The sequence below is a fragment of the Mesoplodon mirus genome (assembly GCF_964341445.2).
Source record: "Mesoplodon mirus genome assembly, chromosome: 6".
NCBI lineage: Eukaryota > Metazoa > Chordata > Mammalia > Artiodactyla > Ziphiidae > Mesoplodon > Mesoplodon mirus.
In genome coordinates, this window is record NC_138982.1 from 46,664,378 (window position 1) to 46,786,273 (window position 121,896).

The following is a 121,896-nucleotide window of genomic DNA, read 5'->3' on the forward strand; positions in this document are numbered from 1 at the left end:
TTATTTATTTATTTTTGTGTGTGTGTTAGTTTCTGCTTTATAACAAAATGAATCAGCTATACATATACATATATCCCCATATCTCTTCCCTCTTGCGTCTCCCTCCCTCCCACCCTCCCTATCCCACCCCTCTAGGTGGTCATAAAGCACCGAGCTGATCTCCCTGTGCTATACGGCTGCTTCCCACTAGCTATCAGTTTTACATTTGGTAGTGTATATATGTACATGCCACTCTCTCACTTTGTCCCAGCTTACCCTTCCCCCTCCCCATGTCCTCAAGTCCGTTCTCTAGTAGGTCTGTGTGTTTATTCCCGTCCTGCACCTAGGTTCTTCATGACCATTTTTTTTTTAGATTCCATATTTTGTCTGATATGAGAATTGCTACTCCAGCTTTCTTTTGATTTTCATTTGCATGGAATATCTTTTTCCATCCCCTTACTTTCAGTCTGTATATGTCCCTAGGTCTGAAGTGGGTCTCTTGTAGACCGCATATATATGGGTCTTGTTTTTGTATCCATTCAGCCAGTCTGTATCTTTTGGTTGGAGCATTTAATCCATTTACATTTAAGGTAATTATTGATATGTATGTTCCTATTACCATTTTTAAAATTATTTTGGGTTTGTTTTTGTAGCTCTTTCCTTCCTTTGTGTTTCCTGCCTAGAGAAGTTCCTTTAGCATTTGTTGTAAAGCTGGTTTGGTGGTGCTGAATCCTTTTAACTTTTGCTTGTCTGTAAAGATTTTAATTTCTCTGTCAAATCTGAATGAGGTCCTTGCTGCATCGAGTAATCTTGGTTGTAGATTTTTCCCTTTCATCACTTTAAATATGTCCTGCCATTCCCTTCTGGCTTGCAGAGTTTCTGCTGAAAGATCAGCTGTTAACCTTATGGGGATTCCCTTGTATGTTATTTGTTGCTTTTCCCTTGCTGCTTTTAATATTTTTGCTTTGTATTTAATTTTTGATAGTTTGATTAATATGTGTCTTGGTGTTTTTCTCCTTCGATTTATCCTGTATGGGATTCTCTGTGTTTCCTGGACTTGATTGACTATTTCCTTTCCTATATTAGGGAAGTTTTCAACTATAATCTTTTCAAATATTTTCTCAGTCCCTTTCTTTTTCTCTTCTTCTTCTGGGACCCCTATAATTCGAATGTTGGTGCGTTTAATGTTGTCGCAGAGGTCTCTGAGACAGTCCTCAATTTTTTTCATTTTTTTTCTTTATTCTGCTCTGCAGTAGTTATTTCTACTATTTTATCTTCCAGGTCACTTATCCGTTCTTCTGCCTCAGTTATTCTGCTATTGATTCCTTCTAGAGAATTTTTAATTTCATTTATTGCGTTGTTCATCATTGTTTGTTTGCTCTTTAGTTCTTCTAGGCCCTTGTTTAACATTTCTTGTATTTTCTCCATTCTATTTCTAAGATTTTGGATAATCTTTACTATCGTTATTCTGAATGCTTTTTCAGGTAGATGGCCTATTTCCTCTTCATTTGTTTGCTCTGATGGGTTTTTGCCTTGCTCCTTCATCTGCTGCATATTTCTTTGTCTTCTCATTTTGTTTAACTACTGTGTTTGGGGTCTCCTTTATGCAGGCAGCAGGTTTGTAGTTCCCGTTGTTTTTGGTGTCTGCCCCCAGTTGGTGAGGTTTGTTCAGTGGCTTGTGTAGGCTTCCTGTTGGAGGGGACTGGTGCCTGTGTTCTGGTGGTTGGGACTGGATCTTGTCTTTCTGGTGGGCAGGGCCACGTCTGGTGGTGTGTTTTGGGGTGTCTGTGAACTTAGTATGATTTTAGGCAGCCTCTCTGCTAATGGGTGGGGTTGTGTTCCTGCCTTGCTAGTTGTTTGACATGGGGTGTCCAGCACTGGAGCTTGTTGGCTGTTGGGTGGAGCTGGGTCTTAGTGTTAAGACGGAGATCTCTGGGAGTGCTCTCACCGATTGATATTACGTGGGGCTGGGAGGTCTCTGGTGGTCCAATGTCCTGGACTCGGCTCTCCCACCTTGGAGGCTCAGGCTTGACACCAGGCCAGAACACCAAGACCCTGTCAGCCACACAGCTCAGAAGAAAAGGAAGAAAAAAGTCAAATCAAGTTAAAAAATAATAATAATAAAATTTAGAAAAAGCGAGCAACCAAACCAATAAACAAATCCACCAATGATAACAAGCACTAAAAACCAAACTAAGATAAACATACAAATCAGAAACAAATCAGTCGCAGACAGCAAACCCCAAATCTGCAGTTGCTCCCAAAGTCCACTCACTCCATTTTGGGAACATTCGTTGTCTATTCAGGTATTCCACAGATGCAGGGTTTATCAGGTTGATTGTGGGGATTTAATCTGTTGCTCCTGAAGCTGCTGGGAGAAATTTCTCTTTCTCTTCTTTGTTCGAACAGCTCCTGGCATTCAGCTTTGGTTTTGGCCCTGCCTCTGCATGCGGGTTGCCCTCAGGCATCTGTTTCCCGCCCAGACAGGAGGGGGTTAAAGCAGCGGATGATTAGGTCTCTCTTGCTCTCTCAGGCCGGGGAGAGGGAGGGGTACAGTAGTCATAACTGGAATGCGGGGTGAGCCTGCAGAGGCAGAGGCCGGCATGAAGTTGCAAGAGCCTGTGGCGCACCATGTGTTCTCCCAGGGAAGTTGTCCCTGGATCTTGGGACCCTGGCAGTGGTGGGCTGTACAGGCTCCTGGGGGTGTGGTGTGGATAGTGACCTGTGCTTGCACACAGGCTTCTTGGTGGCAGTGGCAGCAGCCTTAGAGTTTCTTGCCTGTCTCTGGGGTGCAAGCTGGTGGCCACGGCTCGCGCCTGTCTCTGGAGTGTGCTTAGGTGGTGCTCTGCCTTCTGTGGGCACACGGGGAAGGAATGCCCTCTCCTCGCGCACCCCAAAACAATGGTCTCTTGCCTCTTAGGCAGGTCCAGACTTTTTCCCAGACTCCCTCCTGTCTAGCTGTGGTGCACTAGCCCCCTCAAGCTGTGTTCACACAGCCAACCCCAGTCCTCTCCCTGGGATCTGACCTCCAAAGCCCGAGTCTCGGCTCCCAGCCCCCGCCCGCCCCCGCGGGTGAGCAGACAAGCCTCTCGGGCTGGTGAGTGCTGGTCAGCACCGATTCTCCGTGCGGGAACCTCTCCGCTTTTCTGTCTGCACCCCTGCTGCTGTGCTCTCCTCCGTGGCTCTGAAGCTTCCCCCCTGCCCACCCCCCGTCCGCCAGTGAAGGGGCTTCTAGTGTGTGGAAACCTTTCCTCCTTCACAGCTCCCTCCCACTGGTGCAGGTCCCGTCCCTATTCTTTATCTCTGTTTATTCTTTTTTCTTTTGCCCTACCCAGGTACGTGGGGGAATTTCTTGCCTTCTGGGAAGTCTGAGGTCTTCTGCCAGCGTTCAGTAGGTGTTCTGTAGGAGTTGTTCCACATGTAGATGTGTTTCTGATGTATCTGTGGGGAGGAAGGTGATTTCCACGTCTTACTCCTCCGCCATCTTGAAGGTCCCCCCATTGATCATCTTATATAAAAATACCTAAAATGATGAATTAGGGACCATTTTCAAGTAAAACAATAAAAATGATCGTACTTAAAATAACCAGGGTTGCAGGTTTTCCAATGCTTATGGCTTCTTAACAAGCCATATAAGAATCACATAGTTTTTCAGCATGAACAATGGGTCTCTTTCTACCTTCAGAATTCTTTACGTGTACAGGGTACTTTTCACATTGGCCAGTCCTCCATCTCAGACAAATTAGTAAGCACCTGGAATGCTTGTTTAGGAGGCATACTAGCTTAGGCTGGCTCTCGCTTAGAGTTAATGCCAGGACAGAGTTCCGTGTTACAAATGTGGTTTGGACATCCCTCCTGGGTATGTCTGCCTCCTCCTTCTCTTCTCCACTAGGCTGTCAGATAGGGGAAGTTAGCTGTATTTAGACAGAGCTGCAGTAGCTGGATTATCATTTTCTGAGCCCATTAGGAATAGTTGTCCCCAACATTCTCTGGAATATCCTGGGGAGTCTCTAAGACTCCCATTTTAGCTCCAGATGCATGTCTCTCCTAAGCCAAGCTGTAGGCTTTCATGGTGACTCAGAACTAGGAGATGGTTCAGAAACTCTTAGCTGATTCAGGGGTCATTGTGGGAGGGTCAGGGACTTCCTCCACTCTCAGCTTTCTCTGGGCATCTTTGGAGCCTCCATCTTGGGTTCATATATCTTTAGGATTCGTGGGCACTCAGTCATGGCACCTAAAAAGCAGCAGCTCTGAATTTGGGCTTTAGCTGCCTCCTTAGACAAATATGGGGCCAGTTAGGACTCCTGTGAACCTGGGATTGCCTAGAGCAGAGTTTCTCAACCTCAGTACTATTGGCACTTGGCGCTGGATAACCCTTTGTTTGGAGGACTGTCCTGTGCACTGTAAGATATTTAACAGCATCTCTGGCCCACTAGATGCCAGTTCTATTCCCCACCCCAGTCATAACCTTAATAATGTCTGCAGACATTGCCAAAGATCCATTTGGGGGTAAAATATCCTACAGCCTGAGCACTGGCAACTTGGATTCCTAGAGATTTAACTTTTGTTTTTCTTTTTTTTTAGTTCCCTGACCAGGGATCAAACCTGGGCTCTGGCAGTGAAAGCACCGAGTCCTAACCACTGGACTGCAAGGGAATTCCCAACCCTTAAAAAAAAATCCCAAATGATTATAGGGTGGTCACTGTGTCCTCTCCTCTCATTCCTTGTGTGACTAGCTGGGCAATTTCTGGCCTATCTTCATGGAACTCCCAGCATGTACAGTGAGCTGACACTTGCACATCTTTTTCAGGCTTCTTAGTATTGGTGTCTGGTGTCTCCATGGCTGTACTCTGGGGAATCAGGAATAAGCAGGTTGGGCACTAGATTCCCTATGGCTTTGGATATCAAGGCCAGAGGCACAGACACTGGATTTAGGAGCCCAGGTGAGAAACAGTGTCCAAGGCTCAGAGGCTCCAGCACCCAGGGCAGTCAGCAGGGTCTGTATGAGTAGCCTTGAGAGCCTGCTCTCCTCCAAGATGAGGGCAGGTGTCACCTTCATCCTGATTCTTAAGCCCTATGCAGACACTAGATGGTAAAGAATCTCTCTGGAGACTGTATAGTACCCTCAAAGCCCCCGGGCTTCTCATCTGGTCACCTCCTTAATGGTCTCACTCCTAGTCTGGCTTTTTCTAACTTATCCTTCACTGTGTAGGCTGTGTAATTTGAAATGCAGAGCTGACCATGTCCTTCTTATACTTGAAATCTTTCACTGGCTCCCATTGTCTATAGCAGTTACGTTAAGATTGCTGAATCTGGTGGCACAGTGGTTGAGAGTCCACCTGGCGATGCAGGGGACATGGGTTCGTGCCCCGGTCCGGGAGGATCCCACTTGCCGTGGAGCGGCTGGGCCCGTGAGCCACGGCCCTTGAGCTGCGCGTTCGGGGCCTGTGCTCCGCAACGGGAGGGGTCACAGCAGTGAGAGGCCCGCGTCCTGCAAAAAAACAAAAACGAAAAGAACACATATCTTTCTAAAATGACTTTAAGAAATCGTATTTCTCTAAGGGGCTTCCCTGGTGGCGCAGTGGTTGAGAGTCCGCCTGCCGATGCAGGGGACACGGGTTCGTGCCGCGGTCTGGGAAGATCCCACATGCCACGGAGTGGCTGGGCCCGTGAGCCATGGCCGCTGAGCCTGCGCGTCTGGAGCCTGTGCTCCGCAACGGGAGAGGCCACAACAGTGAGAGGCCTGCGTACCGGGGGGGGGGGGAAAAAAAGATTGCTGAATCTGAGAATTTGTATTTTCAACAAGTTTTGCAGGTGCTGCTGCAGCTACTCATCCTGCGACCACATTTAGAGAACCACTGGCTTATAGGATGAAATCTCACTCTTTAGCATGATGTAAAGTACTCTCTGACTTAAGTCCCACCTATCTCTCCATCATTTTGCTTTGGATTTTATTTTATTTATTTATTTTTGCGGTACATGGGCCTCTCACTGCCGTGGCCTCTCCCGTTGCAGAGCACAGGCTCCAGATGCGCAGGCCCAGCGGCCATGGCTCACGGGCCCAGCCACTCCACGGCACGTGGGATCCTCCTGGACCGGGGCACGAACCCACGTCCCCTGAATCGGCAGGCGGACTCTCAACCACTGTGCCACCAGGGAAGCCCTATTTTATTTTTTAATATTTATTTATATATTTGGTTGCGCTGGGTCTTAGTTGCAGCATTTGGGATCTTTAGTTGTGGCATGGTTTTTAGTTGCAGCATGCGGGATCTAGTTCCCTGACCAGGGATCCAATCTGGGCCCCCTGCATTGGGAGCACAGAGTCTTAAGCGCTGGACCACCAGGGAAGTCCCACTTTTGATTTTACATTATAAAAGAGTTGTTATTATCTTTAATATGTATCAGAATTACCTAATGTGCCTTACCCTCACCACTCTGGCCCTAAATCTGAATCTTAGTCCCAAATCAGAATTGCAGGCAACAGTGCTCAGGAATTTACATTTTAAACTAGATCCACAGCTGATTCTAATGCACGTGGATCTTGGACTACACAGGGAGAGACACTACATACTAAGTAGCACCTCAACATCCAGTATGTGATTTTATTTCTCCACATTCCCTCGACCTAAAATACACATTCCACCATTGATCTCTTGTCCCACTAATAAATTCTTAAAGATTCAGCTCAACTCAAGCATCTAGTCTTCTGTGAAGCCTTCCTCAATCTCTCTCTCTCTCCTTCTCTCTTTCTGTCTCTTATACAAACACACACACACACATGCACACTTGCGTATGTGTTCCTGACTGCTGCTGTGACCCTTAAACTGGAAACATCTCTTTATATGTGTGTCTCTCCTCCTGCTCTGTAATTTCAGGGAGAGACGGAAACATTTTTTTTTTTTTGGTCCCCCAGTGTGTGGCATACAGCAGTAAGTAGTCAATAAATGCTTTTCAATTGAAATGTAGTTGATTTACAATATTAGTTTCAGGCGTACAACATAGTAATTAAATATTTTGATAGATTATACTCCATTTAAAACACTATAAAATATTGGCTATATTTCCTGTGCTGTATAATACATCCTTGTAACTTATTTATTTTATACATAATAGTTTATACCTCTTAATCCCCTATCCCTATCTTACCCCTCCTCACTTCCCTCTCCCCACTGGTAACCACTAGTTTCTTCTCTATATCTGTGAGTCTGTTTCTGTTTTGTTACATTCATTTGTTTGTCTTTTTAGATTTCACATGTGAATGATAACATACAATATTTGTCTTTGTCTGACTTATTCCACTAAATATAATACCCTCTAGGTCCATCCATGTTGTTGCAAATGGCAGAATTTCATTCTTTTTTGTGGCTGAGTAGTATTCCATTACATATATATTATATATAGTATATAGTATTATAGTTGTATTCCATCATACCTCTCTCTATATATCTTTATATCTATCTCTCATCTTCTTTATCCATTCCTCTGCTGATAGACATTTAGGTTGCTTCCATGTCTTGGCAATTGTAAGTAATGCTGCAGTGAACATTGGGTTCATGAATCATTTCAAATTAATGTTTTCATTTTCTTCTGATATATACCCGGGAGTAGAATTTCTGGATCATACGGTAGTTCTATTCTTAAATTTTTGAGGAATCTCCATACTGTTTTCCATAGTGGCTGCACCAATTTACATTCCCACCAACAGTGTACTAGGATTCCCTTTTCTCTACATCCTCACCAACATCTGTTATTTGTAGACTTTTTGATGATAGCCATTCTGACAGTGGGAGGTGATATTTCACTGTGGTTTTGATGTGCATTTCTCTGATGATTAGCGGTAAGGGTTTAATATCCAAAATATATAAACAACACATACAACTCAATATCAAAAAAACCAGACAACCCGATTAAAAATGGACAGAAGACCTGAATAGACATTGCTCCAGAGAATATATACAGATGCCCAGCAGGCATGAAAAGATGCTCAATAAATTTTAGTTAAATATCTGGCCTGTCAGTTTACCATGGATGGGGAGAGAGATGAAGGCACCTTTGGCAGATGTAAGAAGGGTGATTGGAATCCTCATGGGAGTCCTGAGGCCATATCAGAGAAGTTACCTGCTGTTCCCATGGTGTGGCTGAGGTGTGGGCCTCCACCTTGGGTGCAGTTTGGTGGAGCTGGGGTTTGGCAGAGGCACAGCAGCCTCCAGAGAGATGGAGCCAGGGCCCAGCCCTTTTTTTCTGACTGTCCCCTCTAAGTTTCCAGTGAAGACCATGCTCAGAATCGCCTAACTGGAGCTACCATTTATTTATTTATTTATTTTATTTTATTTTTGTTTATTGCTTTTATTCATTATTTTTTTCCACATCTTTACTGGAGTATAATTGCTTTACAATGTTGTGTTAGTTTCGGCTGTATAACAAAGTGAATCAGCTATATGTATACATATATCCCCATATCCCCTCCCTCTTGACCCTCCCTCCCACCCTCCCTATCCCAGCCCTCTAGGTGGTCACAAAGCACCGAGCTGATCTCCCTGTGCTGTGCAGCTGCTTCCCACTAGCCATCCATTTTACATTTGGTCGTGTATATAAGTCAATGCTACTCTCTCACTTCATCCCAGCTTCCCCTTCCCCCCCACCCCCCATGACCTCAAATCCATTCTCTACATCTGCGTCTTTATTCCTGCCCTGCCACTGGGTTCATCAGTACTGCTTTTTTAGATTCCATATATATGCGTTAGCATACGGTATTTGTTTTTCTCTTTCTGACTTACTTCTTCACTTTGTATGACAGACTCTAGGTCCATCCACCTCACTACAAAAAACTCAATTTCGTTCCTTTTTATAGCTAATATTCCATTGTATTCCATTCCTTCTTTATCCATTCATCTGTTGATGGACATTTAGGTTGCTTCCATGTCCTGGCTATTGTAAATAATGCTGCAATGAACATTGTGGTACATGTCTCTTTTTGAATTATGGTTTTCTCAGGGCATATGGCCAGCAATGGGATTGCTGGGTCATATAGTAGTTCTATTTTTAGTTTTTTAAGGAACCACCATACTGTTCTCCATAGTGGCTGTATCAATTTACATTCCCACCAACAGTGCAAGAGGATTCCCTTTTCTCCACACCCTCTCCAACATTTGTTGTTTGTAGATTTTCTGATGATACCCATTCCAGCTGGTGTGAGGTGATACCTCATTATAGTTTTGATTTTCATTTCTCTAATAATTAGTGATGTTGAGCAGCTTTTCATGTGCCTCTTGGCCATCTGTATGTCTTCTTTGGAGAAATGTCTATTTAGGTCTTTTGCCCAATTTTGGATTGGGTTGTTTGTTTTTTTAATATTGAGCTGCATGAGCTGTTTATATAGTTTGGAGATTAATCCTTTTTCTGTTGATTTGTTTGCAAATATTTTCTCCCATTCTGAGGGTTGTCTTTTCGTCTTGTTTGTAGTTTCCTTTGCTTTGCAAAAGCTTTTAAGTTTCATTAGGTCCCATTTGTTTATTTTTGTTTTTATTTCCATTACTCTAGGAGGTGGGTCAAATAAGATCTTGCTGTGATTTATGTCAAAGAGTGTTCTTCCTATGTTTTCCTCTAAGAGTTTTATAGTGTCTGGCCTTACATTTAGGTCTTTAATCCATTTTGAGTTTATTTTTGTGTATGGTGTTAGGGAGTGTTCTAACTTCATTCTTTTACATGTAGCTGTCCAGTTTTCCCAGCACCACTTATTGAAGAGGCTGTCTTTTCTCTGTTGTATATTCTTGCCTCCTTTGTCAAAGATAAGGTGACCTTATGTGCATGGGTTTATCTCTGGGCTTTCTGTCCTGTTCCATTGATCTATATTTGTTCTTGTGCCATTTCCATACTGTTTTGATTACTGTAGCTTTGTAGTATAGTCTGAAGTCAGGGAGCCTGATTCCTCTAGCTCCGTTTTTCTTCCTCAGGATTGTTTTGGCTCTTCAGGGTCTTTTGTGTTTCCATACAAAATGTAAAATTCTTGTTCTAGTTCTGTGAAAAATGTCATTGGTAATTTGATAGGGATTGCATCGAACCTGTAGATTGCTTTGCTACCACTTATTGAGTTTGTGCCATGTGCTCTATACTGTGTTATGTACTTTACGTACAGTGTTCATATCCTCACAACTGCTTTGAGAGGTCAGCACTATTACTCCCAATTTTACAGATTAGAAAACTGAGGTATAGAGAGGTAAAAAAATCTAAATCTTGCTCAGTGCCCGTTCAGGTGGATATTGGTAGAATCTAGATTCAAACCCAGGCCAGTCTAGTTCCATTGTTCTTTCCTTGCTCTTTTCATTATTCTATAGCTGGGGAGTCTTGTGGACTAGATTATTAGGCCCCTAGGTTTCCGCAAATGAAATCCTTTGGCCTAGACAGCGTTTGGCTCCCAAAGTAAACAGTAGGGGGCTTCCCTGGTGGCGCAGTGGTTGAGAGTCCGCCTGCCGATGCAGGGGACATGGGTTCTTGCCCTGGTCTGGGAGGATCCCACATGCCGCGGAGCGGCTGGGCCCGTGGGCCATGGCCGCTGAGCCTGTGCTTCCGGAGCCTGTGCTCCGCAATGGGAGAGGCCACAACAGTGAGATGCCCGCATACTGAAAAAAAAAAAAAAAAGGTAAACAGTAGGGACAGGAGCTGTAGTTTTGCAAGTCAGATACCAGCACCTTTCACCTTAGCTTATATTCCAAAGGGGATCACACCACATGGCCCTCTGGTGGCCCCATTCATCTGTGATCCTGAGGGATCAGATTTGGGAATATAGCTGTAACCTGGCGAGGGCAGAATTAGCTGGTAGAGGAGGGAGGGTAAGTGAAGGCCGTTCTTTTGCAGCCCTGATGGATGGCAATCACATACAGAGGGCACTGGCCAGGGCTAAGGATCCAGGAGCATGGAGGCAGCCAAAGCATCCAAACTGCAAGGTGAGTCACTAGCTGAAGTCAGGTTGGCTATGGTGCCTGGAACAGAAAGAGGGAGGGTCCTGGGACTCCTCATAGGCACCTGGGAAAAGAGACCAAGACAATCACTCAGTTGTGGCTGCCACTTTAATGGGCTTGAATTCTCTCGAAGTGTGACAACCCCATACTTATCACTTCACTTTTCTCCATTTCATTTTTCTCATCTAAAAAATGAGGAGGTTGTGCTAGAAAGTCTATAATTCTTTATGTCTAGTGCTTCCCACCTAGATGTCGATTTTGCACTCTAGGTGTCAGTCTGCATGATGAAAAGATGCTCTCTAGAGTATCACATTGGGCTTTCTAGTTTCTATAAGCCTATACATGGTTTTTGAAATCCATGTTTTCAAAATAGTTTAATCTGGGACTTCCCTGGTGGTGCAGTGGTTAAGAACCCGCCTGCCAATGCAGGGGACACGGGTTCGAACCCTGGTCCAGGAAGATTTCACATGCCGCGGAGCAGCTAAGCCTGTGCGCCACAACTACTGAGCCTGCACTCTAGAACCTGCGAGCCACAACTACTGAGCCCGTGTGCCACAACTACTGAAGCCCACATGCCCAAAGCCTGTGCTCCAAAACAAGAGAAGCCACTGCAATGAGAAGCCTGCGCACCGCAACAAAGAGTAGCCCCCGCTTGCCGCAACTAGAGAAAGCCTGCGTGCAGCAACGAAGACCCAACGCAGCCAAAAATAAATTAATTAATTAAAAAAAACAATTTAATCTGTGTTATTGGCTCCATTTCACAAATGAAGACATTTAAACTTGTAAGGTTAAGCCATTTGTACAAGTAATGGAATCAAATTAAGGCTGCCAGATCCCAAAGTCTCTATACTATGCTATTTTTTTCCCCTGCTATATAGAAGAACCAGTGCCAATCGATGATTAAATAAGAGAGTTTATCAAAGGGAGAATCATAAATTGGAGAGGAGGAAAAGGATAGGCTTGAAATGAATTCTGTGACTTCATATCCTAGAATGGTCTTCAGGAAGAGGAGAGAGAGGCAAAGACAATAATGAGATAATACACTTTAATGCTGTGTTAATATGGAACCAAAAAATGTGCAGAGACTGTGGAGAAGTACTGCTTATAATGGTTTAGAGAAAAAGAAAGTGAACAAAAATGTGTGCAAGAACCAAAGGGTAGCAGTGCAGATGAGGGGGCGGTGAGGAGCTGTTGGCAGAAACAGGCCATCAAATGCAAGATGGCCCAGGCTGGACCAGTTGCCTGTCAGCAGATTTTGCTAAAGAGATCATAAATTACCTTGTGAAGCCCTTTCAAAGCTTTGCCTCCTAACAAGAGGAAAGTCATTAGCACAATGTGTGCTTATCCTATGATTCTATTATAGATGGAACAGAAAGACAGCTACCACATTTGTTAGTTTTCTGGGAGCTCTCTGATTCCAAAGGTTCTGTATGATTATCCAGTGTGTGTTAAGATCACATGTTCAGATTTTGATTTTGGAAAAAATAAAATCACTATAATTATATCATGCCTTCTTTTACTGAAAGGAGATTTAGTATCTTAATCCATATGTCAAAAAAGATAAAGTGCATATTTACTATTCAAATAAAACATAAAGCTATGTAATGGAAAAAATGTGAAGAAAACAAGTAGAGAAATATGTACCGTGACGATCGGTGGAAAGAACAAAATGATGCAAATGGACCTCACATAATTTTAGAACCTCTTGAAATCTGGGTAAGTGAGCTACTCAGCAAAGTCAAGGATGAGTCTCCAGGTGAGGCTACTGTCTCAGGATAGGGCATAGGATTGGAACATCCAAAAGTATCTGGCAATAGATATCAGCAGCAAAAAGCTAAATCCATAGAGAATACAAAGGAAAGAGGGATTTCCCAGATCAGATTTGGGGAAATATATACTCCAGAAAGCAGTGGAGGAAGTACAGGTAGTGGACTTGGGTGTTATGACTTATGATGAGGGTGGGCGGGAGGGGTGAGGACTAGAAAAAACTGAGGGAGGGAGCAAAAGGAAATGGAAAAGAAAGTTTGTCTTAGGGACCCTGATCAGAGACTTGCTCTTCCTGTTTTAATTCTCCTATAGTGTTAGCCGATGAAGACTTGAAGTGGGGGCTTCCCTGGTGGTTCAGTGGCCGACTCCGTGCTCCCAATGCAGGGGGCCCGGGTTCGATCCCTGGTCAGGGAACTAGATCCCACATGCCGCAACTGAAGAGTCCACATGCCGCAACTAAAGATCCCGCATGCCACAACGAAAACCCGGTGCAGCCAAATAAATTAAAAAAAAAAAAAAAAAAAGACTTGAAGTGGATTGACGTCTCAACACGGGACTCCTGGAGAACCTGTCTGGTTTCATACTCAGTCTGGAGGGTCGTGTGGCAGAGGCCGAGTCTCGTGTCTTGGGCCAGCTTCCTCGGTTCAAACTGCAGCTCTGTCACATGACTAGCTGTGGAAACTTGGGAGACAGCTCAGTGGCCATCACTGCACTTCTCTGTGCTTCATTTTCTCATTTATTTCATTTCATTTATTTGAATATATAAAATGGGGATAATAATACAAAACCACAGTTTTAAAACCTAAAGGGCTTTGAAAACCAAATTATTTTTCATAAATTATTTGGTGGCAAAGCCTGACATGAACAGTTGTGAGTCTGTCTGTAGTTTCACTTTTGCTACCAAGTGTGAATATTCATAGATTTCACTGCAGAAATATTAATTGTGTTAGATTAGAGGGTGCTACTCCATAGCTGACCTGGGGTGTTAGTAACATATAGTACATGCATGATTGTTATCTTTTGAAAATCTGAAAAATTCCACATTTGGCTCCAAGGTAGGTGTGGATCTATATATAGTTCCTGCTTCATAGGGTTACCATAAGGATTAAATGTGCTTATTCATATAAAGCACTTAGAAAAGTGCCTGTCACATATTAATAACTAAATAAGTGTTGGTTATTATTATACCTATACTGTGTCCTTTCTAAAGGCCCACTTTGTAGAAAGCTGTGAGTTGAGGAACTGCCAAAATAATAACAGATATCCAAAATAATAACAGACATGCTCATTTATTTAGGTGAATGTCAGGGCTCCTGATTTAAGCTTAGCTAGATCTTCGACATGCCTGGAGGGCTGGTGATGGTGAAGGGAGTGTTTGACAAGGTTCTAGAAACCGAAGAGCCAAAGACCTTCCTGAAATATATTAAAAAAAAAAAAAAGCAGAGAAAAAGGAGAATTAAGGGGCACAAGTTTAACTGGAAGACCAGGAGCCTGAGTGAAGGGAGCCATTCAAAGTATAGCAGTGTATTTCTGCCTCAGTATGCCCAGATTCCCATGGACTTCTGCCTGAGTCCCAGCAGAAGGGGACTGCAAGGAAAGAGCAAGTTACAGCTGGTCCTGGTGACTCAGCATCCAGTGGGAACATCTGCACTGTGGGTTCAGCCTTCCGGTGGCCTGGGCTCTGAGAGGGCAGAAGCTCCTGCAGTGAACATTGGGATGGGGCCTCAGGCCCACACCACCAGCAGCAGCACTTCTAGTGGGCATTGGCAGCCTTGCCACCCTTTGATGACCTTGCCACCAGTGACCAGAGGAAGTCAACGGAGTTTGAGGAAGAGCAGTGGAGAGGAGGAACCAAGGAAATACACTTTAGTGAACAATATTGTGACTTTTTTACTCCTAGCCTGTTATAACCTGGGAAATTTAGGCTTCAGATAGACAGTAGTAGAATAAAGAAAGGAAAAGAAATGGTTGCTAAAAATGAAAGATTGCGTTCAAGTTGTAATTAAGTTGCTCTCAAATCTGTGCTTTTCTGAACCTGGTGTCCAGGAAATCGTGCCACAGCTCTGGTGTACGGTGATACAGTGGGATCTCCACTTCCCCCAAGAAGCTATTGGAAATAATGGGCCAAGAGACAAAGACTTTCAAAATGATAAGGCAAGTGCCAGGAAGGGGAATTTTCCTGTTCATATGGAGGCATTTGTGTTACTCCCAAGTAAAGCAGATGCCATTTTCAAACGTGCTCTCCTTGACCCAGTGTTCTTTTCTTAGCATGATTAGGGATGGATCAACTCTAATTGCAACACAGACAGTTAGCAGAATTTGGGATTATGTTAACGCTCTAAGTGTTTAATGATGAATGAGTCATATGTCAGGCTGTGACAAAAGGCTTCACTCTTTAAAGAAGAGATGCCTGGTTCTGGCACATTATTAATTTCTGAAGCTTAAATCCGGGATAACTGGATTTAGGAGGTTAATCCCTATTTCATTATAATTCCTTGTAATAGATTTTGGCCTCTTCTCTCCCCTCTCCCCACTTTCACATGTTGTCTAATAGACTTAAAAAACAAACAAACAAACAAGAAAATCCTTCTTTGGTAATGAGAAGTTTCTGCAAGAAGGCTCTCAACCTCAAGGGTTTTGAAACTATAATATACTGCAGAGAAGAGCCAGTGCTTTCTGCAAAGGGGTTTATTGGAGGAGATTCGATCAACCAAGTATTCCAAGAACCTGAATCCTGAGGAGCCAGGCAGGCAGGATTCATGGGAGGGCTGAGGGGAGTTGATGGCATGCAGGAGCAAGGACCTGACTCAGGAGAGCTTAGGAGACCATTCAGGTCTGGTCTGAAACTGAACAGAAGGGCTGGGTTGAAAACAAGGTGGTTGCCAGGGCTGTAAGGTGGGATTTGGACAGGGATGAGAGCCTGGCTGGTTCCTGGAGGCAAGAGAAGCTCTTGCCTGGAGCTTGCAGGTGGGCATCTGCCTAGGTGTTCCAGAGGATGATGACCATGACGATGGAGGGGGCCAGGAAGAGCAGGTAGAGGCTGAAGAGCAGGGTGTCCATCATGTGGCTGAACTGCATCCACAGGCTGACCAAGTGCTGCTTCTGAGCCTCGTCTTCCTGCTGGGCCCTCGCTGACCGAGGGCACCCATTTAGCTCTGCCCCTCTGGGACCTGGCACCTTCCCCATCAACTCCACGGGCTCCTTCACACCTACGGAGAGACAGAGACTCAGCTGTGGGCTGCCAAGGTCAGCTGGGGGGTTGTGGGGGCAGGAAGGAGGCGGGAGCAGAGAAGGGGAGGTGATGGGAGAGGACGTGTGGGCAGTGCTGTTTTCCCTCACCAGGCAGGTGGGCAGGGCTGAGGCCCGTGTTCCCTTCTGGGGTGCAGCGGGGCAGCGTTTCCTTGGGCTGGTGCAGTGTAGAAGCAGGGAACGGAGCCAGCGGGTGGGGACTGGGTGGTGGCCAGGTGCAGCAGGTAGGTGATGAAGATGGTCTCCAGCAGGCTGACCACCATCAGTGACAGGCACAGGGCAAAGTAGACACCTGGAGGGAAGTTGGGTCTGCCTGAGGGCCAGAGGCACCAGCCAGGGACTTCTTGTTTCCTCTTTTCCCGGAGGGCCCATTTGCAGGATCTCTTTTTACGCTGACCTGGTTTCATTGGTCCCTCTCCCCACTCCATCCCCCACCTTGCTTTTCTTCTCCTGATGGAGGGAGGGTCCATACTGATGAGGGGGGCTGCCACTGGCAGGGAGTAAGTCATTCAACGTCATGAGCAGGAAGACGTTGTAGCCCCGCAGGAGTGTCATCTTGAATGGGGCGCGGTTCTCACTTTCTGCCGGCAGGTAGAAGCTGAGGGCGTCGATGGCTATCAGAAAGCTCCTAGGCACCAGGAGGCTTATGACGTAGAGGCTGGGCCTGCGCCTGACGGCCACCTGGTGGGGAGGGGAGAGGGAGGCAACTGAGGAGAAGCCTGGGAGGCTGCCAAGCCAGTTAAAAGCAAGAGTTGAGATTTGCTCCTTACTTTCTAGTAAGGAAACATTACCTCAAGTCCCTTTCTCTGTCTTGCCTCTCCAGCAAAGCCATCTTCATCACCACACTGCCTTTCCATGGTTTGATTCTACCATGCTGCTTACCATTGAAATGTATCTCATTCCTTCTTGGCCCAAAGTTCAACTTTCTCCACCTAAATTTTTATTACTACCAATGTGCTCTTAGCAGAATTGAGGGACCAGATTCTTAGGTATTGTGTGCATTGTATTTCTGCTTGCTTTCCTCATCAAGGTCTAATCTCTAGTGACTTTGCTGGTGGACATTTAAAACCAGGGGGAGGGAAAACAAGACAGAGAAGACATTTTGGGGTCACCAGGATTTGGAATCATAATATCCCTAAGACAGTGTTTCATAACTTTTCCACCACCTCTTTTAAAAAATAAATATAAAAATTCTTGCCCTCCAAAAAGTGCTGATAGCCCTGGCAGGGGGCGGAGGGTATTGCTCACTATAAATCACTTCCATGGGAGCTTTGTTTCTTCCTCAGGGAGGATCCATTCAATCAATATTTACTGAGTGCCAGGTACTGTTTTAGGTACTGGAGATTTATCAGTGAAAAAAGTGATAACAATTTCTGTCCCTGTGGAGCTTATTTTCTCGTGGGAGAGCTTACATTCTGGGGGAGGACATAAGCTATGCATCTAAGGAGAAGATCTCATCCAGGGCCCCTGAGCTCTCATAGAAGATGATTTGGTCATACTCATTGGTGCCCACAGTCATCTTCATCATTCTTTGATGGATAGCCTGAAGTACCCATTCCCCCTTGCTCCAAACGACGTTCTGTGATGTTTTCAAAATCTCCTGCACGTCCTCCTCCATGCCCAACACCATGTTCTGCACTGCAAAGGAGATCCAGGCAACTCAGCTTCCCCCAGCGCTCCCAACCTCTTTGCCCAGACTGTTGGATTCCTTACCACTTAGCTTTCACACCCCTTTCGGTGAGATTCCCTCACTGTTCCCAGCTTTCTATCCTCTTCTTCCCAAACCCTTTCTCTAGCTCTCAACATGTGAGCCTCACTCACCTGTGTAGATGAAAGAGCTGGAGGTGAGGGTGCAGTTCTGTTCATCAAAGGGGAAGTAGATGCCAGGTTGCAGATGCTGGTCACCTGCATTGGTGTACTGTATTCGATGTGATCATCACTGTTGACATAAGCCATGAGACCTGGAGGGGTCTGATCCATATCCATGCTGTGTGTGAGAAGGACAGGGAGGTGAGTGCTGTGGGTTCCCCATCAGACTTGGCCTTCTTCCTCTCTCAGGTCACCCATTCCTGTGCTCCAGCCCCACTCATCTGACCTCCCCCTTCCACCTATTGCCATGTTTTGGGGGTTTCAGATGCTGCTCCTTTCTAAGGTGAGTCTTTGTGTGGCCCCTATTGGTTACTCATGCTCTTCCCTGGAGATATGGTCTCCTTCTTACTTTTTTCAGCCCCGATACTCACAACTCCTCGATGAAAATATCTGGAAGCCACAGGTTCTCAGTTGCCACGCTCAGCTTCCGGATGCCCCCACATTCCACTGGGTTCCACCTAAGGAATGGATTGTACCAGATCTAGAGGAAACCGTGGTGTGGGACAAACAAGGGGTGGGAACTTGTCTTAGTCTTCCTCTGTCTCTTACACTTTACATTCCTTTTTTTACTCATTTCTTTACTCTCCCACCCTCTCTCTGGTGACAGCTGTCACAATGTCACTGACAAAGTTTTACTTGCTTCCACTTCCCCCTCAGTGGTCTCAAGGGAGACCTTGAGCTTGGCTTTGGATTCCCTGTGTTGAAGCCACTTAAATATTGGTTTCCATGACCTTAGTTTATGCCACTTGCTCCCTGAGCCCCATCTCTGCCCTCCTTAAACTGGCAGAATAATCAGGAAGTTTTATGTTTTCATTTTTGGCTGGTTCTGTATGAATTTGTCTAATTTGTGGGTATTCTCAGCTTTATCCATTTTAATCTGTGAAGTTGGACCTTGGAGTGGAAAAAGAGAGGCATCATAACAAAGGGGAAACTGAGTCTATCTTACCACATTTAGCCACAGGAATGATGTCATCAGTTAAAGATGTGTATCCTGGAAAAACAATTTTCATCCATTAATTTTATGAAGTCAGGTCCAGTGCCACCACCCACCTCTTACTCATTTCCAAGGCTGTTCTGTGTGGCAATTATGATATTTTTCATAAGCCACTAAAAATGGTAGGTCATATCATCCAGTGTACATGAGAAATGCAAGTGAAAGCACCAGTATGAGAGTCCATTGGGATCATGTTTCTTGTGGCGCATTCCCAAAAAGGGAGCGCTTTTACCTGCAGTGATGTCATTGTAGCATTCCCTGTCATTCCTCCCTACCCCATAGACTGAGCTTTTAATTTTACAAAATCCAGTCAGGGAACCCACTGCTCACCACTAGACCATTACAGAGTTGGGTCAGGACTTACTACTTCCAGGATGGCAGACAGGGTGAAGGAGATGTGGACATGAGTGGGGATGCTGAAGTTGGTGACTGGACGGAAGGCCTTTCTGTCAAACACTTCTTGGAAGACAGCGGGATCCACCCCATGCTGGTCGAATCCTGAGCAAGTGATGGTGAAATTGTCTCCTCTTCCTGTAGAGAGCAGAGACTGTGAAAGGAGTGCCAGCACTGGGGTCTGGGAAGTGTTTCTGCACAGAGAGACAACAGGGGTCATGGGAGAAATGTCTGGACTCCTCCTTCCTGGACCAGGGAGCTTGGGCTGGGCTGGTAGGCAAATGGTGGAAGTTGATGAGGTGAGCTGAGTCAGAGCTCCATCCTCAATTCCATTGTCTCTCTCTCTATGCAAAACTTGCCTAAATGTGTATGCAAACTCAGTCCTGACCACCACTTTTTAGTGTCTGTTGTGTTCTTAACAATCTCACCACAAACCTCTGTCCCTGAGCCATTTGGGTGAATGTCAGTGACAGATTTTGCAATCACAGTTCTCCTCCTCACTGTATGAACAGGGCATAGATGGTCATGAACTAATGATGAGAGAAATAGTCAGGTAGGTAGTGAGCAATCTGTGGGACCATAAGGAAGGAACCCCTTAAAGAAGGAACTCAGTTTTCAGTTTAATGGTATATATTGTGTCCTTGCTTTGTGCTCTAATTGTTCTCTTCTAAAACTCAGGACTCATCACCACTGAGACTATCTTAAAAAGAGTTCCTTGATACCCAACTTATACCCAAACCTTTTCTTGTCATACTTTGTGGGGCAGAAACAGAGAATGTATGTGGTAACATCTTCTGATCGAGTCTGTTTTTATCTGTCTCTGATGTTGTCCTATCCCTCATTGCTTATTCTGAATAATGAACAAGAAGTTACTCTAGACTGGTAAAATTGTACTGAAAAAGTTTCCCTCTTTCACAATAGATCTTCTCTTCTACCTCCTTCCCCTTGGCATCTTTCTTTTCATTTGCTTAAGGGAACTGAGAAAGAATTTTCTTCTTCTCAATGTCAGTCGATACCCAGAAACCATAGGGTAGATTATATGCCTGGAAAGAGAATGACATGGGGAAAGGGAAGAGGCCCATAGATGTATGGGGAGTGGAGAAACAGATTAAGAGAGGCGTCAACTAACTGTTCAGGGCCCTAGAAAGAGCTACAAATCTGTCAGTGTCATGAGTTTCTGTTTTTATCAAAATGAACACCCAGTCATTGACTGTCTAGAAATAAAAATTAGCCTGGTTTCTCTGTTTCCCAGAAGTTATATGGATGCTGTGCTCTTGCTCTTGTCCCATCTTACCTTGAAGCAGCAGGTGGAGAATGAGGCAGAGGAGGAATCCTTCCCCATGGAGCCAACCTCTTTCCATCTTCCTCTCCTTGGCTCTTCTCTGGGGACTTAGTGATAATGTTGACCTTAAAAGACCATAGGCCACACCTCAAGCCTTAGCTTTGAATAATTCAGGTGTCAGGTAGCGTTAGCCATCTCTCTACTGAGCACCCCCAGTGACAACAGAATATCATGGAGGACTATCCCACCCCATGCCCTAACTAGACCTCAACCTGGTCTCCAAAAGTAATCTGACAAGTCGGTTTGGAGAGGAGGGAGAAAAAATATTTGGTCACTGGAGCAGTGCTAATGGCTTCCTCATACTTTAGAGTCACTCTGGCATATAATGCACCATAGGAAGGGCACAAAATGACTCTATTGCCTTCACGTGGCACACGTGCTTCTTTTAACCCTGCTGCCATCTTTCAAAAAAATTGCGGTGGGGGGTCTCCTTTTATATAATCAGCTTCAGACGCTGAGGTTTTAAATATGACTTCTGTACTGGCAAGTCTTAACTTTTGATTTTTTTTTTGCGTGTGTCAAAAGCAATTTTGACCCAGGTATACTGGAGAAGGGGGTGGGGTGGAGGGGAGATCACAGAGTTTTCAGTAGAAGTTGCTTTATGAGGTCATGACCAACCAGCCTGCAAATTCATGTTGTTTTTGGCCCTGCTAGTGTTTTTAGGAAATTAGTTAGTTGTCAACATTTTAAAAATAGGGAGATTTCATGTAAAAACTGTTTCTGACTTTGTTTGAAAAATAAGATCAAGCAGTACTGGGCTCACATTTCTGCTTGCCAACAATGCTTTCTGCCAAAGCTAAGAAGTGGTTAAGCCCTTTGGATGGAGAATATTTCTCTCTAGATCATCACAGTTTCTGTCACCAATATCGTCTTATTCCTGACCAGCTCCCCTCATTTACGTTACCTGCTTGGCCTTGGTTGGTGTTTAAGTTTGCCTTTGAGTGTTAAGGTTAATTTTCTTGTTCGATTCTCAAAGGGCCTTAGGAAGTAATTTCAAAATACCATGCCATGCCTAGGTGCTCACGGGTCTTGTCAGATTTAGAATGTGCAAATATTTGGTTCCTGGTGGAAACCAGACATATGGGAAAGTGGGCCAAAGTCATCAGTTGTTTAACCTGTTTTATTCTAGAATGATTTCTGTTAGGGAAGGCCCCAGGGAGTGTCATCAGTGGCTAGGAAAACCAAGGGAGAGGTTGCTTCAGTGAAGAAGCTTTTCAGACTAGTTGGTATGAGACAGTAAGAAAGGTCTAAGGCCAAATCCTGTTCCTATTAGAATCATGTCACCCTCTCTCTGCCTCAGTTTCCTCCTCTTTAAGATTGAGAGGATAAAACCTGTCATGCAGGAGTTTTAAGTGGTTTGAGATAATATTTGTACGTTGCCTATCCCATCCTAAGCAGCTAATGAATTAGAGCAGCAAAAACATTAAAAATGGCAGTAAGAGTGGTTGTTATTGTTATCCTCACTCTGTCAAGGTTGTTCAGGTTGCTTCAGCCTGAATGGAATCTTCTGGACTTAGAATGTCTGAGTAGACTGAATTAACCCCAGTTCCCATGAGCAGAAAAGTGTTTCCTCTCAGCTTCACTCAGCTGCATACTGACAAGGACCCTCCCTCCACTCTCCTTAGCACCACTCTTCATCTTTTTTTTTTTTTTTTTTTTTTTTTTTGCGGTACGCGGACCTCTCACTGTTGTGGCCTCTCCCGTTGCAGAGCACAGGCTCCGGACGCGCAGGCTCAGGAGCTGCTTCGCGGCGTGTGGGATCTTCCCGGACCGGGGCACGAACCAGTGTCCCCTGCATCGGCAGGCGGACTCCCAACCGCTGCGCCACCAGGGAAGCCCCACTATTCATCTTTTGAGCATCCTTTCCCCTTCAGGAAGTTTATTTATTTTTTCTTTTTTAAAAGATTCCTTTGGATCAGCATTTCTCAAAGCATTTTCTGCAGAACACTAGTTCTACAGGATGTTCAATGCTTTTCTTTTTAAAATTTATTTATTTAAATTTTTAGCTGTGTTTTGTCTTCATTGCTGCATGCGGGCTTTCTCTAGTCGCAGTGAGCGGGGGCTACTCTTTGTTGCGGTGTGCAGGCTTCTCACTGCAGTGGTTTCTCTTGTTGCAGAGCATGGGCTCTAGGTGCATGGGCTTCAGTAGTTGTGGCTCGTGGGCTCTGAAGCGCAGGCTCAGGAGTTGTGGCACATGGGCTTAGTTGCTGTGCAGCATGTGGGATCTTCCCAGATCAGGGCTCGAACCCGTGTCCCCTGCATTGGCAGGTGGATTCTTAACCACTGCGCCACCAGGGAAGCCCATTCAATGCTTTTCTGAAAAACATTTTTTTCATTGTTCAAGTTCAAATAAGTCTGAGAAATGCTGAATTAAACAAGGAGAAACAGGTTTTATTACTGTAGGATTTCTCAGAGTATTTAAAATGTTAATGTGATTTGAATATCATGTATATAATTTCCCAAATGTAGTTGACTTTTGGAAATTTCTTTTTCTAAGAATATCTTGCAGGACTAGTACTCCACGGATATTTTTGTGAAACACTGCTTTAGGTAAATAGCATAAATCTAGAAGAAAGAAAACCTGAAAAATTTGTCTTAGACTTGCTACAGATAGAATATAGAATCTGCCTGCCAATGTAGGGGACAGGGGTTCGAGCCCTGGTCCAGGAAGATTCCACATGCCGCGGAGCAACTAAGCCTGTGCGCCACAACTACTGAGCCTGTGCTATAGAGCCCGCGAGGCACAACTACTGAAGCCCGCGCGTCTAGAGCCGGTGCTCCGCAACAAGAAGCCAATGCAATGAGAAGCCCGCGCACCGCAACAAAGAGTAGCCCCCGCTCACTGCAACTAGAGAAAACCCGTGAGCAGCAACGAAGACCCAGTGAAGCCAAATATAATAAGTAAATAAATAATAAATAAATTAAAAAAAGAAATTTAAAAAATAAACGAGATAAGGGCTTTTTCTTTAGATAAGTATTTTAAACCTGAATTTATTTATTTTTTTTATTTTTTTTGCGGTATGCAGGCTTCTCACTGTTGTGGCCTCTCCCGTTGCGGACGGAGCACAGGCTCCGGACGCGCAGGCTCAGCGGCCATGGCTCACGGGCCCAGCTGCTCCGCAGCATGTGGGATCTTCCCGGACCGGGGCATGAACCCGTGTCCCCCTGCATCAGCAGGCGGACTCTCAACCACTGCGCCACCAGGGAAGCCCTTTAAACCTCAATTTTGACTAGAACTATAAGAACCCACAAACAAATAAAAGGTAAATAGATACCAATTTCAAGCTGTTTCTGAATCCCTGAGCAATATAAACTTAGACTGCCTCAAGGAGGAAGCTTTTTTTTCTTTCTTTTCCTTTAGATCAATGGCTTACCAGCTGCTGGCCATATGTTATCCACCTAGATCTAATTTTAAGATGAGAATTTAAAAACATTCTTTGGTATTGTTACCTCTCAAATATGCTCAGACAGTAACATTTTAGTAGACGGGCAATGTTGATTTTTCTCATTGGTCGTCTTGCATTCGATAACGTATATAATTTGTGTTTTAACAGTATATAGTTTTCCCTCATGGAATTCAATAAGTGAATTATTTTGAGTGAAAAATACACACAGCCTGCATCAGTTTTAAATTTTCCTGGACTGATATTCATGCCAGAAAGGTTATCACCAGTGTAGACCAAAGTTGTTTATCTCTTCTTCTGATCAAAAGCCCATGTTTATAAAGCAACACACCTGAGAAGCTTTGGGGGATGACTGGGAGTGACCACTCTTCCAATTTGTCTAGGCCTGTTCTAGTGAGAAGCCTCCATCTTGGCTGGACTATTGGTTCTGTCTTCTCCACCTTAGTGGGACCCTGTTGCCCCTTGTCTGTGACCTGACAGGTACCCAGTCGATACTTCACAATGAGGGAAAATCCCTCATGCACATTTTACCATTAGAGGTGTTAGACATACTGCATTCTTTTGTTTGCTTGAGTAAGTAATCCTTAATTGTCATTCTGGGAGGAGTAAAATCCCAAGGCCTGTCTATAAATTGTGTTGCTTGTTATTTGAGCTGAGTAGATTTAGATGATTGTTCTGGGTGGAGGGAACAGCTAGAGTAAAAACATGGAAATTACAGTGTTATCAGGACCTCATATTTGAGTAGGAGAGTGACAGGAAATGAAGCTGTGGTATAACGTGGGTCCAGATCACAGGTCTTGTATACCAAGCTAAAGTTTGGTTTAATTTCATAGCCCAATGTTTCCCAAACTTGAATAAGTCTCAGACCTCTTTTAAGGGAAATAATTCTCCTAAACCCCTGATGTTGACCGAAATTATTTATATTATAATATTACTTAAATATGTATATTCATAAAACCATGTATAAAGTCCTTATATCCTTTATAGTTCTCATACCACTATAAAATTAAAATAAATTTACAAATTATTACATACAAGACTACAGAATCAACACAACACTAATTTAATGTAGTGCATAATATTGTTTTTTTAAAGTTAGATAATTGATGTCATTTTTTCCCTCTTTATAATACAGAGCTAGTTTTTGGAACACCTATCTGTTATTTTGTTGAGCCAATTTGATAGTGCATCTCAATATAATAGTTCATAAACATTTTTTAAAAAGCAATTCTTCATTTCATTCTAACTACTACCCCTACTGCTAATGAACTTAGGAGGTTATTACTGCAAAGGTGGGGAGTGTGTGATTCTTTCCTTCATAAGGTGAATATGTGATATGACTTATCATAACATGCCTATACCACTGTGTATTCTGTGAACACTCAGCTTCTCCCACTCAATTCTCTATTAAAAATTCTGTGAAACCTTTGTGTCTATAACATGCTATGATGTCATTTGGCTTTCATTCAGCATTGTTTACATCTTAAATCCTCTTCTCTTCTTTCCTAATTTGCCTGAGACCATTAAAGAGGTGCATTATTCCGTTGCACTATATTGTTACCATGATGTTAAATAAAAGATTCCATTTATTAACTAATTTTTTAAAAAGTCTTATTGCATGAAAATGACTTTCATTGCAAAATTGATCTGCAAAAGTGAAGTTTTGTTTTTATAACTGGCAGAAGAATTCAGGAGTGCCACAGCAGATGTGGGGTGATCACACTTGACATGAGCTCCTGACCAGCTGGGTAGAGGAGGGTGTCAGGGGGCTGCTGGAGTACAGCATTGCTTATATCAAGGAACGGGACCACCGTCCATCCAGTTCTGCAACCAGAAGCAAAGCTGGTACCCATGACACCTCTCTTTCTCATCCCACAGTATCTAATCCATCAACGTTTGTCCATTTGACCTCTTAAATGTTTCATGAGTCCACCTACTTCTCTCCTTCTTTTCCACCACAGTTCTAGTCCAAGCCACCATCCTGGATGATGATAGTCACTCCTAGCTTGACTCTTCTCTTCCCTTCTAGCTGTCTCTAATTCTTTCTCCAGTCTGCCAGCCTCAGGGAAGTTTTCAAAATGTAAATTTGATTTCTCAACGCTTAACCCATTCACCTTTTAAAACCTTGCGATGGTTGATTTTTGCTCTTACTCTAAAGACCTGTAACATGGTCTGCCTTTGGAGACCTTCCCTTCCTTCTCCCACCACCTGGCCTTTGTTGTTCCCTCTGCTTGGAGAGCTCTCTCCTCTGCTCACTTCCACCATCTTCACCTCGCTAACTCCTACTGTTCTTCAGATGTAACACTAACCTTTCTTTTCTGGTACATACCAGTTATAGTTTAAATTTGGATTAATGTTTATCCAGGACTCTAAACCCCATGAGGGCAGGAAACTTGTCTGTTTTAGCTCCATTGTATCTCTATCAAATATTGAACAAAGGACTATATTGAGTACCTTACACAACATAAATATATTTAACAATTCTGCATTGCAACATAGATTCTCTAGCCCCTTGCCTGAAGGTTGGAGAATATCAGCCTCCACCCCAAAACACTTCACAACATAAATACACTTCAAGGAGGGGATGCTTTGCAATTAATACCATGTAAATAAGTTAAGTCTTTGGCCCTTTGGTTCCTTGGACAGGCCGAGGTAGTTCTTTGGTTCCTTGGACAGGCCGAGGTAGTACCATAGTGTATTGAGATGTTGAACCAGGGTTGTATAGTGCTCATTCATTTTTTAAAAACCTATTTTTGAAGTATTCAGGGAGATTTTTGAAGATTTTTATTTTATACGAAGGTAGCAGATATGCAGCTTTTGGGTACTACAATGTTTGAAGCATGGTTGGAAGTACCAGTATGCCTTGGAAAGGTGGATTGAGGTGTGCTGAAAAAGGTTTTCCTTATCCCACCAGATGGCCAGAGGTGCTTAAGGAATTCTCAGTAGATACATATCTATACATCTATATCTATATCTATATTTATATATCTATATCTATATAAATCCTCAAGATTTTTCTTTTAAATTGAACATATCCCCACTGAGAGGAGAAATGGTTTGTTCCTATGATACTAAAACTTTTTTATTATGAAATACTTAAAGGCTACCCAAAAGTACAGCAAATGATTTTAGAAGCACCTGTGTACCCACTGCCAAGCTTTGTTAAATTTTAACATTTATAAGTCATTTTTACAAATTGATGTATAGTTGATTTACAATGTTGTGTTAGTTTCTGTTGTACAGCAAAGTGATTCAGCTATATATATATATATATATATGCATATAATATATATAATATATATATTTGTTCTTTTTCAGATTCTTTTCCATTATAGATTATTACAAGATATTGAATATAGTTGCCTGTGCTATATAGTACGTCCTTGTTGTTTATCTATTTTATATATTGTAGTGTGTATCTGTTTTTTTTAAAATTTATTTATTTTATTTATTTTTGGCTGCGTTGGGTCTTCGTTGCTGCGTGCGGGCTTTCTCTAGTTGCAGCGAGTGGGGGCTACTCTTTGTTACGGCACGTGGGCTTCTCATTGCGGTGGCTTCTCTTGTTGCGGAGCACGGGCTCTAGGATCACGGGCTCAGTAGTTGTGGCTCGTGGGCTCTAGAGTGCAGGCTCAGTAGTCGTGGCACACAGGCTTAGTTGCTCCCTGGCCTGTGGGATCTTCCTGGACCAGGGCTCGAACCCGTGTCCCCTGCATTGGCGGGCGGATTCTTAACCACTGCACACCAGGGAAGCCCAAAGTCGTTTCTTAAAGAAATAAAATATTACAGAATCAGATGAAGCCCTTTGTGTATCCTTCTCTGATCTTCTTCTCCTCCTTCCAACACCAGAAGTAATTACACCTCAAACTTGTTGTTGATCATGCCCAAGCCTGGCTTTACATTTTTAAACACACATGTGGGGCTTCCCTGGTAGTGCAGTGGTTAAGAATCTGCCTGCCAATGCAGGGGACACGGGTTTGAGCCCTGGTCCGGGAAGATCCCACATGCCGGGGAGCAACTAAGCCTGTGCGCCACGACTACTGAGCCTGCGCTCTAGAGCCCTCGAGCCGCAACTACTGAAGCCCACGCGCCTAGAGCCCACGTTCCGCAACAAGAGAAGCCACCGCAGTGAGAAGCCTGCGCACCACACGAAGAGTAGCCCCTTCTCGCCGCAACTAGAGAAAACCTGCACGCAGCAAGGAAGACCCGATGCAGCCAAAAATAAATAAAATAAAAAATATAAATTTATTAAAAAAAAAAACCCGCTGGCCTTCAAAGCTAAATTCTCTGGGGGCTCCTCCTCCCCTCGCCAGACCCCCAGGCTGAGAAGCCTGATGTGGGGCTCAGAACTTTCACTCCAGTGGGATAACTTCTGTGGTATAATTGTTTTCCAGTTTGTGGGTCACCCACCTGACGGGTATGGGATTTGATTTTATCCTGATTTCTCCCCTCCTACCACCTTGCTGTGGCTTCTTCTTTGCCTTTGGATGTAGAGTATCTTTTTTGGTAGGTTCCAGCTTTTTTTTGTCTATGGCTGTTCAGCAGTTGGTTGTGATTCTGGTGTTTACGTAAGAAAGGGTGAGCTCACGTCCTTCTACTTCACCATCTTGAGCTAATCTCCCTGGGTGTCTCTTCATCTTTGAGTGGCTGCTTGAGTTTTCTTTTTTGTGAACTGTCTGTTCACGTCATTTGCCAATTTTCCTATTAAGTTATTTACCATTTCTTATTGAGTTGTAGAAATTATCTGTATATTCTGTATTAAAAACTTTGTCAGTTATAATTTGTGGTTTATCTTTGTACTCTATGGCATCTTATATAGAAGTTTAAATTTTAATACAGTACAAATTTATCAAACTTCCCTTTATTAACTTGTTTCTGTATCTTGTTTAAGAAGTTCTTTTCTACTCCTAAGTTCACATAGATATTTCACATTTTCTTCTAAATGTTTGAAAGTTTCCCCTTTCACAGGCCTTTAATCTACGTGAAATTGATTTTTCTGTGTGGTATGAAGTAGTAATCCCTGAGTTTTAAAAAATATGGATAACCAATGGTTCCAGAGCTATTCATAGAATCTTCTTTCTTCTTCTACTGATTTCTAATGTTTTCTCTGTTACAGATCAAGTTTACATGTATGAATGAGTCTGTTTCTAGGCTCTTTATTGCATAGGTATAGTAATCCATCCTTGTGTAAGAACACTGTATTAATTACTTCAGCTTTATGGTACATTGGTGTGCTTTTTTTTTTTTTTTTTTTGGCTGTGCCATGGGGCTTGTGGAATCTCAGTTCTCAGTTCCCCGATCAGGTATTGAACCTGCGCTCTCAGCTGTGAAAGCGCAGAGACTTAACTACTGGACCACCAGGGAATTCCCTCCATTTGTGTTTCATACTAGCTAGCTGTATAAAGGTAGAAGTCACTTCCCTTACTTTTTTTTTTTTTTAATCTTTGGAATGGATAATCATAATACCTATACATAGGGTTGATATGGAGACTTTAAAAAATAAGCGTGTAAAGCACCAGATACAGAACAGGTAGGCACTCAACACAGTAGTTATTTATGTTATGATCATGTTGAAGATACAGATGAAACACCAAGAGAAATAAAGTGATCAGTCTCTTTGGAAACCTCAGTTTCATTTATAAAAAGAAAGGGATGAATTGACATGCCATTTCTAAGGCTCTTGCCACTCTAAAAACTGTGATCCTGGCCTTTATTTGCTAGAACCAGGCAGCATAACATTATGTGATGTGCAGTGGGATTAAAAGGAGAAAGGTGATAGCGCAGAGTCGTGAGCAAGCAGTAGTAAAACGTGAAGGGCCACACATAAGATGTGGGGCTGGCTGGTCGCGAGGACATAGAGGCTACGATGACCTTCACAGTGCTTTCCGGTGCATAAACGGCCAAGCACCGCCGTGACCGCCCTGCCTACAAACACTGACTGTGCTGCCCGCCCACAGAGGGCTACTGTCAACCCTCCCGGCCACCCACTGGAACACGGGGCCTCAGAGAAGATTCCAGACAGGATCGCAGAATCTCTGGGAAGGATGGTGCAGAGCCTGGAGCGCGGTGGAAGGGAGGAGCGACTTGCACCTCCTCCAGGGCTTCTACGGTGCTTCTGGGAAATATAGTTCTTTGCCGGGAATCGAGCCTTGGGCTCCTGGAAGGGGGACTACAATTCCCTTCAGTCTTGGGAATTCTTTGTGCAGCACGCCTGCGCAGTCTGGCGGCCAATGCCGCTATAAAGGCTTGTTTTGCTCCGGGGCTGATGCTCGGGAGCGTGGTCGAGTGGCCGACGCGGTCGTTTTGGAGCTGGGGCACTGGTAGGTAGCGGCGATCGCCGTACCCCATCCTTCTCCCTCGGGTTGTCGCGGGGATTATCTCCCGTGTGTTTCGTCCGGAGGTGGGGGACTGCGATCGAGGATGCGAGCAGGTCGGGGGAAGCCGGAGACCTGAGAAACGGGGCCAGGCTTCCCTGTAGTCTCCCGCCGCCGCCTCCTTCTCGGGACTTGACCCCTGAGGGCTGGTGGTGAGGTGGTTAGGTCCTGGCGTCGGAAGGCAGGTAGGGTGGGATGAGTGGTCGGGGTTGCCGGCCACATTCCCGGCTAACGCCACCAGGGGGTGCTGCGCCCGCGGCCCGTGGGTGTGGGTAGCTATCGCCTCTGCGGGCCCGAACTGGCCGCGGGAACGCCCTAGGGCCCCGGCATCCCAGGCGAAGCTGGCCTGAGAGAAGCCCCCATCCTCAAGGTTGTAGGGAGGCGGCTTGGGGCACCCCCGCTCAATCCCCACAGAGGAGACTGAACTGCCAGCGACCTCAGAAGCCAACCTCTCGTTTTGGCGAATGGGTAGATGGAGGTTCGTGACAGAAGCACGCACAGCAAACACTTGGCAGAGTCCGGAATGGAATCTAGATCTCTTGACTGTCATTAGTGCCCTTTCCCCATCCGCCACACAGAGCTGCATGGTGCTTTGTATTTAAAACATAGGGGTCGTTTGGTTTCTGCACGGACGTGGGGAGGCAGGAGGCAGATGGGCACAGGAAAGACTGGCAAAGTTTCAGAAGGTTTTGAAGGAGACGATGAATAGGTCATTCGGGGGTCTCCAGCGTGAGTAAGTGAAAGGTGCAGAAGGCTGGGGCACAGCAAGTGGATATCAAGGGGGTGGTAAATACATATCCTTGTAGCTTCAGGTCTTTTTTGTGTAGCTGCAGGGCTTGGAACCAGATTCCTGAGGTGTTGGAAACCTAAGGAATGTTGTAATGAAGGCAATTTGGAAACACCAGCCTGGCTACTTACAGTCCTTGTAATCCTGTGCAGCCCCCTCCCCCCATGCCGTTTCGACTGCATCATCGTGCAGGAGAACGTCTACACTTTTATCACTGGAAAGAGAGTTTTGGTTAAAAAAAAAAAAAAGGCAGCTGACCAAGTGGCCTCTGCGCTGAGCACCTCTCTGGGTTCTCCCACTTTGAATATTCTGCTAGTGCCATCGTTCAGCTCTGACTCAAAAATAAAAATACCTTCCCTTTTCCATCTCTTCATAGTTGGAGCAAGTTAGCATTTTAAAAAAGACTTTTAAACAACTTTAAGGGAGAACAGAAAGAAGAAAAGAGAGAAATACAAAAGGTATCCCTAAAAAGTCTAGCTAGTGATCTTTCCTTAACTATTTTCTTCAGATTTGGGCCTTGTTCCCCAGACCCATTGGACTTCCTAGCTCTTGGCTGGCCTCCATGTGGGCTGCCCTGTCTTATATCCCTGATCTACAGAAGCTGGAATCCATCTGTTCAAGGCCAGGAGATACTAGCTTTGTCCCTGCACAAGGCTTGCCTACTTTCATAGCTGTGCCTCTTTCCCCAGGAAATTAAAGAAGCAGGAGTGTTAGAGGGAATGGGAAATTGCTCCCCACACCCTTCCAACATAGAATAACTTGGAATAAAGTGATTGAAAGAAACTGAGGTTACATGAATTCTTAGACAATTGAGATGATCTTTGTGTTCTTCCTGACATGGCATTTGATATTGTGAGTGAGTTACAATACTTTGGCCACTTCCCTTTCAAACTGCCTCCCCTCCACTTGCCTTTTTTCAAAATAGGACTAATCTTTTCTGCTTTCCAGATAATCACCTAGGCTGGGGAACCTTTGGAGGGGAAGGTTGGACTTCAGTGATCCCTGTAAGAAGGATTATTCTGATCTGCAGCTGCAGCCCGACATTGGGGACACTGGCAGATGCCAGGTCTGTTTATAGTTTAGGCTTGCTGTGGTCTCAGTGACGTGATTGCTGTGTTCTTGGTTGTAAGCTGGTGCTCTTTATGGTGCAGTTTGTCATTGGACAAGGTGACTTTTTTCTTTGAAGATAAGTAACTTAGCAGTATCAACTCAGGGTACTTGAGCCAGACCCCTGAAAGGCAAGAAGTAAAGCTTTCTTTGTGCTGGAAACACGTCTCTGGAGATTTAGTCCTTTTTATTTAGAGGATTTGTAAGTGTTCTCCTTTTTTTCTGATACCTTAAAAAATGAATTGTAGCTATCAGAATTATATCCGTACTGTTGTACTTTTAAGTCTCAGTGATAGCTAGGCATTTATGGAATTCAAAAGGCAACACAGCTACACTTCTTTAATTTCTAGTGAGGCTGGTCTGAAAATTGTTTTCCCAACTTGTACCTGGGAAGCTTTGAACCATCTTAGAGTGGGGGAAATGTTTTAGAGATGTATGCATGTGTTTTGTTTTTTCAGAAGTAACCAGAGTTGATACCAGATATTGATTAGAGATAACCAGGCTAGCAGGGGTTTAGAACAGAGTTTCAGGTAGATACGAGGTAAGACTTAGTAGGACAGGGTAGGGAATTTGTTTTTGTTATTGTTTTTTTAATAACAGCTTTGTTGAGATATTTTTGTATCATGAAATTCACGCTTTAAAGTATACAAAGTGGTGTTTGGTTAGTATATTAACAGAATTGTGCAATCATCACTACTATCTAATTTTAGAACACTTTCAGTAACCCAAGGGGAATTTGTTTTTAAAGGTAAAGTGTAGTATTATTTTGTGTTTTAGCTATGTAACTTCACAGAGCTTTAAAAGCATCAGTTAACCCATTACCTAATTATAAAAATACAGAGATGGGATATATCATTGGTAGAATAAGTGTTTTATAAGTTTTCATTTAGTAAAATTTATCCGTTTTAAAATTGTGGGATTTGTAATGCTTAGAACAAACTTAAATTGTTTCCAGAAAGCCTTTTTTTTTTTTAAGACCTATCTAAATGCTCTATACATCGTGATTGAACATAGTTGAAGGTGAAGAAGGCGAGTGTCTCTGTCACTGTGTTTATTTTTTTTAATCTTTTTTTCTTTTTCCCCCTTAGAGGTGGGAGGAGAGAATTCTTCTTGATTCTATCACTGAATTTTTTTCTTGAAAAAATTAAAGGGTAATTGAAAGATTTTTGAAAATTTATTTTTATAGATATAATGACAGAAAACTTTAATGCTTTTGTCCTTTTTTCCCCTATTTTAGAGCACTTTCGCTTATGACGAAGTACAATTTAGGAAATATCTGTCCTTGATGAATTTTTAATTTCAGAAATTCTCAAGTGGAACCAAGAGTCTGTGAGCCCTGGCACCTCCACTCAAAGAAGATGAAGGACATTGACATAAGAAAGGAGTATATCATCCCCAGCCCTGGTTATAGAAATGTACGGGAGAGAACCAGCAATTCAGGGCAGCACCGAGACCGCGAGGACTGCAAGTACAAGAGAACTCAACCGGTCAGTACTGCCTTGCTTGAGTCCCTCTTACCTGCTTGCGGTGCTAGACCACACCTTCTCTCTTCACAAGATGCCTAATTTAAAATAAGTTTCTTTTTCTTTATTGGCTTTAGGTCACTGTTAAGAATTTATGGTTATTTATGAAAGAGGAGAGGTTGGCTCTCAGCTTCTCACCTATTTTTTCCCTTGGGTTCTCCTCTAAAAAGGTTTTGCTTGAGAGAAGACAGTTTATGCCAGGTGGGATAAGGGAAGGCCTGGGCAGGGAGCAGAGGGAATATGAACCATTTAAACTTCATTCATGTACTTGAAATTGTTTTCTCCCTCTGCTTCTGTTGTCTGCCTTTAAAAGGTGACTCCTTCGGAGATTTTCATTCAGACTTCAGCGTGTACTTGGAACAATTCTAGATCGTTGGAGGATAATCATTAAAATTTTCAAGTAAACCCATGAGTGTAAAGGAGCCTTTAGTTAATAATCTAATTTCCTCCAAGGGAAATAATGAATATACATTTTAAACTGGAAGAAATATCTTTATTCTGGGGAAAAAATTATACCTTTTCTTGAATTGCAGAAGTAACTAATAAGGAAGAACGGGGGTTGCTGGGTAGGAAGTTGAGGTTTGTGTTCATCTATTTGTTCCGTGAAAATTGGAGAAAGATATGGCTCTGCAGCTGACACTGGAGTTTCATTAGCCTGACATTACCTGTCCCTCTTTGCTACCTGAAAGCTGTTGCCTTATTAATCAACATTTTCTAACTGATGGGTGTTTTCTGTTTCTACTGTATATTATACAGTGCTTTCCCATTCGAGCTTAACTTTGGGGAAACATAGATTCAATGTAATCAGTATCAAATCCTTAAGGTGCCGGTTTTGTACCTTTTCTTTGTCCCTTTGTCCAAACCTTATGTTAATTAAACACGTATCGGGTATCTTTTGAATGCTAGACACTGTTAGTATAGGACTTAAACTGGAAAAAGTCACAAAGGTAGCACTGGAGCAGGGCTTTGAAGACTGATGAGGTGGGGATGCTTTCAAGCTGCTTAAGTCATCTGTGCCTTAGTGGTTTATGAATAAAATGGTATCAACGGTAGAACCTAACTCATGAGTTCCCTTGAGGATTAAATGAACTAATACATATAAAATGCTTAGAACGGTGCCTGCCACATAGCCTGTGCTCAAAAAGTGTTAGGTCTTGGAGCTAGTTGTCTAGAGCATAGGATGTATGTGAGAAAGCTCTGCACGCCATGCTAAGGAATCATTTACTATGGGTGTTGGGGAACTATTGGAAGCTATTGAGAGGATTTTTTTCTTTTAACTTTTTTTTTTGAGATAATTGTAGATCCACATGCAGTTGTAAAAAATAATACAGAGAGATCCCATACATACTTTATCTAGCTTCCCCCAGTGGTAACTTCTTGCATGCTATAGTATAATATCACAACAGGATATTGATTGACATGGATACCATCCAGCCACCTTATTAAGATTCACCAGTTTCACGTGCACTCATTTGTGTGTGTGTAGTCTATGCAGTTTTTCCACATATGTAAATCTGTATGACCAGCACCCCAGTAGAGATACAAATCAGCTCCACCTAAAGAATCTCTCATGCAGATACAAATCAGCTCCACCTAAAGAATCTCTCATGCTCCCTTTTTAGAGCCACAGCCACCTCCCTTGTCCTCTCCCCCAATCTTTTTTTTAAAATAAATTTATTTATTTATTTATTTATTTATTTATTTATTTATTTTTGGCTGCATTGGGTCTTTGTTGCTGCGTGTGGGCTTTCTCCAGTTGCAGCGAGTGGGGGCCACTCTTTGTTGCAGTGTGCAGGCTTCTCATTGCTGTGGCTTCTCGCTGCAGAGCACAGGCTCTAGGCACGCGGGCTTCAGTAGTTGTGACACGCGGGCTCAGTAGTTGTGGCTTGCAGGCTCTAGAGAGCAGGCTCAGTAGTTGTGGTGCACAGGCTTAGTTGCTCCACGGCATGTGGGATCTTCCCGACCAGGGCTCGAACCCATGTTCCCTGCATTGGCAGGTGGATTCTTAACTACTGCGCCACCAGGGAAGTCCCGGTCTCTCCCCCAGTCTTTGGCAACCACTTATCTGTTCTCCATCTCTGTAATTTTGCCATTTTAAGAATGCTGTACAAATGGAATCATAGAGTACGTAACCTTTTGACATTGGATTTTTTTCACTCAGCGTAATTCCCTTTGAGATCCATCTAATTTGTTGTGTGTATCAATAGTTCTTTCCTTTTAATTGTAATTTTCCATGTTATAGGTAGACCACAGTTTGTTTAACCATTCATCTGTTGAAGGACATTTGGGTTATTTCTAGTTTGTAGCTATTACAAAAAAAGCTGCTCTGAACCATTTGTGTATAGGATTTTGTGTGAATAAAATGTCCATTTCTCTGGGTAAATTCCCAGGAATGTAATTGCTGGGTCATATGGTAAGTGCATGTTTAGTTTTATCAGAAACTTCAATACTCTTTTCCAGAGTGGCTGTATAATTTTACATTCCCACCAGCAATGTATGAGTGATCCAGTTTCTCTGCATTCTTGCCAATATTTGGTGTTTTTAATTTTATTTTAGCCATTCTGATAGGTATGTCTGATATCTCATTGTAGTTTTAATTTGCATTACCTAATGGCTAATGCAGTTGAGCTGAGATTTTTAAGACTTGATTTTTATCTTAGGAAGATTAGTTTTGAGGTAGTATAGGAAAAACCTGTATGAGAGAAAGAGAGAGACAAAATGCAGGGAGCAATCTGGAGGCTCCTGTGCCAGCCCATGTGAAAGAGGCCAGGGGTCTGTGTCCAAGAATAATAGTGAGAATGGAGGAGAGGGGAGAGATTTGGGGGCATCTCTGGAAGGGGAGGGAAACATTGGGGTGCCTGGGATTCATGGTAAGGATTTAAAACTATTGATAGACACATGGGAAGAGAAGGAAGGAGAGGAGGTAAGAGTGAGTTTGCTTTTGAACATGTGGAATTTGAAGTGCATCCACATGAGATGATTAGTAGATAATTAGAGCATAGGCAAGGAGTTGAGCAGGGACAAGGTTTGGAGTCATTGGTGCATCCATGTAGATGGAGCCTTAGGAGTGAGCAAGCTTGCCCATGGGTAGCTCGTAGAGCAGGAAGAGATGGAACCTGGGAAGGTAGTGTGTGGCCCTGTGAAATTTCTGGCGACAGAGACCCTGTCCAGTTGGTTAGAGCAGAACTGACATTAGGGTGTGCAGTGGGAACAAACTTTTCCTCTGTGGGTGGAGAAGAACTGGAAATGGAGTCACTGTTGTGCCTTTTGTCCCCTAAATTATTAAGTCAGGCACCAGACAGCAAGTTTCCTTTGTGTGGCTGAGCCTCTTCTTGAAGAAACAGGAGGCTGATACCAACCACTTGTATAAAATCTGGGCAGTCCACATGAGTTTCATTTTCATTATCCTTTGATGTTTCCTAAACTTTTATATTTGAGTACTGTTTTCCTGTTTTTTACAATATCCTGTACCCTCTGAACTTTTTTTTTTTTTTACTTAAACTATTTCTTTTAGATTTTTTTTTTTTTGATGTGGGCCCTTTTAAAGTCTTTATTGAATTTGTTACAATATTGCTTCTGTTCTATGTTTTGGTTTTTTGGCCGCGAGGCATGTGGGATCTTAGCTCCCCAACCAGGGATCGAACCTGCACGCCCTGCATTGGAAGGTGAAGTCCTAACCACTGGACCGCCAGGAAAGTCCTTAATTCTTTTAATATACTGGCTTTTTTTTTTTTTTGCTCAGCCTTGACCTAAGCAATAGAATCATAGGTTTATGCAACCTATTTTTTACACACGTTAAAAGGAATGTGTAAATATCAAGTGGTTTTTTTTTGTTGTTGTTGTTTTTTTTGCAGTACGCAGGCCTCTCACTGTTGTGGCCTCTCCCGTTGCGGAGCGCAGGCTCCTGACGCGCAGACCCAGCGGTCATGGCTCACGGGCCCAGCCGCTCCGCGGCATGTGGGATCTTCCCGGACTGGGGCATGAACCCGTGTTCCCTGCATCGGCAGGCAGACTCTCAACCACTGCGCCACCAGGGAAGCCCAATATCAAGTGTTTTTAAAAGTTCACATACCACCTAGAATCTTCTTGCATATTACCTGTCAAAATCCAGAATCTTAGATATAAATATATCTTGAACTTGTTTCATAAAGCAGTTTGCTAATAGAGGAAATCAGCAAGATGACAAATTTCTGGTTCAGCGATAGTTTACAAATGGATAATTTAAGTATTTGGGAAGTAGAATGGCTGTATAAGCATACCGTTTTTAAGAATGTAAGTAGGGCTTCCCTGGTGGCGCAGTGGTTGAGAGTCCACCTGCCGATGCAGGGGACACGGGTTCGTGCCCCGGTCCGGGAGGATCCCACATGCCGCGGAGCGGCTGGGCCTATGAGCCATGGCCGCTGAGCCTGCGCTCCTGGAGCCTGTGCTCCGCGACGGGAGAGGCCGCGGCAGTGAGAGGCCCGCGTACCGGAAAAAAAAAAAAAAAAAAAGAATGTAAGTAGAGGGACTTCCCTGGTGGCACAGCAGTTAAGAATCCGCCTGCCAATGCAGGGGACACGGGTTCAAGCCCTGGTCCGGGAAGATCCCACGTGCTGTGGAACAACTAAGCCCGTGCGCCACAACTACTGAGCCTGTGCTCTAGAGCCCGTGAGCCACAACTACTGAGCCCGCATGCCACAACTACTGAGCCCGCATGCCACAACTACTGAAGCCCGGGCGCCTAGAGCCTGTGCTCCACAACAAGAGAAGCCACCACAATGAGAAGCGTGCGCACCGCAATGAAAAGTAGCCCCCGCTCACTGCAACTAGAGAAAGCCTGCACACAGCAATGAAGACCCAATGCAGCCAAAAATAAAATGAATAAAAATTAATTAATTTTTAAAAAGGAATGTAAGTAGATAATTGGGTAGAGATTACAGTTTCGTGTCTCTTGATCATAACAATTGTTTCCATATTAGTTGTTAGAGGTGAAATCTGGGATGGGACCTCCCAGACGCCAGGCATGTCTGTTATCCATCAGAAATTAAAAAAACAGTACCTCCCAAAGTAACAAAAGGTAAGGATACATCATCTGTGGCTCTTAATTGGAAAACAAGGTTTTATTCACCACCATTAGCCTTCAATAGGTCCAGTTAACATGGACACATAAAACTGTCCAACAGAAGTCAGAAGCAAAGCATCAGGGATTAAATTCTCATTTTAAACATGCGGGTGATTTTTTTTTCTCTCAAGCTGTAAGCAAAGTTGCAGAGTACACAGTTTGCCTGTTTCTTAATATTGTGACCAAATGTTTTGGAATACTCTTTGGGAAAATTGCTCTCATCATTCACGTTTCAGATATTTGTATCACATTTGCTTAGAGCTAATTAAGTTAAAAATAATGCATTTTCACACCTCCCCTTTGTTCAGGACTATTGAGTTAAAGCTTGTGGCCACACACAACTTGATGATTTGCAGACATCCTTTAATCCTGAAGTGCTAATAGGGGTGCCTTCTGTTGCTGTTAGTTCTTTGAGCCTAAGTATTAATCTCGGCTGGCTTTAGGCTGGCATTATTTCAACTAACAAAGATTTATGTCCAGACCGCTCCTTAACACTGTTCCTGTGTCTGAGGCATGACTCTCCAAGCACAGCTCCTTTTCTTTTTTTTTTTTTTTTTTTTTGCGGTACGCAGGCCTCTCACTGTTGTGGCCTCTCCCATTGCAGAGCACAGGCTCTGGACTCGCAGGCTCAGTGGCCATGGCTCACGGGCCCAGCCGCTCCGCGGCATGTGGGACCTTCCCGGACCGGGGCACGAACCCGCATCCCCTGCATCGGCAGGCGGACTCTCAACCACTGCGCCACCAGGGAAGCCTGCTCCTTTTCTTATAACTACATTCAGATATGCACATGTCGATCACATAACTCCACCAAGTCTGGTTGGTTTGTGTGTGTGTGTTTTTTTCAATTGAGGTATAGCTGTTTTACAATGTTGTATTAGCTTCTACTGTACAGTGAAGTGGAGTTTCATGTGCTATACAGCAGGTTCTTATTAGTTACCTATTTTATACATATTAGTGTGTACATGTCAATCCCAGTCTCCCAATTCATCCCCCCGCCCCTGGTTTGGTTTGTTTTAAGATGTGATGTTTATTCACTTTTTTAATTCAGCAAACATTTGAGCACTCTCCAAGATGCACGCACAGCCCTGAATGAAGTGTTCTGGTGCACATGAAGATAAATTAATGCTGGGCCTGCCTGCCCTCCGTAGCTTAAACTCATAGGCATGTACATAGATTACTGTAATTTAGATGCTATGGAGATTAACAAGAAGGAGAGTGCTTCAGTCTTTGAGGTCAGGGAAGACTTCAGCAGGAGGTAGCATTTGGTTGGAGACTTAGAGGAATAGGTAGAATTCAGAGAAATAAGAACATGCCTGGTAGAAGAAAGAGCTGTGGGTAGGACCAACTAGGTGCTGTGGACTTTGTGCATGAAGTGTGAAGTCATATATGTAGAAGGATAGGTCAGTGAGTTTCAGATGATGTGTTCTTGAATAATAGGCCAAGGAGTTTGGATTTTAGTTGCTTTAAATTAAAACTTAAGCAAAAGCAAGACAAAGCTATTTGACGCTTTTATAAGTTTTTTTATTGTGGTGGTTGTTTGTTTTCTCACTGTGCTCAGGCTAAAACCAAAGGTGACTTGTTTTTCCCTAGCATGTGTAATCTAGGAAAGGAGGAAACATGGAAAATAAGCAGTGCTTCCCTGGTGGCACAGTGGTTAAGAATCCGTCTGCCAATGCAGATGACATGGGTTTGAGCCCTGGTCAGGGAACATCCCACGTGCCGCGGAGCGACTAAGCCCGTGCACCACAACTGCTGAGCCTGCGCTCTAGAGCCCGCGAGCCACAATTACTGAGCCCACATGCCACAACTACTGAAGCCCGCGCGCCTAGAGCCCATGTGCCGCAACAACAGAAGCCACTGCAATGAGAAGCCTGCGCACGCAACAAGTAGTAGCCCCTGCTCACCGCAACTAGGGAAAGCCTGCGCGCAGCAACGAAAAACCAAGGCAGCCAAAAATAAATAAATTAAAAAAAAAAAAGAAGTGTACCACTGGTGGAATTTGCTTTCTACCAAGTTAGAATATTCTGCTTCTAGGCAAAGTAACAAAGCAAGTGTTTGCAAAGTCCAGTGACCTTCACTTAGGGTCTCCTTTAGTTCCTTGTTTGGCTGACACTGTAGCCCTGGTTGGAGTGTTCATAATTAGTGAGTGGAAATATTTGGGTGAATTGAAGTTACATGCTAGAGACAAAGATGTGGGTGTAATCTCTTACCAAGAAATATGATTCTAAGATATATTACTATGAAAGAATTATGGTCTTATTATCGAAAATGTGCAAATTGTAGATTATAGAAAAAATAAGTCACCCATAACCCCTCTACCTAGAGACAACTATTGTTACCGTAAAATAGTTCTGTCTAGTACATTATACTTTTAGAGAATTTAACTCTGAAAGCTTTTCTTTATGGACTAAGGGTATGTGAATTTTTCCGTGCTCTTGTGTTTTCAGTGTCAAAAGTATTACCTGTGAGTCTCCTTGCTGTTAGGAAGGAGAGCAGGGTGAAGGAGATTAGTATTTGCAGTCTCTGCATTATTCTTCTCTTGAATGCTACTCAGTGACTCAGCACATTTTCTGGACAGTTAGTCATAGGATGCGTAAGAACACCTGCCTTTTTTTTTTCTTTTCCCTGAAGGCATCTATAAAGCTTTATAAATCTTAGTACGGTATGATACGGTCTCTGGCCTGGTGCCAGATGTTGGTCTCCAGTGGCAGCCCAGAGCTCTCTGGGAGAGATGACAACAGTGCTGCCACTGGTGCAGAGCCCAGGTGGCCTTCCTGCGTGGTGACTGAGTCTACCACGTGGGTCTCCTAAGATTGGCCTGCTGCCTTGATCATGAGCTCTCTTATGCCATCTGCAGCAGGACTGCTGCTTCTTTCCTAGGAAATGCTGCTTAAGGGAAATAAATATAGCTTGTTGGCATGGGTTAAAGGAGCTTTCCGTCAAAAGGGAAGAAAAGTATTGGAACTAGCTTTTTGTTATTTAAGCAGCTTTAAATACCCAAACCTTTATTTTGTTAAGATCTATAACTTGGAAGTTACAAATGGTTAGTGAAAACTTCCTCAGTGAAACTTTGGTTTTGCTTTGAGGTAGGCTTTTGCTCATGCTTTTCTGAATGTCTCACCATTCTGTCCCTCCCTCTCTCTTAATCAAAAATAAAAAGGTCAATGCCGGAAACAGGAAACAAAGCCTCCGGAAGTCTTTGCAATGGTTGAACCTGTCAGTAGAATTAAGCTTATTAAGTCTATTCCTTCCCTCCTTACCCCCCTTTTAAGGAGTTAACCTATTTAGGTAATTAATTAGATGTTACATACGTTTTAATTATTTAAGATTATTTTCTGAATTAGCTGTTCAAAGAATCAACTTAACTGTTTATTAGATATCAGATGAAAACTTCTGTTTACTAAAGCAGATATGGTGTTGAGCAAGTCACTTAGTTTCCTTAAATGTTGTATTCTCACAGCGGAAAAATAGCCAGACTGCCCAAATCTTCACCTTTGCCTTTGCTTCCCACCATTGTCAGCGGTTCCAGCCTGCTCAGCAGTACAGGAGTCACATGTTGGACCCACTAATGTCTTATTCTAGGCATTTAACATGGGCTCACATGGTACTTACTGATCAATGAAGGGAGTTTCATTTACAAATTATATTTTGGCTTTTTTTTTTTTTTTTTTAAGCTAAAGCCTGAAAATCTTGAAGAGATTTTGTCCAATGCAAACGACCAGCATCCTACTATCTACCTATCTATCTATCTATCTATCTATCTATCAGTGGTTCTCAGTTCAGGCTGCGTATTAAAATCACTTGAAGAGCGTTAAAAAAAAAATACCAATGTTCCAGACCAATTAAACCAGTCTCTGGAGTCAGGCTCAGGCATCCATGTTGTTTAAAAGCTGCCCAGGGCCTCCCTGGTGGCGCAGTGGTTGAGAGTCCGCCTGCCGATGCAGGGGACACGGGTTCGTGCCCCGGTCTGGGAGGATCCCATATGCCGCGGAGCGGCTGGGCCCGTGAGCCATGGCCGCTGGGCCTGTGCATCCGGAGCCTGTGCTCCGCAACGGGGGAGGCCACAACAGTGAGAGGCCCGCATACCGCAAAAAAAAAAAAAAAAAAAAAAAAAAAAGCTGCCCTGGTGATCCTAATGTGTCAGCAGCGCTGAGAACCTCTGCCTTAGATCTCATGGAATAAAGTCTCTTCTCTCCCCTCAACCAATGGGGCTCCAAGTATTTCCCATGTCTTTTTTTCTGTTCTGTGATTTATTTTCAGTTTAGTCCTTTGAAACCTTATCATTATAATAACAAAGTTAATCTCACACCCCAGTGTAATAGGAACTTTAGAAAAGTTCCTTGGAATTTAGCTTATGAAACAATTGAAAGCCCTCAAATTTCTCCGGATTCTGGGGCAATGCTAGATTATGAGCTGCGGAAAAATATCTGTTTCACCGTGATGGTGGTAAGTTATATCCATTGGTTTTACATATTTACACTTGTGAATTGTAATAGCTTATCCTCAGCATGAGGGTAATACAGCCTAGTTACAGGTTAGTGAGCTGGGGTACAAGTTAATTCATAGCCGCTGAGCAATAGGGCTGAAGTTAGCAGGTTCCCTGACTTTGAATAGTGAGCCCTTTCTATTATATTCTGCTTCCTTCCTGTGAAGATTACGTTCTAGAATTTCGCTGTCCCTCTTGACTGAAGCGACCGCTCTTTGGAAGTTCTTAAGGGAAATGCTAGAGACGGTCAGAATCATGTTAATAACCCATTGGAATAAGGAAGTGCTGAGAATTGGGAGAGGAAATGTCCTTCGTAGTGTTAACTTGTCGGGGAGAGGGAGGATGGGGACGCCTGGAGTCAGCTGTTCCTGGGAGGGTATCAGCTTTTTCATTTCTTTTTTAATTTAAAAGAAAATTTAACTTTAATTTAATTGTTAACATTTTGAGTCTCTTGAAAACTGTATCTGACAGTGTAACAGTTCCTCTTAAAAGTTTGTCTTTCTAAATGTTTGTCGTAAAGGCAGCTGTGGGGCTGGGACACCTGCAGAAAAGCTTTTACTTGGGCCAGAAGGGTTTATGAGAAGAGGCTACCCACTCTGTATTTGTGTTAAGACCTTGTGAATTAAGGAGAGGGTAGGAAGAACATGCTGTAGAGTCTGAGACCTGTCCGTTCTGATTGTGCCCCAAGTGCGGCTTTCCTTGTGGGGCGGGCCAGATGGGGATATTGCAGCCTTTAATCCCCTTGGAAGCTGAGAGGTGCCTCTGGTTGATTCTTCAGCCTCCAGGCTTAGCAAGCCTCCCCTGCTGTTGTCCTGCTGTCGGGAAAGAATTGTTCAGCCTGGGGAATGATTGCTGGCCCCTGGTATCTTGTCCCAGGGGCCTCCACGCAGGGGTTGCCCTGTCAGCAGACATTCTGCTCTGGCAGCCTGTTAAAATGAGATGGGACAAACTAGATAAGCGGAAGCCATGCGGTGTGATAGTGAGAGCTAATTATCCCAGCCCTGGGGATGGTCTTAGTGCGCAGAGGATGGAGGGCTCTTGTGCAAACCTCTCTGTTTGCTTATGGATCGAAAGTTCCTTGTTTCCCTCACGGAATGGGCAGGTAAATGACTCTGTGTTTCCCTGACCTTTGTTTGAACCATGGCAGAATCTAAATTTCATTGTCCCCTTTTCGTTCCCCAGTGTCCCTGCCCTGCTCCGTCCCCATCACCTTGGTAGGAAAAAAAAATGCTCATGTCTCCTAGCCACAGTCCTCAGGAAGATACAAATGGCAGCAGTATTTCATTGTTTAATGTTTTCTCAACTCCTGGATCAAGCAGTATTTTTCCCTTTGGAATGAATCAACTGCTGCAGACACCTTCTGTGGCCGCAACGTCTGGCCATGGAGAGACCTTCAGTCTGCAGTGCCCCTTAAGAGAAGTAAAGAGAAATGAGTGCCCTCATCCCGTCTCAGGAGAAGCCTTAAAAAGTTACTTCTAAAATTGATTTAAAGCATTGTAATGTAAAAATAAAATAGGCCTCATAAAACACATTCCCTTAGATCATCATACATCGAGTACTAGCCGTGTTAGCTGTTTAGCTATCTAGGGCTACCTTAGCACTACTGACATTTGGGGGCCAGATAATTCTTTGTTGTGGGGGCCTGTTCTGTGCATGGTAGGATGTTCAGCAGCATCCCTGGCCTCTACCCACTGAATGCACAGTTGTGACAACCAAAAATGTCTGCAAACATCGCCAAATGTCCCCTGGACAAGCAAAATCACCCTCAATTGAAAACTACTGGACTACGCTATCCAATACTGTAGCCACCAGCCACATGTAGCTATTGGACATTTGAAATGTGGCATGTCCGAATTGAGATGTTCTGTATATATAAAACACACACCAGGGCTTCGCTCGTGGCACAGTGGTTAAGAATCCGCTTGCCAATGCAGGGGACACAGGATCGAACCCTGGTCTGGGAAGATCCCACATGCCGCGGAGCAACCAAGCCCGTGTGCCACAACTAATGAGCCTGCGCTCTAGAGCCGGCGAGCCACAACTACTGAACCCACGTATGACAACTACTGAAGCCCATGTGCCTAGAGCCCATGCTCCTCATCAAGAGAAGCTACTGCAATGAGAAGCCCGCACACCGCAATGAAATGTAGCCCCCTCTCGCCGCAACTAGAGAAAGCCCGTGCACAGCAACAAAGACCCAACACAGCCAAAAATAGATAAATAAAATAAATTAATTTTAAAAAAACCTTAGAAAAAACACACACCAGACTTCAAAGACTTAGAACCAAAAAAAGAATATAAAATATCTCATTAATAATTTTTATTGCTTACATGTTTAAAAGATAATATTTTATATATATTGGGTTAAATAAAGTATATTATTATAATTAATTTCTCCTGTTTCTTTTTACTTTTTAAATGTGGCTACTAGAAACATTTAAATTACATTTGCGGCTTGTATTTTATTTCTGTTAAGCAGCACTGCACTGGAGTGTTGCTCTACTGTAGTTTAGCCATTAATCTTCTATTAGGCATTTAGTTCCCAGTAAACCATTGGGTTTAAATGATCTTTTTTGTTTGGAAAATTTTCCTTCCCATAATAATACTATGGAGACAAAGCATATGTAAAGTGTTACATATGACCAGTTTGCTCCCCTGAGTACCTGCCAGTGATATTAAAAATCGGGTCAAGGTTCAGATGATATGTGGTTGTCTTACATTTCCCTCCTTCTCGGGTTGGATTTTATCTCTATTTCTATTAAGGTATATATAGTTGTATCTTAAAATTTAATTTTAATTTCTTGATTGGTAACATTGAATTCAGAAGCTGAGAGAAGCTTCTGAACCAATTTAGTAGATTATTTTGGATTTTGACCTTTTATAAATACTAGAATGTAACCTGCATTAAGGCAGTGATTTCAAGGTGCAAGTCTGTTTTTTCACTCCTGGTTCCCCAGCACCCAGAGCTGTGCCTGGCGTGTAGTCCCCTCAATAAATACTTGCTGAATGAATGGATAAAACATGTTTTTCAGTAAAAGCTGGCTGTTCAAAATATATTATTATATTAGTTACCTGGTCACTCCTTTAGCTGTATTCCCCTTCCCCTTAATGCTAACTTCATTATGCAAAAAGTTTTCCTTTTTATATTTTAAGCCATCCATCTTGCCTTTGATAAGTTTCAGGCTTTGGGGGGAAATGGAGACTATTTCCTTTCCCTAGGTGGCTAAATATGCTATTTAATTCTCTTCTATTTATTTCATCATTTTAATGTAACTTTTGGGGTTAATTCCAGATGGATTAATGTGTGGTGTGATACCTGGATCTCAGTTCATCTCCAAGCTGTTTGTATTTGTCCCAATGATATTCGCTGAATCGTGTTTCCCTACCATGTTATATTATTTATGCGTTCATATAGTAAGCCCATATAGCTTAAATATATTAAGTCATTTTTCTTGGTTCATTACTATTTTTAATCCACTCAATCTTAGAACGTTGATAACTCACTTTACAGAATGCTAATATGGTAGGTTAAATTCATTTTTACTTTAGATAGACATTTTTCCCCCTGGCTTGCTTGGCCAGGTACGCTTTTTTGGGACGCCTAGAAAGAAAGAGGAGTTAGGCGTCCAACCAAACAGTTACAAGTATAAGACATCTATGCAGTTACTGGCAGGGTAGTATAAAGATGCTTTTATTTTATTTTAAAATATCAGTCCATAATGTATTCATCATTTAGCATCTACTCATCTTTGGTTGAAAAACAACCAGGAAGTGGATTTTTGTAATTAAGTAAAATAGTTTATTTACATTCTAGTGTTCTAATCATGTACTTGTGCCTTTGACTTTGGAAATTACCATTTGCTTATAATGAGGTTAGTTAGGAGAGTCATAGTTTATTTTAATCTGATACTCACCCTGGGGAAGAGAGGAAAGCTGGCTGTCTATAAAGACACATCTGAGGTCATCTTGTACAGTGATGAGTTATTTGCTTGTTTTTTCTTTGAATGGCACATAGCATAGTGATTAAGAGCCTCAACTCTGGAGCCTGGATTCAATCTCTGCTTTTAAAGATCTCTTCAAATCTTTGCTGCTACTTCACAGTTTCCTCAGATGTAAAACAGGGGAAATAAGAGTATCTACCTCATACCTCATATGAGAATTATAAGAGTTAGTATCTGTAAAACATTTAAAACAATGCCTGGCACATAGTAAATGCTGTGTTGGTTTGTTATTAGTTCATTTGCCCAAATTTTCCCATCACCTTCAAGTAAGCAGTTTGCCTTTACAGATACATGCTAGTCATGAGATCGGGCTATAAACAAAGAAGATTGCCCTAACTTCCTCTGTTTCTTGCTAATGTCCCAGAGTAGGTGGGATAGAGGCAGGCTCAGGTCAACAAAATAGAACTGAAAGTCCTAAAACTAAGAGCAGTTCTCTTTTGCAATAATACTGGAGTACATGTCTTATAATAAGGTTAATTAAACAAACTGGATGGATGTCTAGTTGCTTGGAGCTACACTCTTTAATCCTGTAATCCCACTGATGGAATTTATCCTAAATAATCCAGAAAGAGAAAAATAAACTGTAATTGTTTATTATACAATTAATAATAAGCAAAAGAGCAGAGAAATTAAACAGAAGTGGATTGGTTAAGAAGATTTCTTAGTGGTATGTCATGCATTTTTACATGATAATAATGCAGATTGTGAGGCAACATGGAGATATTCTGGTTGCCATTTGAATAATAGGTGTCAGGCTCTGTACCGTGCCAGGGGCAAGGGGTGCAAACAAGAGTTAGTCAACCTGCCCTCCAGGAGTTCTTAGTAGAAGCATCCTATTGCAGTGGCACAGTGCAGGGAAGACATAGGAGGGGGGAAATAAATTCCCTAATCTTGAAAGAGTCAGGGAAAGCTAAAGGAAAGAGGAATATTTGAGATAGGCTGTGTGATTTATCAGATGGATAAATTGGTATATAGTTAATACATATTAAATGTTTGTTATATACCCAGTACTTTGCTAAGCACTTTTCATTATCCCATTAATTCCTTTCAACACTTTGTGGTAGGTGCATGTACCATTGTAAAAATGAGGAAATTGAAGCTTAAAGTAGCTAGGTAACATGTGGAAAGTTGGTGGCAGAATCAGCCTGTGAGCCCATGTCTGTTTTCAGAAATCCATGTACAAAACCATTATACTTCACAATGGCCTCCAACTATGGGAAAATTCTGCCTAAGGAGTATGAATACTTTGACCATAGAGAACATAGTTTTATTGGAGTAAGGGAATTTTCTCTTGATTTTCTTTTTTTTTCTTTTTTTTTAAAGAAGGAAGCTTGCAGTTTTTTGTTTTTTTTTTTTAATTTATTTATTTTTGCTGTGTTGCGTCTTCGTTTCTGTGCGAGGGCTTTCTCTAGTTGTGGCAAGCGGGGGCCACTCTTCATCGCAGTGCACGGGCCTCTCACTATCGCGGCCTCTTGTTGCGGAGCACAGGCTCCAGACGCCCAGGCTCAGTAGTCGTGGCTCACGGGCCTAGTTGCTCCGTGGCATGTGGGATCCTCCCAGACCAGGGCTCGAACCCGTGTCCCCTGCATTAGCAGGCAGATTCTCAACCACTGCGCCACCAGGGAAGCCCTCTTGATTTTCTTGATTGTGTTATTTTATCATTCAAGAGCTAAACACCTGTTGCTTACTGTTTTGAGAGTCGTGTCTCTGAAGGAGCTAGGTGCAAATATGGAGCAGGACTGTTTCAAAACAGAGCATCCTGCATGAATCTTCTTATCTCCATCAGATTATTTCACTGTCCTTATATGGGCAGTGAGTAAGATATGACAACAAGATTGACAGTTTGGGAAGCAGTTTAGAAAAGAATAGCAAAAATATGATGAGACTTGGAAAGTGGGTTGCTTAGAATGGCAACTTTTGATTGTCTTAGATCAACAATATAGACTTCTCCATACCTTTACTGTGGTCATTCCTACTCCATGTTTTATTATTCTATGAAAATTTGAGAATTAATTCAACCACTTCTTCACCCACTTTTATGGGAGCTTTTCCTTGTCAGAATAAAATTATACTGAGTGCCTTGTTCTAAAATCAAAAACATTGCAAGAGTCCTCAGTCTCTGATATGTTACAGGCATTTGATAATGCTTGTATAGTACTCCTGATATGCCTTTAGGAATGAAACCTTGCCTGCCTGCTCTCATCTGAGTCTTTTTAGAGAGCCTCTGAATTTGTCATTCTCCATTATGGGAAGTAACTTACTACCAGGAGGTGGTGGAACATAACATCATGTATATAGTCAAAGGAACAAAACTCATGCAATAAGAGGATTTTGTTTGTTGTCATCCATTCACTTTTCTGTTAGTAGGTTTTGATGAAAATTGTAACTAGGCATTTTAGAGGTGAATAAAATGAAATTAGTGTACTACAAAGATAGAAATTAGAATATTTTTTATTCCCAGCATCTGGGACAGTCTTGTGTATAGGTGCTCAGTAAGTTATTTGTTGAAAGAATAAATGAAGATGTGAAGATTTTAGTTTTCTCTTAATGCTACTATGTCATTCTTATGTGAAAATACTACTGGATGGCATACCAAGTTGTCCTTCTCTGATGCCGTAACGTCAAAAGATGTTTATAAAACTCTCCTCAGTCTTGAACTTGGTTCTCCTGGAAAGGCAAAAGAACTAGAATGGCTAAACCAGTTTTGTAAAGGACGAATAAAGTTGGAGATATCACACTATGCTATTTTAAGACTTACTAAATAGCTACAGTAATCAAGTTAATGGTATCAGTGAAGGGATAGACAAATAGGTCAATGGAATAGAGTCCTGAAATCGACCCATGCAAGTATGGCCAACTCATTTTTACATAGGTGCAAAAGCAACTTAATGGAGAGATGAATCTTCAGCAAATGGTGTGGGAACATTGGACAGCTATAGTCAAAAAAATGAGCCTTTGCCTAAATTTTATACCTTATATAAAAATTAATCCAAAAATTAATCAGGATGGATCACAGATCAAAATTTAAAACTATAAAACTTTTAGAAAAAAACAGAAAATATTCATGACCTGGGGTTAGAGCTAAGAGTTCTTAGACATGACACTAAATGCCCAATCCTTAAAAGAAAAAAATCAACAAATTAAACTTGATCAAAATATAAAACTTTTGCTCCGTGAATGACCCTATTAAGAGAGAAAATACTTTCAAATCATCTGACAAAGGACTTGAATCCATAATAGATAAAGAACTCTCTAAATGCAACACTAAGAATAACAATCCATTTAGAAAATGGGCAAAAGACTTAAACAGACACTTCACCCAAAAGGATATATGAGTGGCAAATAAGAATAGGAAAAGATGTTAAACATCATTAACCATTAGGGCAGTGCAAATTAAAATCATGATGAAACACTAAACCACACCTGTTCAGGTGGCTAATATAAAAAATAACGACAATACCAGGCAGTGACGAGTATGTGGAGAAACTGGATCTCTCATAGATTGCTGGTGGGAATCTGAAATGAGACAAAGTAATTTCAGTGACAACTAATGTTTGAATCATAAGTAATGTCAAGTCACTTTACATAGTTCTCACGCTATCAAAACTTGAAATAAGAAGTGGGGTCCCCATTCCCTTACAGATTTGTAGTTTATATATTTTCTGAGCTTAAATTACAGTTCCAGCAGTATGTTTCAGAACCTCAGTGAAGTACAAAGGAAATTTCCGTATTTCAAGATCCATTCATTTTATTTTATTTAGTGTTTAAATTTTTAAAAATTGAGGTGTAGTTGATTTATAATGTTATATTAGTTTCTTTTTAAAAAAAATCTATTTATTTATTTATTTATTTATTTGGTTGTACCAGCTCTTAGTTGTGGCAGGTGGGCTCCTTAGTTGTGGCTCACAAGCTCCTTAGTTGCAGCTCTCCAGCTCCTTAGCTGGGGCACACGGGCTCCTTAGTTGTGGCATGCAAACTCTTAGTTGCAGCATGCATGTAGGATCTAGTTCCCTGACCAGGAATCAAACCCGGGCCTCTTGCATTGGAAGCGCGGAGTCTTATCCACTGCACCACCAGGGAATTCCCTACAATGTTATAGTAGTTTCAGGCATACAACATAGGGATTCAAAATTTTTGAATTTTGATTTATAGAATTTTAGATTATACTCCATTTGTAGTTATTATAAAATATTGACTATATTCCCTGTGCTGTGCAATCTATCCTTGTAGCTTATTTATTTTTTACATAGTAGTTTCTACCTCTTAATCCCCTACCTGTACCCCTACCTGTATCTTGCCTTTCCCCCTTCCCCTCTTCCTACTGATAACCACTAGTTTTTTGTCTCTATTTTTTTTTTCTTTTTTTTTTTGCCGTACGCGGGCCTCTCACTGTCGCGGCCTCTCCCGTTGTGGAGCACAGGCTCCTGACGCGCAGGCTCAGCGGCCATGGCTCACGGGCCCAGCTGCTCCGCGGCATGTGGGATCTTCCCGGACCGGGGCACGAACCCATGTCCCCCGCATCGGCAGGCGGACTCTCAACCACTGCGCCACCAGGGAAGCCCAAGTCTCTTTCTTTCTGTTATATTCACTAGTTTGTTTTACTTTTTAGATTCTACATGTAAATGATAACATACTATTTGTCTTTCTCTGACAAACTTCACTAAGCATAATACCCTCTAGGTCCATCCATGTTGTTATAAATGGCAAAATTTCATTCTTTTTTATGGCTGAGTAGTATTTCATTGTATATGTATGTGTGTGTATGTATATATATATATATATGTATATACACACACCATGTCTTTATCCATTCATCTGTTGATGAACACTTAAGTTGCTTTCAGATCTTGGCAATTGTAAATGATGGTGCTATGAACATTGGGGTACATGTATCTTTTTGAATTAGTGTTTTTGTTTTCTTCAAATATATACCCAGGAGTGGGATTGCTGGATCATATGGTAATTCTATTTTTAGTTTTTTTTTTTTTTTTTGGGGTACGCGGGCCTCTCACTGTTGTGGCCTCTCCCATTGTGGAGCACAGGCTCCGGACGCGCAGGCTCAGCGGCCATGGCTCACGGGCCCAGCCGCTCCACGGCACATGGGATCCTCCTGGACTGGGGTACGAACCCATGTCCCCTGCATCGGCAGGTGGACTCTCAACCACTGTGCCACCAGGGAAGCCCTATTTTTAGTTTTTTGAGGAACCTTCTTAACTGTTTTCCATAGTGGCTGCACCAATTTACATTATCACCAACAGTGTACAGGGTTCCCTTTTCTCCACATCCTTGCCAACTAATGTTATTTGTGGTCTTTTTGATAATAGCCATTCTTACAGGTGTGAGGTGATAACTCATTGTGGTTTTCATTTACACTTCTCTGATGATTAGCAATGTTGAGCATCTTTTCACATGCCTATTGCCATCTGTATGTCTTCTTTCGAAAAATGTCTGTTCAGGTCTTCTGCCTATTTTTTAATTGGGTTGTTTGTTTTTTAGATACTGAGTTGTATGAGCGGTTTATATATTTTGGATATTAACCTCCTATTGGTCATATCATTTGCAAATATTTTCTCCCATTCAGTAGATTGTCTCCTTTGCTGTGAGGAAGCTTTTAGGTTTAATTAGGTCCCATTTGTTTATTTGTGCTTTTGTTTCCTTTGCCTTAGGAGACAGATCCAAGAAAATATTGCTACGATTTATGTCAAAGAGTGTTCCGCCTATGTTTTCTTTTAGGAGTTTTATGGTTTCTGGTCTTACATTTAGATCTTTAATCCATTTTTTAGTTTATTTTTGTATATGGTGTGAGAAAATGTTCTAATTTTATTCCTTTACGTGTAGCTGCCTAGTTTTCCCAACACCATTTATTGAAGAGACTGTCTTTTCTCCATTGTATATTCTTGCCTCCTTTCTGGTAGATTAATTGAAAAGATCCATTTATTTTAGAAATAGGTAGCAATGAGGGATTTCTTTGGTGGCACAGTGGTTAAGAATCTGCCTGCCAATTCAGGGGACACGGGTTCCATCCCTGGTCCGGGAAGATCCCACATGCCACGGAGCGGCTAGGCCCGTGAGCCGTGGCCCCTGAGCCTGCGCGTCCGGAGCCTGTGCTCCGCAACAGGAGAGGCCACAACAGTGAGAGGCCCGCGTAACGCAAAAAAAAAAAAAAAAAAAAGGGAAAAAATGCTTCCCGGTTGCTGTGTACTTTCCTGATACTAAGCAGTGACTTATCTGAAGATTCATAAGTATGCTGTGAACTAAAGCTATTGTCTTTGAGGAGAGAGCCATATAGGCATGCAGGTGACTCCCAGGCAGAAATCCTTAATGTTTGAGTTGCTTCTGTTTTGTGTGTAAAAGAAGTGGTGTGTCAAAATAGAGACTCCACTTTGTGTGAGGCACAGTGTGTTAGGTGCTGCACCACTTAACTTTTTCCTGATCTGGGGATCTATTCTTTCTTGCTAGTTCACAATAATTGCTGGAAATATTTGTGAGAATGTGAGAAAAGCATAAGGTCCTTATAATCCTTACTTGAGGAAAAGAATGCTTATGTTTCTGCAACAGTAACTGCAAAAGTAACTTTGGTTGATAAACAACAAGATCCTACTGTATAGCATAGGGAACTATATTCAATATCCTGGGATAAATCATAATGGAAAAGAATATGAAAAAGAATATATATATATGTATAAATGAATCACTTTGCTGTACAGCAAAAATTAACACATTAACATTGTAAATCAACTATACCTCAATAAACTTTTTTAAAAAATTAAGTGACTTTGGGTTACTTTTAGAGTAAACGGGTGTAGATATATCCAGATTTTTGGTCCACCCTCTTCTGCCACAGTCAGACTTTGAATTATACTCATTTTTGTTAATATGATTAATTGGTACTTATAAACTTTATAGTAAAATATGTATAACTTTGTATTTCCACCCATGAGACTCTCTGCTTCATGCTGCAGAAGTCTGGGTAGGAGCTCTTTAGTGGGGCAGCCAGGGTGAGAGCCCCGCTTCTGCTCTGCCTGTTGCTGATAAGAGAGAGAGAGGAGGCATATGTGCATCCCGGCTTTTTCTGCATGACAGGGCTGATAAGGCGGGGTGGGGGTGGGGGGTTGTGAAGTTTTTGCCATAGAAAATGGGCAATAGAATTTGCAGTGAGTAGTGTAGTAATTGACTCTCAGTCTATATTGGGAAATGAAAGATAAAACATTTTGGTGATAAAAATATAAATTTTAAGATATACAACACAATGAGTGAATAATGATGTAAACTGTGGACTTTAGTAAGTGATAATATATCAGTATTGGGCTGTCAGTTGTGACAAATGTAGCACACTCATGCAAGATGTTAATTATGGAGGAAACAGGGGGAGGAGAGGGGGGAGGTGAGGAGGTATATGGGAACTCTCTGTACTTTCTGCTCAATTTTTCTGAAAGTACTCAAAAAAATGAAGTCTGTTAGTTTAGAAATTTTAAGTATCTGGTTTAATGTTCCTTAGCAAGTTCATATCATACAAGCTAGTGTTTAACCTACTGACCCTTGGATTTCTTAGGTAAGATGAATCTGGTCTGCAGTTTGAGCTGTTATGTCAGGTAGATTTGGTACTCTCTGTTTTTCTAATGTTCACTGATTGTGCTTTTGCCTTCCCTCCCTATCTGTTGAAACAGCTGGATTGCCAAGATGCCTTGGAAGCAGCAGCCCGAGCTGAGGGCCTTTCCCTGGATGCCTCCATGCATTCTCAGCTCAGAATCCTGGATGAGGAACATCCCAAGGGAAAGTACCATCATAGCTTAAGTGCTCTGAAGCCCATCCGGACCACTTCCAAGTAAGAGGTTCTGCTGGTTAGTGGCTTGTCTGTGAAGCACCAAAAAAAAATTCAGGCTAAGATTAGACTATTTGGGGAAAACCTGGGTTTAGCCAGGAGTTCTGTATACTAAACATTGTACCGTAAGTGTTGGCTAGCCTCTCCACGTGTGTTGACAATTTTGTGCTTTGGGTTTTCTTTCCTCAGACACCAGCACCCAGTGGACAATGCTGGGCTCTTCTCCTGTATGACTTTTTCTTGGCTTTCTCCTCTGGCTCGCATAGCCTACAAGAAGGGGGAGCTCTCAATGGAGGACGTGTGGTCTTTGTCCAAGTACGAGTCTTCCGAGGTGAACTGTAGAAGGTAGGCGTCTCTGATCCACTTTCATCTCCCACGTACTGGTTGTGTAGGGCCTGAGCTAGGAGTGTGGGTCCGGCAGTGTCAAGTCCAGAGCTCTGTGTCCTTTTAGGATCTGAGCTATCCTGTGGAGGGAGGGTAGCCTGGGGGTGACTTTCCCTTTGCTCTTCTGCCTTATCTCCTATATCATCTTTAATCCTGTTTTAACCACGGGCTTTCTCTCTCTCTCTCAGCCCCGCTTCTCTTCCTGAGTCTGCAGGGAGATTATGTTGCTGCCTTGTGACAGAATACATTTTTGTGGTAGCCGATTGTCATGATTAAAATCTAGTTACGACTCTACATTTTACCAGGATCCTTCAGAAAGGGTTGGGGACCCTTGAGGAAGGAAGTTCTTATCCACAGGCAGATTCTATTCAGGGATAATTTTTCTGGGTGGAAGGAAAGACTTTCGTTCTCATCATTTTCTGAATCCTGAGAGGCTCCCTATACAGGGTAAATATGTAGTTACCCAGGAAAGGTCTTTCTTCCCCAGAAGGTGAAGACTGTACATAACTTGAAAGGAGAGACTGGTGTGAATGGTGGCAGGAGGGAGGCTGGCGGGGTGGGGCAGGGGTGTGCGTATTCCCTGGGGAGATGTGTGACGGAGGACATGTGCCCTTGTTAAGACTAGAGAGACTGTGGCAAGAAGAGCTGCATGAAGTTGGGCCAGACGCTGCTTCCCTCCGGAGGGTTGTGTGGACCTTCTGCCGCACCAGGCTCATCCTCTCCATCGTGTGCCTGATGATCACGCAGCTGGCTGGCTTCAGTGGACCAGTAAGTCCTAACCATCCTTCCTGACAGTCTCCAGGGCCCCAGCCATGGCCAGCTGTAACCTTCTTGTTCTGTTGCAGGGGTCGCCCTCACCTTTGGGCTAGTTAGCAACCTTAGAGATACCTCCAGGTCTGTTGCAAGGGCGCAGTTGATGTTGGGGTGAATGGTGGTTTGTGAGAACTGGAAGGAGGAGGGGGCCGCGTTGCCAGAGGAGAAGCAGACCTGGCTTGCTTCCCTGGGGTGGGGGTGAAGCTGAATGACTCCAGCTCTGCCCAGAGCCGCTGCTTTGCGGCTTATCGACACGAAACGACAGTCCCGGTTCGGGAAAGGTGTCTCACAGTTCCGTGAGCAGCCGAGAGCAGTGTTGTGTGGCGTAGGCTGTTGCGTTGGTGCTGGTGACACACTGAAGGTCTGGGGGCAGAGTTGTCACACGTTTGACGGTTCTGTGGCACATGAGCCCTCAAGAAGCTGGAGGACTGTTGAGGTTCTTAGAGGCTAACCTGAAGTCCATTTCAAGTTCTGGTTTATGGTGTAAACCGTGTGGCAGGTATTGGGGTTGCAGCCCTGGTTGTCCTAGTGTTGCTGAAGCAGAGTAGGGGAGAAGAGTGACGGTCATGCTGTTTTCTGGACACCTGTTTCTTGCACCTGCTGTGCTGCCTTACACTTGAGACTTTGATTAAATCTATTCTCTACATATTTGCCTTGAGGCATCGGAGCCGTAGTGCTCCTTATTCTGTGCGTTTTCCGTGTGTGGGTAAGCTGGAGGTTCATGGTTTTGGTAAGTATGGGCCTAAGGTGCATGGTGATTAGGTAAAACTAATTTGCAGTTTTTCTGTTATGTTTTTTTGTTTGTTCGTTTGTTTTTGTTTTTAATGTCTGATGCCTTTTTAAAGTTTTGATCTCTTTTCTGGAGCAGAGAACGCTACTTTTCTGGTATTGGGTTTCTTATTAATTGACCAACTAACATACTTTTGTATAAGTTTTAAGTAAGAGGGACCATGTAACTGAATATCATGTCACTGACCAAAATGGCAAACGTTTTCATAGGACCAGCTTCCCCCAAGAAGAGCTTCTGTCATTGTTTCACTACAGGGCTGGTGGCTGCTCTGATCTTTGGAAGAATTCTTGCAGCTGGGTAGAACGGTATACAGGCTTCCTTGATTCCATTTGGCCAACGCAAGAATTTAATTGGATCTTCCCACCTCCCCCCCCCCAAATTCCATAGATTGTTGGGATTTTAATTTTTTACTTGGGAAAAAAAGGTTTCTTATGCTTGTTCAGCTTGGGGGGCCTTACAGTCACTCACTTGAGCATCTGCATACTCCTTTATCTCTCTTTTAAGGCACAGCACACTGGAATACTAATCTCTAGTAAACTCTTCTAGATGCCAGGGAAAGCTGAGAGCCTTCCTTTAATAGGAAAACAGCAGCACGCTTTTCCTTTTCTCTACCCTCTTAAGGAAGAGCACCTTAAGGCCTGTGTTATTTTGGGAGATTTTCCCCTAGAACAATCAAGAAAGCAATGGTCCCATCCACAGTGTCTCTAATTAATAAAAGAAGATTTCAAATTGTCAGCAATGAAAACTTTTTTGGAGCTCTAATTCTGACAGATTTCTTTTTAATTGGAAATTTGAAGGATCGGGTTTGAGATTAGTCTTAGCAATGAGCATACCTTCCATCTGTGGATTTAAATCCCCTGGAAGAACATCCATTTTAGATTTTTGCACATTTTCTAATACGGCAAGGCTTTCAAACTGGCTTAGTCTGTTCTTACAGAAATCTTCGTAAGATCTGACTCCCCAGATACCATATATTTTTTTAATCTCCCCTCAGGTCTCACTGAACCTTGGTAGCCGTATGCAGAGCAAATAAAACACAATCAAGTGACTTTGTTTTGTTTTGTTTCTTAACTGTTGGCCAGCTGGGGCTGGACATTAATGATCAAGATGATCTAAGGTTTCAGTGACGCCAGTGGACCAGTGGTCTGCACACGGTGTCCAAGGGTCACCGTAGTGTTTAATGGAGAGCCAGAATCTCTAAGGGTATGGTCCTGACCTACGATGAGTGACCAAACTGCTAAACTTGCAGAGATGATTTGCGGCCTTCTTGGATTAAAACAGTTTTAAAAGACCAGGCCTGACCTATGATTTGTGTGTAAAGAATTAGCATCCGCCCTGTAGATCTGCAAGAGACGGCTCCCTCCTGCAGTGCTATCTCTTGGTGAATGCTAACTCTGCTCACGGGCCTTTTGGGGAAAGGACAGTGAAAAGCCTCTAGAGAGGTAAGTTTCCCACCCTTCCAACCTCTCTCCAGCTGCAGCTTGCTTGATGCTGTCAGGATCTGGATTTGGGGGGAGTGTCTCTGTAGTGGAACCAGTGACAGAAGCTGTTCTTTAGAATTTTCAGGATGGCTGTATTCTGCGGTCAGAATGAGAGAGTCAAGCTGGGCAGAATCTCTCGCCAAGAGTTCAGGTAAGGTAATGTTTATTCACTGGGAATGCTTTCCACAGCCAGACAACTATGCTGACAGTCTCGAGTTTTCTCCCAGTTTGTTTAAATTTAAATGATTGATTTGTAACCTTTTAAAACGAAATTTTGGTTAGATTTTTCATGAAAACCTTTTTTTTTTTCCTTTGTTCCATACAAAATGGTTTGAAATGTAATTGTTTTTTAAAAACCCCCTATGTGTTGGAAATTCTTTAATCTGCTGTTTCCTCTTTTCCCTCCCCTTTGAAAGTTTTGCATAGTGTAAGCATTCATTTTGTCTTTTACCTTCCCCCTGCTCCTCCTCTCTGGGAGGTACTAATGCTATTACCTGGTGCTGAAAAATGGCACAATAAAGGTATGGGAAGGAAGGAACCCCAAACTACAACCTGCTGTCCTTTCACGCCTTCCTTTGGAGACTGCTCCGTCAGTGCCGAGGTGTGTGAGAAAATGCTTTACTGCACCGCCATCTTACTGAGTTGCTTCACGTGAGGAAAATGGGGTTTTGACCCTGCCACTCAGTGACTCAGTTCCACATTTTGGATTGCATACTGGAAAAGAAGCCAATCTTCTTGCTAGTAAACCAACAACCCAGCTGTATGCAGTGGTGACCCAAGCAATGGATATAAAACCTAAAAATCCGAGGGAGGGGAGAGATGGGATACAATAGTTCTTGGAATCTGAAATCTCCTATTTATTTGATCAGGTTATTTACTGAGACTTGACATAAATCCGATTGGTGGGAATCTCTTAGGATCTAGTCGACATCTGATATTAATTTCCTCTCAGGAAAAACAAGAAATACCGATTTACCCAGAGAGAGTCTGGGTTCTGGAATTCAGCATTAGCTGCTTCAGGACAATTGCTTCTGGCCTCCATTTTTGTCTGTCACTCAACCGCTGGTTTCCAGCTACAGTACCCTTTGCTATAAGGATCGGTGTAGATGGGCGGATGGGTTTCTCCTTAATTTTATTTTCTTCCTTCGGGGAGGGGGATTGATTTGGCTTTCTTTTGTTGTGGTTTGTTTTGTTTCATTTTTGGCAAGATCAACTTTAGCTGCAAGGACTCGAAAAGACTCCGAAGGATGCCACCCGTTTTTCCTTGAGGCCTAGATTTTTGTATTCCCTCCAGAGCAGAGGTCACCCCTCACAGCCTAGTGCACCGACAGCACCGGTGATTTTAAGCAGAATCAACTCTTTGGGGAGTTTTCAGTTTTGTTTTTTGTTTTCTTCATTCTCTTTCCTTAGCAGCAAGGTCTTTATTCCTGGAGAATCTCCTCTATTGCAGGCTAACTGCAACTTCACGAGCCCTAACCGATTAAGTGCTGTCAGCTTGATGTGCTATTCCGGACTCTGGAAACAGATATTGGTTCTATGCTGTAATTTCCACTGTGTGTAGTTAAAACAACAGTCGAGGCCAGACCTGTTGGCTGGCTAGCCCTGTATAACTCGACTCTGTATGTTCCCATGTATGTTACCGCAATGCTCCTCCTGTTGTACAGTGTCTGTGAGATGCTCTTTGAAGATGGTACTTTTTATTTTTTTCATTTTCAATAAAAGTACATTACCTCCCACTTCCTGGTATTTAATCCTGTTGCTGAATGTGCCTCGTGTGAGTGTGTGCTCCGGCGTTGCAGGACCTCAGAGCTGGAGGTGGCACTCGGTGGTTCTTGGGGGCTGCTGCCTTCCCTCCCTGCAGGTGGTGTTAGACATGTGCTACCTGAGGTAACATGTTTTTGTTTTTGGGAGGGAGCGGGGAGTGTGGGAGGGCCCTTGGGAGGGTCTCTGGATTTTGAATAGTCAGCTTTGTTTGCTCTCTTCTGCACTATTAAACTGCTGATGTTTATTTTCAGGAATGTTTTGCAAATGCACTTCTCACTCTTCCCCAGTCCAACTGTAGGTACACTGTTCCTTTTTATCAAATAAGCACGTTTGAAACGATCCAAAAAAAAAAAAAGGGTCTTAATTTCATGTAAAGAAATGTATCATTGTGTGGAGATACTGGAATAAGGTCAAATATATACTTTTTAATGACCGTGTGTTGAGAATGAATTTCAGCTCATGGACAGGTTTATGTTACATTAGAAAGAGTATGGGTTTTGGTGGTGTCCTGAAGGAAGAAAGTTTCAAATTAGACCTACCTCCTGCAAATTGCTCTGCGTAAATAGCTGCAGGTGGACCGTCAGCAATAGTCGGTCCTCCGAGAAGGTCTTTCTCTGCCTAGGCACTTATCACTGTACAGTGGAGCTGCCTCCTCTTTCTAACTTAACATAAAACTGTGGCGTGGCGTGTGAGTGCCGTGGAGAAGCTGACGGTGGTGTGTGTTTCTCCCTGTAGGCCTTCGTGGTGAAACACCTCCTGGAGTACACCCAGGCCACAGAGTCTAACCTCCAGTACAGCTTGCTGTTAGTCCTGGGCCTCCTCCTGACAGAAATCGTGCGTTCTTGGTCACTTGCACTGACGTGGGCATTGAATTACCGAACTGGGGTCCGCTTGCGGGGGGCCATCCTGACTATGGCGTTTAAGAAGATCCTTAAGCTGAAGAACATTAAGGAGAAGTCCGTGGGTGAGGTGAGCGAGGGGTGTTTGCTCCAGGGCAGAGAGAAAGCTCCCAAGCTGAGCTCTTTCCTTACCTTGGGTCCCCGTTCTGTCCTTCCTCTTCCTCCTGAGGCAGTGCCTGCGTCCTCGCAGTGTCCACTCACTGCTCTTTGTGTCTCGTAGCTCATCAACCTGTGCTCCAACGATGGACAGAGGATGTTCGAGGCAGCTGCCGTTGGCAGCTTGTTGGCTGGAGGACCTGTTATTGCCATCTTGGGCATGATTTATAATGTAATTATTCTGGGACCAACAGGCTTCCTGGGATCAGCTGTTTTTATCCTCTTTTATCCTGCAATGGTGAGTAAGCCTCCTTACCGTATTTTGGCAGCTTCTCCTCAGATGAGTTACTTCCACTGGCCTATATATAGTAGGCACCACCGAGGTGTCACATCTTAGATTGGAAATTTCCTTTAAACAGGTACCTGGTTTGGAAATGTCTGGAAAGAGCTAGACAGTGTTCAATCCATACAGGCAGCATTTTGACTTTAGAGGACATCAGAGGTCACTTGAATAAAGGCAGTAGCTCCTAAGTGAGATTTAAAAAGAGGGAGTGTGAGTGAAGGAGGTCAGCAGGTGAACCCTGCTTCCCCCAGGTAACACAGGAGAGGTTGAGTCTCGCCACCTCAAGGTGATGCTAACTGATATGGCTCTCCCGCTTCCCTTTGGTAGCATAGATATCTGATAACTCTGAGGACAAATGTTTACTTGTCTTAACTTTCTTCCAAAGGATAAGTAAGAGTCAAATACGATTTGATTATCATTTAATAGACCACTTTTATTAAAAAGCAGTACAACTATGGGATGCTCACTTTATTTATAATAATCTTAAGCGGATTTATCTCCCAGAAGGACTAGACAGTTCTAACTCTGAATAAACTCTGATTTGGCATGACATCGCTTTTCCTTTCAGATGTTTGTATCACGGATCACTGCATATTTCAGGAGAAAATGTGTGACCGTCACAGATGACCGTGTCCAGAAGATGAATGAAGTCCTTACCTACATTAAATTTATTAAAATGTATGCCTGGGTCAAAGCATTCTGTCAGAGTGTACAAAGTGAGTTTAAAGACTTCATATGTGTATATGGTAGAAGGATGTTGGCCTCTGTGCTTCCTGAGCACATTAGCTACTGGAAATCCTAATGTCGTAGGATCATAATACCTTATGTTCTTATAATAGCCTATGAGCTTTACGTTGATAGGGATCTTAGAGACTGGCACCCATAACCTCATCTCACAAATGAGGAAATTGAGACCTGAGAAAATTGTGATTTTTCCCAAGATAACTCAGCTGGTTATGAGTAATTCATTCAGTTTCAAAGCCCTCTATCTATACTCCCATCCAGCCCATAATTTTCTGGTCTGGCCATGAGGACACCACAGAAAACAGTATCAAGTGGCTGCTGAGAGCTCCGCTTCTGCCCCCACCACTCTGTGTGTGCATGTGCACTACGGGTAGGTGAGTGTGAGACCCTGGGGGTCGTGCTGGGAGAAGGGCTAGGCTGGAGGTCAGGACAGCTGGACTCTGGACCTCGCTCTGCCACTCACTCACAGGGGTTTTTTAATTTGGTTTCTTTTCAAATAACTGATTTGTGTTGAGTCACAAGGTTCTCAGTGCCTGCCCCGATCCTGATCCGTAAATTCATTGCAGACATATACATGTCGTATGTAAATGCCACAAAGTTTGGAGGAATAATTAGCACATTAGCTGGGCATTCCAAAAGATCTCAACAAAAATTGAAATCTTGGGCCCTAAAACAGGTGAATTTAAGAAAAATATATTTAAAGGCACTTTAGGGGACTTCCCTGGTGGCACAGTGGTTAAGAATCCGCCTGCCAATGCAGGGGACACGGGTTCAAGCCCTGGTCCGGGAAGATCCCACACGCCATGGAGCAACTAAGCCCGTGCGCCACGACTACTGAGCCTGCACTCTAGAGCCCACAAGCCACAACTACTGAGCCCGTGTGCCACAACTACTGAAGCCCACGCAGCTAGAACCCGTGCTCTGCAACAAGAGAAGCCAATGCAATGAGAAGCCCACGCACCACAACGAAGAGCAGCCCCCGCTCGCTGCAACTAGAGAATGCCGCGCAGCGACGAAGACCCAACACAGCCATAAATAAATAAATAAATAAATAAATAAAGGCACTTTAGAGTTCAAATGAGAAGACATAGTTACATTTAAATTTAATTTAAATATAAAAGATATGGCTGTTCATTGACCATAATCTCACAGTGAGCTAACCTGAATATGATCCGGTTAAAAAGTAGGTGCAGGGGACTTCCCTGCGGTCTAGTGGTTAAGACTTCGCGCTTCCACCTCAGGGGGCGTGGTTCCGTTCCTGGTCGGGGAACTAAGATCCCACATGCTGCGTGGTGTGGCCAAAAAATAAAAAAGTAAAAAGAAGTTTAAAAGTTGGTGCAATTTTGGGTTGAATAGAAATACAGTGTTCAGATCAAGGAAGCTGTTTTATTTTCACTGCTTGGTTTGTTGACTAAACCTTCAGGAACATTGTGTCCACTTCATAAACTTTAATTATGAGTGGTCAGAAGCATCCAGCAGTTGATTAGGCTCCTTCTTTAAGTAGTGACTTTGTTGCCAATAGAATGGAACAATTGGGTGCTAACAGGACATCTGCCAAGCCTGTTGGCAGGGTCACCAATGATGGTCCCTTCCGGCTCTCAGATTCTAATTTTCTCAGTTTTATAATTTTCTTTCTGAGACTCCACTCATCCTTCAGCCCCTGACTTTGGTATCTTTACCTGTGTGTTTTAGCTTGAAAAGAGCATTCTTGCTCATTATAGACTTGGGCAAGTTATGTGATACATGTTAAAGCAGTGAGTTGAATTTTTTAAAGTATGACTTGAGAGCTGGCTCTCAATATATTTCCCAGTGTTTGGGACAGTGGTAATACCTTTAAAGGTCAGTTCATAGTCTCCTAGAAAAATTGCTTTTATGGTTGAAAATTTTTTGAAAATACCTCACTGCTTTATTGTCATACTTCTTACTCCCTGGTCTTTTGTACTCCATGGTTGCTCTGTTAATAAGGTTGTCAGTTTTATAAATATTTAAGAAACATCATTCTGCTTACAAAAATTGTATTTCACTCATCCTCCAATCACCCTTACTGCTTTTTGTGTGAAAGCCTCTATTCTAGCACCAACATACAGTAGGCACCCTAGTAAATCTTAGTTCCTTTTAAATTCTCCATTATCGTTGTATAGTCTTTCTTATAAGTACCTAACCTAGAAATAAACAACCAGGGAAGCAAACAAAACTGCCACTAGCAGATATGATTAATGTGTTCATTCCTTCTAAACAAAAGAAATTTGCAAAAAGAATTAGACTAAGGCAGAAGATGATCATTGTACTGAGAAGTAGTGACTGTTTTCTGTTAGATTCATTGCTGTGCCTTGATCCATTTCAAACCTCAAGCTTGTGTGCCAGCTTTTGTGATTGTAATTGATGGCCATATTGACCTAGTTTTTTGCATCATAAATGTTACAGGGTCGTTTTAAAACCTATGGTGGCTGAAGACCTACCAAGTCTCGTTTGGTGACAGAGGAGCAATATCCCATGGTTCTTTCGACTTGCTTTTTAGAAACTGGCTTGCTTTTTATTCTTAGAAATCCGAGAGGAGGAACGTCGGATGTTGGAAAAAGCCGGGTACTTTCAGAGCATCACCGTCGGTGTGGCTCCCATTGTGATGGTGATCGCCAGTGTTGTGACCTTCTCTGTTCACATGACCCTTGGCTTTGATCTGACAGCTGCACAGGTCAGTGAGCCCTCAGGGCTTGGGGACGTTTTAGAAATACCACATATAGAGATGCTCTAGTCCTCTGGTTACTAGATTTGGACTTTTTTCATTCATGCTGTTAATCTGAGAAGTGGAAGAGTGGGGATTTAGCCCCAGTGCACAAATAAGTGTACGGGTTGTTTTACAACTTTGGGTTTAATTCTGAAAATACAGGTCATTGTTTGATTCAGATTCACTGAGAATTTTAATTAGAGGTCTCAAAAACTCTACCTTAAAAAATATATATCTGAAATATATCTGACTCATACCAACATTTGACAGTCAAGTTACAGCCCTCCTTAAACCTGAAAGGAAATTGATGATGTCGTGTTACTTTAGTCGCATAGCTTCCTCAGGCTCAGTTTCTTCTCTTTTCCTATTTTCAGGCTTTCACAGTGGTGACTGTCTTCAATTCCATGACTTTTGCTTTGAAAGTTACACCGTTCTCAGTAAAGTCCCTCTCAGAAGCATCCGTTGCTGTCGACAGATTTAAGGTAAGTGGCTCCCTTCCCTCCTCCGAGTCAGGAGCTGTGGCAAAACTAACTGCTGCCTTTATTCCAATGGGCCACATGGGCTGGCTGCACTTGGCTTTTTTCACCTTTAGCCTTTCGGCAAGTTGGTAAGAAAGGGGGCAGTGGAGGAGACTCAGGGGACCTTTTCAAAGAAATATGAATTTTTACCTTTTGTAGACAGCCTAGTTCTGGGCTTCCAAAATTTCAGTGTTCCCCTTCAGAGCTAGTCCCTTCTGCCTGGACCTAACATGGATATATGTTTTAATTTACTGGGTCTTTACGTGATTCAAACCTAGGCAATTAGAATTATCAGGAGGCTGTCAGCTTTTTCTCACCTTGATCTACATCTACATCTACCTCTACCAAAATACTGTCGGGAATAAGCTCTTTTTGATTCTTTTCCCTGCCCTGTGGTTGCCACTCATGATACAGGTAATGCAGTGACATGGGAATAGTCATAAGACTAGATCATACTGAGAACTGCAGTTAAGTATGTATTAGGGTTTTTTTTTCCTTGCAGGTGGTTAGTTGATTGTGCCTTGACTGTGTTTTTTGTGCCTTCAGAATAATACAAATACATGATACAAGAGGTAGATATATTTGGGAGGGTGGAGGGAGATAGATATTTGAAAGTGGTTAATACTTAAAAAAAAAAAAAGTCCAGCACTTGTGTGGCTGGACTCTCTTGACAAAGCCACTGCAGAGAGTAGCTCCTGCTAATTCTTCTTGGCTGCTGAGAGCAATACAAAAGCAAGGTCAGAACCTTGAAGGCTTGAAGCTCAGGTGTTTGAGGGATTGATATCTTCACCTTAGGTGTTCAGGAGAAAACAAATTGGGTTTTCCTCTTAAGAAGCATGGAGAATAGCTTCCCAAGATTTATTTATATTTTACTTGTTTAAAGTTAACCAGGTGAATTTTGTTTGGTCAAGAAAGCTAGTCCTCAAGAATGTGCCCCCTGACCCTAGCCCTAAGCCCTCCCTCACCCCAGCCTGGCTGCTAGAAGGCCAAGATCCAGAGCCACGTGAAAAGAAATGGTCTAATTGTAATCAGAGCCTTATTTTGTAGAACCCACAATATCTAGTTTTGAAGAAGGCAGATTTTTTTTTGTAAATTTAAAAAATCTTATTGGCTTTATTCAGCGATTCATGAATTGGGCAACATCCAATCTAGCAACTAGAAGGAACTCTGAGGAGCTGTACAAAATGAAAGACTTTTATAGGTAGAAGGGAGCAGGAACAAGGAAGTTATTCTAGGCAGAAAATCGCATTGGTTATTACAAGGTTACTTTCCTTTAGGGCATGGTAGGGGTCTATCAGGCAGGTTACCTAACTAGTGCTGATCAGGTGATTGCTGATTGACTTGTTTAATATTTCATTTCTGGGAGAGCGGAAACTATAGTTAAGTCTCAGTTTGGTGACGTGGGGCTTAGCATAAGTGACTCCATTTGGGGCCTGTTGTCTTGTTTTTAATAGCCCACAGGAAGCAGACCAGAACTCATCCTAAATGGATCAATTTCCTCCTAAAAGAAAAATGCAACATTTTATATAGGATTTAACCAAGACCTAGAGTCTCATAATATAATATTCAAAATGCCCAGGATACAGTCCAAAATTACTCTGCATACAAAGAAAGTCTAGATACTGAGATGACCCAAATGTTGGAATTATCAGAAAAAGACCTTAGAAATGAAAAGGTAGAAAGTCTCAGGAGAGAAATAGAAGATATAGAAAATAACCAAATAAAAAAATTTTAAGCTAAGAAAATATATTAATCAAAATTTGAAAATATATTGAATGGACTTAGTAGCAGAATACAGGTGACAAAGGAAAGTCTGTGAACTTGAAGATAGATCAGTTGAAATTATCTGTGATAAGCAGAATGTCCACCCCTAAGGCCGATGTTTCGAGCATAAATTTTTCCTCCTATTTGTTTCTCTGCCCTTTTTAGTGAATGGCTTTGGTAGTATTTTGGACGAAGGAATAGGAATTTATAGTACAGATTTGTTCACACACCACCCCAACCCCCTTATTTCTCGAGAGCTCTCTTCTTTTCACTTACTAGTGAGAACCTGTTTTAGCAGGTGGCTTTTCACGCTATAGATCCTTCCTCTATCCAGGAAGCTTCAGAGTTAATAATAGAAGCAACATCACCCCCAGCTCTGTTGTATGCCTCATGAGAATGAGTCGCACTCTAGCTAATTCCTCTTGGCAGTCTCCTCCTCCCCCCCCACCCACCGCCTCCACTTCTGGGAGGATGATAACTTTAGAAAAGGCAGTGAGAAGCCACCTTCTAACTTTTCTGATAAGACAGTCACCAGTATAGTGTTGCCAGGTTTAGCAAATGAAAACACAGGCCACCCAGTTAATAACTGCATGAGATGTACTTATACTAAAAGTCTATTCATTATTTATCTGGAATCAAAATTTAACTAGGCATCCTGTATTTTATCTGGCAACCCTATGAGTAGTCTCCTCTTCTGCTCAAAAGATACATTCTGATTTGATTGCTTCAGTGAGCGAGAGTAGTGTTTTGATGTAAAGTTGAGGTTTATGGTTTATGTATCTCCAAGATTCTGTTGTCCTGGCAGGTGCAAATCCAAGTAGATATAAATTTAGGTGTGTGGGGCGCTTGTGTGCCTCAGCATGTCCAGGCAGAGTGACCTGAAGCTGAAATCCTCCTGGGAGGAGTGCGGGGCTGCAGGGAGCCTGTGGGAAGGGAACGTGTGGACGAGCTGTGCAAGCCAGAGGCACTAGCGTAGTTTATACAGTGCATGAGGCCTACAAGACCCATTTAGTAACTCTTTAGGAGAGAGAAGTGATAGGAGTTCCGTCAGCATATGGTTTCACTCTGTGAAGGTGGGCAGAATATTTGCCATGTTATTCTCAGCCCAGTCTCTCAGGAAGGCTCTGAACAAATGAAACCAATGGCTCTTTTCAGAAAACTGAACTTAAAAAAAAAAACTACTTTTTTTTAAAGGTTGACCAAGAGTGAAGATTATCTAGGAGATTTAGAAACATGACATTTCTGGGAAGATCAGGGATTGGGAATGGATAGGAGACCTGGCAATTTAGGGATGCAAAGAGCAAGCTTAGGAGTTTAGGATTTAGGAGAAAGAGCTTGCTCTTAGGCGAGGGGATTATATGGTACATTTAATAGCACCTGCAAAATTTAAAAGTTAGGGGTTCTCGGTAACTAAGCAAGTTGTCCTTCCATTAAAAATCATCTTTTCTCTAAAGACTTTCTAATGTTTAAAAAAATTTTTAATCGTACTGGGAATCCAACCGGGATAGCGCCCTATAGGGAAGATCACTGGGTTAAGGGAGGTGTCAGAAGTGGGTTCAAAGTCATGGGCACATGTTGGTCCTGGGCAGAGGTTTATTATGGTCACTGTTTCAGATCTAATTTCAGAGACACTTAGCTTTTCAAGCATTCCATTTCTCTTCCCCTGATATAACTCAGTGGGACTTGGGGAATGAGTGGGAGGAAAGAGTCTTTCTTTCTTCCCAAGGATGTTTCTGAGGGAGATACCCTTCCCTTCCACGCAAGCCCTTTCTTTGAATTCTCACAAGTTCCGAGGCAGGACTTGGAAGATATGAGAACTTGTTGGCGAGAAGATGTACTCCGCCGTCAGTAAAACCTTAGGTACTCCTTTCTAACCGGAGCGAGCTAGGCCTGGTCACAATCTCAGCTGTGCCTCTCCTCCCGACATGTGCGTGAGGGAAGTGCCTAGGCTTGGGGGTTCTGCAGGAGTGATCTGGAAGGCAAACAGAGTGATGAGGGTCTGGGCAGGAGAGCAGCGTGCCCGCCCTTTGGTTCTGCTGCTTGCATTTTACTACCTGCTACTCAGCAACTCATGAGTGAGAACAGGGGCTGCAGACCAGTCAGTTAAATAGCCCTTGGTCCACATTAGACTGGTGGAAAAGGAAAGAGTCGTTTAGCATGTAACTGGTAGCGTTGAGTGTTGGGCCAGTTAAGTAGGCCCCTGTCCATCCCGAGGGTGTCCCCACACTCCCCTGACCTCTCCGTGGGCCTGAGGCTGGGCTACACTAATGAGCTACCTTTTGCCCTTCAGCTTCCTTCCACTGTATAGCCTGATGTGTTTTGCTTCGTGAGTGTACGCCCTAGGCTTGTCTCCCTGGTCTTGATCCAGTGTCTCATCTTTGCACCTCTCTCACAACTCCTATCAGAGTTTGTTTCTAATGGAAGAGGTTCACATGATAAAGAAAAAACCAGCCAGCCCTCACATCACGATAGAGATGAAAAATGCCACCTTGGCATGGGACTCCTCCCACTCCAGTCTCCAGAACTCACCCAAGCTGACCCCCAAAACGAAAAAAGACAAGAGGGCTGCCAGGGGCAAGAAAGAGAAGGTGAGGCAGCTGCAGCCCACTGAGCATCAGGCAGTGCTGGCAGAGCAGAAGGGCCACCTCCTCCTGGACAGTGACGAGCGGCCCAGTCCTGAGGAGGAAGAGGGCAAGCACACCCACCTGGGGAACCTCCGCCTGCAGAGGACGCTGTACAGCATCGACTTGGAAATTGAAGAGGTAACCATCTACCAGGTGTCTATTCTGGCAGGGGTAGGCAGCTGCCAGTCCTTTTAGCAAAAGGCTTTCTCTCTGGGAGTGGTTTTGAACTAAAGAGCAAATCTGGCCAGTTCCACCTCTAGAAGGGATATTTAGGCATTTAACAATAGAAATGAATAACAACTGCTCTCATGAGATACTCATTTTATAAGCAAGGAAATGAAGCATTCGAGCGGGTTTTCTACAATTTTGCCCTGAATAGATTTGATTTAGTTGTATGTGAGCTGTAATAATTATTTCTAGTTATTGTAACTCTGTGTGAGCTTCTTATTAGCACTGGGCTGTGCATAGCATGGAACCTGACATATAATAGGTACTCTCAGTGATGCTGTGCTCAGCAATTCTATTGTAACTTTATTTTTTAATGTAAGTAAAGGATCGCTATGGTATATGATGTCACAGCCCAGGTAACACAGGACTAGAGTCTCCCACAGGTCCTCCTATAGAGAGTGGCTGCCATAGACACTTCAGGTTCAAGGCTTTTAAAATACAGAATATGACTGGGAGCCAGCGCCATGTTGAGGGCTGCAGCATCCAGAGGGTCCCAGGTGTATATATATCTACTCATTCCATTTTTGAGTGCCAGCTCCCTGCCAGGCACTGTTACAGAGTTGTCGATAGAGCAGCGAAAAACCAAATAGGCCAAAATCCCTGCCCTCCTGGAGTTTACCTTCTTCTGAGCAAAGATAGATGGTAAACAAGTAAAAGGGCTACGAAGAAAGGGGATAGAGTGCTTGCTGGGCGGGGAGCAGGTGTGGTCAGTTTAAATAGGCCTCTTAAGGGAAGGCCTCACTTAAACTAATATCCCACGTGCCATGCGGCCCAGCCAAAAAAAGAAAAAAAAAAGGTAATAACAGGCATAATGCATTTGTTACAAATTGAAGGCTTCTGGCAACCCTGCATCAAGCAAGCCTGTTGGCATTTTTCTGTCAGCATTTGCTTACTTCATGTCTCTGTCACGTTTTGGTAATTCTCAAAATATTTCAAACCCTCCACCAGCAAAAAGATTATGACTCATTAAAGACTCAGATGATGGTTAGCATTTTTTAGTAATAAAGTGTTTTTAAATTGGTATTTACATTGTTTTTCTTAGACATAATGTAATTGCACATTTAGTAGACTAAAGTGTAGCGTAAACATAACTTATGTATACAACGGGAAACCAAAACATGCGTGTGACTCGCTTCATTGCGATGTTTGCTTTACTGTGGTGGTCTGGAAGCAGACCCACAATATGTCCAAGGTATGCCTGTATTTGAGCAAAGACTTGAAGGAGCGAGCCATATGGATATGTGGAGGAAGGAGAGCATTCAGGCAGAGGGAACAGAAGCACGAAGGCCCCGAGTGTGCAGTGTGCCTGTCACAAGAGCAGAGTGAGCATGGGAGAGAGGGGAGGGTGCTGAGGGCAGAGATGCTTGGGGTGCCAGAGCCTCCTGGAATGATTTCTGCTTTACTCTGAATGGATAGAGAAGCTGTTAGAGGGTTTGGAGGAGAAGAGTGATGTGATCTGACTTACGTATGAATTCTAGCTTCTGGATTCAGAAGAGTGTGTAGGGAAACAAGGAGGGAAGTGAGAAGAACGAAGGAAAAACCTATGAGTTTTCTGGACCAAGGGTGGTAGTAATGGAGGTGGTAAGGAATGTTCATCTACTTAATTGGAAGTGGGCTTAGGGGGTTCTAATGCGGTGTGAGGCCTGTTACACAGATCCAGAGCTGGACTAAAGGGAAAACAAAAAGCTCCCAGCTCTTGGAAGCTAGAGACAAGAGCGGGGGAAGATGGTCCTCTGTGAAACCACCTGAAACAACTAGCATGGTTCATCATTGGAGGGCACACAAGTCAGTTTTCTTAACCACAATTAACTTTTTTTAAAAATTAATTAATTAATTTTTAAATTTTTGGCTGTGTTGGGTCTTCATTGCTGCACAAGAGCTTTCTCTAGTTGCGGTGAGCGGGGGCTACTCTTCATTGCGGTGCACGGGCCTCATTATGGTGGCTTCTCTTGTTGCAGAGCATGGGCTCTAGGCTCATGGGCTTCAGTAGTTGCGGCACACGGGCTCAGTAGTTGTGGCTCGCGGGTTCTAGAGCGCAGGCTCAGTAGTTGTGGCGCACAGGCTTAGTTGCTCTGCAGCATGTGGGATCTTCCTGGACCAGGGCTCGAACCCCTGTCCCCTGCATTGGCAGGCAGATTCTTAACCACTGGGCCACCGGGGAAGTCCAGACTTCAATTAACTTTTAACAGCAGGCTCCTTATTTAATAACGATTATCTTGATTGAGGCAACTATATCACATTGCTAATCAGCTCTATTAGAGGATTATTCCTTGTAATCAGCTGAAATTTACTCTTCTCCTTTCTATCTGTTGATCCTCCTTGTGCCCTTTACAGTCCATGTTCACATGACAGACCTTTAGCTATTTGAAGAGATACCACAATTCCCCCAGCCCCCCTCTTTAGAGAAGAGGTGGGAAGTTAATATTTGCCTGATGTCTTCTGTGCCCCAGGCACTTACTTCATTGTGGACATATTTAGTCACCATTTAGTCATCGGAACAGCGTTTTCTCTGTGTTAACCTGACCGACCTGAGCAGAGTCTGAGCCTGTGACTTGGTCTCCTCATCATGACTGGGCTGTAATCTTTCAACCCCCTGAACCATGTCAAAAACTTTGTCCAATATACTTTTATTAAGTACCAGACACTGTGTTTGGTCCTGCAAGGATGGCTCCTTCCAAGTTGCTCAAAGCTCAGTTAGAAAGACAGTATTCGTTTAAGTAATAAGACCAAGTCCACACAGTTGGCAAGTGCTGGTGGAGCTGGGACTCAAATCAAGACCTGTCTGCCTCCAGAGTCCACGCTCTTTCCACACCTCCACTCTCCATGCCTCTCCTCACTGCCAGTCTTGAGGCAACAGAGTGTTGCTGAACAAGTGGTCCTGTTAAAATCACCCGTCTGTTCTTGAAAACGTTTAACACTGCCCATGGAGAACTCATCATTTTGCCTGAGGATATTCAGTTAATCACAGGCTTGGTTTTCCACTTTCATGTGGGATTTATGGTAAAAATACGCCCTCAGATTCTTGGAGGTGTTTTGTAGAAAAATGGAAACAACAGTGCACAGTGCACATCATTTTTATGAAAATGATTTATAGACCCTGGAGAAAAAAATCATATAAAATAAAATGAAAATCAAGTAATTTTCAAGAGTCCTGTCCTCTCTTCCAAAAACAACAATAAAAATAAACAAGTTATCAAAAAGCATGGGTTACCAACAAAGTAGGAAAGGGGGTAGGCCTTTCTAAAAGTGATGTGGGATACCTTAATGTCTGTCACATATTTAATTTTTCCAAAAGGCTTACACATCTGTTACCTCAGTGCATCCCCACAGAAACCCTATGACGTGGGTGGCTGATGAGGGAGAAAAGAGGTAAGTGACTTGCTGGGTCCTCAGGATGACATTCCCATAGTGATGGACTGTCGTTAACATTTTTTTCTTCAAAGAAATCCGACGTCCTAGAGATGAATGGTCAGTAGTGCTTTAACGACCTTCCTCTCTCGTGTGCTTTGTCCAGGGTAAACTGGTTGGAATCTGTGGCAGTGTGGGAAGTGGAAAAACCTCTCTCATTTCATCCATTTTAGGCCAGGTAAGATTTTGTTATTGTCCTTGGCATTTTCTGCTTCTTTCTCTGGATTCTGCTTAGCCAGAGTCTCAGGAAAAATGAACTTATTTCCTGAAGAGAGTCAGGAAAGGTGGAAACAAAATGACCCTAGGTCTGTATCATACCCTGCCCCCTGCCTTTCCTACCCCTTAACAACAGCACTGTATCTGGAAGGGGGCTGAATGACTGAGTGATACCCAGCTGGAGTCATTTGTTTCTCTTGCCTTCTTTTATTCAGCATGTATTTACTGAGTGCCATAGGTATGCCGGACAGTGTGTTGGGAAATGTCAGAGGTAAGGGATGGACAAACTGCAGACTGCCAACAAATGGACCAGCCTCACCAGCCTCCCTGTTAGAGAGAGAGCCTTCAAGATTTGATCTAGAAGTAAAGACCCACTCTGTTTTCAGCCTAACCATTGAAAGAATTATGCCCTCAAGGAGTCCATGGTCTGGGACTTCCCTGGAGGTCCAGTGGTTAAGACTCCATGCTCCCACTGCAGGGGCCGTGGGTTTGATCCCTGGTCGCAGAATTAAGATCCCGCATGCCACACAGCGCTGCCCCCCCCCAAAAAAAGGAGTGTCCATGGTCTGATTGGGGCGCTAGGCCTTCTAGACACACAAGCACAGCACAGGGCAGTGAGTGAATAGTGCTCAGAGGGCCCGGAAGAGGGCTGTCAGCATTTGGATTAAACTAGCTTGACTTGTTGGTTGAGATGAGGATAAACTTAAGGTTATTCCTCCTGATGGATGAAGTCCTCTGAGTCATTTTTCCATATTGAGGAAATTAGACAAATGGGAGAAGGGGCTGGGGAAGATTGTTTTGTAGCATCCAGTCTGTGGAATATTTGGTCCTGTTCAGCGTCACTGTCACAGTTGGTGGAGTTGTGGCTCTCCTCTGGAGCAGTGGTGCCTGGGGTGGTCTGAGGAAGCCTATATTCAAATCATCTGGAGGTGCAGCTTCCCACCCACACCGGCTTCTGCTTTATGAGGCTGTACAGTGGTTGGGCTCAGCCAGTGGTCTTCGTAAAAAGCCAAAGACCTCCTATGTAATTTCTGATCATCAGCCAGATTTCGGGGCTAGTGATGAGAGACACAGGTGGAGTGAAGGGGAAGGAGGGTTAGTGGGCAGCAGTTAAATTGAAAAATGAGTGGGTCTTTGCTTCTGGATCAAATCCTGACAGCCTTCTCTCTGACAGAGAGTCTGGGAATACCGGTCAGCCCTGCTTCTTTAGAGTGTAACTCTTTGTTGGCGGTCTGCAATGTGGGGTGTTTGTACTGTAGCAGCCGAGGGAGCTGGATTTCCACAGTTAGACCCTCAGGGGGTTTCTGAACACTTGAGTGCATTATCAGTGTACTTAACCTGTTTGGGGGCAGTTGTGGTACTGTGTTGTGGCCTGTGTGTGTACACTGTGCATTGCCATGTTTGAGAGGGCAAACTTGTATGTTCAGATTGGTTAATGAAACCGTTTCATGCTATAGCATTCCTAACCCAAGACAAACGTTTACTGTTAGTTCCACAAGGAACACTGAAAGAGCATAAAATGGGTAAATAGATTCATGTCGACCACTGCAACTGAAAACACAATTCTAAGCACATGGCTCATCATCATGTAGTCTTTTCATGTTGGAGGGGAGGGTCTGTCATCATTGTGTAGATACTCAGTAATACTAGTTGATGTCTGACTGGAATTTTTTTCCCCTCTGGTCCTCATTTTACAGAAGTAGCTGACGTAGCCAACAGCCTGTATTAATTCTGTGGATGAGTTGACCTGCGCTTATCTTGAGGCAGGGACTAGCTCTAAATCTTTACAGCATACTCCCCAGGGGAATTCTGCAGGGGCCTTCTGCTTGTGCTTCCTTCAATTAGAACAGTTTGCAGTTAGGAAAAAAGGATAATAAAGTAGCTTATGGGTTGCTGAATGAAGTATTTGTTCATTCAAATCATGGGTTATGCTGGGCTCCCATCACACGTAAGCAAGGAGAACTTTGATTTTCTTGACTTCTGTAGCTACTGCTGTAGCTTTGCTCTCTGTGGAACAAAGGTGAGGTCCAGATTTGGGTTCAAAAAGCATCCAGGGAAATTGCCAAGATTTTCAACTTCATTGTGGAATGTCGGGGGTTCTGCTGGCTTAGGGTGATGGTTTTGCATTGTGATGCCATTAGATGGTGTCTCTTTCCCTAGATGTCACTTCTAGAGGGCAGCATTGCAGTCAATGGAACCTTCGCTTATGTGGCGCAGCAGGCCTGGATCCTCAATGCCACTCTGAGAGACAACATCCTCTTTGGGAAGGAATTTGATGAAGAAAGGCAAGGAATGTTTGGTTTCTGTCATGCTTTCATCTTGGCTGTGTGAGACACAGGCAGCCCGAGTCAGCAGGCTCTACCCCAGCCGTGTCCCTGATGCTGAGTCTCTTTGTGTCCTTCAGATACAACTCTGTGCTGAACAGCTGCTGCCTGAGGCCTGACCTGGCCATCCTTCCCAACAGTGACCTGACGGAGGTACACGTCTTCTGTCCCTGGTGGGCCAGGGTGTTTAGCAGAGAGGATTCTGGAAGATAGGTGGCAGGGCTATGCCAGAGCCACCTCCTAGGAGTGCATCTTAAATGCATGGGAGAAGAACCTACACGGGAGTTATACTTTCTCTGGGACTTTATGTTAGGAAAGCATTTGGTCCTTAAGGCAGGAATATCAACACTACCTGTTTTAAGCGTATAAATATTTCATGTCATGTGGATTTTAAACAAAATCCCACTGTTGGTTCAGAATTCATGTTTTCTACCCTATTCATTTTTATTTTATTTTACTTTTTTTTGCGGTGCATGGGCCTCTCACTGTTGTGGCCTCTCCCGTTGCGGAGCACAGGCTCCGGACACGCAGGCTCAGTGGCCATGGCTCACGGGTCTAGCCGCTCCGCAGCATGTGGGATCCTCCCTGACCGGGGCACGAACCCGTGTCGCCTGCATCGGCAGGCGGACTCTCAACCACTGCGCCACCAGGGAAGCCCTCTACCCTATTCGTTTTTAAAACCAAAGTCAAGCATGTGCCTGTTGAGCTTCTTCCCCTGAACTTCATTCTGCCAACTTCCTTACTCACATATGGTCTCTAGAGAGGCCTCTCCCTCTAGAAATAAAGAGTCCTTAGCACAAACCCGCCTTTCTTTGCTTCTCTGCCCTGGGACAGTTCCCAGAGGCTTGTTTTTGGAACTGGCTAGTGCCTTCAGTGTTGACACTCACCTCCCATGACCTGCCCTGGAGGTCTCTGGGGCTGACTCTTTTATTCAGCTGACTTCAGTTTAAGCCCTCAAACCAGATTTGAATGGTTTGATTAGTTTACTGGTTCTCAGATCCTGTTCCCCTGATTAGCAGCAGATCGGCAGCATCACTGCAGATTCTCAGCCACACCCGAGACCTACTGAATCCAAGACTCTAAGGGTGGGGCTCCACAGTATGTTTTAACAAGCCCTGCAGGCAATTCTCATACATGTTCTTATTTGAAACCTCTGAATTAATTGAATTTTTTTAAGGATAAGATTTTTAAAAAATACAGAGCCAGTTACCGTTTGACAATTGATTTTTTTTCATTTGTTTTTTTAGTAACATTTATTAAGTGCTTGTTATATGCCGACTGCATGTGCAGAAGCTGCTGGGGGCACTGGGAATATAAAAGAAAAGGACAATAGTCTGTGTCCTCAAAAAGCTTCCAATCGAGAGAGACATCCCGACAAATAGGCACAAAATAGGCTGATGAAAGAGTCCCCTTTCTTTTGGGTGTTAGTGGAGAGGGGGAGGGGAGGCTTCACAGAGGAGAGGACACCAGAACTGAGCAGACACAGTACAGGAGAAGGCATGACAGTGGTGGTGTGTGTTCATAATAGACACACAATTGAAAATGCTCAGATCCCAGGGTATGGAAGGGGGATTGACAGTGGAGGCTAAGAGTTGCTGGGAAGCCAGGTGGTAAAGGGCCTGCTTTGTCTGCCATATTTGGGGGCTTAGATTATGTTCTTTAGGACTAAGCAAGGGCGGGACATAGTCAGCTTTGTGTTTTGGAAAGGTCTTTCTGCCCACTGAGAATGGATTGTAGCGGGGCATCAAGAGGGCGTGGCGAGGCTCAGATACAGGATTGGTTAGGAACCAGATGGTGGTGGGAGGGGAGGAGCCATCCGGGCTGATGCCCCCCCAGTTCTGTGTGGGCTCTGGAAGACATGGCAGCACTTCATCCAGGTGGGGAAGTGAAGAGAAGAAGCTGGTTTGGGTGGAGGAGAGGTGAGGTGACTGGGGTGATCACTGAGCATTGTTCTGGACTTGAGCTGGAGGCTTCCCGTGCTTTCTGGGCTCCTGTAGATTGGCGAGCGCGGAGCCAACCTGAGTGGTGGGCAGCGCCAGAGGATCAGCCTCGCCCGGGCCTTGTATAGTGACCGAGACATCTACATCCTGGATGACCCCCTCAGTGCCTTAGATGCCCACGTGGGCAATCACATCTTCAACAGTGCTATCCAGAAGCACCTCAAGTCGAAGACGGTTCTGTTCATTACCCACCAGTTACAGGTATGGTGCTTCCTTCCCCAGGCTCCCCACCTTGGCTTGGGAAATCAGAAACAGGGAGGTGGGCTTGGTCCAGGTATCTTTGTGGGGCTCCTAGAGGTCCCTGGAATCATGAGTGTTCACTTCCTCAGCAAATAGCCCCCTGTCCCATTGTACTAATAAAGCTTGTTATATCAGATGGCCATCTGAATCAGAGATCCTTGGAGCATGTTAGCTTCTGCATGTAAATCAGTAAGTAAAAGGGCTGAGAGGAGTAGACTGAAAATGGAGTTTGGGTATGAGACAGTTTGGAAAGGGTTGTGTTAACATCTATACGCGAGTGGGAACTGTTTAGGGAAAACAAGCTCTTCTCCCTCTGTCGTTCCATGACCAGCAGCCACTTCAGAGAGCAGCTCAAAGATGTTACCATCTGTTTTGCATATGTTGTCAAGTTTGGGGGGCTAAGCCCCCATTCTGCCGCAGAGAGACTAATTATATGTACTTCTGAGTGCAGGGAAGGGATGTGAAGTTTAATGCAGGCCTTTGTGTGGCTTCATCAGCAGATTTATGTCAAAAATTAGAGGAAATGGTTTTTGAACTACATCACGAGGCAGGACAAACTAAAGCAGGGGTTCTCAGTCTCAGCACAGTGGGGTTTGGGGGCCAGAGAGCTCCCTCTTGTGGGGGGCTTGTCCTGTGCATCCCTGGCCTCTATCCACCAGATGGCCGTAGTACCCCCTCCCCCGCAACTGTAACAACCAAAAATGTCTTCAGATATTACAAAGTATCCTCTGGGGGGCTTGTTCACCTCCAGATGAGAACCGCTGAACTAAGGTATAGGCGTTTGGATGTATTTGCACAAATATCAGCCACACTATGTTGTCCCTGTCTTTGTCTCCAGTACCTGGCTGATTGTGATGAAGTGATCTTCATGAAAGAGGGCTGTATTACAGAAAGAGGCACCCACGAGGAACTGATGAATCTAAATGGTGATTATGCTACCATTTTTAATAACCTGTTGCTGGGAGAGACACCCCCAGTTGAGGTAAGAGTCATGGTGTGTGTGTGTGTGTGTGTGTGTGCGTGTGTGTGTGTGTGTGTGTGTGTGTGTCTTTCCAGCAAGAGAGATAGGACCGTAGTGAGTGATGGAGAAATCTCAGCTGAACTCATTGTCCGTGTCTTGTTGGCAGGGGCCCTGTTCTCTGGTGACCAGACTGCTGTGCTTTAGTCCACCTACTGGTTCTATTCTGCGAGGGCAGGGTTGTGGGGTTAGGGAACCGAGGTCTTCTGTCACTGACAGTTTATCAGCAAGGCAATGACAAGGAGAAGGACGTGGGCTCAGTGTGTGCTGCTGTTCAGTCATAACTTAGCTTCCTAAACTCCATCAAATCCTGACTGAAACATTAGGAAGCTCCTTTCTTAATAATCAAATGAATAAGGTGGCAGAGAAGAGACATTAAATACTGCACACATTTGAAAATTATCCATGGTGTCTTGGCTGCCGACTTGGCACTCATTAACTAGTACCAGCTGTGTCCCAATTCCTGGATTAGGCACTTTATAGCTGTCATCCTGTTCAGCCATTTTAACAGAGCTCTGTGGCCAGGTACGATTATCCTCCACTTGTACAGCTGAGGAAATGGGGGCTCAGAAGGGTTAAACAGCCTGCTGGAAAGGTCAGTTCAACTCCAAAGTGCTCCTTCTGCTGCACTGCCGGGCCTCCTGAAGCAACACGGAAAGCTGGCCGCCCGCTCTGGGCTCTGAGTTAGGCAAAGACAAGGGCGTACCTAGAGCTGGCTCTCGTATTGACCTTTTTAAACTCTGGTCGCCTTGGGTCCTAGGAGTTCACTCAGGCTGGGCTAAAAGCCGCTTCTTAGCTACTAGGTCATTTTGATGTTGAGTAGGATGAAAGCAAAAAGTTATTGGGACCTTTTCTGGGACTCTTATTTCAGTGTTTGGGTATCATCCTGTTTGATTTCAGGTTCAGTTCAACTCATTGTTCATGATGTGTTTTAGGCCTTTTGATATAACTCTGACATTGCGAGTGTCATCAGTAACTGCTATAGGGACACCTGATCCAGATTTGGATTTTATGATCTCTCCCTGTGACTCTCACGGTGCTTTGGGCTCTTCAGATTATTTCCTCCTCACTGTACACATGGAGGGGAAAATGAGAGGGAGAGAAGCTAAAACATGAAATGTCCAAGGAGCAAAGGAATATCGAGAGGGAGCATGTTGAGTGAAGGAGTGTGCTTTCAGTATATCACTTCACTTTCCTGAGCCTCAGTTTCCTCATCTTAAAAATGGGGGTGGCACCTGCCTCTTTGAGTTGGTGCATTTGAAATAATATGTAATGTTCTTATCCCAGTCAGTGGTCAACAAATAGTAATTTTCTCTTTAGAGAGTGTATTTATTCATGCACTGTGGTAAATATAAAATTTAGAGTCCTATCTTATGTTCCAGATGTGGCTCTAAATTTTATATTATTTTCTGATTTTTTTTTCACTGTCAATTTAAAAAATCTAGTTGGAGAGCAAACTGGGGTCATGAGGCTGACAGTGACATAGAATTAAATGTAATAAACTATGTATAGAGAATTTCCTGTATAAAGATATAAGAGGAACTTGGAAAGGAGAACATTAAGTAGTTTCTATTATCTCAGGTTCAATTTGATGAATGTTTTGTAAGTCCCAGCGTGCCCCATTATGGGCAGTTCTGGGTGCTGGGCCCTGTGTAGGTTATAACCATGAGTGAGATGTCATCTCTGTCCTTGAGGGACTCGCAGTCTTCTAGGGAAGACCAATACTCTTATGCTTGTACATATGTAACAACATATGTACATATGTAACAATACCAGGTCACATATGTAGCAACATGCTGTGAAAGTACTAACAAGTGCCTGGGAGAACAGGAGAGGGTGAACTTTATTCTAGAGGAGTGTTAAGTTGCCTCAGGGAGAATCAAGATTTGAATCCATCTGAATGGGGACTACTGTGGTTGAGTTGGGAGAGGAGAGGAGCATCCCAAGTGAAGAACCAGCGTGGATAAAAGTCTAGAAGTGGGAAATGGCAGTGTGATGTGAGGCATGGATAGGCTAGGGCCAGGGTGTGGAGGTGCTGCAAAAGCAGGCTGAGAAGTGGAAGTTTATCCCATGGTAGATCTATGAGTTGATTTAGTGATGTGGGGATCAGAGATGGAAAGAATGGAAGTGACCCCAGCTCAAATACTCTGGACAAGTTGGAATGGATGAGAACAGCATAAAGGCTACTGTGTTTGGAGTTTAGGTCTTTAGTTACTTTGGGGAGAGCAGTGTCAGTGGAATGGTAGGAACCCAGCTCAAAGATTTAAGGAGTTGGGGAAGTTACAGAAGTTAACTTTTAAGAAGCTGGATGTGTCTCTTTTCAATAAGAGCAGCAGTTCGATGGATGATTTGCTAACATGTCCTTTGGACATTTGTCTGAATGGCCATATCATGATGATGGAGACACTTCTTTTTTTTTTTTTTAAGATTAATTCTAAAAAGGAAACCAGTGGTTCACAGAAGAAAACACAAGACAAGTGTCCTAAAACAGGATCAGTAAAGAAGGAGAAAGCAGTGAAGCCAGAGGGAGGTAATGAACTTTTTTGAGATTTGTCATTAAAGTTTTTTTTGGTTTTTATTTTCCACTGAAGCATTTTATTTGCACATATGTATTACATCCCTAGAAAAAGGATCCCATGGTTTTCCCTCCAGTGTGTTTTCACACACTTGCTTTTTCATGGTCCATGATGCTAGATGAGGTTGTCAGTACAATGAAACCAAACTGACAGGATGGGACCTGCCATTTTTCTACATCTTTGTGTTGCCCATCAAATCTAGGGCTGATCTCTCCACACTTGTTTAAGTTCACAGCAATTTTCCCAGCCCTATGGTCATCAGTTAAATTTGCCAATATAACCATGCTTCACCATCACAGTTAGAAACCAGATGATGACTTTGGAGCATGGCCTGATAAGAACCTGACGTTTGCCTCTCTTTTTCACATTGATGATGCTCTTGAGAGCATCAGCCAGCCAGGACGTTCATGAGCACCATTTTGGCAGCACAGAAAGATGGTGGAAAGTGTGTCATTAAAGTTTATCAGAAATTATGCCATGTGGGGCTTCCCTGGTGGCGCAGTGGTTGAGAGTCCGCCTGCTGATGCAGGGGACACGGGTTCGTGCCCCAGTCTGGGAAGATCCCACATGCCGCGGAGCGGCTGGGCCCGTGAGCCATGGCCGCTGAGCCTGCGCGTCCGGAGCCTGTGCTCCGCAACGGGAGAGGCCACAACAGTGAGAGGCCTGCATACCGCAAAAAAAAAAAGAAAGAAAGAAATTACGCCATGTGGTAATTCATGCTGTTGATAGCATTGTGTGTTGTAGAGCGCCTGGCCTTATATTTCTAGAATACCAGATTTTTGTATGATTGTTGGGAGACCATGAGGCACCTTGTGTTTTCTTAAGCTGACCAAGGCAACAAGAATGTCCTTTAATCTCTTTTCCTATGCAGGGTGGGGTGAGGTGTAGGTAGTCATAGCTGAGTCATCTTGACTAAGCAAAAATTGAATCGTGGGTTCATCTCTGCTCTTTAAAAGTCATGCCAACCAATGCAGAGGCCTGCCAGCTTTAAGAATGCCTACATTCTCAGAACCTCCCCTGTTACAATGATACACTCCTCTGCTTGTTCCAAGCAGACTGCAGCAGGGCTGTGGTGAAGAGTTACAGCCAAGGTTTTTCCTACTTGATTTTCCTATCCAGAGTCCTTGGTCGTGTTTTTTAAACCCTTTATCTTATCAACTGAAACAAATCTTGGGAGTTAGAAAAGCTATATGCAATACCTTAGGCATTTTCACTTTTGTAAACTTTAAGCTACATATCAGTTTGCAAAGAATAAGAATAAGAATAAATAAAAATGCAGTCCTGTTTTAAAGTTCTTTCTGTTGTGTCACCTCCTCACCTGACGTGTTGAATCCAGGACCTTTCCTGGGTTTGCCACTGCATTTTTCATTTCCTTGTTCTTAAAGCATTTGGCGATAGGAGGTGACCATCCTGATTTACCACTCCCTGCCTCTTGTCTTTCTTTCAATTAGCCACATATGAGCTTTTGAAGCCCGGTGTGACTTGAGATGCCTTACTCTCACACACACAAAGCAAACACAGCACAGAAGCCTGAGACATCTGTCAGTTCCTGCCATAGACAGTATAAAAAAAATAGAATGTCTTTAGGGGACATTTGTCCTTATTTACATAGCCACTAACCTGGAGACTCACATCGCAAAGTGCTCAAGGCATGTGTTGCTTGTTCCAAGGTAATTACACATCATGTATGATAAAGGGGAGGCTGCTTCCTGTGGGGATGTTTCTCTGTATTCTCCTGTCAGCATCAATCACCTGACCAGCCCAGGGAGCCCCTAGGAAATATCCTGGAATCTTTTCTCTCCTCCCACAGCCAGTCACTCCATCCTACTGAATTTACCTCCTGAAACTCCGTCCCCATTGCCATGACCCTGGTTCTGGTCTTTATCATCTCCTACTCAGACTGTTACAGCTGCCTCCTTTTAAATCTGTCCTCCACACGAACAGCAGAGAGATCTAGTTAAAAACCAGCCAACTCACTTTCCTGCCTGAGGCCTTTCAGTAGCCTCCCATTGTCAAAGCCGCATTTTCTAATCTTTTTCCTGATTTGGCACACACAGAAAAATGCCACTGTTTCTTTGAGCCCCTGGGATGCATGGTAGAGGCTGCCTGAGGTGGCTGGTCTGGCCATCCCAGGCCCACCTAGTGCACAGCAGGGCCTGGGAGTCAAATCTCTACACCCCTGTAGCCCATTCTCTTGAAAAGTTCTTGTCTGAAGGATAAAGTCCAAATGCCTTTATCCTCTGACCACAGCCTCCTTAATCAGCCTTATCTCCTGCCACTCCTTAGGTGCACAGAATGTTCCAGCCACACTGAATTGGATATCTGTGTATATTTGCTATTTCCCCACACCTGTGCCCATCATTTCCCCATCTGGCCGACTCTGGCTTACCTTTCAAGACATGGTATGGGAAATTCCCTGGCGCTTCCACTGCTGAGGCCCTGGGTTCAATTCTTGGTCAGGGAACGAAGATCCCACAAGCCACGTGGCACGGCCAAAAAAAAAAAAAAAAAAATACACGATATGGACTGCATAGAAAGTCTTCCCGGAAAACTCCCTGCTAAGCCCCTCACAGCTCCCGCAAGTAGGTTATGTGCATTTCTTGGATGTTCCCATGCTGCCCTGCAGATAGCTCTAGCGTTGGAGTTCACACATTTTATTATAATTATGTATTTATTTACCACTTTGTCCTACTAGACTGTGGAAGGATGATCTGAGCCAGATCTCCAGGGCAGGGACCTGGTCTTAATCTTCGTTACCGCTCCAGGGCCTCATCCTGGGCCTGGTTCATAGTTGGTGCTTAGTAAATGTTACATGGATAAATGAATGCTCCTGGTGAAGGGGAAATAATTCTCATCTAGAGCTCTGTGAAACTGTAGGCTCCCTTTGATTCTGCTCTTCTACAGTTGACTTAGTTTTGAAAAGCAGCCTTTCCTTTCTGAGTTCGTGTTTCCCTTTTCCTTACCTAGGGCAGCTTGTGCAAATGGAAGAGAAGGGGCAGGGTTCCGTGCCCTGGTCAGTATATGGTGTCTACATCCAGGCTGCTGGGGGCCCCTTGGCATTCCTGGTCATTCTGTCCCTTTTCATGCTGAACGTGGGCAGTACCGCCTTCAGCAACTGGTGGTTGAGTTACTGGATCAAGCAAGGAAGTGGGGTAAGGTTCCTCATTAATGGGAAAATTATATGTCTCATAAAGTGGCCATCTCTCCATAGTCCCTGTCTCTCCTTAGGGAAACTGTTCTAGTTTTCAGTTAAAAGAAGCAATGAACAAGGATTACCCAGGATAAGAGATGAGTCCCTAATGTAACCTCAGCAGATAATTGCTCCCTGACCAACTCACGGAGCAGTAGAGCTTATCAGTAGCAAACTGTAGGCTGTCTGCTGTCGTCCTTAGAAAAGAGAGAGGGGGCTTCCCTGGTGGCGCAGTGGTTGAGAGTCTGCCTGCCGATGCAGGGGACACGGGTTCGTGCCCCTGTCTGAGAGGATCCCGCGTGCCGCGGAGCGGCTGAGCCCGTGAGCCATGGCCGCTGAGCCTGCGCGTCCAGAGCCTGTGCTCCGCAACGGGAGAGGCCACAGCAGTGAGAGGCCCGCGTACTGCAAAAAAAAAAAAAAGAGAGAGAGAGAGAGAGCGGGGCAAAGTCTGCCTTGTGTCTGCCTCAACCAGGTCCCAGAGTTTTTATCCTGTACCCTCCCTTGAGCCAAGAATGGCCCTGATGCGGGGTTCTTGGCAGTCCCTGGGAGTCTTGCCTCACAGACCCTTGCCTCCAAACAGAACACCACGGTGACTCAGGAAAACAGGACGTCTGTGAGCAGCAGCATGAAGGACAATCCTCTCATGCAGTACTATGCCAGCATCTACGCCCTCTCCATGGCAGTCATGCTGATCCTGAAAGCCGTTCGCGGAGTGGTCTTTGTCAAGGTGCGCACCGGTGCGGGCCTCTGCTTCTCCTCTCCCCAGTGGCTGTGTGGTCAGGATTCCGCCTGGCATCTCTCGAGTTTACTCTGAGTCGGGGAGCTCCTCTAAAGCAGGATGGCCCTCGCCGAAGTGACCTGCATCCCATCAGCCTCAGCTTTTTCCTATTAGCCACCTCCCTCCTCCACGGCCATTTGCCCTTCTCCGGCTTTGGGCGTCGATGTCCCGTGGAGTGGGAGCTGAGCCTGCCTGAGTCCCGGATCTCTGATCACGCTGTGCTCTGCCCCTCAGGGCACACTGCGAGCCTCCTCCCGGCTCCACGACGAGCTTTTCCGAAGGATCCTTCGAAGCCCTATGAAGTTTTTTGACACTACGCCCACTGGGAGGATTCTCAACAGGTTTTCCAAAGACATGGATGAAGGTATTTCTCACTGCTTCTCTCTGTTGTGCTCTGGAGCATAAGCCAGAGCGCAGTGGCTGTTGATGTTTGCGTCAGGAACATTTTAATTTTGGCATTTTCTCCACATTGCAACCTCTCTTTAGGCTAAGGACCTATCTGCTTTTTCACCTTTTGTCTGAGTTCTTATTTGATCTTATTTAAACTGAAAACCAGTTCAGAACACTGAGTTAGCTTAGAGGCTTTGGACAGGGGCATCTCAGAGTCCAAAACACATACTTACTTGTGGGTAGTGCATAGGTTCCTGGACACCTATAACCTCAGACAGGTTTGCTGGATGCTGGATGCTTCATGGACTGTGCCAGCACCAGAACTTAAATACAGTTGACCCTTGAACGACAGGTTGGCCGAATCCGCAGATATGGAAATGTGGATGAGGAACCACATATATGGAGGGCTGACTGTAAGTTATATGTGGATCTTTGCACAGAGGGTCTGCGTCCCTAACCCCTACGTTGTTCGAGGGTCAACTATACTCCCATAGCCCATAATGATAGTGATGCTGCCTGACATTTATTGAGGGCTTACTGTGTAACAAGCAGTGTACTGAATATTCCACATGCGTTATCCTAATCCTCACAGCGGCCCTATGAGGTGTGGATATCGTTTCATCCACTGAATACACAGAAAAGTTGATGCCTAGAAAGGTTAAATAACTTGCTCAAGATCACACAGCTATTAAATAACAAGCTGGGAATTGAGCCCAGATCTTTTTGACCCCAGAGCTAATGTTTTTAACTACTGTACTGTGTTGCCTCCATAGAAGGAGTTTGTTTCAGATGTTGATAGGCCAGTGTAAAGCCATGGCCAGAGGTAACAAGGGATCAAAACCATCACTGATACACAGAACAGTGATACACATATGCATGACATGATCCCATTTCTGTTAAACTCACATACACACAGACAAATGGAAAAAAGATTGAAAAAAAAAATCGGTGGTATCAACATGTCTCAGATTTGCATGAAGTTAGGTGGGGGGAGGAGATGTTCAAAAAACGGTGAAGAAAATGTTGATAACTGTTGAAGGTTCTATACTCTTTCAACTTTTGTGTATGTTTAAAATTTTCCATGGTAAAAAATTTCTTAAATGTTAGCGGCAGTTCATTGATATTGGTAAGAATAAAGACTATGTTTATTTAATTTTTTTGCATATTTATGTTCCAAATATTTTACAACAAGCATATATTACTTTGCAAAGTGGAAGAAATGTTTAAAGGGGTTGGACAGCATAGTGAACCAAAAAGAAGGCACAGGGGAGAAAGATCACTTAAATGCTCTTGGGATAAGAAAAATTTGAGCAACCAGGTTTCCAGATTTTTCTTTGATCGGACTGTTTAAAAGGCAAAAATCACAACTTTCATATAGGGATTTTAGGGAGCCTCTTTTTGTTTTTTAAAAATTGGGGGAAATTTAAAATTCCATTTTCCCTGTTTGTGGATCCCAGCATCTGACACATGTTCCTTTACGGTTTCCCCAGTCGATGTGCGCCTGCCGTTCCAGGCTGAGATGTTCATCCAGAACGTCATCCTTGTGTTCTTCTGTGTTGGAATGATCGCGGGAGTTTTCCCGTGGTTCCTTGTGGCAGTGGGGCCCCTCATCATCCTCTTTTCAGTTCTGCACATTGTCTCCAGGTAAACAGGAAGTCTTCATGTCTCCCAGGGCAACGGATGAAGCCAGAGTTGCTAGTCTACCCCTCTGACACAGAACACATTCTCTCTCCAGGGTTCTGATCCGAGAGCTGAAGCGTCTGGACAATATCACGCAGTCACCTTTCCTCTCCCACATCACATCCAGCATACAGGGCCTTGCCACCATCCACGCCTACAACAAAGGGCAGGAATTTCTGCACAGGTTAGTTCAATGGGGGCCCGAGGGCTCAATGGGAGCCAGCACCTCAGCATTTAATGAGAGTTTAAGAAGCCTTTCAAGGTCAGAATTCCGGATTATAAAGCTCATTACTAAGAGTATTAGTAATTTAATGATCTCTGGTTAAGATTCACTTGCTTGGTGGAACTCCCTTCTGAGCAAATGGGAAGACAAAAACACAGATTTGGAGTCTGTTAGCTTTCAGTTCTGAATGGCTATATTTGATGGAGTTTTGCTTTTTTTAAAAAAAATTAATTTATTTTATTTATTTATTTATTTATTTATTTATTTTTGGCTGCATTTTATTTATTTTTGGCTGCATTGGTTCTTTGCTGCGCGTGGGCTTTCTCTCTTTGTGGACAGCGGGGGTTACTCTTTGTTGTGGTGCACGTGCTTCTCATCGCAGTGGCTTCTCTTGTTTTTTTTTTGTTTTTTTTTTTTTACTGTTTTTGGAATGGTTACTTTTATTTTTTTAATTTTTATTTTATAAACTTATTTATTTTATTTTTGGCTGTGCTGGATCTTTGTTGCTGCGCGCAGGCTTTCTCTAGTTGCGGTGAGTGGGGGCTACTCTTCGTTGCAGTGCACAGGCTTCTCATTGTGGTGGCTTCTCTTGTTGCAGAGCACGGGCTCTAGGCACGTGGGCTTCAGTAGTTGTGGCTCACAGGCTTCAGTAGTTGTGGCTCACGGACTCTAGAGCACAGGCTCAGCAGTTGTGGCACAAGGGCTTAGTTGCTCCACAGCATGTGGGATCTTCCCAGACCAGGGCTCGAACCCATGTCCCCTGCATTAGCAGGCAGATTCTTAACCACTGCACCACCAGGGAGGTCCATGGTGGCTTCTCTTGTTGTGGTGGCTTCTCTTGTTGTGGTGGATTCTCTTGTTGCAGAGACAGGCTCTAGGATCATGGGCTTCAGTAGTTGTGGCATGCAGGCTCAGTAGTTGTGGCTCGTGGGCTCTAGGGCACAGGCTCATTAGTTGTGGCTCATGGGCTTAGTTGCTCTGCGGCATGTGGGATCTTCCCAGACCAGGGATCGAATCCGTGCCCCCTGCATTGACAGGTGGATTGTTAACCACTGTACCAGGGAAGTCCCAGAGTTTTGCTTTTTTATTATTATTTATTTATTTATTTTATTTTTTACTTTTTTATCTTTTGAACAGTAAAAGACATTCATTGACATTAGACTGACATTTTATTTAGCTGTTGAATATTGTTTGTATGAGAAATTTATGTACATATATAGTCATTGTGGAGATTTGTGTTAACAAGAGATTGAATTAGACTAAAGGTCATTCAGTAGAGGACTGGTTAAATAAGCTGTGTTGTCCCCATGTGGTGGAATATTATATGGCCCCTAAAAAGAATGAGACTGCTCTCTAGGTACTGATAATGAATGATCTCCAAGGTATATTAGTGAAAGAGCAAGGTACAGATGGGCGGGTATTGTGTGCTCCTTTTAGTTATGTGTCTGTATCTGTAATATTTAGAATATCTCTGAAAGGACACATAAGAAACTAATAGTTGCCACTGGAAAGGGGAACTGAGTAGCTGGAGGAGGGCAGGAGAAAGACCAACTTTTCATGATAAAGCCTTTTGTACCCTGTGAATATTCTGTCCTGTAGAGTATATTATTCATTCCAAAAATTAAGTAATTAATGTTAAAAAGGAACTCTAAAATAGAAAGGTTTAGTTAAACAATTCAGAAAAATGCATCCTAACTTTAAGTGAAAAGAGTAAAATATGCTGACCGTGTACGTGTGTATGTACATACCCACAGAAATGTGAGTGCATTGAAAAACATGCTGGGAGTAAATGCAGCAGAATATTAACTCTGGTTTTAGCTGAGTGGTGAGAGTACTGGAATTTTACATTTTCCTCTTTTATTGCATTTTCTTAATTTTCTCTAAAGTGCACATATCTTATTGTAAGGAGGGTAGTGATTTTTTTTAAAGTGAAGCCCATTTGCCCACCCGGATCTCCCATTCTGGAGTTCTAGTTGTGTGTAGGCGCCAGACCTTCAGTTGGGGCGTGATCTACTCTCTAAGCCCCCTGGTGACAGTGGTGTCTTGCTCCTGCAGTGACAAAGGTTGTCTAGGTCTTTTTGCTCTGGTTTAAATCACTGCTCCTGGTTCTTTGCTCCATGGCCTTGGGGAACAAGTGTGTCCGCAGGCAATTTCCACTTTGGGTCCAAGGTTTTCTTTTTTTTTGGTCTTGTGCCATTTCTGCAGTTTACCTTTGTAACCTCTCTTTCTTTGAGAAAATGACCCCTGACCTAAAACATTTTTCTAAAGCTTAAGCAGCCTCTTTATTTGGTCTCCTTCCCTCCTGCTTTACCTATGCTGTTGAAGTAAATATCTTTCCCTAGCATCTTTAACACGTTTCTTTGAAAGGGTAAAGCTAGAAAACCCTCGTGTCCTCCTGTCTGTGGAGCCTGGAATACTCTGCACTCTTTAAGTTTCCATCTCACACTCCTGGTTACAAACAGTAGTACTTCAGTATTAGCCCTCCACCCGTTAACTCACCAAAGCTTTGGCATCCTCCATGACCAGAGTTGTGTGGTACTTTATTTGCCTATTAGGTGTTCTGTCTTCCTCACAGGTACCAGGAGCTACTGGATAACAACCAGAGTCCCTTCTTCTTGTTCACGTGTGCGATGCGGTGGCTGGCAGTGCGGCTGGACCTGATCAGCATTGCCCTGATCACCACCACCGGGCTGATGATTGTTCTCATGCACGGGCAGATTCCCCCGGCCTACGCGGGGCTTGCCATCTCCTATGCTGTCCAGGTTAGTCCCTGGGATGGGGGCGTCCTCTTGCTTGTATGTTGGCCTAGGAGAGAGCTGGTAGGGGGCTCTACCCTAAGCCATTGTTTTACTTCCGACTCCTAGAGCTTTTCCCCGTCTGCTTTGGCAGTAACACTCTGGACTGGTATACAGTCAGCCCTCCGCATCCACATGTTCCACATCCATAGATTCAACTAACTGCAGATCAAAAGTATTTGGGGGGAGAAATTTCCGGAAAGTTCCAAAAAGCAAAACTGAATTTACTGTAGGTGGGCAACTATTTATTTTTGCCCAACTATTTTCTACATTGTACTTATAACTATTTACATAATATTTACATTGTATTAGGTATAATAAGTAATCTAGATGACTTAAAGGATACAGGAGAATGTGTATAGGTTATATGCAAATACTATGCCATTTTATATAAGGGACTTGAGCGTCCGTGGATTTTTTTTTATTGGTGGGAGTCCTGGAACCAATCCCTCATGGATACTGAAGGTTGACTGTATAGGAATAAAGGGATTTAACTCTGTTGCATTTGTCTATGAAATAGGTGCTATTTTTTTTCTTAAAAAAATATGATTTTGAAAATGGTTTCTTAATTGTAGGTTTCTGTCTTCACTACCCTTTCATCTCTGGCCTCTTCCTAGTCTTCTAAGAAATATATATCAATGCACTTCTTCTGTGTGTTTTATTTTCAGACCCCTGATTTTCCCAATACTGTTACATATGTAAACCCTTCTGGCTCCTAGGAATGGTTGAAGGTCTTCAAATAGATCAAAGAACAATTGGGAACTTGAGCACTGACTAGATATTTGAAGATGTTAAAGAATTGTTACTAACTTTTTAAGATGTGACAATGGTTGTTTTTAAGGAGTCTTTATATTTTAGAGAGATTTAAGCTGAAATATTTATGGGTGAAATGATAGCCTATATGGGATTTGATTACAGATAATATGGAAGGATGGGGTGGTATAGATGAAACAATATTGGCTGTAAGTTGATAATTTTTTAAGTTGGATGTTTGATACATGGGAGTTCATCATACTCTCCTCTCTATTCTTGTATACGTTTGACATTTTTCTATATTGGAAAGATAAAAATAAGTAGCCAGAAGAAACCTAAGAAGAGATATGTATCTTCACAGATACCCAAAGATATTTGTCCATGTTATGCAGACTTCCTTGATTATTAGAGGTGGGGGGAGAATCTGTGTTATATATACTGTGTTTCGGAGTCCTCAGTCTGAGACACACAGGGGCTCTGAGTTCAGTTTTGGCCCAGCCTCATTTCTCTTATTTGACCTTGCTGGAAGCATTCTCACTGCTGTGCACAGGTTGATATAATCTCCATTTGTTGTGACTGCTACATCAGGTGTAGGTACAAGTATGAAGCACAGCAGTTATTCAGCTACAGTTGAATTACTGGAAATGTAAAGATGGGCGGAAAGCCCTCGGATACAGGAAAGTTAGTGCCAGCAGTACCAGAACGCCACCTGCATTCACTGAGAATTGCAGTTGATTGGGTGCTATTAGGCATTGTCTTAAATATTTAGAGAATGATTCTGTCCCTAAAACCAGCTGCTGCATGTGCCCAGTTAGTTCTTATAACTTAAGTTGTGATCCCTTAGATGAAGGAGGTTTTCTAGCGTTGGCCTGGTGTGTATTAATAGTAAATTCTCTCTTGGATTCTTGTTTTCCGTTGTCAGTTAACAGGACTGTTCCAGTTTACTGTCAGACTGGCATCTGAGACAGAAGCTCGCTTCACCTCAGTTGAGAGGATCAACCACTACATCAAGGTCAGGTTACTACAGGCCTTTTGCTACAATCTGACTTTTCATGGAGCAGTTTTACCCTTTTACAGCCTCGAGTAAATGTCCCAGGAGGATGCTTGTTTTCTCTGCCTTATCTTGTCCCACAGGAGAGGCAGCGGTCTCTCCAGCATGTGTAGAGTGGAGAAGAGAATATCTTAAGATTTTCTAAATATATTTGTAAATTGTGCCTGATTGAGAACCTATGTTCATCAGCTAATTTCCAAAGCATTCCTTTTATTCATTCATTCATTCATTCATTCATTCATTCATTCATTTTGGCTGCACAGTGTCTTAGTTGCGGTGTACAGGCTTCTTGGTTGTGGCATGTGGACTTCTTAGTTGCGGCGTGCATGTGGGATCTAGTTCCCTGGCCAGGGATCAAACCCCAGGCCCCCTGCATTGGGAGCATGGAGTCTTACCCACCGGACCACCAGGGCAGTCCCCAAAGTATTACTAATCTCATTAATTCAGTTAAGCTGACTAATGTAACATTTTCCTTACACTACTTAAAACCATGTATTATTTCAAGCCTTAGTCTAGTTTACTTGTTCTTAACCAGGGAAGGCCATCAGAATCCCATATGGAGTTTGAGGCAAAGACTAACATGGGCCTCATCTCTGAAGATTCTGATGCAATAGGTCTGGGATAGGACCCAGACTTCTGACGTTTTAAAAGCTCCGTAGCTAATTCTAAACGGCATTCACAGTTCAGAAACCAGTTAATGAGTCGGTACTGAGATGATCTAGCTCTTCCCACCTTTCCCCAGTAACCCTTGCAGTCCTGCCATGGGGCAGTGTCTTGCTGGTGTCATAGTTGGAACTCGGAAGCAGTTTTCTGTAGAGAGAAGCAGAGTCCTGAGTAGTTAGGATTCTCACATTTAATCTATTTCTCAGGTGTTACCTATTTTGTGAACTGCCCAGAGACTTTATTAGCATTTATATCGTTATTTACAGATAATGAATACATTCCAAGTTCCAACTAGAATGTTGACTTACAAACATAGTTTTAAAAAACTAGCCTTTCACTGAGAACGAGTATATTATGTAAACTGCATTTTCTAGTAGAGACATGCCCTGCTGATTTATTCTGTCAATGAACCTCTTCAGTCGTAGGATATTTCTTAAACTTATAAATGATTGTTATGAGAAAGAATTGCGGATGGCTATCTGATAAATCTGCTAAAAGCTATTCTTCATGTTTATACATGAGTCTCTTGGCCCAGTGCTCTGGTCTGTGGACAATTTGTGGGTGTACATGTGAGAGTGTAGTGTTTGATTTAATATCGCTGTTGGTGTGAGTCTCTTGCTGGAAAGGTCAGGATGATGGTCAGCCGTGGTACAGAGTATACTCTGCACAAACCAGTCATATTCCTGAGGACTGGATCCCCACTGCCAGTCCCCAACCTGGATGCCTGTCCCAACACGGAGTTTTAGACTTCAGTCTCCACCCCCGTCTGCCAGAGCACTGCAGTCTTTGGCCATTACTTCCCTATGAGGCTATAAGCCCCATGACTAGTCACCAGAGAGTTTTAAAGCATCGTGAAGTGACTGTTGATGACAAAAATTATCCAATGATTGTATTAAACACAGCGTTTTAAAGCTAGAATGGATTTCCAAAATCATCTAATCTATTCCCCACAATTTGCAGATGAGAAACTAAGATGAAGAGTGAAGACGTGATCTGTCTGAGTCACGCAGCTATTAGCGGTGGGGTTTGGAGTAGAGTCTGTCTCTCCTGGACTGACTGAGGAGGCAGGATGCCAGGGGCTGATTAATGTTCAATAAATGTACTTTCCCTCCTGTGGGTTCAGCCCAGTGGTTTTCAAATGATGGAACCCTGTTTCAAGGGGAATATTTTCAAAAATTTCCAATAAAAACTGCTGTGCTTGAAGAGGGATGGAAGGCCTCATGCCTCACATTGGTCTCCAAGGAAGTGTTTTTTTGTTTTTTGGTTTTTTTGGCTGCATTGGGTCTTTGTTGCTGTGCGACTTTCTCTAGTTGAGGCGAGCAGGGGCTACTCTTCGTTGCCGTGCGCGGGCTTCTCATTGCGGTGGCTCCTCTTATTGCGGAGCACGGGCTCTAGGCAGGCGGGCTTCAGTAGTTGTGGTGCACAGGCTCAGTAGTTGTGGCTCACGGGCTTAGTTGCTCCACGGTATGTGGGATCTTCCCGGACCAGGGCTCGAACCCGTGTCCCCTGCATTGGCAGGTGGATTCTTAACCACTGCGCCACCAGGGAAGTCCCTCCAAGGAGGTTTTGTGGAAGAATTCCTTATGACAGAAGGCAGTTTGAAAGCCACTGCCCTTCCCGAGCTGCTGCTTAGTAGCCGTTGTAAACTGCTAAGTGTAGAGACCACTGTACTTTGTCTCTGTCTAGTTTACTGGTGATGAGCATTCACTGCCAGGGGACTCTTTCACAGCAAGGGAACAGAGCGGCAGCTTTCTCTATGTGGTTGCTTTGGGTGTCCTGGTTTTACTTCTCTGTGACAAGGCCTTGCAGCTCCCCCAGAATCTATACTCAGTCTGAACCAGCCACTTCTGTCTCCCCAGACTCTTTCCTTGGAAGCACCTGCCAGAATTAAGAACAAGTCTCCCTCCCCTGACTGGCCGCAGGAAGGAGAGGTCACCTTTGAGAATGCAGAGATGAGGTACCAAGAAAATCTCCCCCTGGTCTTGAAGAAAGTGTCCTTCACCATCAGACCTAAGGAGAAGATTGGCATTGTGGGACGGACAGGATCGGGTAAGGATGTCCTCTCTGGAGAAACATTTGAACCTACCAGAATCAAGTCTGGGGCCCATGATTTCCTGTTTATTGAATACCAGTCTCATCCCTTCATATCAGATTGCTGTTAGATGAGCAGTTAGTGTCTCGGTCTCTGAAACCACTTTTCTAGGCTTATTTTCAACCCTGCTCTCATAACATTTAATGCTTTTTCTAATCATAAAAGTATACATTCTCAGTGCAGAACACTTGGAACATACAGCAAAGTACAAAAGGGGAAAGGCGCCCATAACTCCATTACCCAGAGATAATTACTGCTGACATTTTGGTGGATATCTTGTTAGGCTTTTTCTATCAACAAATGTGTTTACAAAAATGAGGTCCTTTTATACACACTGTTTCATGGCCTGCTTTTAAAATTACCAAATATTTTCCATGTCAATTAATATTCTATGACATGATTTCTATGAAGCATTATATAAAATTCTATTTTATGGATGTACCATCATTTATATTAACCCTGCTCCAATTGAAGGGCATTGAGGTTGTTGTCAATTTTTCACTATTATGAATAGCACTGCAGTGAACATCCTTATTTCTGTGAAGTCAAAATATACAAAAATCTAAGGTCTTTGTGATGTGTTGCCTGTATAGCCTCATATTTATCAGAAGCCAACATCGTTCTAAGTAAGTAACCTATGTTCCTTTGAAGACAGAAATTATTTTCTTGATCTGACATCAGTTGCAAATAGAGACTAGGCCTTCATTTTAGGCATTTAATTTCACTCTTATTCTTAGAAATGTGTTACTATATGCCCCTTAGATTTCTAGAGTCAAGACTTGAATAATGTGTTTCTTTCCCTCTTTCCTTCCTGAATAACATTTCAAGATTGAGTCTTGTCTTCTTTCACTAACCTGTTTACCCTTGTGTAAGAGGTCTCTCTGAGTCACTTCTCATTAGCTTTCTGAGTTCCATGCTTCCTTGGCATCAAAACTCTTTTAGCTTTTTTTTTTCTTGCCATTAAAAAAAAAGTCTTTTCTAGCCAATTTACTTTAAAGAACCTGCTAAGCAGAAAAGAAAAAGCTGCTTCCTCTTTGAAGGAATTATTTCATGTCAAAACAAGATACTGCCTCTAGGCTTGTGCATTGGAAAGAGAATGCCCAGCCAAGGAGGGTGAATGTCCCCACGGCTCTTACTTTGCTTTCTCCCTCGAATTCCCTCTGCTACATTGGCCCCCAGGGGTGCACTGTTCCCCTGAAAGCTCTGACTGACCTCCCTTCCTGTGATTTCCCTTTAACACAGGTAAGACAGACCGAAATTTTCACCAAGACTTTATTAAACCATGAGTAGTGACAGATGAGACATAAACAAAAATAAAATAATTATAAATAGCCCAACTTACAAAGTCTAAACTGTAATCCTAATAAGCTTCTTCTGAGACTATGTCATAGGCCCTGGCTCTCCACCGTGGTTGTAACCACTGTGAGGACCTCATTGCCTTTTTTACCAACACGTTCCATCAGTACAAAGGTAGTCTAGTCTCAGATCTTTTGTTAAAGTGGAACAACTTAACCTATTTATTTGAGCGCCATTCCTACCTCAGCTTAAATCTTGAACCACTGCCACGGCACTAGGGAGGGCCTCCACCTCCTCCCTTCTACCTGGGAGTGGCCACTAACCAGATCCTCCAGGCCTGAAAAAGCCAGTTCCAGGAAGAGAGGCCTCATCAAGAACTGTCCTGCTACATGGACTCAGGTTTCCCAACTCATTTCTGGTAGATGGACCTGAGGACTCCTGCCTTAGGGAGATGGACGTTCTGGGTTCCCACAGGTTGTTTGACAGGGGTCAAATCTCAACAGCAGGACTGTGCCTGCAAACATTGGGGTGAGGCAGGTGTTCGTGCCCTCACTGACCTCTGAATAGACAGTCACAAGGCTGCCATGAGAGGTCTTTCAGAACATGGAGCCAGAGGAGGGGAGGAGGATCAGGAACTAGGAAAACTGCTCTAACAGATAAAAAGCTGTGGTTCTACATCTAAACTATGGGTCTGACTTGCAGAATGGTAGATAGACAGGACTATGTCAAACCTTTTTTTTTGGTGGGATAGAACACTGAGCTTTTAAAGTATTTATATTTTTTTGACAAAGTAGTTTCAGTTCTGAGAATCCGTTTCAAGGAAATTGTCTGAGATAGGAGCAGTTTGAGCACTGACCAGGTTGCCATAGCATTAGTATAGTAAGTTTTAAATAAACTACATGTGCAACGTTAGAGGACTGATTAAATAAGTAAGAGTACAGCGACATGATGGAATTTGTTGCAGCCACTAAAACTTTGTCTTGAAAAGGTAATAATATGATTGAGTGCTTGCTAGGTAATGTTAAGTGGAAAAAGCAGTTACAATATTATTATGATCTCAACACTGAGGAAAAAACTAAAAGTAAATGTGTCCAAAAAAAAAAAAAAACAGTAGTGAGATTATGGGAGATTGATGTTAAATCTGCTTGAATTACTTGTATCATTTTTTAAATGAAGAGTCAATTAAGGTACTTCTCCGGTGGTGCAGTGGTTAAGAATCCGCCTGCCAATGCAGGGGGACACGGGTTCGATCCCTGGTCCAGGATGATCCCACATGCTGTGGAGCAACTAGGCCCGCACGCCACAACTACTGAGCCCACGTGCCACAACTACTGAAGCCCACGTGCCGCAACTACTGAAGCCCATGTGCCCTAAAACCTGCGTGCCACAACTACCGAAGCCCACCTGCTCTAGGGCCCATGTGCTGCAACTACTGAGCCCGCATGCTGCAACTACTGAAGCCCGTGCACCTAGAGCCTGTGCTCCACAACAAGAGAAGCCACCGCAACGAGAAGCCCGCGCACCACAACGAAGAGTAGCCCCTGCTCGCCGCAACTAGAGAAAGCCTGCACGTAGGAACGAAGACCCAATGTAGCCAAAAAAAAGAGTCAATTAAGCAAAGCTGTTCTGCTTATCACTGTGATACTGAACTCGCTATTTTATCCCCCAAACCTGCTTTTCTACCACATTTTCCTATTGTGGTAGAGAATCTATAGCCACTCATTTTCTCAAGCCCAAACCACCTTCCCTTGTGTGTTTAGCCAGGAGCTTCTTCCACTTCCCAGCTGCCACAGTGATGCAAGGCCTTGTCTTGTTTCTCTCTCAGCTAAGGGGACAGAAGAGAGAGAAAACAGCTTGTCCTCTGACTTGCCACTAGCTCCTTGCTGTCTGTTCTCACTTTGCCTGAGAAGCATTAACCCTGTGTACCTGTTCCTAAGGTGAAAAGGAGACTTTTCTCCATTTTACTCTCATGAGAGTATAATGGTCCCTCCCACTCCTTCTCAGGCTGGGGCTGTGTGATGTAAATGTATATGCTTGGTAGCTCAGGAAAGTTAATTGTTTTTTGGGGGTCTTTTTTGGCTGCACCATGCGGCATGTGGGATATTAGTTCCCCAACCAGGGACCAAACCCGTGCCCCATGCAGTGGAAGCGTGGATTCTTAACCACTGGACCGCCAGGGAAGTCCCAGGAAAGTTCATTGGTTTTGGTTTTGTTTCTGGCTATCATTTTATACATTATCTGAGTTAATCAGTTGAAATAATGATTGAACAGAAATAGAAAAATAGATGAGGTTGCCCTGAGAATAAACCAGTTTTGTCTTCACAGAATTTGCTAATTGAACGACTTTTCTGTCCATCTTCTGACTCATCAGGGAAGTCCTCTCTGGGCATGGCCCTCTTCCGTCTGGTGGAGTTATCTGGAGGCTGCATCAAGATCGATGGAGTGAGAATCAGTGATATCGGCCTTGCTGACCTCCGGAGCAAACTCTCCATCATTCCCCAAGAGCCGGTGCTCTTCAGCGGCACTGTCAGGTGAGGAGCTCAGCACCCACATGTTTCGTGCCACATTTCAGGCCAGGTGGGCATGTTAGAGCCCCCATCGGGGACTGAGATCTAGTGGCCTCTGATCTAGTGCTTTCCCATGACACCATGTGCTCCCCATTGCAGAAGGGGCAGCTCCAGTGTGCGAGCCACCCCATTAGCTAAGTGGGGCCCAGAGGCCCTGCAACGTGGCGGTAAGAAGTCAGAGACATCTGGCCTCTGTGTCTTAGACAAGGTAACCACACTTAAGCTTGTTTTCTCCTCCATGAAACGGGGATACTACTAAGCCCTATTGTTGTGAAGGTTGAATAAATTTGTGCAAATTTTATACAAGCACAGAGGCTGGCAAAGGACGAGCATCCTATATATGGTAGCAGCCATCATCGTCCTCCCCATGCTGTACTCTCTTCTAGGTACACTCCAAGTCACAGTTCTCATGATGGTCTTCAGGCATTATTACTACTCACGTTTTTTTCATCTTCCAGTATCTTTCCCCCGCCTTTTGTTCTTACTCTAGAATGATGCCTGTCTCTGAAATCTGCCAGATTGCCAAAGATAAAATAACTAAGAAGGATATATGTTTAACCCCGTTATCTTTTCCTAGGCTTTATTCTACCTTTAGCCTGAAGCTTCTGCCTCCTAAAAACAATGTGTTTCCATAATTTGAGTCCATTTCTATTTAAGTTGACTCCTTCTAAATAAAAACAGCTTTAACTATACAGTTGACCTAGATAGGACTCCTTTTTTTAAATCACTCTATAAGTGATATTGCCATTCCCTCTTTAATTTTTAGCAGTTTCCAAAAAAAAAAAAAAAAAAAGGTACCAACTTAATTTCAAGTAACCACAGGCAATGTTCAGACTTGTCTTTAAAACTAGGCCTCCACACACACACCCCCGCCCCGCTTTCTTCAGAAGTGACATTTGAACCCACTGATTCAAGGAGGTTCAGTGGATAAACTGACTTCTCACCTGCATTCATGTGGGGTCAACGCTCTTGGGTGTGTTTACTTTGGCATTTCTCTAAAACTAATGAATTTGGACAGCACAGACTGGATCTGTTGATGAGGATGTCATTCCCTTTGGGTACTGAGATAACAAGGTTAAACAAGCAACATTAAAGAGAATTATAATTTATTAAAGACTCAGGTCTAAAATTAAGAAATTGAAAGGTGTTGCCAAATCTGCTCTTCCTTCCCATAAATCTCTCTATTTTTAGATGTCACAGGAATGCCTTTGAGAATAAAATTAACCTTATAATTTTGGCTCAGGAAAAAGAACCATATTTTTCTTAATTTTTTAAATCATCATTTAGAAGAGAACTAGGATATATGACAAACCCACAGCCAACATCATTCTCAGTGGTGAAAAACTGAAACCGTTTCCTCTAAGATCAGGAACAAGACAAGGTTGCCCACTCTCACCACTGTTATTCAGCATAGTTTTGGAAGTTTTAGCCACAGCGATCAGAAAAGAAAAAAATAAAGGAATCCAAACTGGAAAAGAAGAAGAAAAACTGTCACTGTTTGCAGATGACATGATACTATACATAGAGAATCGTAAAGATGCTACCAGAAAACTACTAGAGCTAATCAATGAATTTGGTAAAGTAGCAGGATACAAAATTACTGCACAGAAATCTCTTCCATTCCTATACACGAATGATAGAAAATCTGAAATAGAAATTAAGGAAACACTCCCATTTACCATTGCAACAAAAAGAATTAAATACCTAGGAATAAACCTACCTAAGGAGACAAAAGACCTGAATACAGAAAAATACAAGACACTAATGAAGGAAATTAAAGATGATACAAACAGATGGAGAGATATACCATGTTCTTGGATTGAAAGAATCAACATTGTGAAAATGACTCTACTACCCAAAGCAATCTACAGATTCAGTGCAATCTCTATCAAATTACCACTGGCATTTTTCACAGAACTAGAACAAAAAATTTCACACTTTGTATGGAAACACAAAAGACCCCAAATAGCCAAAGCAATCTTGAGAAAGAAAAACGGAGCTGGAGGAATCAAGCTCCCTGACTTCAGACTATACTACAAAGCTACAGTAATCAAGACAGTATGGTAGTGACACAAAAACAAATATAGATCAATGGAACAGGATAGAAAGCCCAGACATAAACCCATACACCTATGGTCACCTTATCTTTGGTAAAGGAGGCAAGAATATACAATGGAGGAAAGACAGCCTCTTCAATAAGTGGTGCTGGGAAAACTGGACAGCTACATGTAAAAGAATGAAATTAGAACACTTCCTAACACTGTACACAAAAATAAGCTCAAAATGGATTAAAGACCTAAATGTAAGGCCAGACACTATAAAACTCTTAGAAGAAAACATAGGAAGAACACTCTTTGACATAAATCACAGCAAGATCCTTTTTGACCTACCTCCTAGAGAAATGGAAATAAAAACAAAAATAAACACATGGGACCTAATGAAACTTAAAAGCTTTTGCACAACAAAGGAAACCATAAACAAGATGAAAAGACAGCCCTCAGAATGGGAGAAAATATTTGCAAACGAAGCAATTGACAAAGGATTAATCTCCAAAATATACAAGCAGCTTATGCAGCTTAATATCAAAAAAATAAACAACCCAACCCCAAAATGGGCAGAAGACCTAAACAGACATTTCTCCAAAGAAGATATACAGATTGCCAACAAATTCATGAAAGGATGCTCATCGCTAATCATTAGAGAAATGCAAATCAAAACTACAATGAGGTATCACCTCACACTGGTCAGAATGGCCACCATCAAAAAATCTACAAACAATAAATGCTGGAGAGGGTGTTGAGAAAAGGGAACCCTCTTGCACTGTTGGTGGGAATGTAAATTGATACGGCCACTAGGGAGATCAGTATGGAGGTTCCTTTAAAAACTAAAAATAGAATTACCATATGACCCAGCAATCCCACTACTGGGCATATACCCTGAGAAAACCATAATTCAAAAAGAGACATGTACCACAGTGTTCATTGCAGCTCTATTTACAATAGCCAGGACATGGAAGCAACCTAAGTGTCCACTGACAGATGAATGGATAAAGAAGATGTAGCACATATATACAGTGGAATATTACTCAGCCATAAAAAGAAACGAAATTGAGTTATTTGTAGTGAGGTAGATGGCCCTAGTCTGTCATACAGAGTGAAGTAAGTCAGAAAGAGAAAAACAAATACCGTATGCTAACACATATATATGGAATCTAAAAAAAAAAAAGGTTCTGATGAACCAACGGGCAGGACAGGAATAAAGACACAGATGTAGATAATGGACTTGAGGGCATGGGGACGGGGAAGGGTAAGCTGGGACAAAGTGAGAGAGTAGCATTGACATATATACAGTACCAAATGTAAAATAGCTAGTGGGAAGCAGCTACATAGCACAGGGAGATCAGCTCGGTGCTTTGTGACCACCTAGAAGGGTGGCATAAGGAGGGTGGGAGGGAGACGCAAGAAGGAGGGGATATGGGGATATGTGTATACGTATAGCTGATTCACTTTGTTATACAGCAGAAACTAACACAACACTGTAAAGCAATTATACTCCAATAAAGATGTAAAAAAAATAATAATAAATTTTAAAAAAGGAAGAGAACTAGGAAATAAGGCATGTTAAACGTTAGACTTCCCTTGAATATGCTGCCACCAAGAAGTATTAGTGTTCATTTCAAATTTTTACAGCACTTCATTTGGGTCTGTGACTCGGGCTTCTGGAGTTAATGGTTAAGAATTGACCTGCTGGCTGCTGTTTGTAGAACACTGTGGAAGCACAGCCTTCGTGGGAGATGGGGCCATTTGTTATCAGCTCCAGAGATATGTTGCCACTTGATGGACAAGCTCAATGGCTGGTGTGCTGTTGACTGAGTTTTTAGTAATTGAGCTCAGAGCGCTGTTTGGTTAGTTGGCTGTGCAAACCTAGGAAATCATATGTTTCACTTTCTGCCTGCTGTAATTTTGACTTTTTAAGTCGTTAGTAGACTGAGGAAAAATTAAATCCCAGACCTTCTATCTTCCCTTTATGCCCTCAGGTTTCTCATAAGTTTAAAAGAATATCCAGCTTTTGGTGTTCTTTTGCTTTTGTTAGAAAATTAAAAGGCCTATATGAGTTTCCCAAGGGAAAGGCAGGGTAGATCAGCTGCTTCCTCAGCTACCTCCTGGAGACTCTGAATTTGGAAACTGTATCTCCACTGCCTTTAACCAGCATTGGGGGTGCGTACCTCTCCTGGAGATACCAACATGCAGTTAAAACATATCAGGAGCTCTTAGAGGGAAATCAAGGTAAAACCAAAATCAAACAAACAGAACTCGGAGAATTTTGCAAGTTAAACATTTCTGAATTGTTCTGCATACAAATATAAATAAATCATAGAACAGATCATTTAGGGGCACACTCCTCCCTAGATTAGCCAGAATCTCAGTCCATTCCAGTAGCTCATCCAGCCCTCCCTCATCCAACTTTCTGGGTTTGAATTGTAGGGCCTGTGTTTCTGTGGCCAGTGCCTTTCCTCTGCCTTTTGCCCTAATGGTTGGCTCCAGGAAGAGAGTTCCCTTCTCATCCAGCCCTAAACACTTTTGTTGACCTTCCCTCTTTCGTGGTCCTGGCAGTCCTTTTCTTTCCCAGAGGACCTGTGCTTCCTGGTCTCAGGAAGCCTATCTCTTTGCCTCTGCCCTAACCAGCTCCTGCTCAAATGCTTTCCATCCTTGTGGACTGTCTGCAGCCTGCCTTGGCTGGTGGTTAATCTGCCCCTTAGTGAGACTAGTTGTCCTCAGCTGTCACTCTAGGGTGTCTCTGAGTCTCAGTCTCCTTGTGGGGGGTGAGCACTACTCATCACCTGGAGCATCTCTGCCTGTCCTCCCTTCGTTAGCAAGAGGCAGTGTTCTCAATTCCTCCTATTCAGCTGCTCTCTCTCCTTTTCCAACTGCCCATTAATTTTTTTTTCTGCTTTTGAGGAATATTTCAAGCTCTCAACTCAAAATCACAACAAAAACAACTGAGCCCACAACTGACCCACTGTGCTTTGGTTCATTCTGGGCCCAGACACCTTCAAGCAGAAGCATGTAGCGCTCTAGAGGGAATGGAAGTTGCTCCAGATTTGAAGCAGAATCTTAGAATCTCAAGGTCTTTCATTTGTCTTTGAATTATTCTGTTGTTTACGGGACCCCCTTTTACTTTTTCTGATGTCTTAGTCCCTGTGGAACTGGGGAATCCCCCAAAGCTTCTAATCTCAATGTCAGAGAGTAATGCTAAGTCTAGGATCACGATATGAAGAACACTAGATGTTATCTAACTTTTGTTGACGTCCTTCTGGCTGGGGGTATATGGGAAATCTCTGTACCTTCTTCTCAATTTTGCTGTGAACCTAAAACTGCTCTAAAAAAATTGTCTTTAAAAAAAAAAGAAAGAAAAAGGTCCTTTGGTGCCAGATACTGCTGCTCTAAAGAACAACAACAATAATAGTAACAGCTAAGCATACTGAGGACTTCTTATGCGGTGAATTGTCCTAAGCATTTAAGTTGTGTTAATCCATCAAACGCTCAAAACCCAAATGAGGTAGGTCCTATTATTATGCCTATTTTAGAGATGAAGAAGCTAAAACCCAGAGTGGTTAAATAATTTGCCCAAAGATAAGAACCTGGGCTGTCTGGCTGAGAGCCTGGACTCTCCCTCACTCCGCTCACTGTATTGTCTGAAGTTATCACCACAGCCCCCTTAATCACTACCTTGAGAGGTAAGCTCTTTCTCCAAAAACTAGGGTTGCGCCTGCTTCCGCAGGGGTCTTGACCATTAGTTACCTTTCTTTTTCCGACATCTTCAAAATCTCACCTGCTTTCAGATTTGCACAGCCTCTGTCCCCCTTCTTGAAAGAAATTTTCACACAACCTCTGCTGTTCTCTTTAGTCTTTTTCATGTACTCTACTCTTAACTAAAAGCCAAGCCTTGTTTCTGAATAGCTATTTTGAGTTTTCCTTTAACTTCCTGAGAGACGAAGGTCTGAGGGTCCCGTAGTCTCCTGTCCTGAGGCTGAGGCTGCAGGGAGGCACCCACCTCCGACAGAGGACGAAGTGGTTCAGCATGGTGTCTTCTGTGTGCCCGGAGGGGATTGCTGTATCCTCAAACACCCCGGGAGATACGCTTGACCTTAATCAGTAGTAGTCAATAAGTAAACTTAGAATATTGCTAAAAATAACATATAAAGAACCAAAGATGAAAATGCACTTTGAGCAACATAGGACTCGAGGAGTTCTGACTGTTAAAAGTAAGTACCTTCATGCGCAGATGCTTTTCTTTCTCTCCATCTACCCAGCTGAGTACTTGATGCAGTGGATGTATAACTTTGTTTCATTTGTATCTGTGGGTCAGACCAGGACCATCTGGCCCCTCTAATGAGGGTATATATTTCTTTTTCATTCCTGATTGAGTTCCCTGTTGAGATCAGTCTGGTCTGCCTTAATGTGTATGTTTACCACCTGCTGGTGTACGTAAATATTCCTTACCTATCTGGAACCCATTGCTTAGTCTTGGGAGTCTCCTTCAGCTGGTGTGATGGGCCTGGGCGGGGTTGAGTGTCAAGCCTGTCTATGTGTCTGCCGAGTCTGATGGGGCAGCTGCTCAGTGAGCAGTACACTCTTGTGTACTTACTTTGTCTGGTAAGAGGTATCTGATGAATTACTAGATGTATTTGTATTCTCGGCATGCTGCCACAAAGTACCACAAACTGGGTGGCCCAAAACCACAGAAATTTATTCTCTCACAGCTCTGGAGGCTAGAAGTATGAAATCAAGTTGTCAGCAGGGCTATGCTCCCTCTGAAACCGGTAGGATCCTTCCTTGCCTCTACTACATTCTAGTGGTTTGCCAACAGTCTTTGGTGTCCTTGGCTTGTAGATTCATCATCCCAGTCTCTGCCTCTGTTGTCAAATGGGCCCTCTCATTCTGTGTCTCTGTCTTTATGTGGCTCTCTTATAAGGACATCAGTCCTACTAGATTAAGGGTCCACCCTACCTCATTACTCCAGGGTGACCTCATCTTAACTAATACCATCTACACTGACCCTATTTCCACATAAGGTAACATTCTTAGGTACTGAGGGTTAGACTTCAACATATCTTTTTAGGAGATACTCTTCAACCCACGACACTAGGCATCACTGCGCAGTATTAAAGAACACTTCCTAGACTAAGTCTAGGAGAACTCTACACATTCCTTTCCTGGAAACCAACATTATGGACCCTTCAATCTTGAACGTATGTTTGTTTAGGTCTTTAATTCTGTTCAAAGGACTCAACTCAGCAGACATGGGAGGAATCTGAACAAGCGGTAGAATCTAAAACCTAGAATTACACATTCCTTCCAGGAAGAGGTAGAGAAAGGGAAGATTCAAGAGGTAGGAGATGGGCTAAACCGGAAATCCAGAAAGTGAGGTATCAAACCATAGGTGGCAATTTATCAAGTTATTGGTGCTGGGAATTCCAGCCTTAGGTAATATGGATTTTCCTCTGGCAAATAGGCCACAGCAGTGGCAACTGGGCGGTGTTCAGAGACCCCAAAAGGCAGATGTTTATAATCAAGGAGCTCACAGATAAAACCAGAGCAAGGTGGGGCCCCGAAACTTGGAAGCCTGAGCAGGCTGTCAAGATAGGAACCTGGGCACATGGAGACACAACAGGAACTGACCTAGCAGAACTGTCTGACAGGGGGAGATTCTAGCTCAGTAGGGTCCCGTGATGCTAAGTGGGAATCACAGTCAGAGCAGGATGCAGATCCAGAGCAGCCCGGCACTAAACCACATGTGCACCGACTTCAGGTCCTACTGCCCGAGGTCAGAGTTGATTCCCTGTAATGGGCAGAGGCCATTCTCCAGCGTGCAGTCCTGTGGGGCAGCTGTATAGAGACCAAGGCAGAGGGCGAGGAACAAGAGACCAGGCAAAGCAGGACGTGACCCCTGTTTGGAACCAGTTGTGATTTCCCACTGGGCGGGTGCCCCTTCTGTCTAGGTTTGATGAGGACTTCCGAAGACTCTTGTAAAGAGATCTGAGGAACTTGTTTTTATTTTTTATTTGTTTATTTTAAATTTTAAATTTATTTATTTATTTATTTATTTTTCACTGTGTTGGGTCTTCGTTTCTGTGCGAGGGCTTTCTCCAGTTGCAGCAAGCGGGGGCCACTCTTCATCGTGGTGCGCGGGCCTCACTATCGTGGCCTCTCATTGGGGAGCACAGGCTCCAGGCGCGCAGGCTCAGTAGTTGTGGCTCACGGGCCCAGTTGCTCTGCGGCATGTGGGATCCTCTCAGACCAGGGCTCGAACCCGTGTCCCCTGCATCGGCAGGCAGACTCTCAACCACTGCGCCACCAGGGAAGCCCCGAGGAACTTGTTTTTTAAAAAAGAAAAGAAAGAAAGAAAAAACAGAGCTCTGAGCGTTATGGTTCAAAAGTGAGCCACCTGTTGTGACCCCTAAGGTCAGGAAATCTGCTGTAAAATATGAGAAAGTCCATATTAGGCACAAAAGGAGAGAGAATGTTTTATTGTGAAAACTTGCATTGCCATCTAGATAAATGTCACTCAGAGGCTTGTGCTAATCTTGTTGTTGTTGTTTTGGGTGGGGGGGGGTGGATTGTGCTAATCTTGCCCCATGGGAATTCTCACCAGTCTGTGTTGAACCAAACAAAAACGTGATTAACCTTTTATTCCTCAGACTTGGGATGCAGAACACAGGTTTCACCCTGATCTGTTGGTGTATCAGTGTACAAGGTAGCTGGAGAGAGAGCAGATCTCATCAACCCTGAGGCAAGCTCAGGCAGACTCCAGAGTGTTAGAGGGACAAGCAAGATCAGGTGCTTTCAGCATCTTTTTTTTTTTTTTTTTTTTGCGGAACGCGGGTCTCTCACTGTTGTGGACTCTCCCGTTGCGGAGCACAGGCTCCGGACCCACAGGCTAGGCGGCCATGGCTCACGGGCCCAGCCACTCCATGGTATGTGGGATCTTCCCGGACCGGGGCACGAACCCACCTCCCCTGCATCGGCAGGCGGACTCAACCACTGCACCACCAGGGAAGCCCCCGGGAGTGTTTTCTTAATTTCACTTTCAGATTTTTCATCATTAGTGTATAGGAATGCCAGAGATTTCTGTGCATTAATTTTGTATCCTGCTACTTTACCAAATTCATTGATTAGCTCTAGTAGTTTTCTGGTAGCATCTTTAGGATTCTCTATGTATAGTATCATGTCATCTGCAAACAATGACAGCTTTACTTCCTCTTTTCTGATTTGGATTCCTTTTATTTCCTTTTCTTCTCTGATTGCTGTGGCTAAAACTTCCAAAACTATGTTGAATAAGAGTGGTGAGAGTGGGCAACCTTGTCTTGTTCCTGATCTTAGTGGAAATGGTTTCAGTTTTTCACCATTGAGGACGATGTTCGCTGTGGGTTTGTCATATATGGCCTTTATTATGTTGAGGAAAGTTCCCTCTATGCCTACTTTCTGAAGGGTTTTTATCATAAATTGGTGTTGAATTTTGTCGAAAGCTTTCTCTGCATCTATTGAGATGATCATATGGTTTTTCTCCTTCAATTTGTTAATATGATGTATCACGTTGATTGATTTGCGTATATTGAAGAATCCTTGCATTCCTTGAATAAACCTCACTTGATCATGGTGTATGATCCTTTTAATGTTCTGTTGGATTCTGTTTGCTAGTATTTTGTTGAGGATTTTTGCGTCTATGTTCATCAGTGATATTGGCCTGTAGTTTTCTTTCTTTGTGACATCCTTGTCTGGTTTTGGTATCAAGGTGATGGTGGCCTCATAGAATGAGTTTGGGAGTGTTCCTCCCTCTGCTATATTTTGGAAGAGTTTGAGAAGGATAGGTGTTAGCTCTTCTCTAAATGTTTGATAGAATTCACCTGTGAAGCCATCTGGTCCTGGGCTTTTGTTTGTTGGAAGATTTTTAATCACAGTTTCAATTTCAGTGCTTGTGATTGGTCTGTTCATATTTTCTATTTCTTCCTGGTTCAGTCTAGGAAGGTTATGCATTTCTAAGAATTCGTCCATTTCTTCCAGGTTGTCCATTTTATTGGCATAGAGTTGCTTTTAGTAATCTCTCATGATCTTTTTTATTTCTGCAGTGTCAGTTGTTACTTCTCCTTTTTCATTTCTAATTCTATTGATTTGAGTCTTCTCCCTTTTTTTCTTGATGAGTCTGGCTAATGGTTTATCAATTTTGTTTATCTTCTCAAAGAACCAGCTTTTAGTTTTATTGATCTTTGCCATCGTTTCCTTCATTTCTTTTTCATTTATTTCTGATCTGATCTTTATGATTTCTTTCCTTCTGCTAACTTTGTGGGTTTTTTTGTTCTTCTTTCTCTAATTGCTTTAGGTGCAAGGTTAGGTTGTTTATTCGAGATGTTTCCTGTTTCTTAAGGTAGGATTTTTATTGCTATGAACCTCCCTCTTAGAACTGCTTTTGCTGCATCCCATAGGTTTTGGGTCATCGTGTCTCCATTGTCATTTGTTTCTAGGTATTTTTTGATTTCCTCTTTGATTTCTTCAGTGATCACTTCGTTATTAAGTAGTGTATTGTTTAGCCTCCATGTGTTTGTATTTTTTACAGATATTTTCCTGTAATTGATATCTACTCTCATAGCGTTGTGGTCGGAAAAGATACTTGATACAGTTTCAATTTTCTTAAATTTACCAAGGCTTGATTTGTGACCCAAGATATGATCTATCCTGGAGAATGTTCCATGAGCACTTGAGAAGAATGTGTATTCTGTTGTTTTTGGATGGAATGTCCTATAAATATCAATTAAGTCCATCTTGTTTAATGTATCATTTAAAGTTTGTTTCCTTAATTATTTTCATTTTGGATGATCTGTCCATTGGTGAAAGTGGGGTGTTAAAGTCCCCTACTATGAGTGTGTTACTGTCGATTTCCCCTTTTATGGCTGTTAGTATTTGCCTTATGTATTGAGGTGCTCCTATGTTGGGTGCATAAATATTTACAATTGTTATATCTTCTTCTTGGATCCATCCCTTGATCATTATGTAGTGTCCTTCTTTGTCTCTTCTAATAGTTTTTATTTTAAAGTCTATTTTGTCTGATATGAGAATTGCTACTCCAGCTTTCTTTTGATTTCCATTTGCATGGAATATCTTTTTCCATCCCCTCACTTTCAGTCTGTATGTGTCCCTAGGTCTGAAGTGGGTCTCTTGTAGACAGCATATATATGGGTCTTGTTTTTGTATCCATTCAGCCAGTCTGTGTCTTTTGGTAGGAGCATTTAATCCATTTACATTTAAGGTAATTATCGATATGTATGTTCCTATTCCCATTTTCTTAATTGTTTTGTTATTGTAGGTCTTTTCCTTCTCTTGTGTTTCTTGCCTAGAGAAGTTCCTTAAGCATTTGTTGTAAAGCTGGTTTGGTGGTGCTGAACTCTCTCAGCTTTTGCTTGTGTGTAAAGGTTTTAATTTCTCCATCAAATCTGAATGAGATCCTTGCTGGGTAGAGTAATCTTGGCTGTAGGTTTTTCTCCTTCATCACTTTAAATATGTCCTGCAACTCCCTTCTGGCTTGCAGAGTTTCTGCTGAAAGATCAGCTGTTAACCTTATGGGGATTCCCTTGTGTGTTATTTTTCCCTTGCTACTTTTAATATGTTTTCTTTGTATTTATTTATTTATTTATTTTTATTTTATTTTATTTTTTTTGCGGTACACGGGCCTCTCACTGTTGTGGCCTCTCCTGTTGCGGAGCACAGACTCTGGACGTGCAGGCTCAGTGGCCATGGCTCACAGACCCAGCTGCTCCGTGGCATGTGGGATCTTCCCAGACCAGGGCAAGAACCCATATCCCCTGCATCGGCAGGCGGACTCTCAACCACTGCACCACCAGGGAAGCCCTGTATTTAATTTTTGATAGTTTGATTAATATGTGTCTTGGCGTGTTTCTCCTTGGATTTATCCTGTATGGGACTCTCTGTGCTTCCTGGAATTGATTATTAACTATTTTCTTTCCCATATTAGGGAAGTTTTCAACTATAATCTCTTCAAATATTTTCTCAGTCACTTTCTTTTTCTCTTGTCTTCTGGGACCCCTATAATTCGAATGTTTGGTGCATTTAATGTTGTCCCACAGGTCTCTGAGACTGTCCTCAGTTCTTTTCATTCTTTTTTCTTTATTCTGCTCTGCAGTAGTTATTTCCACTATTTTATCTTCCAGGTCACTTATCCATTCTTCTGCCTCAGTTACTCTGCTATTGATCCCTTCTAGAGTATTTTTAATTTCATTTATTGTGTTGTTCATCATTGCTTGTTTCCTCTTTAGTTCTTCTAGGTCCTTGTTAAATGTTTCTTGCATTTTCTCTATTCTATTTCCAAGATTTTGGATCATCTTTACTATCATTATTCTGAATTCTTTTTCAGATAGACTGCCTATTTCCTCTTCATTTGTTAGGTCTGGTGGGTTTTTACCTTGCTCCTTCATCTGCTGTGTGTTTTTCTGCCTTCTCATTTTGCTTATCTTACTGTGTTTGGGGTCTCCTTTTTGCAGGCTCAGGTTCATAGTTCCCGTTGTTTTTGGTGTCTGCCCCCAGTGGCTAAGGTTGGTTCAGTGGGTTGTGTAGGCTTCCTGGTGGAGGGGACTAGTGCCTGTGTTCTGGTGGGTGAGGCTGGATCTTGTCTTTCTGGTGGGCAGGTCCATGTCTGGTGGTGTGTTTTGGGGTGTCTGTGGCCTTCTTATGATTTTAGGCAGCCTCTCTGCTAATGGATGGGGTTGTGTTCCTGTCTTGCTAGTTGTTTGGCATAGGGTGTCCAGCACTGTAGCTTGCTGGTCATTGAGTGAAGCTGGGTGTTGGTGTTGAGATGGAGATCTCTGGGAGATTTTCGCCATTTGATATTACATGGAGCTGGGAGGTCTCTTGTGGACCAGTGTCCTGAAGTTGGCTCTCCCACCTCAGAGGCACAGCACTGACTCCTGGCTGCAGCACCAAGAGCCCTTCATCCACACAGCTCAGAATAAAAGGGAGAAAAAGTAGAAAGGAAAAAAGAAAGAAAGAGGATAAAATAAAGTAAAATAAAGTAAGATAGAATAAAGTTATTAAAATAAAAAATAATTATTAAGAAAAAAAATTTTTTTTAATATAAAACAAACAAACAAACAAAAAACGGACGGACAGAACCCTAGGACAATTGGTGAAAGCAAAGCTATACAGATAAAATCTCACACAGAAGCATACACATACACACTCACAAAAAGAGGAAAAGGGGAAAAAATAATAAATCTTGCTTTCAAAGTCCATCTCCTCAACTTGGGATGATTCGTTGTCTATTCAGTTATTCCACAGATGCAGGGTACATCAAGTTGATTGTGGAGATTTAATCCGCTGCTCCTGAGGCTGTTGGGAGAGATTTCCCTTTCTCTTCTTTGTTTGCACAGCTCCTGGGGTTCAGCTTTGGATTTGGCCCCGCCTCTGCGTGTAGGTCTCCGGAGGGCATCTGTTCTTCGCTCAGACAGGACGGGGTTAAAGGAGCAGCTGCTTCGGGGGCTCTGGCTTACTCGGGCCGGGGGAAGGGAGGAGTGCGGATGCGGGGTGTGCCTGCGGCGGCAGAGGCCAGCGTGATGTTGCACCAGCCTGAGGCGCACCGTGCATTCTCCCAGGGAAGTTGTCCATGGATCCCGGGACCCTGGCAGTTGCGGGCTGCACAGGCTCCCAGAAGGGGAGGCGTGGAGAGTGACCTGTGCTCGCACACAGGCTTCTTGGTGGCGGCGGGAGCAGCCTTGGCGTCCCACGCCCGTCTCTGGGGTCCGCGCTGTTATCCGCGGCTCGCGCCCGTCTCTGGAGCTCCTTTAAGCAGCGCTCTGAATCCCCTCTCCTCGCGCACCAGGAAACAAAAAGGGAAGAAAAGTCTCTTGCCTCTTCGGCAGGTCCAGACTTTTTTCCGGACTCGCTCCCGGCTAGCTGTGGCGCACTAGCCCCCTCAAGCTGTGTTCACGCCGCCAACCCCAGTCCTCTCCCTGGGATCCGACCTCTGAAGCCCGAACCTCAGCTCCCAGCCCCCAGCCCCCGCCCGCCCCAGTGGGTGAGCAGACAAGCTTCTCGGGCTGGTGAGTGCTGGTCGGTACCGATCCTCTCTGCAGGAATCTCTCCGCTTTGCCCTCCGCACCCCTGTTGCTGCGCTCTCCTCCGCGGCTCCGAAGCTTTCCCCCTCCGCCGCCTGCAGTCTGCCCGCCCAGGGCCTTCCTAGTGTGTGGAAACCTTTCCTCCTTCACGGCTCCCTCCCACTGGTGCAGGTCCCGTCCCTATTCTTTTGTCTCTGTTTATTCTTTTCTCTTTTGCCTTACCCAGGGACGTGGGGAGTTTCTTGCCATTTGGGAGGTCTGAGGTCTTCTGCCAGCGTTCAGTAGGTGTTCTGTAGGAGTTGTTCCACGTGTAGATGAATTTCTGATGTATCTGTGGGGAGGAAGGTGATCTCCATGTCTTACTCTTTCGCCATCTTCCCCCTCTCTCCCCAGTGTCTGTTTCTGAGGGTCTGATAAGAAGTCATTAAACATACATTAGTTTTTGTTTTGTCTTTGTATGTCTATATCTCCTAATTTTTCTATAACTAGTATCATTTACATAATAAAAATAATAAAGTTTTGTAAAGAAGAAAGGGAGGCTCATTCCTGCGACAAACAGGCAGCAGCGCTCCCATCTCAGCCTCCCCCTGTGGCTGGATGGGGTTTGAGCCCCAATGTCTAAACCTTTACCACAGTCAGCCTTTGCAGCATGGTCACGTACATGTTGTATCCCTGAGAATTCCTGTTATGTTTCTCACTAGGTCAAATTTGGATCCCTTCAACCAGTACACTGAAGACCAGATCTGGGATGCCCTAGAAAGGACACACATGAAAGAATGTGTAAGTAAAGAACTGACGGAGAGCTTTGCTGACATTTCAGGGCTGGAAACACAGTGATACTGTGGTCACTCCCCAGCCTGCTTTGGCTGCTGCTGTCCAGCCAGCCTTTCCCTCCACGTCCAGGATGTCTGTGGAGGAGCACTTTAGAGCAGGGCTTCCCAGGCATTTCAGAAAGGGCATAAAGGTTGTTGTCTCCTGACCCTCACCTCCCCCCTTAGCCCCCTCCCATGGTCATATTGCCCTTTTTACTATCCATTAATTGAGAAGATATTAATGACAACCACTCACAATCAATAATGCTTTAAAATCAAGTTCTATTCTTATTAATTATAACAGTACAACATCTTTTTGAAGCATCTATATATGTGTAAGAGATATATCACTTATGGAGAAAGTGTTTGTATGGATTCACAGACCTCTTAGGGTAACTCAGCAGGCCCCATCCAGGGGCCACAATCTACAGATACCCCTGGCCTGAAGTAGGGTCTCTTGTGTTCCTGCACACAAGCCCAGGATCTCTTCCACTAATTCAACTAGATCCGCTCTGCCTTCATCACCTTTATATTGGGCTTCCTCAAACAAGTTCACTTGAAGAATAGGTTCTATAGTTTATGGAAAGAAAGGTTTGACAGCCTACCGCTTTGGACTTTAGAAAGAGAGTAATTTCGTCTACCCCATTTCTCATTGCGTGACCATATTTTCAGAACCAAAAATGACAGGCTTTGGGGATGAAAATATTGGAATTTCTGGGATGTTTTGATGATATGAGACTAATAGAATAGTTTAGCTGAAATATGGAATGGCCTAGAAAGTGTGGTCCTACTACGTGATCATCACACCTGTACCTTCTTTCTAGGTGAGCTAGGTTCTGGGCTAATCTTTCATCTGTTTCAGAATAATTTTTTTTGCCACTGGATTTTTGACAAAATTTAGTTTCTTTTTTTTTCCTATCTTTCAAATTTTCCTTTTTTTTTTTTTTTTTTTTTTTTAACCCTTCTAATCTCTACTTCCTTTCTCTCTAGATTGCTCAGCTACCTCTGAAACTTGAATCTGAAGTGATGGAGAATGGGGATAACTTCTCAGTGGGGGAACGGCAGCTCTTGTGCATAGCTAGAGCCTTGCTCCGTCACTGTAAGGTAAGGCAGTTTGGTGGATGGCAGGGAAGGGGGATCAGCAGAGAAGCGCAGGAAGGTGGAAGAACAGCTTTTGCCTGTGGCATGAGGTCCAAAGGCATTCCTGGCTCCGAGCCCAGCAGCACTTCTTAAGAGTATGCCCAGAGAGGTTTCTAAATTAACCTTGACACGATTTGGGTATATGGATTTTTTGTTTGCTTGTTTGTTTTTATTTTTAACTTCCCTGAGCCTTCAGTTTCCAAGGGCAACTTGTTTTTATTCACTGAGTAGTTGTAGTACTGGAAACCATGGATTTAAAAAATTTTTAAACTGCAAGACATATCCAGGTCATCAAATCCAGTCCCCTCATTTTAAAACTGCAAAAGGGAGGTCCAGAAAGATTACTGTACGTGTTTAGAATTACAGAGCAAGTGGGGCGAGTCTTTTGTTAGATCAGTATTTCACATATATCCTTTCATTCATGGAAATCAAGGCAAACATAGGGGTTTGAAGTTATATCAGTTCTAAGCAAAACAGTATTTTTACATATGCGTGTACCTATTTAGAAAAAACAATATATGGTGTAAAATTCAAATCATAAAATACATTTTAATGAAACCTAGATTAACCAGAATGCTTAAGGAATTGGTCAGATCCCTCTTTTTCTTCTCTTCCCCGGCAGATTTTGATTCTAGATGAAGCCACAGCTGCCATGGACACGGAGACAGACTTGCTGATCCAAGAGACCATCCGAGAAGCATTTGCCGACTGCACCATGCTGACAATTGCCCATCGCCTACATACAGTCCTGGGCTCTGATAGGATTATGGTGCTGGCCCAGGGGCAGGTACTGAGCCCCCAAGGGACCTTGGCTTGGCACGTGGCCTTGTCTGGGAGGAAAACTGGCCCCTGGCAGGATTGGGCAGATGGCCCTCTTAGAGTAGTTCTGAGCATTCAGATAAGCAGCCATAATGACTGTAGTCTGGTTCCTTTTGGGTGGGATGCAGCCCTCCCAGTCAAGAGATGGAGCTGGGAGCATTCTTACAGGGTTCTCATTATGCTTTACTACCTGTTCTTTTGTTGCTTGTGAACAGTGACATTTTGACTTAGGTCAGAGAGCACGTGTACTTAGTAATTCACTCACATGCACAAGAATTTCCCAAAGCTACTGAGACCAGCCACTATATGTCTGCTTTTTTTGTTTGTTTTTTTGTTTTTTAATTTATTTATTTATTTTTGGCTGCATTGCGTCTTTGTTGCTGCGTGTGGGCTTTCTCTAATTGCGTTGAGTGGGGGCTACTCTTCGCTGTGGTGTGCAGGCTTCTCATTGCGGTGGCTTCTCTTGTTGTGGAGCACAGGCTCTAGGCGTGCAGGCTTCAGTAGTTATGGCACGTGGGCTTCAGTAGTTGTGGCATGCAGGCTCAGTAGATGTGGCTCGCGGGCTCTAGAGCACAGGCTCAGCAGTTGTGGCCTATGGGCTTCGTTGCCCTGTGGCATATGGGATCTTCCCGGACCAGGGCTCAAACCCATGTCCCCTGCATTGGCAGGCAGATTCTTAACCCCTGCACCACCAGGGAAGTCCCTATATGTCGGCTTTTTACAGTCATGTAGTGGTGCCAAACTTCTTGCTGGTCCCAGCTTTCCAACAGTCTAGCCCCACAGCCTTCTTTGTTTCCTGCTATTTCCTTGCAGTGCTGTTGGCTATAAACAATCTTGAATCCCCTAATCTTTTTCACCTCTGTGTCTTACTCATACAGTTCCATCTACCTAAAATGCCCTTTCCTCTTGTTCCCTCTCCCATATAGATCTGCTTATAATCTGCCTATCCCTCAATAGAGCCAGTGTCTACCTTTCCCCTTATGGTGCAGGATGTCGGCTCTAGCACCCAACGTCATACCCTCACACAGCCAGTCCTAAGGAAGAACACTTTGTCCTTATGCCTGTCTCTTGGTCAGGATGACCTTTCCTAGAAGCACCCTAGGAGATGTCCCCTTCCTCTCCTTGGCCAAAGTTGTGTTCCATGCCTTTGCCCTGCAGCAGGGGAGGCTGGGAGAGTATGTGTCCTCTCTCATGGGAGGCAGGTTCTGCCACCATATCATTCATTTTCTACTGAAATATGATTTCCAGTGGTGCCTAGAAGTCCATCACAGGAATGGATAATTGTCTGAGTTGATTATACTGACTTTATACTCACTTCCCTTTTTTCCCCCTGCCAATTAGGCATCCTGAGCTGTTCCTTTTCTATCCATAGGTTCAGATCAGCTTGCACAACAAGATGACATTTGCCTGCTATGCCTTTGACTTGAGCTGCAATTTTTTTCCCCTGCAGCTTATAGGACCTTGTTGATTGATTCCTTCATACCCAAGGCTGAAAGAATTGAGATTTATGTGAAGGAGGTCTGGAGGTTTTTCTCTCTAACCTTTCTCTTAACTAAACCCTGGTTAGTTGAAAAGAAAAAAAAGAACCCATTTGGGCATGACAGGGCTAGTTGAATTGCCACCTTGATTCCATCCTCAGGGGGCTTTGGGCTTTGCCCCCGTTCCTGAGCAGTGGATCCTCTAAATCAGCCCATGTGTCCCCGAGTCACATTCTGATACCGTCTCCTTCCTTTACAGGTGGTGGAGTTCGACACCCCATCGGTCCTTCTGTCCAATGACAGCTCCCGGTTCTATGCCATGTTTGCTGCTGCAGAGAACAAGATCGCCGTCAAGGGCTAACTCCTCCCGCCGCTGCCCAAGTCTCTTTTCTTTGGAGCATTGCCATTCCCTGCCTGGGGCGGGCCCCTCATCGTGTCCTCCTGCCGAAACCTTGCCTTTCCCGATTTTATCTTTAGCACAGCAATTCAGGATTGGCTTGTGTGTTTCACTTTTAGGGAGAGTCATATTTTGATTATTGTATTTATTCCATATTCATGTAAACAAAATTTAGTTTTTGTTCTTAATTGCACTCTAAAAGGTTCAGGGAACCGTTATTATATATGTATCAGAGGCCTATAATGAAGCTTTATACGTGTAGCTATATCTATATATAATTCTGTACATAGCCTATATTTCCAGTGAAAATGTAAGCCGTTTATTTTATATTAAAATAAGCACTGTGCTAAGAACAGTGCAGATTCCTTTCTATCATTTTTGTACAGTTTGCTGCACTAGAATCTGGTTTCACTATTAGACTATAGGAAGGGTAGCATATGTTCTTCCCCAGCTGGTTGTTTCATGGTGCCGGGTTTTTTGGGTGTCCAAAAGGAAGGCGTGTGGCCATAGCGGGCCCTCCAGTGGCCCCCCTGTCGCCTCCCCAGCAGCCACTCCAGAGCGGGGTGGAGCGGGGGCCACTAGAGGCCACGCAGAGCACCGTGAATTCTCAGGGCTCCTGCTTTCTGTCCTGTTGTCACTTCACTGTTTCTGTCGGGAGAGCAGTGGGGCAAAGTCCCAGACCCCTCTTCGCTCCCTCCGTCGGAAATGAGAATCGCCGAGACGTTCCTCGGTGAGGGGGGAGTGTCCTTCCTGCTTTCCTCCTTTTCGCTGCTGTTTCTCAACAAGCATCGAGTCTGTCCCAAGTGTCCCACTGCCTCAGGTTCCTAACGCTGGCCACCGCACAGAGCTCTCCGGCTCCTCAACCCGTCGGTCCGAACCCTGGAGCCCACTGCTGCTTCTCCCGGTGGTACTTCTTCATTTGCCTTCATTTGCCCCACGAGCCCACAGTTCAGTGACAGTGTTCAGGATTTTGTGGGTCTGTTCCCCTTTCTCCCTGTGGTCGCTGCAGAGTCTCTTCCTCTCTCCAAAGTCTGCGACTTTAAGCAGCTCTTGCTCATCAGTGTCTCACACTGGTGTAGAGTTTTTTTGTACTGTAAAGAGACCTACCTCAGGTTCTGAGTGCCGTGTGATTCGGTGTGTTCCCACAAACCCCGTTTGTGCTCTGGGGCCAGTAGCTCAGGTGGGCGTGGTCGCTGCTGTCATCCGTCCAATGGTCAGCGTTGCATGTCGTGACCAACTAGACATTCTGTCGCCTTAGCATGTTTGCTGAACACCTTGTGGAGGCAAAAATCTGAAAAAGTGAATAAAATTATTTTGGATTTTCTAAAACTCTTGGTGTATAAAATAATTCTCTGGGAGGGGAACAAGCTGTCTTTGAATGGCTTCGGAGTCCCGGAGCCTCGGATCTGAATATCCAGCTGTGGAGTGACAGATGGGAGGGACCAGTAGCAGAGCTGGTGGGTTGCAAGGGGCGTGGAGCCCCGCTTGCCTGGAATCACTGCGACGGGCCTTAGTCCCTCCAGCCTGTGTTCCTGGGCGTGGTCATCAAATCAAGCTCCTGTGCTGCTAATAAGAGGATGGGGTGTGGGAAGGGATGTGGTAAGATGGATGGTTGTGGTGAAATACATTTTAAATGAAGTTTGTTGAGGGTTCTCAGCAATTCAAACAATATAATGGCCCTTTCAGCCAATTCATTCAGGTTAACTCATTGAGAATTAAGTGCCCATTCGAAAGGGTACTCATTCTAGAGTTTCTCAATATCTCATGTTGAATGCGGCCAAGAAAGCGGCATTAAATTATTTGGTATTGGTTCTGCTGAGTCAGAAATCGTATCTTAAACCCAGCCCTTTTTGTAAACCGGTGTCTTGAAAATTCAGGGGTTTGGCTGTTAAGTTAAAAATTCAGGGCTTCCCTGGTTGTGCAGTGGTTAAGAATCCGCCTGCCAGTGCAGGGGACACGGGTTCGAGCCCTGGTCCTGGAAGATCCCACATGCCGCGGAGCAACTAAGCCCATGCGCCACAACTACTGAGCCTGTGCTCTAGAGCCCGCGTGCCACAACTACTGAAGCCCGCGTGCCACAAGCACTGAAGCCCGTGTGCTTAGAGCCCGTGCTCCGCAACAAGAGAAGCCACCGCAATGGGAAGCCTGCGCACCGCAACGAAGAGTAGCCCCCACTCGCCGCAACTAGACTGCGTGCAGTAATGAAGACCCAACGCAGCCAAAAATAAATAAATTAAATAAATTTTTAAAAAAATTCAGTTCCTCAGTTGTCACATTTCAAGTGCTCTTGTAGCCACATGTGGCCTGTGGCTACTGTACTGGACAGCACAGACATAGAACATTCCCATCATTGTGGAAAGTTCTGTTGGACGGCGCCAACGTAAGCAACCACGTTTTTGGATGCACTGGATTTACCCTCCAAGAAGGGTAACAAAAATATCGTATAATACTGCTTATATGTGGAATCTAGAAAGATGGTAGAGATGAACTTATTTGCAAAGCAGAAATAGAGTCACAGATGTAAAGAACAAACTTATGGTTACCAAGGGGGGAAGAAGTGGGTGGGATGAATTGGGAGATTGGGACTGACATATATACACTTCTATGTATAAAATAGATAACTAATGAGAACCTACTGTATAGCACAGGGAACTCTACTCAACGTTCTGTGGTGACCTAAATGGGAAGAAAATCTAAAGAAGAGTGGATATAAGCTCACGTATGACTGATTCACTTTGCTGTACAGCAAGAAATTAACACAACAGTCTAAAGCAATTATACTCCAATAAAAATTTTACAAAAAGAGTAACAAGGTCAGCAGAAGGAGGCCCTATGTAGTTGTCCTAGTCAAGCTCACTGCTGCACGTGACACTTAACTTCCCCTCCTTCAGTTTTGTTCTTTCATCTGTTGGGTCTCCTCCCACCCCTGTAACCTGCTTTGTCCCCTTAAAAGGAGGCATTTCCCTGCCTTTTGCCCTCTCCCTTTGCTCTCCTTGCCTGGATTCTTTCACTCCCACCAACACAAACCTTCAACTGTGGGCTTGACCTCTCTCTTTAGTACCAGTCTCCGCTGCCTGCTGGGCACATCTCCCAGGCCCCTCAAATAGCTTCTTGCAAATCAGTGCTCTCTGTCTTAATTAATAGCCCCTCTGACTTCCTTAAGTCTTTCAGGCTAGAAGCCTTGAGTTATTTCAGTTCTCCTGCCCCTTCCCAGTAAATTTAGCCACTTCCAGGTCCTATGCATCACCACTACCACCCCCTTCTCTCCTTCTGCCCTAATTTAGACTCACCTCCTTTTTTTAAATATTGTAGTTACAGCCTCATAGCTAGTCTCCCGGCCTCAGTGTCCTTCTCCAAACCACTGTATATACCACTGCCAAAACGCAAACCAAATACAAGTAGATCAAATACTTTATCCTCCAAAAATCTTCGGGGACATTTGCCTGTAGAGTGGCCTATATTCCTGAGTTTGGCAGTCAGGGTGTCCATTACTTGGCTCCAACCCTCCTTTTCTACTCAGTATTTCCAAAAACAAGTCAATA

At 43.6% G+C, this 121,896-nt stretch overlaps 1 protein-coding gene and 2 pseudogenes across 9 annotated transcripts; 1 reads left to right on the forward strand and 2 right to left on the reverse strand.

Moving 5' to 3' along the window:
* Positions 1 to 15,683: 15,683 nt before the first annotated feature.
* On the reverse strand, positions 15,684 to 20,570 carry LOC309805947 (5-hydroxytryptamine receptor 3C-like; annotated as a pseudogene). The gene is made up of 9 exons: positions 20,504 to 20,570; positions 19,181 to 19,479; positions 18,769 to 18,813; positions 18,194 to 18,303; positions 17,775 to 17,940; positions 17,506 to 17,591; positions 16,426 to 16,634; positions 16,044 to 16,245; positions 15,684 to 15,913 (listed from the first exon to the last, which is right to left on the reverse strand). The product of its transcript is annotated as a 5-hydroxytryptamine receptor 3C-like (transcript).
* Positions 20,571 to 30,183: 9,613 nt separating this feature from the next.
* On the forward strand, positions 30,184 to 119,683 carry ABCC5 (ATP binding cassette subfamily C member 5). Of its 7 annotated transcripts, XM_082625827.1 has the most exons (31): positions 30,189 to 30,272; positions 32,062 to 32,179; positions 33,524 to 33,707; positions 54,999 to 55,156; positions 55,343 to 55,498; positions 56,158 to 56,305; positions 61,121 to 61,354; positions 61,505 to 61,678; positions 62,292 to 62,439; positions 65,011 to 65,159; positions 65,567 to 65,674; positions 69,880 to 70,236; positions 73,841 to 73,912; positions 76,111 to 76,235; positions 76,355 to 76,427; positions 78,272 to 78,475; positions 79,353 to 79,496; positions 81,960 to 82,062; positions 85,076 to 85,260; positions 85,879 to 86,025; positions 86,311 to 86,440; positions 87,957 to 88,110; positions 88,202 to 88,330; positions 90,945 to 91,131; positions 92,840 to 92,929; positions 95,491 to 95,680; positions 99,391 to 99,550; positions 114,410 to 114,488; positions 115,511 to 115,624; positions 116,283 to 116,447; positions 118,217 to 119,683. In XM_082625827.1, exons 1-31 carry the CDS (start codon positions 30,218 to 30,220, stop codon positions 118,316 to 118,318), a joined length of 4,542 nt encoding a protein of 1,513 aa, XP_082481953.1. In that variant the 5' UTR covers positions 30,189 to 30,217; the 3' UTR covers positions 118,319 to 119,683. The 7 variants fall into 7 exon arrangements, with proteins under 7 accessions (XP_082481954.1, XP_082481952.1, XP_082481958.1 ...); XM_082625826.1 differs by lacking the exon at positions 118,217 to 119,683 and having other exon boundaries at positions 30,188 to 30,272; positions 116,283 to 117,044; XM_082625828.1 differs by lacking the exons at positions 32,062 to 32,179; positions 118,217 to 119,683 and having other exon boundaries at positions 30,184 to 30,272; positions 116,283 to 117,043.
* LOC309806533 (small ribosomal subunit protein uS8-like) lies at positions 82,075 to 82,507 on the reverse strand (annotated as a pseudogene). The gene has a single exon. The product of its transcript is annotated as a small ribosomal subunit protein uS8-like (transcript).
* Positions 119,684 to 121,896: the final 2,213 nt, after the last annotated feature.

Excerpts from the sequence above, each read along its gene's own strand:
- ABCC5 (XM_082625826.1), top strand. The coding sequence starts at position 30,218 with ATGCTCGGGAGCGTGGTCGAGTGGCCGACGCGGTCGTTTTGGAGCTGG. Across the intron at positions 33,708-54,998 it reads AGTACAAGAGAACTCAACCG|CTGGATTGCCAAGATGCCTT; the intron begins GTCAGTACTGCC and ends CTGTTGAAACAG. Across the intron at positions 114,489-115,510 it reads GGACACACATGAAAGAATGT|ATTGCTCAGCTACCTCTGAA; the intron begins GTAAGTAAAGAA and ends CTTTCTCTCTAG.